General features: G+C 30.4%; 11 protein-coding genes across 28 annotated transcripts in view; 5 read left to right on the top strand and 6 right to left on the bottom strand.

Annotated features, from left to right (window-relative positions):
- LOC140673215 (uncharacterized) overlaps positions 1-24,516 on the bottom strand; it is a 50,511-nt gene extending 25,995 nt beyond the window's left edge. For all 4 annotated transcript variants that reach the window (XM_072905969.1, XM_072905972.1, XM_072905970.1 and 1 more), the window contains exons 1-5: positions 24,089-24,516; positions 18,149-18,236; positions 5,667-6,999; positions 3,815-4,482; positions 3,259-3,315 (exon numbers count right to left, since the gene is read on the bottom strand). In XM_072905969.1, the coding sequence (XP_072762070.1) occupies positions 3,259-3,315; positions 3,815-4,482; positions 5,667-6,999; positions 18,149-18,235 (2,145 nt within the window). In that variant the 5' untranslated portion in view covers position 18,236; positions 24,089-24,516. The remainder of the gene's footprint in view (positions 1-3,258; positions 3,316-3,814; positions 4,483-5,666; positions 7,000-18,148; positions 18,237-24,088) is intronic.
- Positions 24,517-32,288: 7,772 nt separating this feature from the next.
- Pld (Phospholipase D) lies at positions 32,289-59,252 on the top strand. Of its 6 annotated transcripts, none has more exons than XM_072905438.1 (16): positions 32,400-32,637; positions 33,496-33,684; positions 33,945-34,296; positions 34,369-34,489; positions 34,569-34,989; positions 35,065-35,300; positions 35,666-35,933; positions 36,003-36,168; positions 36,241-36,495; positions 36,576-36,828; positions 36,907-37,127; positions 37,185-37,237; positions 37,343-37,421; positions 38,317-38,557; positions 58,611-58,940; positions 59,006-59,252. In XM_072905438.1, the coding sequence occupies exons 2-16, from the start codon at positions 33,510-33,512 to the stop codon at positions 59,105-59,107; spliced, it is 3,273 nt and encodes a 1,090-aa protein (XP_072761539.1). In that variant the 5' UTR covers positions 32,400-32,637; positions 33,496-33,509; the 3' UTR covers positions 59,108-59,252. The 6 variants fall into 6 exon arrangements, with proteins under 6 accessions (XP_072761537.1, XP_072761539.1, XP_072761540.1 ...); XM_072905435.1 differs by adding an exon at positions 33,192-33,270 and having other exon boundaries at positions 32,401-32,637; positions 37,185-37,421; positions 59,006-59,251; XM_072905436.1 differs by lacking the exon at positions 32,400-32,637 and adding an exon at positions 32,289-32,393 and having other exon boundaries at positions 37,185-37,421; positions 59,006-59,251.
- Positions 59,253-65,012: 5,760 nt separating this feature from the next.
- Positions 65,013-65,507, bottom strand: LOC140672907 (uncharacterized). Its single transcript, XM_072905397.1, has 2 exons — positions 65,320-65,507; positions 65,013-65,208 (listed from the first exon to the last, which is right to left on the bottom strand). The coding sequence occupies exons 1-2, from the start codon at positions 65,505-65,507 to the stop codon at positions 65,013-65,015; spliced, it is 384 nt and encodes a 127-aa protein (XP_072761498.1).
- Positions 65,508-67,706: 2,199 nt separating this feature from the next.
- Positions 67,707-71,481, top strand: LOC140673475 (uncharacterized). The gene is given in 3 exon segments (XM_072906457.1): positions 67,707-68,712; positions 68,714-69,574; positions 69,646-71,481. Coding segments are annotated over 3 exon segments (3,015 nt in total). The 5' UTR covers positions 67,707-68,386; the 3' UTR covers positions 71,474-71,481.
- A 139-nt stretch (positions 71,482-71,620) lies between these two features.
- Positions 71,621-72,204, top strand: LOC140673476 (uncharacterized). Its single transcript, XM_072906458.1, has one exon. The coding sequence runs from the start codon at positions 71,629-71,631 to the stop codon at positions 72,202-72,204; it is 576 nt and encodes a 191-aa protein (XP_072762559.1). The 5' UTR covers positions 71,621-71,628.
- A 9,586-nt stretch (positions 72,205-81,790) lies between these two features.
- LOC140672906 (uncharacterized) lies at positions 81,791-85,110 on the bottom strand. The gene is made up of 5 exons (XM_072905396.1): positions 85,075-85,110; positions 83,097-83,214; positions 82,578-82,826; positions 82,370-82,455; positions 81,791-82,281 (listed from the first exon to the last, which is right to left on the bottom strand). The coding sequence occupies exons 1-5, from the start codon at positions 85,108-85,110 to the stop codon at positions 82,084-82,086; spliced, it is 687 nt and encodes a 228-aa protein (XP_072761497.1). The 3' UTR covers positions 81,791-82,083.
- Positions 85,111-88,503: 3,393 nt separating this feature from the next.
- Positions 88,504-89,186, top strand: LOC140673175 (uncharacterized). Its single transcript, XM_072905895.1, has 3 exons — positions 88,504-88,773; positions 88,888-88,989; positions 89,125-89,186. Exons 1-3 carry the CDS (start codon positions 88,599-88,601, stop codon positions 89,184-89,186), a joined length of 339 nt encoding a protein of 112 aa, XP_072761996.1. The 5' UTR covers positions 88,504-88,598.
- A 1,704-nt stretch (positions 89,187-90,890) lies between these two features.
- LOC140673174 (cilia- and flagella-associated protein 91) lies at positions 90,891-103,097 on the bottom strand. Of its 4 annotated transcripts, none has more exons than XM_072905890.1 (9): positions 102,702-103,097; positions 101,985-102,260; positions 99,322-99,530; positions 95,410-95,755; positions 93,575-93,918; positions 92,589-92,804; positions 92,219-92,523; positions 91,954-92,143; positions 90,891-91,842 (listed from the first exon to the last, which is right to left on the bottom strand). In XM_072905890.1, exons 2-9 carry the CDS (start codon positions 102,244-102,246, stop codon positions 91,774-91,776), a joined length of 1,941 nt encoding a protein of 646 aa, XP_072761991.1. In that variant the 5' UTR covers positions 102,247-102,260; positions 102,702-103,097; the 3' UTR covers positions 90,891-91,773. The 4 variants fall into 4 exon arrangements, with proteins under 4 accessions (XP_072761991.1, XP_072761993.1, XP_072761992.1 ...); XM_072905892.1 differs by having other exon boundaries at positions 91,966-92,143; XM_072905891.1 differs by lacking the exon at positions 102,702-103,097 and adding an exon at positions 102,405-102,482.
- Positions 103,098-103,329: 232 nt separating this feature from the next.
- Positions 103,330-108,283, bottom strand: LOC140673172 (uncharacterized). Of its 4 annotated transcripts, none has more exons than XM_072905889.1 (5): positions 108,242-108,283; positions 108,082-108,160; positions 107,355-107,877; positions 106,409-107,004; positions 103,330-106,318 (listed from the first exon to the last, which is right to left on the bottom strand). In XM_072905889.1, the coding sequence occupies exons 3-5, from the start codon at positions 107,857-107,859 to the stop codon at positions 104,135-104,137; spliced, it is 3,285 nt and encodes a 1,094-aa protein (XP_072761990.1). In that variant the 5' UTR covers positions 107,860-107,877; positions 108,082-108,160; positions 108,242-108,283; the 3' UTR covers positions 103,330-104,134. The 4 variants fall into 4 exon arrangements, with proteins under 4 accessions (XP_072761990.1, XP_072761989.1, XP_072761987.1 ...); XM_072905888.1 differs by having other exon boundaries at positions 107,355-107,880; positions 108,242-108,267; XM_072905886.1 differs by having other exon boundaries at positions 107,355-107,880; positions 108,082-108,267.
- A 6,965-nt stretch (positions 108,284-115,248) lies between these two features.
- Positions 115,249-117,193, top strand: LOC140673011 (zinc finger protein 830). Its single transcript, XM_072905571.1, has 4 exons — positions 115,249-115,427; positions 115,754-116,210; positions 116,488-116,657; positions 116,736-117,193. The coding sequence occupies exons 1-4, from the start codon at positions 115,324-115,326 to the stop codon at positions 116,878-116,880; spliced, it is 876 nt and encodes a 291-aa protein (XP_072761672.1). The 5' UTR covers positions 115,249-115,323; the 3' UTR covers positions 116,881-117,193.
- A 6,848-nt stretch (positions 117,194-124,041) lies between these two features.
- Jus (EB domain-containing julius seizure protein) overlaps positions 124,042-144,179 on the bottom strand; it is a 47,260-nt gene continuing 27,122 nt past the window's right edge. The window contains exons 2-7 of one of the 4 annotated variants that reach the window (XM_072905567.1): positions 143,485-143,637; positions 142,464-142,601; positions 137,016-137,130; positions 132,198-132,385; positions 129,690-129,839; positions 124,042-126,657 (exon numbers count right to left, since the gene is read on the bottom strand). In XM_072905567.1, coding sequence (XP_072761668.1) covers positions 126,503-126,657; positions 129,690-129,839; positions 132,198-132,385; positions 137,016-137,130; positions 142,464-142,601; positions 143,485-143,637 — 899 coding nt within the window. In that variant the 3' untranslated portion in view covers positions 124,042-126,502. Of the gene's footprint in view, positions 126,755-129,689; positions 129,840-132,162; positions 132,386-137,015; positions 137,131-142,463; positions 142,602-143,484; positions 143,638-144,179 lie in introns of all 4 variants that reach the window. The other 3 variants (XM_072905569.1, XM_072905568.1, XM_072905570.1) reach the window with 3 other exon arrangements.

The raw sequence follows: 144,179 nt of genomic DNA, 5'->3' as shown, positions 1-144,179 counted from the left end.
TTTTGCAGAAAAATTATTTTTTGGAAAATCGACGCATTACATCCGCGTTTGGCTCTTATTCGTCAAATTTATAGTTGCTTGTTTGTAAACATTAAGAGCCTTATATTCGCAATATTAAATTCACACAGGCTGAAAAGATCGCATTTTCTTATATCCATAGATTTATAAACAAATAGAAGGGAGATATCGGTGTGGGGCTAAATAGCTCAATGGTAAGAGTAGTCATCCGACAAGCGAAAGATTCAGATTCAATTCAGCGACTTCGCCCCGATATTTTTCTTGCCTACGTCTCTTCAGTGGTGTAAGGAGGGGTTTATTAAATTCTCAATGAGAATTAAAAATCTTAGTAAATACATCAAGAAAAATATGTGCCCTGTGCACTAATCAATTTCGCAGAAAAATTATTTTCTGCGAAATTCTGGGAAATCGACGCATTAACATTCGCGTTTGGTTCTTATTCGCCAAGTTTATAGTTACTTGTTTGATTTAAGAAAAATATGACATTTTTGAAATATACTTGCATTGTTTTAAAATATAAAACATATTAAAATCCGCATGAAAGCAAACAAAGATTATTTTTTAAAGACCCAAAAATTTAATATTTCTGTTATTATTTGTTATGTTTTAATGTTTATACTACTAAATCATAAAATAACAATAATATAATTAAGAGCTCTAAACAATAAATAATAATAATTGACTCGGAATTGGCATATAGAGCATAAAATACTAATGTTCTTAAAAAGAGAATGATCATATATTTCAAAAAATTCATTACTGATATATATATATTAAAGGAAAGCGAATGTTTTGGTCGAATTTTTTCAACCATCTTTAGCGCAAATAACAAAAGTAATCAAATAAACAAAGAACAGTTACAAGTATCGGTCGGAATATAAAAATAAATGAGACAAAAATATCGCAAATTATACACAACATAAAAATTTTATATTATGTAGAAAGTGAGAAGTATCTACGATACTTAAAGAAGCCCATCGCTTTTGTTCAGCTATTTTTTTAATTGAATTTGTTAATAAATATAATTATAGTATATAATTATATATTTCCCATTTTTTAAAAAGGTTTCTCTCGTGTGTTTTAATATTATAAATATAATATACACATTATTCACGAAATGCAATCTGGCATATTAAGTCCCTTTTCTTTTCTCTTTTTCTCTTTTACATATATCAGTTTCTTTCATTACATGACAAAAGAATTAGTCTTATAAAAAATAACATAAACATAAAACGATAAAAAAAGATTTAAAATTTGGGATATTGTAATATATGTTTTTAAATATTATAAATATTAATTAAATAATATTTTATTTATATACATATATGCCAATGAAGTATTACATACATAATATTATTTTAAGTCTGATATTTTGCGAGAAACTGAATATAAAAAGTCTATTTAGTATTCCAGTTAGCAAAATATTCATAATAAAATATCAAGATGTGCATCACAAATTTAATTCATATTTATTTGTTTTTGAATAACAATGTAACTGTATTTGATTTATTTCATTAAAAATGCTTGAACGCAAAATTAAGATTGTAATCAATAATTGATAAAAAGTTTCCATAAAAGATTTAAAAATTGAGACTACCTTAAGACATAATCATGGTTTTTTGCCGTTATTTATTAATTAAGAAAAGAAGAGAACATCTCATCGAGGATTCGCCACTTCCTATACCACGATATCATTTAATCCAATCTCGTTTGATAATTTCTGTTGCACTCAGCTCCTAAAGCTTCTTGCAATTTGTAAATTTTCCGGCGAAAGTTTTGAAAAGTAGAGTCTTCAATATTGTTTTACCATCACCACTCATCAAATAAGCTTCGCTGATTATAGTTAATGTTATAATCGTAAAGTGTTAAGTTAATAATAAGGCATCATCGTCCAATTTTGATTGGTTTTTAATGATGCGTTTATGTGAGTTTGCGTTTATATTCTTTATTTTGTATTGTGATCTCTTGTGTTGACTTAATATTCCAATTGTAATCTCGAGAAGCATTTGATTTTCGACAGTCGATGATTGTGAAAAATAATCTATTTCCATAAAATATTTGCTGATGAAAAATGTAATCAGACCTAAATCTTTCTTTTAAAATTTTTCGATTCACAGCTGGAAGAAAATGTGATTTAAAAGGTCAAATATCAAGTATGGTATTTTTCTCATATATGGATATCTGTTTAAATAATGTAGAGGAAATCCTAAAAGGCCTCTCTGAAACTTGATTAGAATCGAATGGCAACGATAAAATATTTGGCCCAGAAAGATTAGTGAATAAAAATTTCACACAAAAATTATCTTTAAAAATTTAATTGTATCACTATATCTTTACTTATTGTATGTTTTAAGGCTCCTGAGTACTCGCCGCGGAACTTCGAGGTCGACGGTTGCGACATATAGTTCTGTCTCTTTCTCTCTTTTGGGAAATATGTCAAAAGCGAGAAATGACAGCCCAATTTATGTTGCGACCTACGTCGTAATTATTTGCTTTTTGCTAGTGTTGTGATGTGCAACGTATTTATGAAACTTGTGAAAATGGACGGCTGCCAAGCTGTATAAGGAATAAACTATGTAAAGTAACATTTTTCTCTCCTTTTGACAGCTGTCAAATCGTGTGTTTTTCCGCATTTCAAGGGTTCATTTCGGACTCAATTTACAGTTATTTATCAATTGTCAGAAGAAAGGATTACCAGCCGTCCATTTTTACAAGTGTGCTGAAGAGATTGGTAGTATTATTTCGTTGAAATATGTTTTTATTTACATGTCAGTCGCAACATAATAAATTAGGGTGTCATTTCTCGCTATTTCTCGCTTGTGACATCACGATTTCAATATGGCCGCGGTGACTACTCAGGAGCCTTAAGTATCAGAATTAAGGAATTCGTAAAAACGACATGTGAGATTATATCTATTACAAATATTTCGACAGTTTTAATTTTTTTGAATACATGCATTGATTTCATGCTAATTTGTGTATGAGAAAAAGTCATTAACACAATAATTAATTTTATTTTTATCTTTATGCATTGATAAAGGCAAGTATACGTTAATCGCACCAAGATAAAAGTTCAAGAATTAACCATCACTTTTATAATGCTAAATGCGCAATATTTAATAAAATTAACTACTCTGAAAATGATTTGAGTTGTGAGATATAGAATGCATGTTAAAAATATTAATGAATCGTTAATATATTAAATGCAATAATTATTAGTTGAGTCGATATCGACCTTACCTGCAAACTGGTTCCAGTTGTACTCTTTTCTCCAATAAATTTCAAGTTAGAATTTTGCTGAAAATATTCTTTAATTGAATAAGCACTCACTACTGACTTTTTTCACAGTATTATAACAAAAATATTATGAAAAAAATTCGTAAAGATTCAGAATTACGAGAAGCTTGTTAAAACAGTTTTGAAATGTGTTTAATATATTTTTTATTACACTTTAATTTTTTGCAATAAATAATGTAGTAATCTTACATAATACATAAATAATAATAGTTTAATGAATGAATAATTATATTATAATGAATAATTATATTATAAAATAACTGTTTTATTTTTTTTTAAGTTTGATTTACGTCATGCATTTTTGATATGCGTGCTAAAAATTCTCAATAATATTATTCTTTATTCTTTTTTTGATTTTATCAAGAATCAAAACTAAAAAGTTACATTTTATATTTTTAATATTACGTATGATATAGAGAAAAATTAATATAATCCTTATAATAAAACAAATTTTTAAGATAAAAAAAGCAATGTTTAGTGTAAATCAATTCAGACTCACCGATTGAAATAATCTAGCTCGGAATGCCAAAGGATAATTGTCACTCTCCTCCGATTCTGTCTCCTTAGATAAACCGAGACCTTCGGCTTTATGAAAAGTTTTGCTACCTCTTGTTACATTTTTTGGCGCAACGCTCGACACGATATTGCTCTCATCTTTCGTCGCTTTTGGCCTTTTAGTGCCTCTTCTTGGAACTTTGGCGTTACTTAATGGCGCTTCGGTACTTTTCGATAAATCATTGGGCAAGATAATTTCGTTACTTTGATTTCGATTAACTGATGCAGAGGTAGAAGAAATATCGTGATTGACGTAATTAGGTCGGCGTTTGAGAGTCCACCCGAGATTGCCGCGTAATTGCGTCTCGCTTTTAGATGTAGTAGTCTTTAAATCTGCAATAGTTGAAGAAGATCCCTCGATAATTGAGATCTTTCGGCCCCGAAAGCCCAAACCGTGATTAAAGAAATCTTCCTTCGGGAATTTCTTCACTTGAGAATCTTCTTTTCTGTTTCTTTCCTTGCTTCGAGAAATTTGCTCGGTACTTGAAGAGAATATTCGGGCGACTGTTGATGATCTAATCGTCGTAGAACTGAGTGTCGCAATTTCTGTATCCAAAGAAGAAACAGTCGTAACTTCAGCGATTGTTGCCTTTGGAATAGTAGTGATAATATCTGGAAAAAATGTATTTATTATTATTAAAACTTTTGTGAAATAATGTGAAAATATGTATATTGCTTTCCTCCTTGTCGCTATTTATTAATTACTATACTGAACTTAAATTAAAAACTATACAGGGTGGGCGGGATAATTTGTTACAAACTATTTTCTCCGAAACTATTGGAGATATAAAGTTGAATTTTTTTTTTACATTAAATGGCACACAGAGACTGACCACTGGTGTGTAAAAAAATTTGGGGGATAGTTCTTAGGGGAGCAAAAAAGGGGCCCATTCATTTTTTAAATGGAACGGGGTACAATTTTTTTTATATTCGGATACTACCTAGCTCTAAAAAAAATTAATAACATTTATTTGAAATATTTTTTTATTCTGCATTGTTAAAGAGATATGGAAAAATTTAATTTGATTTTCTAGATACATGTAGAGACGAAATTCTAAGTTAGTTCAACCTTGTTTATTACATATTCGACATTGAGAATGTACCTAATTTCTTACAAGAGATTAACAAATGTACACTTGTTAAAGTAATTGGAGAGATAGATAGATTGTCAGTATTACGGAATCATTTTATTAAATATTCAAATTGATGTCCACAAATTTCTAAACACTTATTAATGCGTTTGCAAGTATTGTTTTGGACATAATGTTTGTAAACTTTTAAAATATCTCAGAAAATTTTTAATTAAAAGAAGTCTTATTATAGTGTTTTGCAAAGCTCTCGAAGTAAGCTATAAGAATATGTAATTAAAAATAAGGTGTTGCATTTAAGCAATTAAAAGTAACATTCACGTCACCTTCAAGCGATTATTCAAGGTCAAGTCAATGACACCATTTTATATCTTTCTAGAAACCATACAACTTTTGTTTGAAACATTTTTCTGTAAAATTTATATTTTTCGAGATTTTTCAGAATTTCTATATTTTTCTTCGCCCTGTATATATTTATGTATTATATCTGATTCATGAAAATATATTTTTAAAATATATGTTTTAGGAAATCTTATTGTCAAATAGTCACAAACAACTAAGCAATATTAAAGCGGTTTTTATAAATAAATAAGAATATCTTTTTTATGATAATAATTATTAATTAATTAAATAATATAATAATTAATAATGTCCCGTTATTTATATAATAGCACTTTAATCAACAACGATAAAAAAAATCTTACTTACCGAGATTGTTACCTGGGCGCGACGAATTTCTTTGCGCCTGAGCATTTTGTTTATCTATTTTAGCTTCTGTAACTTTTAATTTGCGATCATTCTTAGATCTCCGTTTTCCCTCAGACATGCGTTCATTATTGGACAAATTGCGTCGTGTTTTTATTTGTCTATTTGCATTTGTCTCGGAATTAACATCCACATTTTTGTTTCTACCATTACCTCTTGTTTCTGTCGTGTCTTTCGACTTATATGCGGATCGACTCCTGGAATTAACATTTTTTATGTTAGCTCTACGTCTAGAAGATCGTTCGTTTGTCTCCTTATTCCCAGTATCCTCGGCCATTCTGGATGAATTCCGCCGAGCAATACTTTCGGAATTCATTATTTCAGAATTATTTGCATTGGATATATCGCGAGATTTCGATCGATCGGACTGTTTGCTCTTTTTCGTATTCGATCCTACAATATCATTGCTCTCCACCTTCTTAATCAACCTCGAAGCTTGTCTCGAAGACACGTTAACGGACGAGATTGTCGTGGATGTTAGAAGATTGACATCTTTGCCATTTTCAACTGTTAGAGGAATATCTATTTTCAAGACATTCTCGGAATTTAATGGCAAAACGTCTCGTTCTTTTATACTTTCTTCTTTATGACCGCTAGAGGTTGCGTTTTTCATATCGATCACTCTTGATATGTTAGTTGAGGTAATATTCTCGATTCTTGGACGTGTTAATTGCGTTTTCTCCTTTTCCAGTTTACCAATCGGATTTTTATCCTTCTCCATGTTTTCATTTGCCAATTCTCTAGACAAGATTATTTGACTTCTCAATCCTTTTCCGTTACTGGTATAAATCTTCCTTCCTGTTCTTGATCTCGAGTAGTCGGGTGATTTTGTAAACACCTCGTGATCCAACTTTGCACTATCTATCCAGATCGAAGACGCGTCCGAAGACGTTCGTCGAGAAGCCTGCTGTTTCGGCGTTTGTGATTCAGGTATATTCTCTTTATTATTGTCATGTCTACTCTTCGTCAATTCTTCTTTAACCACTTGTAAAGTATGCAGTTTTGAACGATTTCGAGAATTATCAACACTAGAATTTAAATATCTTGCGTTTGTCCGTGATGTAACAACGGAATCATCACTCGTTCTTGATCGTGATCTGGATGAATTTTCTCTTCTAAAATGCGTTTCATATTTTTCAAAATTAGAAGCTGTTTCAGCAGAAGAACTTTTATTGCGAGGCAACTTGGTTGTCAACGCAGTAAAGTCACTCGACTGTGACGTTAACCTGGAATGATGATATCGTGCAGTACCACGATTTTGTACTTTCTGTCCGTCCTAAAAAATATATTGTAATTATTATTAGTATTTTTGACAATGTAATTGAAATTTTTTTATTTTATGAAATATGTTAAAGTAATTAATTAACATTACTGTACATCCATTTATGATTCTGACAATGAAATAAAAGAAAAAAAATGTTGTAAAATTTCGAAAAATTAAAAACAGATTTCTTTTAATTATTATTAATTAAATTTAATTATTATTATTTAATTTCTGTCAAGAAATTGTATCTTAATCAATATTCTTTATACAATAGACAATCAAAACATTTATCTATGTTAATTATCTGCATTTAGTTAATTGATAACATTGATAGATGTAAAATAAAAATGTAGAATAAAAAGCATAAAAATTTTCAGAACGGATTATTAAAATATTAGAAAGTAAAATTATTTAAATTAAATTATTAACAATTATATTAACAAAAATATAAACATCAAATTATTGTTTAGAAACATCCTAGTTAAAAGATCCATTTATATACTGATTGATAAACAATTGGTTATAATTGTTTGATTAAAGTATAGGAAATTGCAATTTAATAAGAAGAAAAATGAAATGTATTGCACAATCAAGATTTTGTCATCGAGAGAAAGAAAAATCGTAGCAATATTCGTAGATCGATATCTAGAATCACGGGAAGATGCCAATTATGCAATTAAAAGAATCCTCTAGACTTGCGATTAACGTAAATGATAACTGGTTGAGACCAGTCTCAACAGATCGATCAGTCATTATCAATCGGTTGTCGTTGACAATAATACCTGATGGATTAATCGCGATTCTAGTCATTACGGCAAATAGACTTTACTCTCGTCACAGATTATACCTTCACCATCAGCTTGAACAAGCAACATTAAAACATTCGTGACTGCATTGACCTATTAATGTTTAGAGAAAAATAGTATTAGCCTGTACTCTTTATTTTTTTTTCTTTATTTATCGTAGCTGCAGACTTATTTACAATATTAAAAATTTATAGATACGAATTAGATAACATTATTCGTTTGATTATCGAGTTTTCCGCTCCTTAAAATAGTTTTTATAATTTTGCGTATTAAATTAATTCGCAATTCTATTTACATATAGGTCTGACAAATCATTGATCCAGAGATATAAAGAGATATAATAATATGAAGAAAGAAAAAGAGAGAAAGAAGGGGAGAGAAGGAAGTGAGAAAGAGGAAAGGGGAATGGAAAGTAACAAAGAGGAACGAAAAAAAACTTTTAACATTATAAAATATGTTAAAAATAGCAGATTTATTATATTTATTATATAATAGCAGAATTATTTTATTTGTTATATTATATAAATATCAGATAATTTTCCAATAGAAACTATCACAGAAGAAAAACAACCGTGGCTTTACATATTTGTGGCATTATGTTTTACATTACATACATATACCTATCTATACGTTTTAGTTTGCGATTTAATGTAAGTATATATCAGAGAACTCTATCCTATACTGGAATGACTAGTCCTTTGTTTGAAAATGTGAAGAGCGAGAAAAAAAATCTGCCATCTCTCTCCTTGTTTAACAAATTTTGATTGATCAATGATTTTCTATGATCTTTCTACTTTCTAAACCATATTGTTTATAGTTCCTACAATTCTTTATTGCACAATATTGTTACATTGTTAATCTTATCTTTCTTTTTATTTTATAATTTCTTTGATGTTATACTTATTACTAGCTGGTTGTAATAGAGGTTATTATTGCCCATTTGAATAAGTTAATGTTTTTTAGTACAAGATTAGAGAAAGAGAGAGATGATAGTTTTTTCCCTCTCGCTCTTCACATTTTCAAACAAAGGATTCCAGTATAGGATTGAGTTCATTTGTATATATTTAATACAATTGATATACTGAAAATTACAAAACATTCCGCCATGTTACTATGTTATGCATGCCACTAAAAGCGAATTGTCACGAACATGATTGAATTTATGTATAACTATGATATTATGTATAATTATAAAGTAACTTAGAAAAATTGAAACTTTGAAGCTCAGAGAATAAAATGCAAATTGCATGATTTCAATGATCTTAATTTAAGATATTTAAATATTATCAAATTATTTGTTAAGCAACTCATAGTAATATTTAGAGAACAATAACAAAGGTATAACATTTTAAATAATAAAATTATTGATTTTTTTTTTCAAATTCTGCCGTAAGAATTATGATATCTCTAAGAAAAGCAATAACCGATTACTTATTAATTTTAAAAATAAAATTATTACCTAACCTAACCTTTAAAAATATTTGATGTACATACATACAATCCAGTTACACACTATACTTAATAATTATATATATATATATAAATTAAATATAAAATTATATTATTAAATTAAAAAATTATTTAAATAAAATCATATATTTAAGATTAATATATTACCAAATGTACATATGTAAAAATATTAAAAAACATTAATGTAATCGAATATTTGCTAAAAAATATGTTATTTCATAAAGAATAATGCTAGGCATATTTCTAAAAGAATTTATAGCTGAAAGAAAAGGAGGGAGAAATGGTGTAAAAAAAATTAATGCAAAAATTAAAAAAAGTATAATGTAATTAATTTAATACATTTATGACGTTTTTAAATCAACAGAACTTTTTTGAAATTACCTAAATGTTCAACGCTCTATTGCGAAATCGATATCTCTATAATACTGTACAGATAAAAGAAAAGTTCTATGGAAGTAAAAGGAATTCACTTTCTGAAGGTGGACTACTTTTATACTGTCAAATCAAAAGAGTTGTCTACATCTGGAGGCATTGTCCTTGTCTTGAAGTTCGATAAAATTTGCATCCGTAATATTATATTATATCCATTTAATTCATGTTAGTTCGTAAAATTTTTATAATCCTTATTGTTTGTTGTCACAGTTTGCACAATCGCGTTGCAAATTTGTTTTTATTTATTATTTTATTCGTTGTTTCATCTTCACTTACGATTAATAATTTACAATTTCCTTATTTTTTTATTTCACGTAATTGACATCAACAAAATCCATCGATGTCAATGGTTGTAATAAGCGAAGAATTAATAATGATGAGGAATAATGATAAAAATTAAATAAAATACGTATATATAAATGAATAAAATAAATAAAATATATATATAAATAAAATTCTTTTAGTTTAATTTTTAATTTAATAGTATAATTTTATATTTAATTTATATATATATAATTATTAGGTATAGTGTGTAACTGGATTGTATGTACATCAAATATTTTTAAAGGCTCTTTTATTTTCAAAATTAATAAGTAAAGATCAGTATTTTTTCTATTATAAAATTTATTATTTTGATATTACTAAAAAAAGAAAAAATATATAACAAAACCTGATATTTTTAATCATAATTAATATAAAAAAAGAAAATACTTGAGCCGTTTGTTATAGCATTCTTAAGTGAAACAAATATAGATTGTTTTAAATGCTTTCAATTATTTGCAAAATCTGTTTGCAGAATTTTTGAACAATTAATTAGTAAAAAATTCTAATATATTTGTTATTTTTGATTTGCGATTCGCTGTGTTTTTTGAAAATAGGGCTACTAGCATAGTAGCCCTATTTTCAATAGCAAGTCATCATCCCTAGCTTTAATATTATTTTTCTGCTAATAGACAGGAACAATAAATTAACACTTAATTTTGCAATGTAGCCAAACCTGATCTTTCGTGGCAGGATTAGATAAGTTAATAATCATTTTTAAGACACATGATAACAAACTCTTTCTTTGCAAATCATTATCTTAATATTTCTTATGTATATTTAATGAGAGCGTATATACATATTGTAAATGCGACCTACAAAAAACTGGTTTGAATGAACCACTTTTGAAGGTGTGGTCTCTTTCCTGGGTCAAATTGAAGTACTTTATGCCAATATGCGTATTATGTGTATATGATTACTCAAGAATCGTTACTTTCTCTTGTAAATAATTTTACTTTATACAAAAATGTAAGTATACATAAGTTTTAAGTTATACAAAACTAGCATTAGAGATGATATTAAATTAATATTAACATAAAAAACATATGTCAGAGGAATATTCCTTGAAGCTTTCTGTACCTGGCGTACACAAATTTCTCACAATGTAATAAGGAAAATCATATAACAATTAAAAGACACTTATTCATATATAAATATTATAAAGTTGAGTGCATACATAAACGACGTGATAAGTTAATAGCATCTTTTGACTTCTGGTCTTTCAAGTTAATTATAATATGCCTTAAATTTGTGACAATGTGATGAAATTACTTTACATGTCTCAACACCAAAAATTTATTTCAATTTTATGTCGGCTCCATATGCAACATGGTCAATACGCCAAAGTGTTGGCCAATATGATAATGGATATATCATGTTAACGTTAGACAACAATTATTATGATGGCGAAATAATAATTATAAGTTGACTACACGAAATTCATATACATAATATGACAAATATAATATTACCAACACATTGGTGTATGTTGCCCATATTGTGTGAAGCTAGCTTAAATAAGACGGAAGACACTATTTGAAAGGTCACAAAAGAGAAAGCACATCTTCTATCATGTAAATTTTTTTTTTTAAAGAAATGTATAAAACATATCAAAATATTTTGCAAGAAATTTGTATAATTGGTATGGTCTCAATTTTGACAAAAATTTATATATAAAAAGTATTCATAGCTTGATCAAGCGATAATGTTGCGACACCAAATTCATAAAAAGCAACTGGCTACGTGATAATGTTCATAATAATGTCAAAGCTAGCAAGCAACTTATTCGGAATTCTTGTCATTTTAACTTTCTATTAATTGCATTTTATAAGCAAACTCGGATTTTTATGTACTTGTGCTTCTTTACTTTTTTTAGAAAGGTTTTTTTTTTACAAAGAACTAATTAATTTTCAATTTTTTTGACAGTTTTATATTTATATATAGTTTAATTAGCAAAGAAAAAGAAAAAATAATAAATTAATTTTTAAAAATCTATTTCAGAGATCTTATAATAAATTGAGATGTAAAAAAATGTAATACACACATATATGTACATATAATATGTATTATAACTTTCATTAAAAGGGTCATATATTGAATAATAATTTATTTCAATAAAATGTATCTAAATACTTTTGTACAGGCTTTTAAAGATTAAAAAGTTCTTTTATGATTTTAAATTTAATTTTTTCTGGTATAAATATGTACAAAGAACTATTCTCTTACGAAGAAATATTTCTTGCCAAATGTTTGTGCATTGTCGTCTAAACTTGTCAAAATTATATCTTTCTTTATTATTTACCCTTTCTAACTTGACATTTTCTATTTATATTTAATTTAAATGAATTTAAATTTAAACGTCGAAGGATCTTATAGTAAGTCATAGCGATACGAGAGAAAAAATTTAATCCCTTTTTACTATAAAATTTAGTCCATAATTACGCATGTATTATTCGATAGATTTACATCACGCAATCACTAACACAAGATTTTGCTTAAACTTATGTAAAAGTAAATTGTAACAATTATTACACTTTACCATTATTAATAATTTAATTATAATAACGGATTTTATACTGAATAAAAATTTTATTGGCTTGTATTCAGTACATTTAAATACGTAAAAATTTTTTTATTTTATTCTAACTGTATGTTTGTATGTATTCTACATCAAGACGAGGTATTCTTCAGTTTTTTGTGGCGAACAAAGTTTATTTTCTTTTTATTGTTTCTCAGATAATTGATTGAACTGAGAACGATACATATTTGTTCTCATAATTAATAAAGATCGCGATTGTGTATTTTTCGGACAAGTGTTAAAACTGAAAAAATTATTTTATTATAATCAACTATAAGTTCTCAGACTCGCTTTGTGTAAGCAGGTCACGTTACTAATTAAAATTTAATTTATTAAAGGATACATCGTTCTGACAAATTAAACTCATTCATATACTTTTTATATGAGTGTGATAATAACAAAATGCTAAAAATATATAATAATTATTTATATTTTTAATTTAAAAAAATAAATATATTATACATATACATATCCGATATATTACAATAAATTAGTCACTATTTTTAAAATATTCTTTATGTTGAAAGTATGTATGTTTAAAATTTTAACTTTTTCTATAAAACTTATGTATATTTGATTTTATATTTTTAGATTGTATTTCATCAATTTAAAAAAAAAATTGATTATTTAAAATTTTTTTGTCATCCTTCTACATCCTCAACTAATATAATAACACACATATTACTACCTTTATGGCCTTTTATGATATATATATAATATTTTTAATTTGATAAAAATTATGAAAGAGAATAAATAGAAAAAGATCAAAGAATTTGTGAGAGATGTAATGAATAAATCAGGAAATCCGCTGAAGTGACCGATGCAGTAGAGGAGAAGCGCTTTCTCTCTCTTCGATAGAAAATCCGATTAAAATCGTACTCATGCATGCTTGTGCAATGCTCGCTACATCCGCGAGCACATATCCGTATACGCAATAAAACATTGTGCCGCGAGCGTATTTAATACGCAATCTGTGTGAGTACATGTATGAATGTTCAGTATTAGACGAGGCAATTTGTTCATAAATTATGAAATTTTTCTTTTAACAAATTTAATGTCTTTGACTCTGATGTAACGGTATCTTTTTAAATATTAATTGCATTGCGTTTTACTAAACTAAATAACTTTATGTTTCTAATTAAAAACATCGTGAAATTTCTCATTCTTATTTATATGCAAATTTGATAATGAAATTAATCCAAAGCTTTGGTAATCTATTTAGACTATAAAGTATTTAGATGATTCAGACTATAGACTATTTAGACTATATTTAGACCATACATAGTCTAAATAAGCTGCGTTCCACTAAGCAATCACTACACTCACGAGCATTTATGTGTGCTGTCTTTGTTTAACTTTTGGTTAGGTCGGAAGACGGACATAATGCTCGTGAATGTCGTGATTGTTTAATAGAACGTAGCCATAGTCTATAGTCCAAATTGGCTAAATACTTTATAGTCTAAATATTTGGACTATATAAATAGTCTAAATCGTCTAAATACTTTATAGTTTAAATAGAACACCAAAGTTTTGATTAATTTTATATTATCTTTTATTTAGATTATAGTAGATCAAGAAGTAAATTCGAAATATTTACAAGATTGAGTAATGATTTCCTTATTTTTGTTCCTTGCCAATTATTCACATATAAAATTTAATTTTATATTATTCAGCGTATTGTATCCTTCATCTTTTCAATTATAACGAATCACAAAATTTCGAAAAAAATAAAGAAAAGTTTAATTATAATATTTAATAATAATATATATGCGAAGATAATATTTGTCGATATTATTACTTTTATATGTAATTCAGAGTATGATCTTAAACTATGTTATCTAATAATTAATTCAAATGATATTGCAAAAATTATGTTGTAAGAGACCTTGAACTGTGCAACAATTTCTGTTGAAACAATTTACAAAAAAAAGAGATCTACATACATACAAATTATACATATAAATTATACATACAAATTATTATTTATTATTATGACGAAATGAGAGATCGATAAATATTAGCATACTTGATGAAGAGCCATTCACTTATACAATAAGAGTAACTCATAAAAACTGTCCTAGAATAAGAAACGTAGTTTGCTTTACGTAAGAGCATCATTAAATCAATAAAAAAAATTATTTCACTCTTGCTTTCAGTACAGATTACGATCATCGATGTACATAATAGAATAATTAACAACGTCGCACTTATATTCATTAAAAAATGTACATATTACTTCATTAATAATTAATAATTGTGAGTACTAAAATACAAATAACATCCAATATCTAATGACATTAAATACTAACAATATTATTTTCGAAATTTATGTTGATATTTTTCGAAAAAAGAAATCGAAAGAAATGTTGTGTGTGTAACATTAAAATAACATTTACAACCAAGTAAATAGAATAAGTATCGAGAAAATAGATTTTTTATCACGCATTATATATCATTCACTAAAAGCGAATGGTGCACGACTAGGCGTGGTCCATGCAAACTCTTACGATCCATTTTTTTTCTTCTCATGTCCTCTCACTCTCATGTATACATGCATACATGTCTTGCGTTGTATCTGTTACACCGATTTAATAGATATAAGCATAATAGATATATAGCTCGGTATGCAATAACATATAGCTTGGTAGGCAAACTCTTGATATAAAGCTTGAAAATGGAAACATAAAAATTACAATCATAATTAATATGATGATAATAAGAATATGAGATTACAAAGTAAGCAATAAATACTAAAACAATATTTATATCGAGTACTAATACTTAATATACTTGATATTTTTGTGTCATAAAATTAAATTATTATGTGTTTTAAACTGTAATCGATATTTTTTTAAATTTTTTTAAATATTTTTTTAATTTTTAAATTTTTATCAAATTTTTTATAGTATAAAATAGAATGTGAAAAACACAAACTACATGTACCGGATCATTATCATTTGAACTTTAACTGCATTAAAATCAGTGTTTTTTGTTATGTATATAAAATTATCTAGATAATGGTTTAGATCAAGCAATTCTCTTATCTCATCTTTATCTACATAATAATAGGATGTATTATTTACAAATAAAAAATGCAAAAAAAATTATTTACCTGCTTTAACTTATTTAAGATAATGGCTGCACTCACAATCAGTTAGTAAACGCTTTATTCTTTAATATGTTTTACATTTCATTCCAACGGAAAACTAATTATAAGATCCAATCATTAAAAAATTATTAAGCATTTATTAAATACTAAATTCTGCTGAATTATAATAGTTATATATAACGTTTATATATGTATAACAATTATAATGTTTTCATTTTTTCCTTAATTTTTTTAAAGCAATGCTATCATATAATATAATTTCATCTATTATCTAGATAAACTTGAAATAAATCATCTTTACCTTATCTGACAATGAGATAAAATTTTACATGTCTTATCTTTATTTAGATGATTTAAACATTGACTTATATATGCATTAGAATTGACAGGTAATAATAATAATTGATAAGGAATAATAATAATTAATACACAGAATTTAATTAAACAAAGAAATCAATATTGATATTATATGTAATAAATATGAAAAGTATACGTGATAAAAAGTATGCATATTAAAAATTAAAAAAAAAACTTCTTTTTAGATTTTAGTATGTTATCGAATTCTTTCTTTAATACAATGAATATTCATCTTATTCAATTAAAATGTGTTAGATAGTGGCAAGTTTGTAAAATTTGATGTATAATAGTTTCCTTAAATCTGATCTTAGTAAGTTTTTTATTTCGAAAGCATATTAATTATAAGTGCTCAATATAAAATCATATTGTATATAATAATTCATACGAATTAAAAAGTTAGTTCGCAAATTACAATTTTCCATTGTTAAATATTATTGTATTTAATATCTATACTCATCCAAGTGACAGTTTTTAATTGTATCCTCACATTATGTATTAATTTTAATTATATGCATAAGAATAATGGAAAATTATCTCAAAAATTATCTCATCATGTTTTTACAATTTTTTAAACATATTTAATAAAAACTATATATGTGAGTGTATATGTATAAGCGAGCTTCGAAATGTTAGAAGAAAAAAAAATTTCACGATTTTACATTTTATTAATAATTTCAACAATATAATCAATATACATGTGAGTCTATATTTATTTTAAACTTCTATTATTATCGAAGTTATTTCTAATATTATAAAAAAATATATAAATTTGCGTTTATGACATTTGACAGAGCCTACTGATAAGAGATACATAGGGATGAATGCTTTTGCATATCAAAACGCTTACCAACCTTCACAGTGAAAGAGTTGGCGAAAGCGTCCAAGATCTGACAAATTATTATAGATAAATGCAAAACAAGTAACTTGAAACGGAATATTCAAACACGATTGAAAAAGAAAGATGAATGACTCAACATAGAATAACAAATTATAATAATATATATTTCTAGTTTCTCTTTTATACGATTATTCGTACTTTCATTTTTGCTATATACCGAACATATAAATTATAATTAATCACTAAAATAAATGTCACAATTTTACAAGATAAATTGGAACTTATTTTATATACAAAATGTGTCAGAAAAATTTGATTTTTGTTTAAAAAAAATTACAGTATTGATCGTTATTTGCTTTAACTCGTTAATATTTATTCAACTACTCGGATAATTTTATCACAAGTTAAAATTCTAAAGAAATAAATTTCAATTGAAAATTTAGATTAATGATAATATTTTATTATTCAAATATTATTCGTTTTTTATTAAAATATAACAAAATATTCTATATATAACTGACCAACGATACGCAACATATGCATTTTAATTTAATGAAAAAGAAGTATTGTTATCTTGAATTATTCATACGATGCGAACATTTTCTTTTTCATCGTTATACAAGTAATTATCGTAAAGAACTGTTTCCTTTGTCGATCTCTAATTGTCGAGCACTATACACTGCATGCAACTTTAACTATATATAGATTTAGTTGAATAATGCGCATCGACCCGTTCTGCTAGGTCGACAGCCTTCGTGGAAAAAAAAAGAAAAAAAAGAAAATCAGCGCGTTGCAATGTCGTAAATGCTGATATTAAGTACATATACGCATCCTTGACATAAAATAAAATACGTATAAAACGGATCTTACTGCTTTTCATGTATATCTTAAATATTTAATTGCCCCCCCTCCCCCCCTCTCTCTCTCTCTCTCTCGTAATTATATTATTAATTTCTCTTTATCTTTGTATTATACAGCATTATTTCTTCTAATACAAAGTGGTGAAAAGCTTACGTACATTTCAAAATATCTCATCAGCCATATCTTTTTTAATTTTAGATTGCATATGCACGAATAATTTTCTCTCTGCATCTTCTGAATAATTTTGATTTAAAAAAATATTTTGATTAGCATAATAATCTGTTATTACATGATTCTGATGCACTTATTTCAAATATTCAAATATATAAAAGAAAAATAACTGTAATTATTTTTTATATCTATGTTATTATATTTTTTATAAAGTGTACCTGATTAGTCTGTTCACGAGATGCTTCAATAACAGTGAAAACCATCAGCAATGTCACTACCAAGCATAACGTAAACGATCTTGCCATTCTGAAAAATATTAAAATATCTTTTTTAGTAAAATGACTAAAGAATCAATTGAAATAAACACATATACTTTAAAGTTACGATGCCTATTTAATGTATTTTTAATAAAAAAGAATTGAAAAAAGACTTATAACTTTGACAATAGGAATTACATTTATCTCGTAAATATTATCACTATATTATTATATTTGCAACTTATATATATGTATATATATATATATATATATATACATATATATATATATATACATACATATTATATATTTGTGAACTTTTAAATTTCAATAAAACTTAGAATTTACATTAAACCCTAAAATTTAGCAGACCGCTTTAAAAATCTAAAAAACAGTTTTTACTTTCGACTTTTACTAGTCAATATTGATAAATATTAGAATCGGAAGACTTAATTAGTAAAAGTAAAAATCGTTTTAATACGTAAAAAACAAAGAAGTAGAAAAAATGGTAAATTAAATATGTTTATTTCTGTTTCTGACTTACACAAAATTAAATAAAGTGAGTGATATTGAAAAAAATAAAAAGTAATAGGAAAGCTTTTTATCTCAAAAATTATAAAAATTATCTTTTATAATAAATCTTATTAATATAATAATATTCTCATTAAAATAATAAAAAGAAAATATTCTAATACTTTAGCTCACACATTCATTAATCCTTTATGTTTCTTTATTTTTATTAGAGTGATTTAATAAATCTTTATGTCCAAAATATTTGGCATTTTATAATAAGATATATACGTTTTTAACATACATATACATTCGTTACATATGTATATGCGCGCGCGCGCGAGTGTGAAAACATTACTAACTAAGAAAGTTTAACATTTCAAAGTTTCTTTATTCTCACTGCAGTCATGTTGAATTATGTCAGAAGTGAAAAATCATATAAACGTTCCTTTTTTTAAATACATATATTAAAATAAATAAATTTTTTAGATCAATCATGCTTGCTAATATGAATTAGTAAACTACAAAAACTTTTCTTTGTTATCCTGTATTAATAAATGATTGAGTAAGTATTAACAAAAGGGAACCTAACCAACACCAGTGATTTTGACTTTAATATACAGGGTGTGCCATTTTAAATAACCTAGGCAAATATCTCGAACCATATGAGAAATAGGTACGGACGTTTCAAACAAAAGTTGTTTCACTCAAAGGGGGAAAAAGATAGTTTGACCTTGAAATGTGCCAAGGTCATATAAAGAATAACTTTGTTTTCAACTTTTTTTTAATGGAACCACCCTAATTTTTTATATAAATTAATTCCCCTCGAAATATTTACGTAAAAACACAAATAGTGTTTTTTTTATCTAGAAGAAGTTATCTAGATAATCATTTACATGAAACAATTATCTTATTACAATATATATATATATATATACAATGTGTTCCATTTTAAATAACGATCTCAAATATTTCCCGAATAATATGTTTTACAGAAAAATGTTTCAGACAAAATTTTATGGTTTCGAGGCGGCCATAAGATGGTACCATTGGTTTGAAGAGTTATTTGAAGGTTACACGAACGTTTAATTTTTTAAATGGGACACCGTATATATTATTGCATATTCTTGTATAGCTTACTTCAAAAGCTTTCCAAAACACACTATAATAAAATATTTTTTCATTAAATACTTTTCAAATTATAAAGCTTAAAAATTGCAATATTTTGACATAAAATACAAAATATTTCGTAAAATATTCATTTTTCGCTTATTTTACCCTAATACTTTTATGCACAGAATAACGAGACGAATTAATTAGTGTAAAGAAAACACATAGTTATCTTTAAGGAAAAATCTGAATTTACAACTAGCAGTTACACATTTTTACTTTAACATAATTATGTGTTTTAATTACGCCAATTGATTTGTCTCAATATTTTGTGCATAAAAGTATTAGGGTAAGATAATCAAAAAATGAATATTTTACGAGATATCTTGTATTTTATGTCAAAATATTGCAACTTTGAAGCCTTATAACTCGAAAAGTACTTCATGATAAAACATTTGATTATAGTGTTTTGGAAAGCTCTCGAGATAAGCTACAAGAATATGCAATAATATGTAGGTTGTTCCATTTAAAAAAATCGACGTGACTTTCACATGACCTTCAAATGAAAATGTCAAACCAATGGTACCATCTTATGGCCTTCTCAAAACCCTATAACTTTTGTTCAAAACATTTTCTCAGAAAATGCTTTCCTGCCGAAATATTACAGTGGCTACGTTAAAATGGGTCACCCTGTATATACATATATATATAATTTTTTAAGACAACTATGTATTTTCTTTATACCAATTTATTCCTCTCATTATTCTGTGCACAAAAGTATTCAAATAAGATAATTGAAAACTGACCATTTTATGAGATATTTCATAGTTTACGTAAAATTATGTCAAATTGAAATATAAAGTATCTCTAAACTATTCAATTTTTGGCCATCATACTTTTATCATTTTTTATGCACAATATTGTGAGAAATAGGTTTAAAATAAAAAACCAGGATGTTCTTATTAAAAAAAAAAAAAAAACAAAGCTGGCCTCCAGCTATGACCTTAGCACATACACTCAAAATCAAATTAATAGTTCCATCTTTTTTCCTGTTTAAGCTAAACAACTGTTATCTGAACCATCTTTCATATTTTTCGAGATATTTAGCTAGGTCATTTAAAATGTAAAATACACACCTTGTATATTTTCAAGTTTATAACTCTGAGTAAAAACTCTAAAAGATTTTAACTGTTGCTCGTTATTTATTAGAAAATTATTAACAAATATAGTTTTATGCAAAGTAAGATTTAAACATAAACTAACAATGAAAAATTCGATATTGAAACAAAATCGAGATATTGAAACACTATTTATATGAGTATCATTATCTAATACATGATTTTAAACCTCCTTATATAAAGATTTGTTTATTTTGTTTAATTAATATTCAATATAAATTGTGTCTAATATTCAAATTTTTTTTAATAATTTATTTTCAAATATTACATTGACTTTCATTTCTTAATAATTTTTTAATATATAACAAATTAAATATTTTAGAAGTTATTCAAGTTGATTTTGACAACATATCAGGATGAATGTCATCGAAATTTGGATTCTCTTTTGTCAATATTTGTTAATAATTTATCAATAATTGTATAACTTATTTGCAGTTGTTCTATACTTTTGGCAAAAGTGGATTTTACGACAATTAAACAAAATTTACAACTGTTTATTAATTCATGAATGAAAAAGAGAGTTTCCGATATAATATTTTTATTAATCCATATTATTGAACACAAATGATTGCGTTATAAAAAAAATTATTTATTTCGATATATTTTGTAAGAGACAGATTCATGATTTCTCTGATATAATTCAATATCAATAAGGACCAGAAGCCTTAAGAGATCTCAATTTTTTTGGATAAAGTTGAATAAAAACAATTTTATTTTCCAAGCATACACACACACACGTGCGCACGCACGTAGTATCTTGCCACTAAGATCTATACAGCAAAATAACAAGACACACTCCATGTTCTGTGGATAATAAAATAACTTTAATATAAAATAAAACTGATTAAAATTGATACAATTTTGATGTACGTTTTTCCAATATCATAAAAATATTAAGGATCGACAAAAGTGACGAGCAAATTCCAGCATTACTGTCACTAACATTGAGAACTCTCATTCATTGTATTAGTGTATGTCTATACACGCACAAACATCATTGCATTTCCAGAGAGACAAAGTTGACGTTATTATCTTTTCAGCCCTATCTGACTTCGCTATAAAATTATAGTGCTTTGAAAAGCTCTTAAGATCAGCTACAAGAATATGCAATAAAAAATAGGGGACTCCGTTTAAAAAAATTTAAGGTGACCTTGCTCTGACCTTGGCGACGCCATTCAAGGTCAAACTGATAACATCAATAAATATTAGATCGTTTTAAAGCCGACAACTTTTATCTGAAACACTTTTCTGTAAACACTTCTATTTTTCGAGGTTTTTAAGGCTCCTGACTTTGTTGGGATATCCTGTATATTATGCACAGATTAGACAAACCTACGTCATTTGTACTACTCAAATTTATTTTTATTCTTTGTTAGTTTGTGTCGACAACATTATTCAATTTCGGAGTAAATGAACGACACTACTGTTCTCGGCACAAATATTCTAGTTTAATATAAAACTGCATGTAGTAATTTTAATAAAAAAATTATATTTACTTTATTACATCACGAGCAAAACTTATTTATTAATTTACATAATTGGTCTATGAACATAAATTTCTACGTTAAGTTAAAAGAATACAAAGCATAAAATATAAATTCAATTTAACTAACATTTTACTTTTTTAACTTTAAAATATTATTATAAATATATATTGTAATATCTTGACTGGAAAAAATAGAAAAAATTTATTAAAATTTTACGCGTAAAAAAAAAGATAAAGAAAGAAATCAATATTAAAAAATAGATAAACGTTATACTATTACATTTGTATAGATTGTATTATTTTAAATTGTAACATTTAGCGATTTATTTATTTCATTCAATTCGACAATAACGCATGCGAGATATTAATAGTTTATTATCTTATCTATATCTGTTAGAGTTATAGATAACAACATTTCACATTATGAGTTATGCAATAATTTTACAAAGAAAAATATTTGTAGATAATAATGTTGTTAAAGAAAGAGATCAAGTGTGATTGCACTTCTACACGCGTCGATAGAAAGTAAATTTTTTTCACGCAATATGCGAACTGCAATACTGGATTAACTGTAATACTGAATTGGTTTTGCTTATTCTGTAATGCAAAGAACACAACTAAACTATATTTTTTAATGTTTATATATTTGTATGCATAAGTGGCTAATAAGATACCACAAATGTGCGAAAAATGTCTAAGGAATATTATAAAATGTTTTGAGTTATAGGAATTTGGAATTATATTTTGAGAATTATAGAATTATACTTTAATTTAAAATTATAATAATAGAATTTTAGATTTAAACATTTAATTAATAAGATGTAGAACTACAACAGTTTAATTTAAAAATTATTTTCATAACGTTGTGTGACTTGTAACATACAGTTGTATCATAATTTGTATCATAAATTGTATCTAATATCATAATTGATATTATATCTATATTATATAATTATTTATACATATAATATACATATAAGAATTAAGTCTATATAACATGACATATAAAAAACAATTCAATTATACTTATTTTTTATGACATATGTATTAAAATTGTGAAGTAATAATTAAGCAATTTTAAAACCTAGATTTATACCAATCATATTATTGATAAAAATAAAATATTAATAAATAAAATACTATTAATTGAATACGATAAAATAGTATAAATTCGACGGAAATGAAAAATTTTTAACAATTATTATGATTACACGGGTGCCCGAGTTTTACGTAAGAAACGGAGGTCGTACAGCTGGCGATTCGTGCACGTGAAAGTGGTTTACCGAGTTGTATCGGCCACTTGAGGAATGGTCAGTCAATTCTGAGCCTAGTCTGTTAATCCTGCAAACCACGTTTGCAATCCACAAATATCAACCACGATGTACAGCGACAAATTATACAAGTGACACATTAACAATGACAAATTGTTCTAACAAATCATAATGACATATTATTATAAATTCAAAACAAAATTTCATATATAAATCTTTCAGTTATCATCTCAGTTTTGTGTAATCAATTATATAGATATTATCAATTACAAATATAGTTTACTTGCGAAAGTTTGGTCATACGGTATATTTTAAAGACAAACAATATTGATTCAGCAACGCTTACCTTGCAGTTGTGTCTAATCCTAATGTTTCATTTCAAGTCACCACGGCACAATTCACCACGGCAATCCGCAATACTTTCTCCACTAACGGGTTAAAGCAAAAAAACTTTAGTCGGCAAAATAAATAAATCACAATATATGTTTTTACATAAGAACGACGCGGGAGAAAGGTAAACACTTTTTTAATAGAGATTTCAAAGATAAAAAAATTTGCGAACAAAATTCGTGATAAGAAATTTAAAAAATCAGATCGCAGGATGCGTGCAGAAACGATGACGAAAAAATGATTAGGTAAGATTGCAATGCATTTTCGAATGCGCCGATTTTTCGCGCGTACGGAAGTCGCGTTCGGACGATAATCGCTAGAACGCTCCGAGACAAATGCAAGTCCGCTCGAACGTCCACCGTCTCAAAAATCTCGATTGCCAACGTTCGGGAGAAAAAAAAGACTCATTCGATCAGATTTTCCCTTTCGCCCGAATGTGCTGGTGGAACCACCACCACGCGATCACCACCATCACCACCGCCACTACTATTACCATCACCATCAACCTTGCTATGGCCATTGATGTCGTTACTATCGCCAATATGAAAAACAAACGAAGATTGGACGACGAAGATCAGAACGACGCGACGATCGAAGCTATTCTACGGTAGCAAACAGACGATGATTCTTTGTGATAATAATTTCTATTCAAGATCATTTGTTTTATTTTACTCCGCAGACTTGACGTTAAATTTGTTCGCTTCAGATTCAATTTATTTTACGATATTGTTGCTTAATGTTCGTTATTCTTATTAGATTAATTAACATGAGCATATCGGGTCTTTTTATTCGCTTTCTGAATATCAATATCTAATTATGGATCTTTTACAACTAGTCTCTGATTAATATTAGTATAAATAAAATCAATATAAGTAATTAAGAATAGAAAATTAAGATTCTGAATCAATACTTAATAAAAAAATCGAAATTGGTTTTCTGTGCATAAAGTAAATTTGTTTCTGCTTCATTCAGAAAGTATCTTAGATCATTTTTTAAAATAAAATATAAATTTCTAAGTGCAAAGATTTATCATGGAATAGTTTCAATCTAGTATGAAATAAAAGAAAAAAGTCTGCAACTACAAATTAAAGAGAAAGGATTCTAGTATAAGACCAGATATACTAAGAAGAAAACAGGAGATATTTTCTCTATGAATCAATTCAAATCATTCGTCAGTTTCTAAACATAAAACTTAATTAATACATTAATTTAAAATTTGACTATTTTTTACACAAATATTCAAACTCCTTTTATAAGAGAAAGATTAATTAAAGTGATTATTTAATATATAATATGCAAATTATTATTTTTGACGTGATAATAAATTACAATTATTTTTTTTACAATAAATGATTATACAAGCTTGCAAAATTAAGAGTGTTAAAGTTTGAGAATTATAGGTAAAATTTTTTAATTTTATGCGCTGAATACGAATCTAGCAAAAATTGTCTATCATGTCAAGTTCTGGAGATAAATAGAGTAAAACTATCCAAAAATGTTGGCGGTTTTGGCTATATTCATAAAAATATTGTAGAAGAAGCAAATTCTTTCCTATATGTTGATCGAATGGCTTTATAATACTATTCTTCCTCTTCAAAATCAATTTTTATTTGCCAACGTGCGTTTTTCTCTTAAATATATCAGTTAGAAGTTGCGAACTTTTGAAAGCATAAGAGACAGAATAATACAGAACATATTCAGTACAAAAAAAGTATAGAATATATCAAATCAAATATTGTGATATGTATATGTATAAATATATTAGGTCACCAATATTCTGTTATGTAAAATCGCACGTTGGCAAATAAAAATTAATCTTGAAGAAGAAGGATACTATATAAAGCCGTTTTCAAAATATAAAAAATAACTTGCTTTCTCTGTAATACTTTCAATTATAAATATAGCCAAAATCATTTTTGACTATTTTATCTCATTTATTTCATCTGACAATAAATAATAAACAATTTTTAAGATCAGATTCATATTAAGCACACAAAATTACGTAGGAAACTAACTCTAAATCTCCAACAACGAAACCTCACAAATCTGTGTTATTTATACAATAAATGACTGATTTAATAGAATTTTTGTATATACGGACGCATAAAATCAATATCTTATAAATTTAATAAATCTCAAAATTTAAAGCAGACAATAAACAATAATATTGAAATCTGACAATAAGATATCAGATAGTAAAATACAAAATTTTCGAGACGACATGCCTTTAAGAACGAAGAATTATATAATTAAAAAAAAGGTTTCTGATATCACAATTCAATTTCTAATATTAATCCAATTGAATTTTAATTCCCTGATTTGTCTTTTTTTCAATCTACAATTTCTTTAATAAATTTTATGCAACAAAATTTTCAATTATTTTGTACAATATTTGTTTTTTGGCACTATTATTAATTATATATAGCTGTCGAAAACTTTTTTTTTATTTTTATTCGTATAATTAAAGTAAATAATAGGTAAATAATTGTATAAATTTGTAATATAATTGTGACTACATGTTTACGGATTAGTTTTTTAACATGAAGCTCTTATTTATGTTAATGTTAATGTGTAGCCTGAATACTTAATCTATATAAATATACATACATACATATTCGTGCACAACAAACAATTTTAGTACATACAAGTAAGTCACACAATATTGATCTCTATCTCTCAACTCTATATATTATATATGTAAAATATACATATAATAAAATATTAGGTATACTTATACATATATTGAAATATTTATTTTATGATCATACAAAAATATTATTTATCAACTTATTATGAAGAAAGAGAGAGAGAGAGAGAGAGAGAGAGAGACAGAGAGAGAGAGAGAGAGAGAGAGAGAGAGAGAGGGAGAGAGAGAGAGCGAAAGAATTCTTGGAAATATATAAACTGCATATTTAAGGTAAAACATCGCATAACATAAAAAATTAAAAATTAATAATTGAAATGCACAATATATTTAAATATATTTTAAATGTTTATTAGGTCATTGTAAAAAGAATTAAGTAATTAGGCAAACACAATTGAGCAAAGAATAAGCTTTAGAATAATATTTAATACAAATCAATATTATTATTTTGTTTTGTGTAATTAATAATAAGAAATATCGAATAGAATAAAATCGTCTGTATTTTAATATCAATCTTATACCTTTAAACATATATTAGACATAAGATTAAGTCAATATATATATTATATACATATATATATATATATATATATATGTATATATGTACATATGTATATTATAAAATATATATGAATTATTTTTAATAAACTCATAGCATTTGTAAAAAGTTGCATATAATAAATAACTAATTATATGATTAAGATATTCAGATAGCGAGATAATTCGAAACAAGCAATGTCAAAACAATAGCTCCTGAAATACACTAATAGTGAATATGATTTTAATAAAAATATTCAGAGATATGTTATCAAGTATTTTGAAATGTCTAGATTTACAAATAATTAGCAAAGCAACATAAAATACTCATAATTTGCTCATTAGATATTTATAGAAGAATACAATAGAATATTACTTTTTAACTTTAAAATATTATTCTAAAATATTTTTTAATATCTAAATATAATATAAAATATTCAAAATTATTTATTATTTTTCACTGAAATAACTCTTTTTTAATGTTATTTTACATAACATTATTACAAATAAGATATTTTTTCTTGTTTTTTTATTTTTTGTCTAATTATATGTATAATTATAAAATAATACACTAATTGTAATTTCTCTTTTATAAAATATAACCATATTTTTCCGAAAGGAAATATATTGTATCTGTACAAAAATTCTTATATAAAAAATATGACACGTGTTGTTCAGAGTTAGTTATATGATGGTATTTCAGTTATGATATTGCAGTTTTTATTGAATTAAAATATTTAATATATATTTTATAAATATATTTTTTAACATTGGGAATATTATTGGGATCATCTATTCGATCCTATAACATTAAGGAAAAGAAATTTTAACCTGTGCTTGTGTTGCACTTTTTGCAAGTAAAATAAAAAATTGATTAACATAAAACATTTTTTAAAGAAAAAGAGGACGAAATATAGAAAGTACAACTTTGTTCAAGAAAGAAAGATGAACAAACCTGATTATATTGCATGTGCATATTCAATTAAGTAAATAAGTATGTACAATTAATCTACAAGCAATTGTACAGTCAAGACAATTATACGATGAAAAACGTACGTGTACGTGTATGATAAAAAATCGTAAGCACATCATGGCATCTTGCTTTCTCCTTGACATCGATATCGAGAAACAGATTATAGAGTCGATAATGCACTATCATCGATATTGTACTGAAAGTCGGTTAAAATATGGAGAAAATGATACGCGCAATCCAATTACTTTCACGATACGACCTGTTTGTGCTAAAATTGAATGTTAATAACATACGTTGAAATAAAATATACCCCATTCTTCGAAATCGCGATATCAAAAAAAGTGAAAAGTCAAACGATTTCTCAATGCTTTAGTTTTTTTATTAGCAATTCTTATCATATTTTTTAGAACATATTTATAAAATAATTTATTTAGAATTAAAATATTTTTAATAGAAAGAATAAATACACAAGGAGTATCCAATAATAATCATATTATCTCTCTTATGCAGGTAGTATCGGATTAAATTGAGTAGAAAAGTTCTCTACCGTTTTGCAATAATTAATCACAAATTAATTAAAAAATACAAGTACAAAAACAATTAGGCAATAAAGAGCGGACACGGATGTAAGATGTGAAATAATTTCAACAATTCTTCAATCTATAATTTATTAGTAATAATTCAAACGGACTCCTTTCGAGCCTTCATCAGTGATTTAAAAACTATAAAGTGATAGAAAACATATAAGGTAACATAAATAAGATAAAATACTATAAACTGATAACTTATTAATATACCTACATATATATTAAGATGCAAATTACGTACTCATCACGGATCTCCACAACCCGTCTAATATGAAGAAGCCTCCTAAATGGTACATACATAACGTAAAGAGAGATGCACTACCAAACAAAACGCATTTAAAACTATCAATTAGTTAAAATGTAAATTAATAAAACAGAGGCAACTCACTCAGAAAGAGAAGAATAGAAGAGATAGGACGAACACCTAAAATATGATAGATGGATTTTAACCGCTAATTGGAATAAACTATGTCATGAGAACAAATAGTAACATATTTAATTCCAATAGTCGAAAACATGAATGAAAACAATATCATATCTTTGTTAGATAAACTATTAATAATTGGTAAATATACTTTATTCTCAATTTAACGATATCGCTCTAGAGATTTAAAGCGTGTTTTTGGCGTTTTATGTGAATCATTTCCGATATCAATCTTTTCCCCAAGAACGGTTCCTTATCCAAGATTTCAACATCATACCAATTAAAATCATGATTTAGAAATCTATAATTGGCGATGACAGATGTATAATTCTTTTTATGTTCTTTGATTCTAGTTTTTATAATAAACGTCCTGTTTGTCCTACATAGGAAGCGTCACAATTTTTACAAATTAATTTTGTATACTATATTATTTTGCACATTCTTTTGTAAGTTGTCCTTCCTTACTTTTATATATCTGCGTAAATTATGCGTTAATTAAAAAAAAATCGACCAATTCGCGCGGCGAAAAAAATGCCATTACTACGCGGTCGCTAGAAAGCACAGAAACTGTGACGAAAGTCCATCATTACGTATGTATGTACATTGTCGTTGTCATTTGTAGAGCGCTTTTTCCCAAATTTTGACGTGTGTTTAACAATCACATAAAGGTCCCAGCAATAAAAAAACTTAAACAATAAAACTTAAAACGTAAGGAAAGTAACATTAAAACGTTATCAGCGCTGAAAATTTCGTATGAATAAAACGATCTTACGTCTTAAGTTTAACTGCTTTAAGTTTTTTGTGTTGGGATCTTTAACAGTGGAAACAGTAACAAGCGCGGAACAGTGAACTATCCTCGTGCTAATACTCACGTGAATTGGTTTTTTTAACTAATTTCTCATTAATTACAATTGCAAAATGGTACAGGACTCTTTTCTACTCAATTTACCTCAATTTATCTACACATGAGAAATAGTACACGGTTATTATTAGACACCCTGTACATACAATATATTGCATATACGTGCGTGCGTGTATCCTAATAAAGTATATACGTACTATATGTTACATTGTAGATGAGTTACTGTATAATATTTTCTGGAAATAAATCTAACTTAAATAAATATATCAAATATATATAAATGCAATTTTTTCATTATATTTATTATATATATATATATATATATATATATATATATATATATATATATATACAGGGTGTGGCAGTAACTCCGTCCACCTGAAATATCTCCGCTATTTTTAGAAATATGAAAATATTGTAATTACGAAAGTTGTACGGCATCAAGAGAGCTATAATATGCTAGCACTAAATTTTTTTTAGATTGAGGCGCTTCGGAGATATCAAGGTCATTAATGTTTTTTTTTTTAATAAAAACCTCTATTTTTTATTACATATTCTTGTAGCTGACCACAAGAGCCTTCCAAAACACTATAATAAAATATTTTTTCATTAAATACTTTTCAAATTATAAGGCTTAAAAATTGCAATATTTTGACATAAAATACAAAATATTTCGTAAAATATTCATTTTTCGCTTATTTTACCCTAATACTTTTATGTTAAAGTAAAAATGTGTAACTGCTAGTTGCAAATTTAGATTTTTTCTTAAAGATAATTATGTGTTTTAATTACGCCAATTGATTTGTCTCATTATTCTGTGCATAAAAGTATTAGGGTAAGATAATCGAAAAATAAATATTTTACGAGATATCTTGTGTTTTATGTCAAAATATTGCAATTTTAAAGTCTTATAACTCGAAAAGTATTTAATTAAAAAATACTTTATTATAATGTTTCGGAAAACTCTCGAGATGAGCTACAAGAATATGTAATAAAAAATAGAGGTTTTCATTTAAAAAAACATTAATGAGCTTGATATCTCCGAAGCGCCTCCAGCTAAAAAAAAATTAATGCTAGCATATTATAGCTCTCTTGATGCCGTGTACAACTTTCGTAATTACAATATTTTCATATTTCTAAAAATAGCGGAGATATTTCAGGTGGAGTTATTGCCCCACCCTGTATATATATATATACAGGGTGTCCCAGACTTACCAAATCACCTGTTAATGGTGGATTCCTGAGGTCATTTAGAGACGAAAATCCTAATACCAAAATGTCGAGGCTACAATAGTTTTCAAATGGTAAGAGTTTAAAGTTGACCAATTAGCATGACAAAACTTCGCGTGTTTAGGCACGTCGCATATTAAAAGTGCCACCGCACTAAATTTAATTATCGACATTGAAATATTGATAAATTATGTATTTAATTTATTGTTAAGTTATTGTTATGTAGTAATTTATTGTTATTAAAATAATTTTATAAATTTATCTCCTTCATGTGCGGTTAATAAATTTTGGTATTAGAATATCTCTGCAATGACAGAAAATCCTCGTAATTCCGCGCGCAACATCGACATTGAATTTAATTGAGTGGCTACGAGGATAAATATAATTAATTAGTTTTTTTCTCGTCACCTCGTCAACATATATGTATATTACAGTTTACGTTTTACATTAATGTAATAACTAAAAATAATATTTAATAATAAATAATATTTAATAATTTTTCTTATTGTAAAAAAACTCAAAAGTCAAATTTTTTAAATAAATACATATTATTTATATACTAAAATGATAATTTATATTTTCTCAAACTTTTTTTGGACAAATTTGTGATAATAATAATTATATATTTATAATTTTAAATATGTCTTTTTAAACTCTGAAATTATTGCTTAATGATTATTTAGTAAATTAAGTAGATGAAAGAGTTGATGATGATGTGAATCAATATAAAGTTGCATTTGCAATTAGTCATATCATCATCGATTACAGGTGATGAATCATTACGTAATCTACCATAATAATCAGTGTATATAACGACTTATAGAAATTTAAAAATCGTAGACGGAGTTTACCGAAAGATCGGTAAGACTTGCGAAGTATATAAGGACATTCTTACTAACTTCGGAATTCTTCGGGTGATGCCGTCGGCCGTCGGTTCAGCTCGGAACACGTAGGCTGCGTTTGAGAAGGACGCTACTAGCGTGTTCTACTTTTACGCAGTGTCAGTAAGTAACAAAGATAGAATGACGTTTTTAGCGCGAACAGCGTTTCCTTGAACGCACCTGTAATATAAGTGGGTCTGTTCGTTTTAGCTGAACTGGCTGTACAGAATTTATCTTTCTTTTTCCAATGCAAAAAGAAAAAGTCTGAACTAGTGCATAAAGTTCAGCTAAAACGAACAGACCTAGTATCTAGTATAGTACTTAAGTGAAGTGTGGAATATATACACTATCCACAAGTGGACTTGAAGTTAGTAACTCTTTTTGATTCTTGTTTCTCTTATAGCGGAACTTTTTAGATTTCTCTTACAATATATTAATAAATAGTATTTAATTTGTGTACTTTATATATATATATATATATATATATAAGACTATATGATGATATATGACTAATCGTGATCGTGAGATAATTGTTACCATCGTTCACTTGAATCGTGCGATGAGAAAATGAATACTCAAGAAGATACAGTGATAGTTCTTTATTATTCTAACAGTGCATTACTTATAATATTGTGCAAGTATCTGAGAAAAAAAAAATATATATATATATATATATTAATATCACGCACAAAATATTCTATTGACAGTTTTTAGATTAGAATTATGTTGTATAAATTGTAAAATGCATCATTCTTTATCTCATCCAAACACACATACACACACACACACACAGAACAAAGCACATCATACACAGATGCATATGTATATATATTAAGAAATTTACGTTTTTCTGTGTATACATATGCATCTATGTATGATGTGCTTTGTAAAAAAACTTTTATATATATATGTTTTTTTTAGATATATATTGTTTAAAAAATGTTTTTATGAAAGAAAAACTTTTTCAATTATTTTTGTGTTTTGTGATAATATTAAATAGGTATGTGACAATATTTAAAATTTATTTCTCTGCTCTTAGATCAAATCTTTTCAGTTAACATATTAAATTTCTCTTTTCTAAAGCTTTATCCTAGTAATTAAAATCAAATTTATTTTTATAAAGTAAAATTTATAATTAACTTAATGTTATATTTTATTATATTTAAAAAAGAATATGTTTTTTTATACATTTAAGTACATTAAAAATATAAAAAATTGTATATAGAAACTCTTAGCGAGATGTCTACTGAATTGATTGAAGTCACATCTAAAGAGATAACTCGTGTAATATCACAAGATTCTGAATATGATGACACTTTGGAAGTACCTGACTCATTAGAAATAACGGTTGATGAAAATGGAAAGACAATACAAATTTGTAAAAAAGAAATAGAATGCCAGGATAACGAGGAAAGTATGAATTTATGTTCTATTAATATATTGACTTTCATAATATTCTCCATTCTTGGTCATTTTTGTCTCTTTAACATTATTCAGTTTTATCTATAATTTTCTTAATTATACTTTATATATATTTATTTGCTATGAAAACTCTGATATAATGTAATATAAGAACGTACTTAATTTACATTCATACTCTTATTTTCATCTAACTTTCATTAATTTAAAAGCAATATATTTTGTTAATTATTCATTCTTTTTATTTTACTTTAGAAACCCTTGGCACAATACCCTTCACTGCTATACATAATTTACCAACAAAATTTAAAAATCAAAATTGTAATGTGTTTATTTTTGATGAAGAAATACAAGTAAGAATTATAGATAATGAACGCAGTGTGACTACGCACCCTTTGAATCCAAATCTATATACTATAGAATTTAAACATGGACCTTTTATTTGGATTATTAAAAAGCGATACAAACATATTCAATACCTGCATAATCAACTGAAAATATATCGTGCTAGTTTGAACATACCATTTCCTACAAAAAGTCATAGAGAAAAGAGAAATAATCTTGGAACTGGGAATGAAAAAAGAAGGAAACGAAATGCTTTGCCAAGGTAAAAATTATATTATATTCTATATCTTTAATAAAAAAAATCAGGAAAAATATAATTAAGATGTTCTTATAGATTTCCTAATAAACCTGACATTCTAGTACCTTATGAACAGTTAAATCATAGAAGAAAGGAATTAGAAGATTATTTATATAATTTACTTAACATAGAAATCTACAGACGTCACCCTGAAACTGTTGGTATATGTTAATTAATCAGCCAAATCATTTTAAATAATTACCCTAAAGAGACGTACTATTATTATATTTTTACAGATCAATTTTTTGGATATTTCACGCTTGTCTTTCGTAGTTGATTTAGGAATGAAAGGCAAAGAAGGTACAATTTTGAAACGGACTGGATCAGGTTCTAGAAACAGATGTAGTTTCTGTGGTTTGTTTGAATGTAGCTTCTGCATCAAGTGCAATTATCTGTGCACCTCTCTTTGTGGCAAATGGCATAAGAGACATCTCATTGTTAAGGAAACCTTTGTTACGTATCTGACTAAAGATGGAAGAATAAAATCTGTTATTTTAATGGATAATGGTTTTGGGATCAGTTTTGGAATATATAGTACAGGTTCACGAAGTGGTATACAGATTGCAAATTTAAGTAGGCACATAGTTATTAAATGTTGGACAAAACGAAAAGCTAAAGAATGGATGGAATTTATACAAGAAATTTGTAACAAAGAAGGTAAGATTGTAACGTAATAAATAATTATTCTATATTTTATCATTATTCTATATTTAATTACTTTGATTTTGAAAGGTAAAGATTTTATACAAACAAATCCACATAATTCATTTGCTCCATATCGTTCATCTATATCTGCAATCTGGTTCGTGGACGGAGCTAATTATATGGCTGCTGTAGCTGATGCATTGGAAAATGCCAAAGAGGAAATTTTTATTGCAGATTGGTGGCTTTCACCAGAAATCTATATGAAAAGACCAATGTTTAATGGAGATTATTGGCGACTAGATAAAATTTTACAAAGAAAAGCAGTGAGTAATAATTGATAATGTGTGTATATAATTGGTAATATTTTCATCAAAGTTTCATTAAAATATTGCAGATATGAGATTATAGTAAATGTACTAATTAATTATAAAGAATTTTTTTTTAACTGTTTAATATAAAAGAATATATAAAAGAATTTATATTTGATTTCTAGAATTATATTGTGTATTGTTAAACTGTATATAAAAAATATATTTAGCATATAAAAAATTATATATTATATAAATTATAATATATATGTATATATATATATATATATATATATATATATATTATTAAATTATATAAAATGATATATTTAACATATAAAATATTTTTCATACAACTGCATAAATATTTTTTTTTATAGTTTGAAGGTGTCAAGATATTTATACTGATATATAAGGAAATTGAAGTTGCTTTAGGTATAAACAGTTATTACAGCAAACAAAGACTTGTGCAGCAATGTCCTGATAATATAAAAGTGTTGAGGCATCCAGATCATGCAAGGGCAGGTATTTTTCTTTGGGCTCATCATGAAAAGATTGTAGTCATAGATCAATCTCTAGCGTTTCTCGGTGGTATCGATTTATGTTATGGTAGATGGGATAATAGCGAACACAGATTGATAGATTTAGGTAAATATTCTTTAAATTTTTGTTTAACATCTTTGTTCTTTGTATCATTTAATTACATCTTAATTGTAGAATCCATTCATCAATCGAGTATCTATATTCCTTCAAAAGACAAGTTAACTAATACTAGTAGTAAAAAAGTATTAACAACCTGCAACACAGATAGACACGTATTATTACCGCTAGCGATCGCAACGAATACTATCGCTATGGTAACCGCGAGATCCATGCCTCTATTGTAAGTGTTTATTGTAATTAGTATAAATGTAAATTATAATTAAAACATAATTAATCTTATTTATTTGTATAGACCAATGATACATATGGACAATAAAACACAAAAGGTTCAAATATCAACGTTGCCAATGGATAATTCACTTTTTATGCTGCAAGAAAAAGATGATAGCATAAAATGTAATACTCCTGAATTACAGAGGAAAAACCTATTTGATGTGGCAAAAACAACTGTTGATAAAATGAAAAACACTGTGAAAGTAAAGAGACAGGAATTAATTCATATGATGTACAGTTCTCACGAAGCAGACGCCAGTGAAGATGTTGATAAGTACTATTCATTCCTTTTATCCTTATTTTTTTACTTTAATAACGTAATTTTTATATAATATAATTTTTTTTTTAATTTAGCAACCAGATACTATCGGAATCTGAAGATACAGTAGATTATGCTTGCAATTTAAAACCCACAAAATTGTGGCTCGGTAAAGACTATACAAATTTCATTGTTAAAGACTTTAATGATCTTGAAAAACCATATCAAGATCTGATAGATAGAACTACTACTCCTAGGATGCCATGGCACGATATTGGAATTTTAGTACAAAACTCTGCTGCTAGAGATGTAGCTAGACATTTTATACAACGTTGGAATGCTGTCAAAGTACATAACACTTGATAATATGCATACTTAAATTCAGATATATTAAAGAAATGATATATATTGATAAAATACTTGTAGCTAGAGAAAGCAAATTTGAATCCATGTTATCCTTACCTATTACCAAAATCATACAAACACTGCAGGAGTTTTGCTCCATTTATCAAAGAAGCGAATAAGCACAATGTCAAGTGTCAAGTATTGCGATCAGTGAGTTCTTGGTCAGCTGGTTTCCTTGATCCGGAAACTGTAGAGCAGAGTATACAAGAAGCTTATATTCATGCCATCAGTAAAGCAGAAAGGTAAAATTATCATATTTTGTAATTCTGTGTTAAACATTAACCTGCATGATTTTGTAGATATATATACATAGAAAATCAGTTTTTTATAACACTTGCCTCCATGGATAAAGGTAGCGTGAAAAATCGAATTGGTGAAACATTATTAAAAAGAATCTTGAGAGCGCACAGAGAAGGCTCGGTATTCAGAGTATTTGTCGTAATGCCTTTATTACCAGGTTTTGAAGGAGAAGTTGGGGGACCAAGCGGAACGGCATTACGAGCGATAACACATTGGAATTACGCTTCTATATCGAGGTATGATGAAAAAACATGACAGTGTCTAATGCCAAATTACGCGTAGTAACAAGGAAGGTATTTATTAATTCACAAATCAAAAAGAGTTTCCAACATATTTTACTAATTCATATTATCGAACATGACTGAGTGTATTAAAAAAACTTATTTATTTATTTTGATGGAAAAAATTCATATAATTTTTCACTTTGATATATCATAATTCAATATGACTGCAGTGAGTCTACAAGAACCTTAATTATTAAGACTTAATAATATACAATATTAGAATTATTGAGGCTTAAATAAATATATATATATATATATATATATATATATATATATATATATATATCTTTCTTTTTAATCACTGAATTCAAATTTGAGATGAAAGTTCGAAATAACGGATCTAATATGAACCAAAAATTTTTAAAAATTGATTTGCATAAAAATTGAAATGTAAAGATTTTTTCAGTCATATTGGATCCATCATTTTTATTATAAAATTTTTCTTTCAAATTCGAAATCACTGGCTCAAAGTACTCTTGAAAACCAATTTTTATGCAAATCGATAATTATTTTAAATTTTTCGCTATATTAGATTCGTTATTTTTTCAATCAAAAATGTTAATTTTGTATTTGAAAACAGCGACTTCGAAAAATCCTTGATACAAATTTTTATGTGAATTGAATGATTTTTGGATCTGTCATATTGGATCCGCCATTTGACTTCAGATTCAGCGACTCAAAAAGTCCTCAGAAAATAATCTTTCTATAATTTCATTAACTCTTTCATCATAAGCATTTTTGGTTCAAAAGTATTTTTTTGCCCAACAGTTAAGAAGTAAATATCAGTGTTTAAATTGAAAAAATAATACACATATTAAAATTTTTTTGCTATTTTATTTTTTTATAGGGGAAAGGATGCTATTCTAAATCAACTTATAGAAGCAGGTGTAGAAGATCCTAGTGAATACATTACATTCCATGGCTTGAGAACACATTCCATGTTAAATGGTACAATGGTAACAGAACTTATCTATGTTCACAGCAAACTAATAATAATAGATGATAATACAGTAATCTGTGGATCAGCTAATATAAATGACAGAAGTATGGTTGCTACAAGAGACAGTGAGATAGCCGTAATAATTCATGTAAGTATATATTTATAATTATTATATTCTTATATTATCCTGTATCTTTCTTACGAGAACAAATCTTAATATATAATCTTTCTCAAATATATGCAATACATTAATTAACAATGTATTTTCTGAATGTATATGTAATGTATAATATAAATAGTGAATATGCAATAATAATATTAGTAACATTTAATATTTAATATTAAAATATTAAAAATTTAATATTAAAAATAATCTTATCGATTTTAATAAGCTCGAATATGTAAAAGAAAGATTATTTAGTCCCTCGACAAACTTTAAATATTGCTTACATTGTAAACAAAGTAAGGTTTACACTATTCATTGCTTTGATTGATTTTTAAACCTTATTTTGCATTCAAAGCACTAGAAGGTATAGAGTAAATTACATTTTACATGAAAAATTAAAAATGTATACAAAATTATACATTTTCAAACCTTATTTTATGTCCAAAGTACCAGATTATGTTTTACCTTAATAAATAAGTATTAATAAATGAGTAGTGACAACTAAAATACACTGGGCAACGAAATTATCGCAACAAAAATTTATACCAAAATTTCACATAACTTTAAATAATTATAACTGCACAAAAAATGTATTAAAATTTTATTTTTTTATTTTGTAGCTTAAAGCCTCTACTTTAAAAAACATTTGTCAGATTTTGAATTATTCCTTCCTTCTTACCACCATGTTTTCAAAAGTAAGGACATGTTTTATCTTCAAGAAATTGAGTGGAATAAATTTTTTTGACAAATATGATAATTATCGCAAAATTTAGCCTTGCAAATTAAAACAAAAATTTATCTGTACATTTTTGTTACTGCCAGCATTAATGGTGCGCAACATGGGGAAGTTGCTGGATGTATGTGTATGCGTGCGCGCGTCGTGTGTGTGTGTGTGTGGACGCACGCGCGCGCGCGAATATGTGCTTGGGTGCGTGCACACACACGCACACACACACACACATACACACACACATATCCAACAATCTCCCCTATTGCGCTAATGCTGCAGGTAACAAAAATATATACGTAACTTTGATACGTCATAACTCCGCGAAAACAAATCGTACAGACTCCAATTTTTTTAGTTTGCAAGGAAAAGTCCAAATTTTAATCCATGCTTTTTAAAGTAAAGGCTTTAAGTTACAAAACAAAAAAATTTTTTCAAATACAACAATTTTTCGTGGAGTCATGATTATTTAAAGTTATGTAAAATTTTGGTATAATTTTTTATTGCCCAGTGTAATAATGTAATAAATGAGTAGTAACAATTAAAATTTTCTGAAGATTACTTAGGATTATGACTTTGATTTATACCTCAAGGTCATTGAATTTGGTGAGGTTGCCTCCAATATTGTTTTATTATAATAGTTAAACATTACCAAAAAAAATAACAAAAAAAAGGAATACTTTTCATACTATATACAATAGGCTATTTTCGTTAAAACTCGGCTGAATCGTCGCAGAGAAAAAAAATTAAAACATTTTGAAACTTGAAGTCTTACAAAGGAAGTGCACAAAGTGTTAATCGTAAATGACTATGTATTATACTTCACTAAGTGGCGTCTATTTGGCCACGTTAATATTGACTACGGTCCCACTTGCCCACGTTGCGATTGATCACCGTTCCGATTGATCACGGTTTTAATTGACCACCGCCCCGATTGACCACGATTCCGATTCATCACGGTCCCGATTGATACAAAATAAAAATTTTTCTGGTATGAACTTGCGAATAATCGAAAGCGTAAGCAGAATATAATTATAAACCTCGTTATGTGTCCGAAGCACGGGGCGATATGGGTTGGACCTCGCTTCGCAAACAAAGTCACAAACCCATGTGAAACCCTATAATTGCACATTCCAACCTGCAATGGTTAATTGCAACGTGATTAATATCAACGTGGTCAATATCAACGTAGTCAATCGGGACGGTGGTCAATCGGGACCGTGATCAATCGGGACGGTGGTCAATCGCAACGTGGTCAATCGAGATTCGTGGTCAATATTAACGTCGGGACACTCCTTATACTTCACTTCTTGTTTTGGATGGTACCGAACAAATTCAGTTCATTCTGCCAAATTATTGCAATGTATATGGAGTTTCAGCTGCGATAAGAGGCCTTAGATTATTTGCTTATGAGTATATTATATCAATGTGTCATGTATTTTAAGAAAGAAATGTATTATAAGGGTAGTGTGAGGAGATGAGTTTTGAAGTAGTTTGAAGATGTCGTATGGAGGTGGTAATTTTATATTTTTTTGGAGAGATTTTAATAATTGAACTCTTAGAGAAAGAGAGGGTATTGTCATAGTATATGATTGATATTTTGGGGTCCCCACAGTCACATTTGGGTGAATGTACTAGTTTATTAGTTACATCGATATAGACTTGCATTAAGATTGTAATGATTGGATTTTATTCTACTTATCGTAACTACAAGGTGTCCGGCAATTGATGAAAAACCTGCTAATGGTAAATTCTTGAGATCATTTGGAGACGATTTTTCTTCAGTGAAAATATCGAGGTGTAAGCTATCAAAACTTTATCCGCGGAAAAAGTTAAACTACTTTTAATGTCGCGGGTTATTTAACGAACCGATGGTTCGGGAACTCGAAATCGGATAAGGAGAACGAAATGATTCACTCGAATATTACCACTGTTCAATTTATTTAATTCAACGTTTACACTGTTCGCTACTTATCGCATGGAGTTCAAGCCTGCTCGCTGTCGGCCTTCCCAGCCCTTATATCTAATGTCTCCCCCTGTCAAGGGGAGGCCGCCCGCTGTTAGCCGAAGTGACAGGTTGCTTCTTTAGCCGTTGCGCAGGGCCCAACGGTATCGCTGATTTAAATTATACTACCGTATTGGCTGACGATTATCGATAGCTCGACGCATGATCAGATCGATCTCGATCCTGCGCGCGGTACGAGCGTGGTTGGTACGGCGGGGCTCTACAGGGCAGGGATTTTCCTCTTGGTGAGCCTTTCCCCGTGGTGCTCAACGCTGATTTCCTTACAGAGGCATCAGTAATTTCCAAGTTATAAGCGATTAAAAAAAAGGTGCTTTTTGCAAACTAAACTTTTTGAAGTTGAAAAATTACCAAAACTACATTCTTCAATTAATTTCAGATAAAGTTTACTCTAATAGAATTTTAATTTAAGGCTTAATTACAAAGATATATAACGATAAAAATTGGAAACTTGCAAAAAATGATGACGTTTCTCGATATTTTCGCTGAGGAAAAATCGATTCCAAATGATCTCAAGAATCTGTCATTAACAGGTTTTTCACCAATTACCGGACACTCTGTATATGGGGTCTGTTGAGCTTAAAATTTTGAAACCAAGGTTTAACAGAGAATCCTGGAAAACTTATAAAATAAAAAGAACCTTTGGAATTTACTTGAGATATTAAGAAATTATTGGTATCAGAAATGCATTTTTTGAGGACAAGTTCATAGAGGTCAGTGTGTGGAAGCAAATAGGAAGAGAGCTCACCATTTTTGGCTTTTTTAGCTAGATCATCGGTTTTTTCATTTCCTAATATACCCTCGTAAGAAGGAATCCAAATGATAGTAATATTGAAATTTAAATTTTAGCCTGTCTTAATTTTTCTTTTATAGTTAATAAGCGATAGTTAAGGTCTTTTAAGATAGATTTGGAGCAAATTGCTTTAACTAAGCTTTTGGAATCTGTAAATATTGAACCGTGTTTAATATTATTAGTGGTTATGTAGTCTATACATGTGATGGTTGTAAGACATTCTCCAGTAAAAATAGCATTTTCTAATATTTTGTACATTCTTTGAATAGATAAGGAGAGGGAGTAAAAGGCGAAACAGACATAATCAGAAGTCGAAGTTTTGGATGCGTTAGTATAAAAGAAAATTGTATTGCAAATAAATTGTGAAAAACTTTCTAAAAAGAAGGATTGAGGATTTTGTATCTTTCTGACCTTTTCAACAATAGGTGTAGGAATGATAAAAGATAGAAGGACGAAATTGTGAGGATTCACAGGGAAATGTATGGGGAGCTTGTGAAATATTGTAATTTGTGAGCGATATTTTTTGTTTAGGAGAAAGGCTTTATATGTATAGTAAAAATCTATCAGAGATACTGAAACGATTATATTTGACAAGTATAGATTGTAGTTCATAGAACTTGTCGATAAGAGGATTCTGAGAATAAGCTAATGATGTGATAATATAATTTGATGTAAGGTATATGTACCTTTGTTTAAGCGGGCTAATGCAAGATTTGGCGTATATAATATTGGGAGGAGTAGTAATTCTAACAATAAGACCTAGACAGTATCATAAGGCTTTACTTTCAACTTTTTCCAAGTTTTCAATGAGGGAATTATTAAAAGGGAAGGATAAGCAGCTATATTCGATTGTTCTTCTAATGAGGGCTTTGTAAATACAAAGTAACAACTGATGATCAGAACTCCACCACACCCCTCTTAGCGGCTTCAGGATGTTAGTTAATTTGTTACATCTGTAAATAAGATTATTATCATGTTCTTTAGAATTGAGTTTTGAGTCCAACATTATTCTTAAAAATTTGTGTGAGAATAGTTTCGAGGATTGATTCTTTTCGTTGTGTAAATGTTAAGGGATGATTTTGAAGGGGCTACTGTTAGGTCTTTAGTGTTGGGCTAATGGTTAGCGCATGCAGAATAATATAGTCGATAGTATTTGGTTAAGTATGAATATATTTGTAGAAAGGCAAAAGTTCCGTCTTACACCACAATACAACGAAGAAGTATTATAAAAAAAACAAAGGAATAATGTTTCTTTATCTCACTTAAATGGAACATACACCGCATATGTATCTAATCTATTATATGCATGCATACTAGTGCTTGACTGATCGATACTTTTGTATTATCGACAACAGAAATTATACTCAACACCCTCTCTTAATTTCTACCAGTCAAATATAAGTATGGCTTAGCAAAAAAAACTCTTATCCTATTACAGCTTTTGACTTATATATTTTTTTATCTGATTATATTACGTTTAATAATTATATCTGAACAGTACACAGACTTTATTTAACTAAAGCGATCTTATGAACATTAAATTTAGATTTCCCGAGCTGTTTCGTAAAAAGATCCGCGAGTTGCTTGTCGGTTTGGCAATATTCAATGTTAATAGTACCTTTCTTTAATTTCTCATGAAGAAAGTAATACTTCATGTCAATATGTTTCGAATGTCTATTAGTAACACCGTTTTTTATGAGTTTAATGGCACTTTGATTATCCACTTTCAATTTCACACTAACAGTTCCATTTAGCAGTTCTTCAATTAGAGTCTTTATATGTAGTATTTCTTTATAGCATTCCGCTGCAGCTATGTATTTCGCCTCGGTGCTGGATGTTGTTACTATGGATTGTCTTCTTGAACACCATGCAATTGGTCCGCTACGGTAAAATATTATGTATCCCGTAGTACTCTTCCTTGTATTCATAGTATAACTAGTATAGTATAACTAGCACTCCGAGCTTTTTCGGGGTTTGCGTCGATCCGTTCTGCGCATTCGCCATGTTTTTGGGAGGAACCAATCAGACAATTGTATATGTGGTAGTGTGAAATCTGTGAGAGTGCATCACAAAGGTTATACTATAATATATTTGTGAATATAAAACATCGAAAAATATTTAAAATATTATATATATTAAAATTTTTTACATAATTTTTTAACTTTTTCTTAATTTTTTAAAAATTTATAAAATTTTTATACATTCCTTTCACGGCACGAATATAACGCAGATTCTTTGAACGATTGATACGCCATTGAATATTAGTCCAAAAACATGGCGGAATACCACGTGATTAAAGACAAAAAGATCAAAATGCCGACAAAGAGTGCTGATACTAGTTATACTATGGGTGCGTTCCTTTTGGACGCTTACACGCTTAAAGCGCTTATAAGCATTGCTTACACTGTTCCATTTGGAGTTATAAGCGCTTATAAACGCATTAATGACATCACTGTGACGTCATAACTCGTGCTCACAAATACTTATTTCATCGAGGTAGGGCAGCAAAAGCGTGAGCACTTACAGCGCGTGAGCGTTTATATGGAACGCACCTGTAGTATCGCATGATGAATAGAAAAATGGATTTAAATTATAATGTGATTAATATATGATTAATATATGATTAATATATGATTAATAATTGAAATGTGATTTAAATTGTATATCGGTATAATGTATATGGTAAAATCTTTTCTACGTAATTCTTTAGGGGTAATATTGCAGTTTTCTCGCGATACTTATTAAAAATTAAAAGAATGTTTTCTACTTCTGTATTAAGTTTTAAAGAATCTCCATCGTCATCAAATAATATTTCGAACATTATTACAATTAGCGAACACAAAAGAACAGTCTGTTTTTCCGCCATTTTGACATGCTCATGATGCTCATGCACCCAAAAGGAACAACTTTCCGTTTGCAGTTTTAAGCGTTTAAACAGCAAATGGAACGATTGAAAATAGCGCTTATAAGCGTGAGCGCTTACAGCGCGTGAGCGTTCATATGGAACGCACCCTATGTTGTATCTATGTCTTCGGCATAATCCGAATCACAATAAGCTACTAATTCTGTTTCATTATGTTTATTATTATAACTTATTCCTTGATCCTTAGTATCGTTCAGATATCTGAACACATGCACCTGTGTAACTTTTGTCACGTTTTGTTTCGTGTAGTTATTCTGCTATCTGCTTCCGTATCCTACAGCTTGTGCTAAGTCTGGACGTGTTTTAGTTGTTAAGTATAATAGGTCTCCAATCGCTTCTCTGTATTCGTAGTTTGTCTTTTCAGGATCTTCCATTCCCTTGTTGTGTTTTATTAAGGGAATATCAACCGACTTTGATTCATCCATCTGAAATCTACTCAATAATCTTTTTGAGAAATTTTCCTGTGTTTGTTTCAAGTTTCCTGGAGATCGATTAATTTCCATATCTAGAGAATTCTTCGGATTTTTAATAATCGTTGTTTCAAATTCCTTCTTTAGCTTTTCTATAAACTGGTTGCATTTTTATGAATTTTTATACAACAAAACTCCATCATCCACGTAGCATCCTAAAATAAGTGTTCTGTCTTTGTTTACATAGATGTATTGTTCTGATTTGAATGATTTAAGACCTTCTTGTTCAAAGAAAAGTTGAAAATCTGATTCCATTTTAACGGTGCTTACTTTAGTCTGTATAAGGCTTTCTGTAATTTACATATTTCGTTTCCATAGTCATAACCTTCTGGAAGGTACATGTAGACGTCGTCATCTAATTTTCCATACAAAAAAAGCTGTTTTTATGTTGAATGTAATCAAGAGAAATTCTTTATTGTCAAAACGAATAATATTCTTAGAGATGTGTTATTAACCACAGGACTAAAAGTCTCTTCGTAATCACCATATACTTGCTCAAATCCTCTAACTACTAATCTTGCTTTCTTTTTTCCGTTTTCTTTCGATTTAAAGATCCACTTGCTACTCTTCTTTCTTTCTGGTTCCGAATTATCAACTATTTTCCATGTATTATTTCTTTTTAAAGAATCTTTTTCTATTTTAATTACTTCTTTCCACTCTTCCTTTTCTGTATCTGTGACAGCTTCTTGGTAGGTTAACAATACATAATCATTATATTTTTATGGATATTTTGTTATTCGAGTCGATCTTTGTAGTTGCTATACTTGTTTGGTGTTATCTTCCTTTTCTTGCATTTCCTAATGTATCTTCATAATTTCCTGATTGATCATGTTCTCTTTCGTTCTGATTATTTTCCATATTCTCCTCCTCTTCTTCTTTTTGATGCTTCTCTTGTATGTTTTCCTCTTCTTTTTCATTATCGAGTCCAATAAGTATATTTTTCTTGTCCTTTTCTTTTCTGTCTTCAGGCTTTTCTCCAAATTTAATGTCTTGAGAAAATTATTTTTTTTTTTTGCGTCCCAAAATCTGAATCCTTTAGGACTATATCCCACGAAGATAAGTTTTCTACTTCGATTGTCTAATTTTTTATTGGTCCTAGAACTTTAATGTACGCTGCATAATCAAATATCTTTAGTAAGCTCAGGTCAGGTTCCTGTTCGCTCCACATTTTATAAGGAGTTACTTTTAGTGATCTAGTGGGACTTCTGTTTATTAGATACGTGGCCGTATATGCCGCTTTTCTCCACATTTCTTTCTCCAGACCTGATTCAGCTAGTAATGCTCTGGTTTTCTCTAACAAGGTACGATTAAGTCTTTCGGTTTTTCCGTTTAATTGCGGAGTGTAAGGTTTGGTAAAATCCATTTCTATGCCGTTTTTCTTACACCAATTTTTTAGATTTTCATTCGCATACTCGCAACCGTTATTGCAACTTAATCTTGCCAGTTTGTATTCCAACGAGCTTCAGCAAATTTTACGTATTGCTTAATTGTATCCGTGACTTCATACTTATTCCGCAATAAATAGATTACAGTGAAGTATGTATAATCATCCAACATTGTCAGTATGTACCTTTTTTTATCCCATGTTGGAGTTTCCACAGGACTGCAGACATCAAAATGTATTAATTCCAGAGGTCGTTTTGTTTTTATTTAAGATTTTTCGAATGGCACTCTTGTTTACCTAATCTTCAAACGAGTTTCACACGTTTCCATTTCTTTTAAATCTTCTGTGGTGAAATTCATACCTTTCGAGATTCCTTTCAAAGTTTTCATTCTATCTATGCTCAAATGACCTAATTTTTTGTGCCAGATATTTGCTGAATCTAGTTTCTGTACTGCATACGATTTCTTCTTTGTTTCTTCTTTGTTTGAATAAAGCTCTATCTCGTACAATCCCCCAAATAGCCAAGCGTGATTGATCAATAAAAACAAACTAATGCAATGCATGAATTGTTAAATGTTTGCTGATATCGAATTAAAACGCGCTACTGAATTCAGCAACATGAGAGCATATTACAAACAATTAATTTACGAAATTTTTAAAGCAAACGATCTGAGATACTGAAACGTTATATTATCAGCAATATGGTAACATCTGATAATTTACCATTTCGTCTACAGCTGACTACAGCATTATGATAGCAACAATACATGTATAATATTCCCAGACAACATGCATGTCTTAAAGATGTATTAAAGACGTCTTTCTTATGACGCCTTTAAGACTTGACTAAAAGACGTCTTTCTGACGTTTTAAAGACATTGTAATTTAAGGCATTATTTTTAAGTTGTCTTAAAGACGTCTAAAAAACATTTAATTTAAGACGCCATCTGAAAGATGTCTGTAATACATCTGAAAGATTGTTATAATACATTTTTTTGCTTTATCAAAAAGACAACTTAAAAAGATATCTTTTCATCATCATTTTATAGTTGTTTTCTTGACAAAGCAAAAAGATGACTTTTCGGACAAAAAAAGTTCATTTTCTTACCGCTATGCAGCGCTGCATGAGGTATCTATCTCGTATTTAAAATTGAGTTACCCAAAATATATAAAAGCACGACTAATAAGATTATTGTAACAACCATTTCGATCAATTTCATTTCGGATAGTTTCTATCCAAATAAATAAAATGTAACATTTCGGGTAGATTGTCCGAATAAGTAAAGATTATTCGTCTTAAAGATGTCATAAATACGTCTTTCTGATAATCTTAGCAATTTTAGCATATCTTTTAGACGTCTTTAAGACAACATAATGTTGTCTGAGTAGAAACGAAAAGTTAAAATTTCTTATCCTTGAATGCTTAATTAATAAGAATTTTTAAGTTTTTTGTTTCTGTCTTACTAAAACAAAAATTACATGATCTGAAAAATTATCGCCACATTATCAATGCGGTTAAACACGGATGACAAATCGATAAATATAGGTTGTCATCAAGTTGCTGTCAAGTTTCTTGTTTGCTGACAGCAATCGATGTTACCATATTGCTATCAGTTTGCTGTTTTGAGAATTAGAAATCACGTAAGCTCAACCCGACAAGCATAATGCTGTCGCACCTTGTCCCTAGTTTTTCAAAATTAGTTGCTGTAACGGTTATCGGCAACATGATTGCAAAATCGGAACATTTCTGTTCCGGCTATCTGGGCCATTTTCTTTTTTATTTCCGCAGAGAACTACTATCTTTTTTAATTATTACTTTATTTCCAGCAAAGATCACTTCTCCTCCATGATTTGTAATGGCAAAAACTGATATCAGGTTTGCACTTAAGTCTGGAATATACATTACATTCTTGAATATGCAGTTCTTAGATTCCAGTGTACCTGTTCCTTTGGACAACATTGACTCATTCAAATTTTCCAGATGTTCTATGTTATTAGTCATGTGAGACGTTGTGCTTAAGTCAACTATTCATGATGATGTATTTTCCTGTCCATGCACAAGAAACGATACCTTATCAGTTTGTTGATCTTTCTTTTTAGTATCTGTATTAGCCCAGTAAAATGGCTCAATATTTCACGATTTGGAAGAAATAATTGAACAACTGCTGCAATTTCGTGGAGAGGTGTGTTTTGGAGTGCTTTTTGACATCAAAAATCCTCATGCGTAGGAGTTAACAGTGGTGACAAGAAAGTCCAAAAAACCGGTTTTTCGTAAATAACTCGAAAAGTATCAAGTTTACGAGCAAAAACATATATCAAAATTGTAGCTAACAAAATTCCGCACAATTTGGTTTTTTATAGAACTCCGTACCTAAATGAAGGTAACAAAATTTCCTACAATTTAGATCCTGTGCATTTTCTTCGTAAAGTTGACAGAAATGAAGATATAGACAAGAAAATGAATGAAAATGCAATTTTGGCATAATTTATCCGAAATACAGCATTTTTCCAATGCCTGTTTTTTTAGTAAAACACATCTCGTGATGGACTTACGCAGCTATTTTTATATATATATGAACTAATAAAAATAGGTTGAAACTAATTTTTAAAAAATTGTTACGCATACATTTTTGGACTATAACTATAATTTTTAATAAAAATGTATATTGCCCTTTATCTTTAAACACCTATAACTCGTAAACGATTTATCGTAAAAGGGTCTGCCACAGCTCATTTTAAAGACATTTTAATAAATATTATATATGATATTATAATTAATATTGTATAAGGTTTATAGTCTTTATCGTTGTTTTTCTCGAAAACTATCACTCGTATAATAAAAATGGATAGGATATAAAACGTATGTTTTGAAGAGACTTACAACTTTTATTTGAAACATTTTTTTAAATTTCCAGTATTTGATAAAATAATTGGAAAAAACGTCAATTTTTAACAATTTTTGTATGTAACTTTTTAGTAAACAACGAGCGACGGCTAAAACCTTTTAAGCGTTACTGAGGATGATAACCTTAACAACATATGTCAAGGTCATTGACTTCTGAAAGGAATGACCTTATGTGAATATTTACCGAATATTCCTATATTAAATTAAGTTTTTAATGAAAAAGTAGATTTTAGGAAGGAGACCTAATTTCACCAACCAAGATGTCCGGATTTACGTTGTTAAAAGCGCCTTGTATATCTAATTGTAAGAATAAACAAGCCGTTTGTCTAGCTGCAAACCCACTATAGATTTTTGATAGTAATATACCTAAGTTATCTTAACAAGATTTTCTCCTTCTAAATCCGAATTGGGAGTGAATAGGATATGAAAGATTTCAACCCATCATTCTAGTCTTGTGAATATTAGTTTTTCTAGAATTTGTAATAAACAGGATGTTAGAGAAATGGGGAGATATTTTCACGGAGTATTTTTAGGAATTAAAAAAATTAGGAAGTGACACTTCGAGAAAGAGTCCTGAGTTTAAAAGTTCATTGAATATTTCGAGGAGAGAAGTGTGATAATTTTCTGGAAGTTTTGATAGAACAAAATTGTTAATTTTGTTTATACCTGGAGAAGAGCGGATTTTAAGGTTATATATAACAGACTGTATATCAGTTAGCGTAAATGGATGATCGAAAATTTTACAAGAATATTGATGAGGAAATTAATTTAAGGAAGGAAAGCAGTTGTTAGTTGACGAGGGAGGACAAATTGAGACTGTTGCGTTATTAATGTCGTCAGAAAAAAAGGTATTTTTTTGGAAGGAGGAGGGTTAATTCTAAATGCCTGTTTTTAAATCTTTTAATTATCTTCCAGACAAAATTTGGAGAAGTATTATTTACAGTGAGAGACTGACAAAATTCTTTCCAGCATGTTCTTTCTATTGCTCTGACAAGGGGAGTATACGACATGCCTCTCACCGATTCAAACGAGGATTTTTTTATGTGTAGTACTTAATTAGAAACAAGTTCTGTCAAACCGAAAGAACGCGCTTCTCAAACATTCTGAAAAGCAGTCTGAAAAAAAATGTTGAAGATTTGTCAGCATTTCTTAAGACGTTGCGATGAAACATTATCGAAGCGCCCCGGTGGCTCGGTTAGTAACATTCTTTTTTTGTAACCGCGAGATCCCTGGATCGAATCTCGCCGTGTGTAACTATTTTTTTTTCTTTTATTTTTGTGTAATTTATTTTTTTTGTGCTTAGGAATATTTTATAATATTAATAAATAAATATTACAGTTTTTTTTTAATGATTGATATTTAATTTTTAACATTTTGTTCCATATATTAAAAGAAAATTTGAATGCTTTCTGTAAAAAATATAATATAAGGAAATGTTTAATATTATATGAGAAATATATTACTACTAATAAAATAAATAAGTAAGTTTACAATAATTATTTGTTTTCGTTAGCATATTAACATTAATTGTAAATAATATATAAAGGTCGAAATATATAAAGAACGAAAATAAATCAAACAAATTTGTATAGCATACATTTTTTATTCTTACAACAAACGTTACATATTACAAAATTGTTATATTAATTAGCGGAATCAGTAGTGCCTTTGCAAGATGCCGGATGGTATTGATCATAAAAGCAATAAAAACATTCAACAGACAAGTCAACAGACGAATGTTTAAGAAGCGCGTTCTCTCGCTTTAACAGAACTTGTTTCTAATTAAGTACTACACATAAAAAAATCCTCGTTTGAATCGGTGAGGGGCACATGGTATACTCCCCTTGTGAGTATTTTTTAAATATAACGAGTTGTTTTCTGTACTCTAAGTAGTTGGAAAGGGAAGGATTTTTTTAATTCAGCTAAAGATTCTCTTCTCTTTTGTGATGGCATCGTCGCACTCATCACTCCAGCATGGAACTGGAAAGGATTTTCTTTTAATGAAATTAGAAGGAGCAGGGTTCTGGGGGAGGCCTTTTTTCTTATGTTAGGGATTTGATCCATAACATGTGTGAAAATTTCATGTTAGAGGTGAGAGTTGAGTATTATTAAATGATTCATTAAGTGAAGAGAAATGATTGTGGAGATTATGTATAAAAGCTTTTCTTGGGTAAATGGAAGTTTAATTTTATGAGAAAAAATGAACAAGTTTTCAGTGATTTGTTAACAGTAGTAAAGGTAGGGAAATGGTGTATGATGAAGTATGCCCCAGTTTCTATGCCGGGTGAAACAAATGTTACATCAATTGCTGACTTGTTTTAATTAGGGCGAGAAATAAATTGCAGATTTGTCATTGATGCAGATTAGTGACGCGTTTAGGAAATAAAATAAAAGGACTCAATCTTGGCTGTCTGTTTTTGTGCTTCCCTAACTTTGGTGAGCATTAAAATCTTCTGAGATAATTACATGGGAGAAGGATTTGGAAAATGTAAAGAATTGTTCTCATTCATGGTTTGAAAGAGAGTTGTTAGGAAAACGATATATGGCTATAAGTGAGGAAAAATTTTTTATAAGGAATGGTAATGGCCATTATTTCTAGTTTGTGAGGAATGTAAAAGCAGTTGTCTAGAATTGTATATGGGATAGAAATACGAGATATTAACATGCCACCTGAGTTTTTAGAGATAGAGTCTAAATGTATTAAAATTTTTAAGATAAAAAAGTAAATTTATGAAAAGCCAAGTTTCTGATAATAGTAGAATATCCAATTTCAGTGAGAGATTTCTAATTTCATCTATTTTATTACTGATTGAGTGGACATTCTATTGGAGGATTTTAAGTGAATTATTAGGGGAGGAGTTCTTAGGATGATGTATACTGTTCATTGAAATTAGAATTTAGTGATATTTGCAGATTATTATTATAAAATTTAATAAGTGAGTTGATTAATTATATGGAAATGTCATAAATTCCTATGGCTAATAATGGTGAGAATTTAGCAATTGCAGAGTTGATTAACTCGAGGAGTTGGGAAAATTGATTAAATTAGTTAAAATTGGAAAGAGAAGAGTTAAATTCATAAACAGAAGAAAAAGAGGATGGGGAAGGAGGATGAGGAGGAGAAAAGTGAGAGACAAAGACAGAGATAAAATTATGATGAGTTGGTGGTGTTAATGACGGCGAGGAAGCTATCTGCTATTAGGAGCTATAAAGGCTAATGTAGATAAAGACAGCTTGTATATATGTTTGTTGTATGTGTTTTTTTTGTACAAAGATTTATTTTTTGAATTATGCTGAGAAAAAGGTTTTTATTGTATTTTATTGCATACGAATGATGTGGTTGATGAGGGGAAGATGGAGAAGACTGATTGAAAAGAAATGGCGATTATTATTATTTTTATTAGAGGTAGAATAATATCTTGGAGTTTGGAATAAGACTCCTGCATAAGAAGGGATGGGAGACTTGTGAAGAAAAAGGAGGAGTAGGCGTAATAAGGAGCGGGAGGTAGAAGTGGAAGTGGAAGAGTTATTAGTTGAGGTATTTTGTCGGAGAAAAAGAAAATCATTATAATTAGCAACAAAGTTAGATATTTTTTGTGAGAGATTACCTCTTATGATTTTCTTAGCTTGTGCGAGGGGAATATTTTGAAATACTGCCAATTCTTTAATTCTTTTATGTGTGATACTCCGGACAGTTAAGGCTGGGATCCACGACAATTTTTACAAATTAGTGGCTGTTCTAGTTTTGGACAAGATTCATTATTAACATGAGCTTTCTCACCACAGATTTCACATCTTGGTTGGCTTTTGAAATATAGAGTTGTCTGAAGGAGGATTAGGAATATTTTCTTTGATATATTCATGGTCATGGTCCATAAGTTCATCAACATTTTTTTAATAGATAGGAGGGGGAAAGGGGGAGAACGTAGTTGAGATTGATTCTAATTTTTCCACAACATTTAGTGTCTCTGAATCACTGATAAAGAAAAAAATTAAGCATTTTACAAGAAGTATTCTTCCTGGTTCAGAGCTTGAGGTCTTCGAAGGTCTTGTACAGACATTGTGAAATTAAGTCGGACAGAGAACAATGTCCAGCCAATATGGCTGGTCTTTTGTATTGGGCGTCGCACAAAAAATGCCTTGCGCTATAAATCTTGCAAACAGGAATATTTATGTTGTGCCAATATAAAGGATTCCAGCATAGATGAATAAGAATATGTTGAAAAAGTTTCGATAGGTTTTTAAAATATTATGGCCTCTTTTCGCTAGTCAAAATCAACACTTGGTATAACTCGTGACAATCCAATCGCCGTTTTGAAATCTTTTGGCTATGTATTATATATTGTTATAAAGATCTTGCCAAATAATGTTTAACTGTGCAATATTTCGCTTCAATAACGCCTCTAGAGGGCGCTATACGTAATAAAAGTTATATAGCTTTTTAAAAAACTGGTTAAAGTTTTTGCTTCAATTTTCTTACAATTTTTTTTAACCCAGTTACATAATTTGAAATTAAACTTGGTATTTTTTAAATATGATGTTGATATTCAGCAAAAATTATCGCAGATAAAAAATTAAAAAAGAATTTAAGTTTAAAATTTCAACTCTAATGTATTATTACAATAGTTTAAATTTTTTTTATTTTTAAGAAATAGTATAACTGGACCAAAAAAATTATAAGAAAATTTAAAAAAAGCGTTATAAGCAAAATGTAATCTATGGAACTTTTTTAAAGTTGTCTACCAAGCTACAAAGTTTCAAAATACATAATTTTAAAAAACAAAATTTTTTTTATGGAATTGCTAAGTTTCAGAAATATATAACTTTAAAAAAACAAAAATTTTGGTAAATATTTAGAATAACGGAGCCAGCTGCAATCTATTACGCGCTGAACGCGACGTAATGAATAAAAATGTACAGTTATCTGGTTACAAGACTTTATTTGGCGCAATGTTACAAATCGAAGGTGTTTTCTCTCGGACTGACGAGTTAGAACTGACTACTTTTATATCGCTGGACCTTCATTGTCGGAGGTCCCCACATGCAGATAAAGTCGTGTGGCATCTCGAAGTGATGCGTTTATCGCTTAACCGAAAGAGATATCTCGCGAAGAGATATTAAAAGTGTCCTGTGGCTTATGCACATCTAGCGTGAGAAACTGCTGTCTCTTAATAAGATATCTATTCGTGAAATATTTGCGTGGGAAAAGTTGCGGTAACAGATCGCGTTGACCTTGATATATGTTGTCAAGGTTATGACCCTGTGTAACATCCAAAAGGTTTTAGCTGTCGCTTGTTTATTAAAAAGTTATTAACAAAAAAAGTGGGAAATATTCATATAAGGTCAGTCCTTTCAGAAGTTAATGACCTTGACATATATTGTGCGTGCGTGCGTGCGTGCGTGATGGCAGAAAAAATCAAAATAGAAAGCAAAGGACAATACATATTGCCCCGTGCTTCGGATGCGTATACAGGCGGAGACATATATCCATACATATCGTAAATATATGAAATATTGAAACCTCTTCGATATCATGCAATGATAGTTAACAAATGCGTTTACTGTAAAGTTATTATACATTGTAAAATATTATTTTACTTTCAAGAAGAACGGAAAATTACATCACATTTTTCAAATTTTTTTGTCAATAACTTTTTATTAAACAACGAGCGACGGCTAAAACCTTTTGGATATTACACAGGGTCATGACCTTGACAACATATGTCGAGGTCAACGCGATCGGAGCTGGCTCCGTTATTCTAAATATTTACAAAAATTTTTTTATAGAAAAAAACAAATTAGTTTAAAATGATTTTTTAAGCATAGAAAAAAGCAAAAAAAAATTTTTAAAAACCACTTATAATTTTTGAAATTAAACTTCAAGCTTTACAAAACTTTTTTTAATTTTTTGCTACTGATTTTTTAAAACCAAGTTCTAGAGAAATTTGATATATTTTTGACCTATATTGTCATTTCAATATCAGTATTTTATGCTGTTAGTGAAACAAATTGTCTAATTTTATCATGATTTGATTTTTTAATAATTCACTATTTTTTTTATACAGGGTGATTCAAAACAACCGTTTGTCCTTGAAATGTCGAATTCCTGAATGAATTCTGAGACGATTTTTCCTTTGGCAAAATTTTATCCGAAGCTTAGTTTCCAAATTATAAAAGAAAATAGGTAGTGAATTACGGCACGCGTACAGGCGGTAGGCAAGAGCGGCGCAACTCATTATCCGACGCGGGCGATTACGCGAGGCGCTCGCTGCGATCAGCTATTATCTACACGCGATGTGTGCGTGTGTGTACACACACACACTCTCTCTCTCTCTCTCTCACTCACTCACTCACTCACTTATTCTTACCTTGTAGAAATGTTTGATATCTTCTGATGGATAATTGTATACGACTGGAGTAGACTCACAACGAGACGTTGACACACACAGACGTTGAATGAACGAATTTATTTTCTATTAGAAATTGTACCGACTTTGACTATATACTCACGCACACAAATGAGAGAATTTTCTCTTAGAATTTACCCTGAGAATCATGGTAAACGTGGGACAATATGGTATGAAAAAAATTTTATGAGAATGTTTTTGATTAATATTTATCACGATAAAAATAATAATATCTATTACAATAATAAAATATAAAATAAGATTTAAAAAAGAGCTTCAAATTATTAAATATAAATAAATGAATAAGAAAGAGGTAATAGAAGCGAGGAGATATGATTGAAAATATAAGTTTTTCCTTATAGATAATGTGTCACAAGTATATTGACATTAATTACATTGGTAAAATTCTATAAGAAGGCGGAAATTGTAATATCAAAAAATGAACATTTCGATCCATGTTTTTTGAATCCTCTTCAGCATAACATAGAAAAAGAATGTATAATTATATATAGTTAGAAATAGGATTATTAGAACGCATCGTATGGATAAAGCGCAAGCAATATGTAACTAAAAATCGTATTTGCATTCGCCTGATTAAATAGATCGCTGCCTTGAAACAGCTGTACATATTTTTCGCATGTCTAGTTGTACAATTACGTCGTTCGTATATCTAAATGACGTCTACACTATATATGTGATCGTAGTTTTAGTGCTGTTTTGTAGATGATGGTTTTTTTAAATTGTATATTCAAAACTGTTGGGGCAGAAAATTAAATACTAGAATAAAAGAACATAAGACTAACATAATGAAGTCCGGTAACAATAAGTCAGTGATCACTGACCACCACTTAACATACGACCATGACTTTGATTGGGACAATGCACAAATACTAGACAATGAGCCCTATTATACAAAAAAACTGATATCTGAAATGTTACATATAAAACGACAAATAAACAGCATAAATCTACAAACAGATACAGAATGTTTGCCAGCTATTTACGAGGATATAATAAACAAACTGCCGAAGATCTAATGTCATCTAACTAACTCTTTCCATTTTAAATATGTTTTTTCGCCCTTGAGCTCATTACCTCCTGTACTTCCGTCATAACTACACGTTAAATATCAGTGCGAGATAAAGATACCATATATTCAACAAAACACGTAAACGGAATATGCATTCAGTAAGCTTTTTTCTAAGTTATAATCAGTGTACATAAAGTAACGGTAAATAACATCATTATAAACAGGTATTTATTACATTCAATTTATTAATATAGATTTATCCCTTCAATCTAACTGCACACCTCTCGCGGTCTGGAAACCTCGGAGAATTGCTTCACGGGACTAATATCGAATCCGTACGATTAAAGAGCCGACGTAATTGTACAACTAGACATGCGAAAAATATGTACAGCTGTTTCAAGGCAGCGATCTATTTAATCAGGCGAATGCAAATACGATTTTTAGTTACATATTGCTTACGCTTTATCCATACGATGCGTTCTAATAATCCTATTTCTAACTATATATAATTATACATTCTTTTTCTATGTTATGCTGAAGAGGATTCAAAAAACATGGATCGAAACGTTCATTTTTTGATATTACAATTTCCGCCTTCTTATAGAATTTTACCAATGTAATTAATGTCAATATACTTGTGACACATTATCTATAAGGAAAAACTTATATTTTCAATCATATCTCCTCGCTTCTATTACCTCTTTCTTATTCATTTATTTATATTTAATAATTTGAAGCTCTTTTTTAAATCTTATTTTATATTTTATTATTGTAATAGATATTATTATTTTTATCGTGATAAATATTAATCAAAAACATTCTCATAAAATTTTTTTCATACCATATTGTCCCACGTTTACCATGATTCTCAGGGTAAATTCTAAGAGAAAATTCTCTCATTTGTGTGCGTGAGTATATAGTCAAAGTCGGTACAATTTCTAATAGAAAATAAATTCGTTTATTCGGTATGTCAACGTCTCGTTGTGAGTCTACTCCAGTCGTATACAATTATCCATCAGAAGATATCAAACATTTCTACAAGGTAAGAATAAGTGAGTGAGTGAGTGAGAGAGAGAGAGAGAGTGTGTGTGTGTGTACACACACGCACACATCGCGTGTAGATAATAGCTGATCGCAGCGAGCGCCTCGCATAATCGCCCGCGTCGGATAATGAGTTGCGCCGCTCTTGCCTACCGCCTGTACGCGTGCCGTAATTCACTACCTATTTTCTTTTATAATTTGGAAACTAAGCTTCGGATAAAATTTTGCCAAAGGAAAAATCGTCTCAGAATTCATTCAGGAATTCGATATTTCAAGGACAAACGGTTGTTTTGAATCACCCTGTATATTAATTGTAATATAATTGTAAACAGGATCAGGAATTTGAAGATGGGCGCATGAATGATATACCTTTTCTTTGTGGCAAATTTGCTTCTTCTTTGAGAAAACAACTATTCCGCGAACATTTGGGACTATTAAATACTACAGAAGATATCAACATTGATGATGCCATTATCAAATCCTTCTACAAAGACATATGGTGTGCTAGAAGCAAACAAAACACAAAAATATATGAAGAAGTGTTTCAATGTATTCCTACTGATAAAGTAGTCAATTTCTCTATGTTGAAACAATATCAAGATGAAATACCTATCTCATTATCTGATCCATTATTAGCACAAGAAATAGCGGAAAATATTAAGGTAGGTATCTATTAAATACTTACATGTAAATCGATTGTTATTTACACCAAAAGGATGTCGTTTAGGGTCACTTGGTTGATTTGCCATTACACTTTTTACGCAATGAAGATTTAAAACCTGCTGCTAGCACGGTAGAAGGAATGATGCCGACTGCATTATGGACATAAGTGTATGTTATTAAGAGAAAATTAAAAATTTATTATATTTAAGTACAAATTAACAAAAACTTTTATTAATATATAAATAGGAGATATCTATTAATATATTTTTTATAATACAAATATAAAATTAATCAAAGAGATTATTTTTTCTACGACATATTAATGAAAGAAAAAACAAATAAATAAACTTTAAAAACAACTTATTTCTATTTGTCTGTATATTTTTTATTATTTTACATTACAATTACATTATTCAGTGGGAAATTATAATATTAGCGTTATATATTATTGTTGTTTTGTGTTTACTGAGAGATACATATAAAATATTCATTTTTTGATTATTTTATCTGAGTACATCTCTTTTATGTCCAAATAATGAGAGGAATCAATGAATAAAAAAAACACATAGTTGTTTTTAAGAAAAAATATGTAGATATTTGTTGCAAATTCAGACTTTTTTTGTTTTTCTTCAATTTTTTCATCGAAAAACTTTCAAGTTTAAATAAACTTAAAAATTACTCAAAAATTATTTGATCTTCAATGATCTAATTCGCAAATTTTTCCATAATAAATCCTATATTTGGTAATGCTGAATAGGGGACCCGATGACCTTGACCTTGACATATATTGTCAAGGTCACTGTCCTGAGTAACATTCAAAAGGTTTTAGCCGTCGTTCGTTGTTTATTAAAAAGTGATTGACACAAAAGAAAAATGTGATGTAATTTTTCGTTTTTCTTGAAAGTGAAGTAACATTTTACAATGTATAATAACTTTACAGTAAACGCATTTGTTAACTATCATTACATGATATCACAGAGGTTTCAATATTTCATATATTTCAGATATGCATGGGTATATGTGTCAGCATGTATACGCATCCGGAGCATAGCAATATGTGTTGTCCTTTACTTTCTGTTTTGATTTCTTCTGCCATATTTATACATATTTATACATATTTATACATATTTCATATTAAAACGTAACCACACTTTAAGTGTTCAGCACTCAGTGTTTCAAATGTTTACAGAAATATTTCTGCCAGTGAACATTCTAACAGAAATTTTGCAATGCCATTTACACGAATTCTTAAATATTACACATATTTTTAATATTTTCATAACATACACACACACCCACACACATGGGGGGGTGCAAGGGGGAGTCTTTGGACCCTTTCCCACACCCACCCCGTCCATCTCGTTTTGCATGGAAAATTGCAAACCTATGTAAACTTTGCTTTGCTTGCAACGTACATGTGAAGCGAGGTGGACGGGGTGGGTGCGGCAGAGGGGGCCGAAGGCCTCCATTTGCATTTCCCTCCATGCGTGCGTGTGATTATGAAAATATTGAAAATATATATCAAGATAAAGCAACAAAAATACAATAATTATGACATTTCGAAATAACACATTTTTTGTTTATAGCTTTGTAATAAATAATGAGCGACGGCTGAAACCTTTTGAATGTCACTCAGGGTCATGACCTTGACAACATATGTCAAGGTTAAGGTCATCGGGGCTGGGTCCCCTATTCAGCATATTTACCGAAATTTCTTTTTCTTAGGACTTATAAAGTCTTAACAACACTTAACAATGCTTTAATGTTGATTATAATAAAACGTCTTCAAATTTTTTATTTTCATATTTCTAAAAAATATATACAGGTTTAATTTCAAAATTCTGTAATTTGGTCAAAAGAAATCATAGGAAAATTTTTGAAAAAGCATTTTATATTCTGGATAAAATGTATTCTATGGTCTATATGAAATGTTTTCAACACGTTACATATCATAGTTATAATCCCAGTAAACACACTTATATTAATATTACATAAATACAACGCGAAACTGAACATTAGAGATAATATTGCATAAATGTTACCAATTAAACTACCTATTAATTATGATTTTCCATTTATAAAGATAATAATGTAACACATATATAGTTATTATTATTATGGTTATTATGTTATGCTTTATATTTTATATAATACTATAATAATTGCGAAAACTTGTAATTAAATAATAATAAAATTAAATAAAATAAATGAATTTGCTAATCATACTTAGTTTTATAACAGATTTATTTACTTACTGACTCGTAATACAATTCTACACTTACGTACACTTCAAAAGTCTAAAGCAAACTGAGGAACGAATGTATAGAATGTAGAGAATATTAAGACGTACAACACAAACAGGGAACTCATAACATTTCTGTTTACATACCAAAGTGATCACTTCAAGAGAAAATTTATATTATTATAACTGATATTGACTGGTATTATCATAAGTAAACGTGATTGTAAATGAATTGAATGCGTTCACGTATTACGTATTAAATAAATAGATACGTTAAGAATACTTTCTGAAATGTATATGGTATACCAAAAATTATATATAATTCGTAAAAATTTTTTTATTTATAACTTTTTAATAAACGACGACCGACGGTTAAAACCTTTTGGATGTTACTTAGGATAATGACCTTGACAACATATGTCAAAGTCAAGGTCATAGGAGATTCTCTTTTTTGAGGTTTACCTCATTTTTAATCGAAATACTTACACAGAAATATACATATATTTAGGAATTAAATTAAATATTGAATGTATGTACATCATATTGTCTCGCGTCAGGTATTAATTAGCATTCTATGCGTGGTAATCAGTACGGTACGTCCAATAAAAGGTAGTATAATGGATAGTCGCTTTAATGGAAAGCGATTCACGATTAAGTGTTCTCGTGGCATGAGTCGTGATAGTATATTCTTAAAAAGAATTGTAAAACTCGACGAGATTCTCAAGGTAAGTTTCGATAATCTTTTTTCAATGGCAAAATTCGATTATTACAAGTTATCAAAATTTCTTTCTCTCTATAAGTCTCTTTGTTTTTCTTTTCTTATTTGTGCGTGTCTCACAATAAAAAAATCTTATTTCTTACGTTATTACAAAAGTTAATATAGTAAAATTGTCCGATCTCCCCTTTTGCGTTTCTTTCTTAATAATGTAAGGAGTAGATTAAAAGGATAAATTAAATAGAATAAAAATGTCCGTTTATTACAATTAATATCACGATATCAATAAAACGTTTGTAAGGATCAACAAAGAAATAAAGGATGAGCGAAAAGAAGTCTATGTTACGTCCAGGCCCGTAGAAAGGATGGATCAGAGGAAGGGCGTAACAGGAACTGTTCCGATGTCAAAAGTCTTATCGACGAATGACTCGGTCGAGCGAGCTGCAGGTTAGCAAACAGGTAAACGACGGGTGTCGTTATTACTCTGTTATGCGAACGCTCTCTCTCGGTGGTCCCTTTTCGGTAAGAGAATCGAATCTCTTTTACGCGGGACGGGACCTTGTGTGATTTTTCGCGTGGAGGGAGTGAGGGAGTTAAATAAGTTTACCGATCATTTAATTTTTAAATTAACATTTATTCAATTGATCCCTACCATTATACATATAACTTTATTGATATTATCAAATCCGCCTTAAAATTATTTGTATGAGTGTGTGTTTGTGTGTGTGGATCGCGGGTGTTACAAAAGTACGGAGGTCATCAACCAGAAAAGAAGGGGAACGAGTGCGAGTCTAAAGATTTTATTCTGGTTGGTATTTGTACAATAGTTTATAATAAGAAAAAAAAAAAAAAATAATAAAGATTTACGAAAATGTAATATGTGTTACGGCGCGATTTCGCACACGGTCGTGTCGTCCGATCTATGGTCTCGGTTGGCTCGCGAGAATCGGCGGGTCGGCGCGATTTTAGGCATACTTAGTAAAAGAACAGGGTTGAATAAAGGAGAAAGGAGACGTTGAGAGAAAAAAAACAAAAGAGAAGGAAATTAAACTTACTACTTAGGCAGATTGGTTGCGTTTTAGCTGCTGGTGTAGTTGTGACTCCAGTTGTGGTCTTACTCGGCGGGTGGTCTTTATTGAGCACTGACTCTAATAGGTTTTAAGACGTAATCGGAACTCCCGTAGTGTAGACGAATTGCTTGAGTCAGCGAACGACCGAAAAATCTGTGCCGAATGAATCTGATGTTGTACTGACAACTGATTTTAAATTTTGGATGTTCGTAATGCGCGAGTCTTCTCTTTTTATATTAAATCTTGAGGGCGTTTTAACAATTTGGGCGGGAGTATTTTTGAGATTTTGACGTGTAAAAAGCTGTCGTTCGGTGAGATCCTTCTCCTCCTTATTTTTGATTGTTGCTGATTGGTGGGCTCTGTACGGCCTCTTAGGAAATTTGGAGATTCTTCATTTGGTTATCTCCTGAGATTATGCGACTGTTTTTATCCATTATTTATTTAGGGGATCTCGCTTTCGGTCCTTTTCGGTCATTTCTTTGAACATCGATTTCAATGTTTAAAACATTTTTTTCGTTCCGCGGCCCTCTTATGACTGGTCGGGCGATTATTGCTTCATTTTCGTGGGAGGAAAAACGTGGAGCCGACAGTGCGTAGCGGCATTATTTGTTTCTTTCTTAAGATTATGCAGTTGTGTTTGTCTGTTTCGTTGTTTAGAGGATTTCGTTATTGATCCCTTCCGGTATTTGTTTAGATATCGTTTTTAGTAGGTCTAAACATTATTTGATAATAACGGTTCTTTTTTATTGCGCGACCTGTTTTTTGTGACCGATCGAACGATTATTGTTCATTTCGTGGGAGGAAAAACGTGGAGCCGACAGGACGTAACACTATGTTGAACGGTTAAATTTTTAATTCAGAGTAGTGATACAGAGTTTACTTATTGCCAGTCCAAGAGCTTCTTCTTTAATGGCACTGATTCTAATCAGGATTATTCTGCCAGACAACTTCTTCGTGTGTATATTCGAGGATTTTGTTTAAAAGCAAATTCGTTTCTTGAAGATTTAATGCTGCTCTTGTTGAGGAAAGCAAGGAAAACAAAAATCTTCATTGAAGGTTTTTTAAATAAGATAAAGATGTTGTACGGAGGAGGAAACGACAGGCGGCGACGAATAGCAGAGATCAAAGAGGGACGGTGAACACGGTATTTCGGGCAGTACTACAAAATGTAATCAATATCTTGACGGTCAAATCCGCAATCGAAAGTCGGAGAAGCAGCGATCGCACATCGATAAAGACTGGAATTAAGATTGTAGTAATTAAAGCAAATACGACAAGCCAATACCACCGCTCATCTTCCCGCCCAGAAAGGCTCTAAAAGGGGCAAAAGAATAGTTTTCAAAGTAGAGAGATCCCCTGGAACGAGACTACTCCAGAAGAAAGTTCCCAAGTAGAAGATATTAAATTTTCACGGAAATTACAATATAGATCAGAATGAAAGACTATCTAATAATTAAGGGTGTCACCTTCATTAATACGCTGTTTAGCCAACTCGTCAGCAGTCTCGTTCCCGGAATTCCAATGTAAGCTGGGATCCAGATCAATTGGATTATAATGCCTGTTAAAAAGCAGATCTCAGTTTATTTTTCAGGGTTAGAATTAAATGGTTAACATCATGAAAGATTTTTTTCGAAGAAAGCTTATTAATTACGTTCAAAGAATCGGAGAATATTACAGCATCTCTAATGTTGTTTTGGATTATATATTCAACTGCGAGGGTAATACTCAAACATCCAGCTGAATAAATCGAAAATTTGCCATTCATTGTAAATATCCTCCTGATTTGGAGAGTGGGAGAGTAGAAGGACATTCCAACACAAGAAGATCGTTCATTCTTATTGTAAGATCTACAATTTCTTGGTAAATTTCGTTTCACTAAGGGGCAGATCGTGAAGATAGGATAATGATAAGATGTTAAAGAGAAAGGAGAGAAAGAGAAGAAACAGGTATCTCTCCTTCTCCCCAGCACCAATCAAGAATTTGGACTTTGAGAGAATACAGGATTTGATATGATGCACAAATATATTATACTTTTCGACCAAATCTAGTTAACCTCCTCTACACCCGTGGCATCCCACAGGGCACGATGATTGACTTCCCACTCCGGGCATTCCGCATCCAGCGTGTGCTCTGCCGTGTCCGACGAGGCGCCACAATGGTGGCACGACGTGGTCGGCTCTCTCTGTATTCGGTGCAAGTACTCACCCAAGCAACCGTTGCTCGTGAGCACTTGCACCAACCTAAATCCGAAAGCAGCATGCCACCTATCCAACCACTCCAAGAATATGGGGTGAATAGTTCCGACAGCGCGTAGACCCTTATATCAGTCTCCATCCATTCGTTAACTTTACACTGCCGGAGGAGGACTCTGCCGCGCCTCGACCTTCCGTGTGTGAGCCGAGAGCTCCACTCTGCCCTCCTCGAGAGCTTGCTGGTGACGGGCTGTTCTCAACTCGTACATTTCTGTGTACAAGCCCGCCGCCATCTCCCAAGGAAGACTCCCGGATACCATGCACGCCGCCTCATAACAAAGGGCCATCCTCTACTGAATATCCTTAAAGACTTTTTGGATGCGGCGGCTGATCTCCATCTGCTCATGCCACACGGGAGCACTATACAAAGCGATGATTGCACCACCCCCATATACAGTCTGTTCCATAAGAAAGTGTACGGCAGCATATCGAGAATATATACAACTTAAAAAAAAAAGGACCTTAGTATATCAAAGTAGACTCAAAACAGTATTGCACAATTACTTAGTAATGAATCCAATCGCCTTCATTGTCGATTATTGCTTAGCATCTTCTTGGCATGCTTTCAACTAAGTTTTGAGCATATTCACGCAGTAGAGAACGCCATATCTTTCTGATTCTTGTCGACAGCTGCTTAAGAGTAAAAACAGATTTTCCTCTTAGTTTATATTTTATGTAACCTAACCACACATTTTCTATCGGATTCGCATCTGGAGACGACGCAGGCCAATTCATTGTGGTGATATCATTTTGAGCTTTCCATTCTGTGCAAAGGCCACTCCGGTGTTTAAGGTCGTTATCTTTCTGGAGCTCCCAATTATCTCTGTTTTTTCCATAAAACTTCTCAGCAGATGTTAATAAATATTTCTGATAAATTTTGAGCATTTTTTTCGCGTTTAGATTATCAGTAAACAAATAGAAGTAGCCAAAACCACGCTTACAGAAACATCCCCAAACATGGATCTTAACCGGATGCTTAACTGTTCGCTGGATGATCCTAGTATTCGGGAATTGCCGTGCCCTTTGTATAGGAAACCATGCCCAAAAAGAAGCTTCATCCGTAAAGATTACGTTGTTCCAATCTTTACTCAAATTTTCATGAGCCCATGCCAGTCGTTTTGCGACATGTTTTTCTGTTAAGAGAGGTTTTTTGATTGTGGAACGATATTTTATCTTCAATTCATGTAAACGACGTCTGATAGTGTTTACACTAACATTTATACCCTTCTCACGAAGTTGATTCTGATCTTGGCGTAATGTTAGCGCAAGGTTTCGTTCAAACAGACGAACGATCATTTTGTCTTCTCTAAACGTTGTCATACAGGTTAAACCCCTATTTGGCAGGTCGTCAACATTTCCTACTTTTTTATACTGTTTCACCCACTTCTGAACAAATGATTTTGACTTTCTAAGCACTCTTGAAGCCTGAGCATACGTTAATTTTGGTCCCTTTGCATGCCAAACTAAAAACACTGCTTCGTAACGCTTGAGATACTTCGCACTCATTTTGAAAATATCCTTTGTAATACAAAACAACGTTCGTAACGATAACAAACTATATACTGTGCAAACGGGCACGCTTCAAATTTTCTAACGGCATAAAGCAGATAGCGCTACGGTTAACTGTTTTAAATCAAGGTCGTACACTTTCTTGTGGAACAGACTGTAGAGATGACTCGCGGAACTCTGCGACCCACGCGCTCCGTCTTCGAGCTTTTATAAAGAATAGGCGAAAAAAGAAATAATAAAAATCAGTAATAAAAACGGTAATTTATTTATTGCAAACATCATAGAGTAAATCATTTACAGCACATGTTAACAATTCACAATCTACAAGTGATTTGCCGTCAAACGCGTCACTCTCACGTATCACTTTTACCGCATCGTAAACATCAGTAATATTGTTGCGTTGCAAAACGCTAACAAATTGTTTAAACTTTTCATTAACAATATATGTATTCTGACACAGCCAGAAATGCATATGATCGATACAGTCTTCAAAATCGAATAAATGCACCAATGTTTGCGGATGCATATACAAAGAAATATTAGATAATGTTAATTTAACAATCTTGGAGCCAGTTAATGTAATCATTTGGATAGATAGATCGCAGATCCATAATAGCTCACTTTCAGTCGATTGTACATGTCGTTCAATATCGGCACGTTTCTGCATCAATGAGTGCCAGGTAACGATAGGCAATACTATTTGATTGCCTCCGTTATCACCAACAAGTAATTCCACATATGACATAGCTCTGACGCTTATTCCAATCTCCAAGTATTTGTATGATGTCGGGGTCAGAGCATATCTTCTTCCCAAGATACGACCCGCGCGACGAAACTCGAATGAAATGCTACAAAATTTTAGAAAAATGTTATTAAAAATATAATATTAATATATAAATATTAAAAATATTATTTAAAACTAATATAAATAATAAAAATATTATTTAAAAAATAAACTTACTCTTTCTTTTGCAGAGTGTCCATAATCGGGACGTAATAATTCATATTGCTTCCTTTAGCGGAGACCACAAACGATTGACACGATACTAAATTATTTTAAGTATTAAAACACAATTTAGCACTACACACTGCAATGTGGAGGGGGTTATTGTTCACAATTTAGCACTACAAATTGTAATGTGGAGGGAGTGATTGTTGATACAGCAAGTTTTTTTCTCCAAGCGCCTATATACAGCTGCTAATTAATAATTACATCTCCAAAGATTTTAGCTGAATGCGCTTAAAATTTTCCATGCGCCGAGGTGCGACAACATTTTCTGATGAAATCACACCTGAATATTCTAAATGTACGTGACAAATTATCAAAAAGTAACTCGCAGCTGCATGTAATTTTAAACTACAAATTATCCACGCAATAACGAATCTTACTAAAATGTTTAAAGTGTGCGTGATAAATCGCGAAATGACAACCGTATGTAATTTGAAGCCGCGGATCTTCCGAGCGCCGATATACGGCTGCTAATATTCGAAATATGACAAATCTTTGAGATGACGTCACCCATAGGTGACAATCCAACGAGATATGACAAATCCGCAGCTGCATGTAATTTGAAACTGCAAAACTTTCAAGTGTCGATGTGCAGCTGCTAATTTTCGAAATACAGCAAAAAAATTTTTCGACAAACGTCATCGTTAGATGACAAATCACGAAATGCGTGATAGAAACGTCTATGAATCGCGATATAAATTCGCTGCAAAGAGGTGCACCTTCATTATTTTCGAGTTGTGCATCTTGTTCGGTCTGAAAAACATGGCGGAGCAAATTGTGTGGGAGCAATCCACCCGGGTAAATTCAGTGAAGGAGTACATTGCGTGGGAGGCACAATGTAATGAATGTATCGAGTCGTTGGAAGAACAAAGTCGAATTAAACGACCACGATTATCGATCGGAAATCGACAATCGCTGATTGCTCGAATCGCGCAACTCGAAGGACTGAAACATGTGTTGCGCAGGCGTTTCGTACGCGGGTGCAGGATGCAGTTCGCGAGAAAATGGATTGATTTGGCGAGAGATCGATACGGCGTTCGAAGGTCGTATCATGACTGGTGCGGTTATAAATTATAATCACATCAAACTTCATCAATTTTTGGAAGACGCAAGTAACATTGTGCTCGAGCACGTGCGAGCCGTTATGCAAAAACACAGCAGTGTGAAAGTGAATACAGTATTTAACGGCGAGTTTGTGGCGGGCGATAAGCGCGCCAATAAATCAATCAATACGCGAAACTTTGAACTCTTTCGTACATCCGATTTACGCAAGTGGTATAAGCGGCGAGTCGTCGAGCGCACCCTTTCATCGCTCGAAGAATTTCAGGAACGCGATAGCGGATGGGCATTATCGCGTATACTAAATTTGACTGTAAATATAAATAAATATAATCGTATGCACGCCGGATGTTGCGTGCAATTACCGCGAAAGATAATAATGAAACGAGCAGTGGTTAACGTGCAATCTCAAGACAATGCATGTTTTGCGTGGGCGGTGGTGGCTGCTCTGTATCCAGTTGAAAGACACACAGACCGACAATCATCGTACCCGCATTATACAACAGTACTAAATCTCCAAGATATTGAGTTTCCAGTCACTCTTAATCAAATTAAAAAATTTGAAATTTATAATGACATTTCAATCAATGTGTATACCATCGAGAATGAAAACATTATCTCGTTACGCCTTACGGAGCAAAAGAGGGACAAGCACGTCAACTTGCTCTACGTGCAAGATGCGCTAGATATCGGACATTTCGCGTGGATCAAGAATTTATCCAGGCTCATGAGTTCGCAACTCAGCAAACACAAGAATAAAAAATATATCTGCAATCGGTATGTATATTTAATAAAACTGTCTAAAAATATTTAAAACAAAGATAAAAATTTTAACTTTTATTTTACAGATGCATGCACTATTTTTACTCGGACGAGAAACTACAGTCGCATACAGTAGACTGTGGAAAGATGAACGACTGCGCTACCCGGTTACCGAGCGATAAGGACAGGTGGCTCGCATTCGTCAACTACAACAGGAAGGAGCAACTACCTTTTGTCGTGTATGCCGACCTGGAGTGCGTTTTGGTAAAAAAAGAAGAAAATTTTTATCAACATCACCAAGTATTTAGTATGGCTTATTATGTACATTGCTCGTACGATAATTCGTTATCCGCGTATCATTCTCGTCGCGAAACCAATTGCGTTGCGTGGTTCGCCGACGAACTTAAAAATTTGGCGCAACGTGTAGAAAATATTTTAACAACCAATGTCCCTATGGTAAATTTAACGCTAGATGAATGGAAAGAATTTCGAAGCACGACTCAGTATCATATATGTGAGAAACCATTCGTGGAAGATGATGATACGCGCGTACGCGATCATTGTCATTTGACCGGACGGTACAGAGGTCCCGCGCATTCAAATTGCAATCTAAATTACAAGGATTCTTTTTGTATTCCAATAGTATTTCATAATTTATCCGGTTATGATTCCCAATTTATAATCGAGGAAAAAGCCACAGCGTTCGAAGGGGGAATCGATTTACTTCCGATAACAAAAGAAAAATATATTTCATTTACAAAACATGTTAAGAGTACGAAAGACAAACCGGGAAATCACATTAAATTACGTTTCATAGATTCATATAAATTTCTCACAACAAGTCTCGACAAATTGGCATCTTTTCTGAGCAAGGATAAACTTAAAACTTTACAAATGGAATTTAAAAATTTATCCGCCGAGGATTTCAATTTACTGACAAGAAAAGGTGTTTTCCCGTACGAGTACATTGACTGCGTAGATAAATTGCAAGATGCGTGTTTACCATCGCGAGAATCATTTTACAGCTCCTTGACAGGTAACACAGTATCCGAGAGCGATTACGCGCACGCTGAGATTGTGTGGAAGCGATTCTCAATTCGAACGCTAGGCGAATATAGCGATTTATACCTCAAAATTGACGTTTTGTTACTAATCGACATTTTTGAAAATTTCCGCGAGAGTTGTATCAAGAGTTATGGGCTCGACCCCGCGTATTACTATACTCTTCCCGGCTACACGTGGGACGCCATGTTAAAGCATACGAAAATTATATTTGAATTACTCACAGACATTGACATGGTTATGTTTATCGAACGAGGTATACGCGGTGGTCTGAGTCAATGTTCCAACAGGTACGCGCGTGCTAATAACAAGTATATGCAGTCGTATGACTCATCGAAACCATCAACGTACTTGATGTATTTTGATGTTAATAATTTATACGGATGGGCAATGTGTCAACCATTACCCTATGCCGATTTTCAGTGGGTCGATAATGTTTCTAATTTTGATGTATCATCGATCGCGCTCGATTCGTCTACAGGCTACATCCTCGAAGTCGACCTCGAGTATCCGCAACATCTTCACGATTCGCACACTGACCTACCGTTTTGTCCAACACGCGACAAACCACCTGGCAAGCGCGAGGACAAGCTTCTCGCAACCTTATACGATAAGAAGCGTTATGTGATACACTACCGCAACCTGCAGCAATGTTCCTGTCACGGTCTTCGTGTTGCAAAAATTCATCGTATATTACAATTCACTCAATCTCCGTGGCTCCGTACTTATATAGAACTCAACACAAAATTTAGAACACTGGCGAAAAATGAATTTGAAAAAAATTTGTACAAACTAATGAACAAAATAATGCCGTGTTTGGCAAAACGATGGAAAATGTGCGCAATCGCGTAGATGTTAAACTTTTAACAAAATAGGATGGAAGGTACGGCGCAGAGGCATTAATTGCAAAACCAAGTTTTCATAGTAGGAGCGTTTTTTCGGAAAATCTAATCGCTGTGGAATTACGTAAACTCGAGGTGAAATTCTACAAACCAATTTACGTGGGTATGTGTATTCTCGATATATCCAAGACATGTTTGTACGAATTTCACCACGATTATATGGTACCAATATATCGGGAGAGATGCAAAGTCATGTACACTGACACAGATAGTCTTATATATCACATTGAGTGCGACGATGTGTACGAGAATATGAAACGCGATATCAGCAAATTTGATACGAGCGACTATGCGATAGACAATGCGTACGGTATACCGCTCGTGAATAAAAAGGTACCGGGTCTAATGAAGGATGAAAACAACGGTACCATAATGACTGAATTTGTCGGGCTTAGAGCAAAAATGTATGCGTTGCGCGTGGATGGTAAGAAGGATACGAAAAAGGTAAAAGGTGTCAAGAGTAACGTTGTCGCGAGAACGATAACGTTTGACGATTACACGCGGTGTTTGAACGAAGAGATTGAAATGACGCGTAGTCAATCGTGTATAAGATCAAAATTGCACGAGGTATACACCATTCGCGAAACAAAAGTTGCTCTAAGTCCGTACGACGACAAGCGGTATATCGTATCTACAACTACAGATACGTTACCGTGGGGACATTATAAAATACCATTGTAAATAATTGTATTTATTTATTGTAAATATAAATTATATATATATATATATATATATATATATATATATATATATATATATATATATATTCATTCATGTAAATTTATGTATATTTTTATTATGTTATATGTTTATAATAAATTATTTTTATGTATCCAAGAGTTGTGCGATTTATCAAGTCCCAGCCATTTCACAAAAACTTCATCTCCTTTTTTACGTATCACCTTTTCCACGAGATACACGTCGGGGTTAGCAACGCGTTGTAGTTCGTATTCATAGAATTTTCCGGCTACTGGATTTCCGCGCGAATCTTCGAGTAGATATGTCGCGGGATTAGTATTCTGTATTTTGACAATTTTAAACACTTCGGCCGACCAATTTGGTGTGTAACCTTTATCAAAAATGGTCTTGAATTTACTCACAAGTATCGAATCACCCACTTTGAATCTCGCTGGAGCAGGAATTTTTACATTGTTGTATACTGTATTTAAAAGTCTATCAGCGATTGTAGGAGTGACATCGATAGGTCTCATATTGATAGTGCGATGTTTTCGCGCGTAATATTCTGCAACGAGTTGGGATAAAGCGTCGATCCACTTGTAATTACCATTTAGCGTAAACAATTTCCACATATTGTTCTTTAAAGTGCGGTTGAATCGTTCCACGATCGAGGCTTTCATGATGGAATACGTTGAATAATGATTAATGTTATGTTTCTTCATGAGTTTTTGCACATTTGCATTATAAAATTCCTTTCCTCTGTCTGTTTGAAAATTTTTCGGACATCTTCCACCATCTCGAATTAGTTTCGCAATCGTTTCAGACATTTCGTTTCCGCTCTTACTTTTGAGCGGTATGGCCCACGCATACTTGCTCAGCATATCGATAACAGTGAGTATGTAATTGAAACCTTTGTTGACTCGTGCATAAGGACGTATTTCAACTACGTCTGCCTGCCACAGATCATCACATCCGCGTACTATGACGCGTCTAGGCGGAAAATTTCTTCTCGCCGGAGCGTGCAATTCTTCCACGAGCAGTCGCTTTTCAAAGTTGTTTTTCTTTTCTTGCATGTTTGATCGTGGCATATTTCATAATAATGTAAAAGTTCATGTATAATTCTTTATGTATCTTTTCCTGAGTCGGATGTAGTTTGCACACGTGTCTGAAGCATTTTCTGCATTTCATGCATCATTATCTGAAGTGTTTGCACGCGCGTTTCGAGCGCAATAATTGTTTCCTCAATTTCTTTCTGCCTATTCCTCAAAAGTTCAACACTCGTTTCAACGTACCGTTTGTTAGCAGCATCGTTATCGTCTTCCGGTTGCGCTGCACGTCGTATCTTGCGCAACCTTGCGTCAAAGCCGGCGCTAGTCAGACACAGAGCGTTATCTCGCATATACGTTCTTAGTAATCCGTTCCATTCATAGTATGCATTATTCGACATACCGAGCGATACTCCAAATTTATTAATTGACATTTCAATACGAAATGTTTTGACAGAATGACTATTATCGTCAACATGTTGTTTAATTTATAATAAGACCCGCCTCGCGAAGCTCTTCGATAATTGACATGATTTCATTGCCGTGAGCATTGTTACCTGCTCGACGCAAAGCTTCCAGCAACCGCAAACGATCTACCAATTCGTTGGGATCGTTCCAATGCACGTATTCAATTTTATTCTCACTCAGTGTCATAGTGCGTGGTAGGTTTATACCTTTTCCAATTTTTCTTTTGATAGGAAATAATGAAGCGATTATATATTTATATTTGTATCCTTTGTTGCCTAATACTGGATTACGCACATTACTATCACGTCTATGCGCGTTTGTTGCCAGTAATATACTTTTATATTTATGCATATCGGTCTCTGTATATACAGCATCGTCGGAAAATTTAACACCGTATACGTAATCCATCTCGTTATTTACATCTTGGCCCAAAATTGCTCCGATATATTTTTGTCCGAGCGGACCAAGATGTTCTCGCAACATATTCTGACCCTCGGATGTTTGTAATTGACGTTGAACCGACGTCACAACCGCTTCGGGTGTGGTCTCAAAAATTTCTTCGATGGAAGGAGACGAGATTATTTGAGGTTGTTGTACAGCTTTTATCGGAGTCGATTATTTCATTCGCTTTGATTGATTTGGTGTAGAAGTTATCAATGAATCGTTTGATCGTTTCCGTCCTCCATTTGATATTTTTTCATAAGTCAGTGAAATGTTTAATCGTTTCTGCTTTATGCTCTCTTGTTCTTCTCTGGGTATATCAAACGACTCCACTTTCAATGCATCAGATTCTACATCGATGGTATTCTCAACAATTTGTTTTAGAGGTTCAGTGATTGGCTTAAAATGTCTCTCCAAAGCGACGTCTTCCTCAATTTTACCAGTTTTTAAAGCGTGATATTTTTTACGAATTGATTCGCTCGTTTTTGCAATCTCTCTCACAATCTTTTCACGTTCATCATCAGCATCATTGTTGTTTATCATGATGGATATTTTGTAGACGTTGTTAGACTGATGTGTCGACAGCGACTAACCTCTCTACGGTATCGCAAATTCATTAAATCCTTTTCTATATCGTCCATTGGTCAGCGAGCTGTCTTTTTCAATAACTACGAATCCATACTTGTGCTGCCAGCATTTCTGGCATAATGCGTGAAAATCGTCGTATGACATGTCAGTATTTACATGATCGTTGTACACATGTTTCAGGTTTGTACTATCCTGTTGAAATAAAATCAACAGATTCGCATTGTCGCGTATAAGATGCTTGGGTATCTTGGCATACGTTTGACAAAGATAGAAACAGTCGACGCTCGAGTGTCGACCCATTGCAAAGTACTCTCTTATCGTATCTTGTTTATCGCACGTCACGTCATCAAAGATATAAATGGAATTCGGAAGCGCCTCGCTTGGAGCAACGACTTCACTATTATTAGAGAATGTGAAATAACCAATTTCGTCTATCGGTGTCAATCAATTTTTCAAATATTGATATTTCGGTTGTTGAAGCGATTTTGAGTATACGTATAGGTTCTCAAAGCGAACACCGTACGGACTTTCAATTAAACTTATCAATACATTAGTCTTACCACAATTTGAAGGACCGCAAATAATACCGCGTATAGTAATTGGTAACATGTTTCTATGCTTGCGTATTTCTTTTTCAAGCATTAGTCTATTATCAAAGTTTATAACTTTGATTATCGTCACTTGCCGCACAAACCGCATTTTTTTGAGAATAAGTCATGGCAGGACCTATTTATAGATGTGCATCGAATCGAAACCGCTCAGTATTGAAAATGTTTTTTCATCTGTCGGACGACTGTCATATTCTCGAGCTTACCTCTGAACAGTTGCAATATATACCAAAGATTATTTTAATGAGACAATTTAGCCGCTACGTGGAACGACTGTGGGACAAATTTCCCGAACATATAAAGGCTGATTCTAAAGTACAACGGTATCGTAGATGTTTGCGACATTATAATTTACCGTGGCAGCAAACACATATCGATGGTCCAGTACCATTTATTAAAGATTGCTACGAATGTCAGCGAGAATTATAAGAGGTAGCGGTCTATTGAATCGTGCGATAAACGCGCTTCCTATCGAATTACATATTCCTGGATATCAGTTTTGCGGACCGGGAACTCGTTTAAAAGAACGATTGGCTAGAGGCGATCGAGGTATCAATCTATTGTACGCTGCGTGTCGCGACCACGATATAATGCTTACTCGCGAAGCAACGACCTCGGTGAATGACACGGTGCAAATCGTATACTAGCTGTGAAGGCGCGGGAACGTATTACCGCGAGGGATTCGATTCTTGGTGAAAGAGCGGCTGCTACGGCTGTTTGGACGGCCATGAAGACAAAAACGAAATTTGGTATGCGAATGAAGATGAAAAAATCGCCGAAAAAGAAAAAGATGTTGAAAAAACGAATATTTCCAGTAGCGAAGCGTGGTAGTAATTTACTGATTTTACCATTGTTGGGAGTAGTCGGTTCTTTGGCTGGTGGAGCAGCGGGAATCGCGAAGGCTGTAAACGATAGCAAGGCCGCGCAACGCCAATTCGAAGAAGTGCAACGTCATAATCGTACTATGGAAAGTCGTGGACTTTATCTCGCTCCATACAAGCGTGGACGGGGGTTCTCAACGACTGCTAAGAAAAAAAAACGTTAAAAAAAACGTTAAAAATGCCTGTGGGTGTAACAACTAACGTACAATTGGAACAACTTGCAAGACGTATGCGCATACCTTTCTTTAGAGGGGTTTGATGCGCAATAATTTACCGATAAGCGGCGTGCGACGAAACGAGAGCTGCATTTGGCAATTTGGACGACGTTGAGGGTCCTGGTACTCATTGGGTAGCATACGCAAAGAGGGGTGATAATGTTGTGTATTTTGACAGTTTTGGAAATCTTCGACCGCCCGAGGAATTGGTGCAATATTTTGGACAGAATGTAACACAAATTGAATACAATCATGCGTCTTATCAAAATTATAATCAGAGTATTTGCGGTCAATTGTGTCTACAATTTCTTCAAACGATTAAATTTAAAGCCTAACACTCTACTGTCGTGACTCAGTATTCAACATGTCACTGACACTTACGTTGACTGGTAAGAGTAGCGTTCTTGCCGTAAGCTACTTTCCAGCTATAGATTTGAACGATGATGATTACGAACTTGGTTTAACGGATTTTGAAACTTATCATACGATACCGAACGTGAATTCCTCGAATAATAAATTTTACTTTGACAACGACGACAAGGAAATTACGATTCCCGAAGGATCGTACGAATTGCATAGTATAACTGAATATCTAACGCATGCAATTTTACAATACGATTCCCACCACATTGTTAATAACAATGATGAGAAATATTCAATAGTGATTCGCGCTAATCATAATACGTTGAAAAGTGAAATTAAATGCATATACAGAATAAATTTTAATAAGCCCAATAACATAGGATCGTTGTTGGGATTCTCGAATCGTGTATTGCAGCCGCGGAAATGGTACGAATCGGATGTGCCGATAAATATTATTAACGTAAACATTATTCGTATAGAATGCAGTGTGACCGCAGGTGCATATAGCAATAGTAAGCGCGTACACACGATACATGAATTTTCTCCGAGCGTACCACCGGGATATAAGATATCGGAAACGCCCGCGCAAATCATTTATCTACCAATCGTTGTGCGAAGCATTACTGATTTAACGATACGTGTTGTGGATCAGGAGGGTCGATTGCTCGATTTTCGAGGAGAGGAAATTACCGTACGATTGCACGTACGACATCAAAAATAGTATGCTCGTGTTGAATGAAACGGAGCACGCGAGAGACAATATCTTTACGAGAGACAATACTTTTGCGAGGAGGCGAGCGGTGTCTGGTGACAATAATCAGGTGTCTGGTTACGCTAAAAAGAAGCTCAGGGCGTTGAATCGTGAATTTTTAAAGTCTTCGGGATTTGTCGTACGAAATAATTGAAAGAATGATTGACATTTTGAACATTGGAAGCGAACCGACCTTTGACGACCGTATAGTAAAGATTGAAACTCATACGTACAATCCATACACAAATACAACACTTGGATATAGCGATGAGATACGGATACCTATACAGCATCAGGATTTGTACACGTTACCGTGCGAAAGCTTCCCTTACGTCGAAGGAAAATTGACGATAAGAAAAAAGGATGAACTAATGATATTGGGAAATAATTGCATTCATGTTTGATGAATTTCGATATGAACTCAACGGTGTGGAAATTGATCGCAACAGAAATGTTGGAATAACTTGCACGATTAAAAACTACATTTCGCTTACACACGGGAGAAGTAAAATCTTGCACAATGCTGCGTGGAATATAGTTGAAAATAATGGTGGCGAAGGTTACTTCAATTTTTGCGTGCTGCTCAACATGTTGCTTGGATTTTGCGAGGATTATAAGCGCGTTGTGATTAATGCTCGTCATGAATTGATTCTAATACGTTCACGCAACGACAACAATTGTCTATTTTGAGCTCAGGCTGCTGAAGCTGAGATTGAATTACACAAAATACAATGGCGCATGCCTCACGTAATATTGAACGAAATTAGTAAACTGTCCTTGTTACGAGCGTTGGAGAGCGGTAGATACTTGAACATGAGTTTCCGCTCGTGGGATCTACACGAATTTCCTTTGCTACACAGTACGACCAAGCATTCGTGGACTGTGAAAACTGCCTCTCAGCTGGAGAAACCGCGATACGTAATCTTTGCACTACAGACTGATAGAAAAAATGTTGCGTCGAAAGATATTACCAAATTCGACGACTGCAAATTGACAAACGTTAAACTCTGATTTTTATCCGTATGATGATTTAAATTTGGATTTTGATAAAAAGAGATACGCTATCCTATTCGACATGTATGCGCGTTTTTGTAAATCTTATTACGGATGCAATAATGATAATGTATTATTTACCATGGCAAAATTTCTAGAGTGCAGTCCTCTCACGGTCATTGACTGCTCGCGACAAAACGAGTCTGTCAAAAATGCTACCGTGGACGTAAGAATAGAATTTGAATGTAAGCTAGATGTACCCGCAAATACTACTGCATATTGTCTCATCTTGCACGATCGCATTGTCGAATATAACCCGTTGACAAATGTCCGCAAAATTACATGAATCAGGAATAATCCCCTCCAATGTTATAATATTATAACATTATAAAACTAGCGATACTCGATGATCGACCTTAGTCGTCCGTCGTAGTTCTCGCCAATATCATTTCATTACGGTTGTGCCAACGTTTGTGGATCTGCAAGGATTTATTATCGATAAAAAATTTATCGTGAAAGAAATTGCGATTCTGACAAAGGGCTCTGTAATCTCTCATTATATTTTTACGAGTCTTACATCATTCCGTTTGCTCACGAGATTTGAGAGATCTCAAGTTGCATGGTTGATTGGAAAACATCACAATCTACAATGGGAAGATGGAAACATTCCGTACTACAGGGCCAAACGTTTAATCTCTGACGTCGAAAGATGCTTCTTCTCGAGTGTATGTCAAAGGACATGAAAAACGAGAATGGTTTGTAAATTTACTGGAAGACGATGAGAGAATCGGTCTTATTATCGAGACATTGGATAACGACTATGATGACGTTCCTGTAGCGGGATTCTCTAACGTCTTATCGACGAATATCGCTATCATTAACTATCAATATCGATGATTATCGCAAGAGGTTATTCTGTAACTAGCAGTTATCGATAATTCTTGATAATATGAATCGTTATATTCCGAAAAATGTCGAAGCCATGTCGATGCGGTTGCGATCGAAACTGGAGGTCTCGCTAAGCCATTAACGATAGTCGGTGTGAGTCGGTGATATATAGTTGATGTATGGAATATGTGCATGTGTGTAACATGTGACATATGAGAATTAGGTTAGAAAAATTACTAAATAAAATATAGCTGCAATAATACGGATTGAAAGTAAGTATTAATATTTCTGTTTCTTAAACCTTTAATTTTTGTTTTTAATGTTTTTCATTGATAAAATGATTTTTTAACTTTTGGTTTTAGATGGCTCTCGACTATCTTGTCTTAGATGATATAATGATGATGGAAGATCGTATTCAACGCCTTGAACGAAGGACACAACGACAATTATTGCGAGCAACAGAAGATCCATTCGATTTGACGGAAAACGAATTTAAGGAACTGTATCGCCTAACGCCAGATTTAATTTTTTATCTCATTGATGCATTAGAACCTCGATTGCAACGGACAAGGATCACTGGACTGTCTACAGAAAAAAAAGTAACACAAATTAATCATATATTTTACAATACAGGGTGCTTCCCAACAAGGACACAATGTATATTTTTATTTTATAATAATTATTTTTTTATTTATTTTTAAATAATTTTTATTTGAATTTGTTTACGGCATTTATATATGTATGTACATATCTTACATATTATAGGTATTACCAGCAGTGAGATTTTATGCAACTGGCTGTTTTCAACGTCCAGTGGGTGAACAATGGGGCATTTCCATGAGCCAAACATCCATCAGCAGATGTATACACAAAGTAACAGATGCAATCAATGATTTAATATTCAAGCAGTGGGTACAATTTCCTATAACTCCAGGAGCTAGGCAGCTAGCGAGAATACCATTTCAAAATGCATGTCAGCCATTTGAAGCAATTGACTGTACCCACGTAGCGATTCTTGCACCCAAAAAGCATGAAGAAGCCTACATCAATCATCATGGATATCATTCATTAAATGTGCAAATGGTAAATATTTAACTCATGGATTTATATAACGTATTTAATATTAACGTATTAATATTAACCAATTACATTCAATGTTTAATCTCTTAGATATGTGACCCAAATTTAAAAATACTCAATGTGAATGCAAAATATCCTGGAGCACGACACGATGCATATATATGGAATGCTTCTGCTGCGCGACGAGTTATGGAACGCGCATACAATCGTGGTGAACGACGAACATATCTCATTGGTAATTATCTTAATTTTTTATATTAGAAATTATTATTGCGGAAAGTTTTTATTATCGATTTATGGAATAATACATGATGTATTTTACATCGTAAAATTCCGTGTTAAATTGTATTAAAAAGTTTTAAAACTCTTTAACACAATTTATATTCAATACAAGGAATTTAAGAATTCATGCACTGAGACAAATGATATAACTGAAATAAATCTTGCATATTTTGTTTATGTAGGTGATTCAGGTTATCCATTGGAACCGTGGCTATTAAGTCCTTTGCCTCGAGAGCCGGAAGGAACTCCACGTTTTGCGTATAATGAAGCGTTATGTAGCGCAAGAAATTGTGTTGAACGTCTCTTCGGTGTACTGAAGTCTACTTGGAGATGTCTTTCTCGACACAGGGTTTTGCAGTATGAGCCTGGCTTCGCTGGAAAAATAGTCAACGCTTGTACAGTTCTCCACAATATGCGGAAAGCTCACGGCATACTTAATGATAATTTTGATGCATGTTTTGATCATAATGAATATGTGCACGAAAATTATGGTGATGCTGATGATATTAATCATGTTCGTGGACCTCTTGCTATCGCGCATCGCATCCAAGATCGTTTAATAGCAGAAAGATTTGGCAGATGACAATATTACATGTTAATAAAAATTTGTACCTTATAAGTTGACCCTTTAAATGTAAATAAATTTTAAGGAAATATATTTTTTATTATAATTATATAGAAGTTATTAATTTATTTCAATCCATTTTATTGTGATAAAAAGCAGCTGAAATTAACAAATAAGTATAAAACCATTTTATTTATTTCAAAAATATATTTAGATAATTTTTTAACTATAATTTAGTAACTTGTAACATTTTTATTAACTTTTTAACATCCTATTTTGTAACTTTTTAACTCTAATAATACTAAATACTATAATATAATATAATACTTAGATCTATACTATATCATAAAAAATACTTACTAACTTATAATACTTAATACTGACTTATAAAAATGCTACAATACATTTGGCAAGTTTTTGTACTAAAATATATTTGGCAATTATTCCCAGTCTTCGTTAAAGTCTCTAAGAAATTAGATAAAAAAAAATAAAACAAAAAAAAATCTATTATAGTGTAAGTGGAAGAGATACAAAGAAACGAAAACTGTGTACCGCTGGCGCTCATATGTACATGGTTTTCGCTTGTGTTTGTATCCCTTCCACTATGACTTGGCATGATGCACTTCTCGAATGTAGCATCAGTGGCAACAATAATTAAAAACAATATTAATAAAATTGATTAGATTAAATAGTTAACTTTGACATATCGCAGATTATTCGTTAAGATAAGTAGGCAACATGTGTTCCATAATTGCTGTAAGTTTCTCAAATACTCGTATTAGTTCCTTTTCATTGATTGCCATTACAGCAGCAGTATCTGCTAATTTTGTTATGCCATGTGCAATTTCTGTTACTGCAAGCGCATTCATTCTCGAAGCTTCTGCTTGAATTTTAGAAGATTCAGCATGTATCTGCAAACATTCTAATATATTTAATAAATTATCAACATTTGTTTTTTAAAAATTATGCATTCGACGCCAATTGAAGATTTTGTCTTACAAATGCAGCATCGGCCTGCTTTTCAATCATGCTTTGAAAGTGCTCCCTTGACGAAAACAATTTTTCAGACGGTGTAAGTCGATTAACTACAATAAAAAATGTATGTACGACTATTATTACAGAAAATTATCATAAATATAAATATGCAAAAACATTTTGAAAAACAATTAAAAATTATAATATCTATAAAGTAAAATTTTAACCTTACATCGTCTTGATGAAGTGGGCATATCAATATTTGAACTAGACTGTTCTGTAGACTTTGATGTAGAATATGAATATGGAATATTTTTATGTGTCCTAAAAGTACGAACAGCAGTCTTTGTCGATTCGCAGTTGGTTTCTGAAATATTCCGAGTAACATCTCCAGTTTCATTTATTGCATCATGTTGTAATAAATTGTTATCCAGTGAACAATTGTCAAGAATTAAGTCCTCGTTGTTATCTATGGGATTAGCTACAAACAAAAGACATTATATAGCACTTTGAATATATTGAACTTTGATTATTCATTTATTAATTACTAATTATTGTTAATCAATTTACCTATATTTACTTATATTTTATTTATTTTTTATTTTCTTTATTTATTTATTTTTATTTGTTTATATTTATTAATATTACTTATTATTATTTATTAATTTACGTATTATTATCAAAAAGACTTTAGAGGTGAATTTGTACACATATGATAGCTATTAATACGATAAAAATAATAGATTCTCACCATTTGAATATTGCGAGTTCTGATAAATTTCACGTGAGACATTTGAGTAAACGCTTATCACTTGTGGAGTCGCTGATAAAACTGAATTGTTTCCATGTTCTAATTCTTCCAGCAAATTCTATATGCACAAACAATATAAACACATTTGTAAAAAGCAATTACTGTTTCTATTAAATAGAATATACAAGGTGGACCATTTTAATCCATCCAGTCGAATATCTCGAAAACCAAGCCCGGGAGAGAAAAATGTTTCAGACAAAAGTTGTATGGTTTCGAGGGGGCCATAAGATGATATCATTGGTTTGACCTTGGAAAGTCATTTGAAGGTCACGTGAAGGTCACTTCAAGTTTTTTAAATGGAACACCCTATATATTTTTACATATTTTTATAGCTCATCTCGAGAGCTTTCCAAAACACTTATGACAAAGTATTTTTCATTAAGTATTTTTTTAGTTATAAGGCTTCAAAGTTGCAGTATTTTGACATAAAATACAAGATATCTCGTAAAATATTCAATTTTTGATTATCTTACTCTAATACTTTTATGCACAGAATAATGAGACGAATCAATTGGTGTAAAGAAAACACATAATTATGTTAAAGTAAAAATATGTAACTGTTGCAAATTCAGATTTTTACTTTTTAATAAAATTTAAAGTTGATCTTAAAGTCATGTAACTCGGCCAAAAAAATCGTCGAAATATTTTTAAAAAAGCATTTTGTAGGTAAAGTGTTATATTTTACGGAAATTGACTTGAATTTTTCGAGAAAAATTTTTTTATAAAACTACAGAATATCAAAAATAAGTAATTTTATGAAAAAAAACAGCGTTTTTTTTCTTAGGGTACACTGAAAAGATAAAAAAATTTTCTAAAACTATCGATAGCATGTTAAAGCTGAAACTTCAAGCTTCAAAATGTTTTTTTTTTAATTTTTATACGATGATTTTTCGGTGAGTATCGTCAATTTTTCTGAAAAACGCAAGTTTAGCTTCAAAGTCATGTAACTCGGCCAAAAAAAATCGTAAGAAAATGTTTAAAAAAGCATTTTGTAGGTAAAACATTGTATTTTATAGAAATTGACTTGAGATTGTCGAGAGAATTTTCCTTATCTAGGTACAGAGCGTCAAAAATACGTAATTTTAAGAAAAAAAACTGTGCGCGCTTTTTTAAGGGATAGCACTGAGAAGATAAATTTAAAAAAAAAATTATCAATTGCATGTTAAAGTTGAAACTTCAAGCTTCAAAATGTTTTTTTTAAATTTGCGTACGATGATTTTTCACTGAGTTACAATAGTTTGAATATAGCCTATTTTTTAACGTATGAAAAGTGTTCCCTATTTTCTTTTGAGTAGTGTATATATATATATATATATATATATATATATAGAGTGTAACTAAAAAAACATATGACATATAATGGCAGATTCTCTGACCAATTTGGAGACGATTTTTCCTCAGCAAAAATGTGGAAAAAGGTCATTATTTTTTGCACACTTCCAATTTTTGTCATTACATATCTTTTTAACTAAGCCTCAAAGTAAAATTTTATTTAGGTAAACTATACCTGAAATTAACTGAAGAACGTAAATATGTTAGTCTTTTAACTCTAAAATGTTTAATTTGTGAGAAACCCATTTTTTTAAATAACTTATAACTCTAAAATTATTGACTTCTCAACATTTTTGCTAAGAAAAAATCGTCTCTAAATTGTCCAAAGAATATATATATATATATATATATATATATATATATAATTATTAGATATTAAGTTTAATAGATATAATAATAGATATTAATATATTATAATAATTAAATATTAAGTAACTTCGTCCTCGACAAGAACTGAGTGGGAAACTTGGCGAACGAACGTTGAGGCCGATCCCAAGCCCGGATAAAGAAGGAGGGTTGGTGGGCAAGGTTAGCAGCCTATCCACCGTAAAAAAAAAGATAAAGCTTACAGAACCACCGCATTAACCTCGGATACTGGACGGACACTACAGGATGACGACATGGCAAGAAAACGGAAAAAGCGAAAATGGAAAAGGAACATAACCAGACTCGAATGTTGGAATGTTACATCCTGGAATAGTAAAGATCAGGAAGTCACCATGGAAATGGAAAAACACAGAGTAGACATCTGCTCGCTCTCAGAAACAAAGAAGAAGGGTAAAGGCAACATAAGATACCAAAATCACATTCTGTTCTACAACGGAGTTGAAAAAGATTCCAGAGCACAGGCAGGGATAGGAGTACTGATCCATAAAAACTTCGAAAACAATATCGAAGACGTGAAATACATAAACCACAACATAATGTACATAACAGTCCAGTTTGGAAAAGAAAGAACCCATTTCATAAGTATTTATGCGCCAGACATAAGCAAACCCAAAGAAGAAAGAGAGAGTTTTTTCGATATCCTACAAGAGACACTAGATCAGATACATACGGAAGACAGGGTATTCGTGATGGATGATTTTAACTCAAGGATTGGTAACAAGAGTATCCCGGGAGTTATGCATAAGTTCAACGAAGAAATTTTGAACAAAAATGGGAACATGCTCATATCATTGTGCCATAACGAATTAAGGATCAATAACACATACTTTGACCACAAAGATCAGCACAAGTATACATTTGCAAACACTAGAGGACAAAAGTCAACAATCGACTATGTGATCACCAACAGGAAGATACACCCTAAACAGATACTGGATGTGAGGACGTTAACATCCGCAAATGCCGGTACACAGCATGGGCTAGTACTATGCAAGTACCGTAGGGGACGAATACAATTAAGAAGGAAGAAGCCAAATTATGTCTCTAAGTTGAATGTGGAATCATTGAAGCAAGAAAGCACCAGGGAACTCTATGTAAGAAGATTAAGGGAAAAAATTGCCCTCAACAAAATCACGGAGGAAGATAACATCGAGACGGCATGGAAAAAAGTAAAAGAGAACATCACAAAAAGTGCAACAGAGGCTGTAGGGTTAAGAACAACGGATAAACAAACCCAATAATAAGCCATGGTTTACGCAGGAGATCAAGGACCTGACAAAGGAAAAAAGAGAGACATACATAAAATATATTAACAACAGAACACCAGAGGAATATGAAAGATATAAAGGAATCAGGAGTAGAACAACAAACAAAATTAAACAACTTAAAAAAAATTACTGGGAGAGATTCTCAACAGAGATGAAACATGACCTATACGGGGGACAAAGGAGAATATGGAACATGCTGCAGAACAGGAAAAAACCAATAAAGGAAGAAATACAAATAAATGTTATAAAACCAGAAACGTGGACGGAATATTTTGAGAATCTTTACCAGCACCCGAACAACGAGGAAGAAGAAGAAGACTCGCCAATAGACCCATCACCAGCAGCAGCCACAGAAAACGACGGAATAACAACAGAGGATATACAGACAGCTGTAAGAAAACTAAACGAAAATCGCCAGGCATAGACAACATCACCAATGAACTGATAAAATGTGGAGGAACCGAAATTACGGAACTCACAAACCTATTCCAAAAGATCGAAAAGAACGGCATAATACCAAAAGAATGGAAGGAAAGCATAACCATCCCTATATACAAAAAGAGACCAAAGAACAACCCCGCCAACTACAGAGGCATAACATTGCTAAGCTCCATACAGAAAATACTGACCAAGATTCTCACACAAAAAATCAATAACAAAGTCGACTTCCTAGAAGAACAACAAGGATTCCGGGCAAATAGATCTACAATAGATGCAATCTTTATTCTACGACAGCTAATAGAAAAAGCAATAGAGTTTAATAAGCCTATGTTTACATGCTTCGTAGACCTCGAGAAAGCATTTGACAGGGTGCGGCTGAACGATGTGATCACTCTTTTAAAACAAAAGAACGTTGATAAGCGGCATGTAAGTATAATCAAGGAACTTAATAATAACAATAAGACCAGGATAAAGACGGACCAAGGACTAACGCAAGGAGTGGGGATAGCGACAGGCATCAGGCAGGGAGACAGTCTAAGCCCGTGTCTCTTCAACATCATTATCATCAAGGGTGTGAATGAGGTTGAGGACGGTTACACGATGGGTGATCACACCCTGAGAATTCTGTGCTATGCAGATGATGCGGTCCTTGTAGCCGAGAATGAAGATGACCTACAACGACTACTCAACAAGTTCAAAACAACAGCAGAAAGGTTTAATATGCTTATATCCCGCAAAAAAACCCAGGCAATGGTAATCACAAAGGAGCCGATTAGGTGCAAGCTAGTGGTTAACGATCATATCATTGAACAAGTAATGAGCTTCAGCTACCTGGGGGTGGAAACACATAGCGACAGATACCTTGCGAACGAGGTAGGAATACAGACAAATAAAACAGCCAGAATCGCCGGATACCTTGGGACATAATATGGCGGAACAAGTATATGAGCACGAAGAGTAAAATCCGGATATACAAGGCCTGCACTAGACCGGTACTCACCTATGCAGCGGAGACAAGAGCCGAAACTTCGCGGACAAAAAGGATGATGAGGACAACAGAAATGAGGATACTAAGAGCTATCAAGGGGGTCAGTCTCAAGGAGAGAATAAGAAGTAATGATATACGGAGAGAGCTCCAGGTGCAGGACGTGGTAAGATGGACAAGAGCGCGACGCCGATTCTGGAGAGATCACGTTGATAGGATGAGCCCAGAACAAAATGGGCAAAGACACAAAAACCAAACACCAGACGATCTGTTGGAAGACCATCTAAACGGTGGTACGAAAGTTGGACCTCAGGTTCACAAGAGGGGAATGTCAGAGGAGACAACAGGACTTAGTCCTACTACAAGAGGAAGAAGAAATATTAAGTATAATAAAGTATAATAATTTTTTGTAGAAACATATAAGATGGCACGACACAAATGGAGAAGAAGGCAGAATATATTTCTACCTCAGAAGGACTATTGGATACATTAAGCCAACCATCTCGTCAAAATAAAAGATCAATTAAAAGACCTCTATTTTTTGATGAAACACAAGATAATTACGATGATAGTAAAATTATTTATATTTATTTTTTTATTCTTCAATTTTAAATAAATCTATATACATATTGTTATTACTAATATCTATATACATATTGTTATTACAAATCATATTTTATATAGCACGTACCAGAAAAAAAGTAAACAGTTTACCAGCTCCTCCTTCTAATTATGTACAAGCAATTAAGCACAAAAATTTGTCATCGTTGCCTTCAATACTAATTAAGGATATCACTGTTGTAAAGAATGCGACTGGTACGTATAAATTTAATTATTTTCACACACATACACATACACATACACACACGCACACACTTAATTTTTAAAAACTTTATTTCAAATTATTTTATTACATTTTTTTAATAAATTGCTGACATCTTTGAGTTATTATTGTTAACATTTTTAAGTTAGATTTTTCTGAAAAATAGTGTACAAATTTTATCTAAATTAAATATTGCAGAAAATAGAATGAAAAAAACAAACATTATACCGAGTTCTGTGTATCCTGCTGTTTGTGCTTGTACACCCAAAGCTTCAACAAGCGCTTCAACATCTAATGATATGTTTCATGAAGATCAGGATGAAAACCAGAATGAAGACCAGGATGAAGAACAGGATGAAGAACAATATGAAGGACAGGATGGTATGTACAATTCTATTTGTTTTTTTATATAATGATTTTATTATAACAATAAATAAAGACATATTAGAGGCATTCTAGAAAAAAAAATTAAATATTTAAATTTTTGTTGTATAGAAAGCTCGATAAGAAGAAGTAGCAGTTCATCAATACCGATTTCTTCTTGCAAACAAACTTGTAATACAAATAATTTTAACTCTGAAGAAGATGAAGTAGATGGTATGTATAATTTAATCATTCATTGCCATTTAATTTATTTTTTATTTTATTTACAAAATATCTTATAAGTTATTCGATTCAAGAAAGTATATAATTCAAATAAATAAAATAAATAAAATAAATGTTATATTTCAGATGTTCTTAGTATAAATGATTTACCCGAACATGAAAAATCTGATATAGAAAAAAATATATAATTTTAGATTTAGAAAGTAAAAACTTTTTATATTATATTTTATTGTTAAATTAAACAGTTTTTATTTAGAAATAAATATAAATTTAAGAACTAAAATACATAAACTGTTTTATTTAACAATAATATATATAAGTTTTTACTTTCTATATGTAAAGTCTAAAAGACATCATCAAAGTTAGCCGGCAAAAATTGGTTGTGCATGCGCTAACTGTTGTTAGCGCATGTTTACATGTTTGTAAAAACTTTATATTTTTTTCTTATTATTGCAATAAATTTTTCGCTCTATAATATGATTTTTCTTTGTATTTGTATACTTACACTACGTAAAATGAGCCTTTTTATTGTTTTTCATCAAGAAAAACGATCATCCGTTAATTATAAACAATTTATTTATTTATAAAAATGTTATATTTTATAAATATTACATTTAATTATATAAAAAATAAAAAATCAGATCTAAACAATATTTTTTTCTAAGCGAGAATGACCTAAATACGATAAAAAAGAATTATCAAAAAAGGCTCAATTTACTGATTTTTATTTTGCAAAAAAAGATGTTTTTTTAAATAAACCACAAAACGACTTTTACAGCCTTAAAGTACAACTCAAGACCTTTCGTTTGCCCACTAATAAAATTTTTTTATCTTGATTTGAAGTGGAGATATTTAATTTTGAAAAAAAGTGTTTTTTTCAAAAAGTACTTTCATATTTTTCAAAATATCTAAAAAACTATTAAATTTAGAAAATTCTAAATTACATATTCTTTTTCTTGAAACTCTGGCGTTGAATTTGGAAAAAAAATTTTTTATTCTACGTTAATTTGATTCCGAGATACAAGCGGTTGAATATCGCTCGGGTCCCACAGACCCAGTCTAGGAACAACGTAAAATTTTGATAGTCTAGGAATTGAGGGTTAAAAATATTTTACATTAAGCAGCTTAAAATGTTAACATATTTATATTTGTGACAGCAAATATAAAATTTTCTTATAAGTTTGTATACATACATAAACAAACAGATTTGATTACATTTACTGATAAAGTTTAATAATTCTGCATATAATTTTTTTAATAAAATTATAGAAAGAGCTCCGATTAATAAATAAGTAAGTAAAAAGAGGCAATAGGAGCGAGGAGATGTGAATATAAAATTATAAGTTTTTTATATATAGATGATGTGTCGCAATTGTATTGACATTAAGTACATTAGTAACATTCTATAGAATGACGGAAACTATAATAAAGATTTGAACGTTTCGATTCATGTTTTGAATCCTCTTCAGCATAATATGTAAATTAAATAAATGAATTATAAATAAAAACGAAATTAATGATAAAACATCGCATAATAAAGGCGTAAGACATGTGTGGACATAAAATCCGTGATCGTATTCGCATGATTAAAAGGATCACTGCCTCAGAACCGCTGTACATATTTATCGCATGTTAGTTGTATAAATTACATAAAACGATCCAACTTGTTCGGCTCTTTTATTGTACGGCTTGCATAATAATCCCGCGAGGCAATTCTCCGAGGTTTCCAGACCGAGGGAAGTATGCAGTTAGATTGAGGGGTTAAGTAGGATATGCATTCCGTTTGTGTGTTGTTGAATCTATGGTATATATATCGCGACAACTGATGTTTAACGTGTGGTTATGCCGATGGACCATCTGTACTATCGGCATAACCACACGTTAAACATCAGTTGTCGCGATATATATACCATATATACAGATGGACCATCTGTACCATCGGCATAACCACACGTTAAACATCAGTTGTCGCGATATATATACCATATATACAGATGGACCATCTGTACCATTGGCATAACCACACGTTAAACATCAGTTGTCGCGATATATATATACCATATATACAGATGGACCATCTGTACCATCGGCATAACCACACGTTAAACATCAGTTGTCGCGATATATATACCATAGATTCAACAACACACAAACGGAATGCATATCCTACTTAACCCCTCAATCTAACTGCATACTTCCCTCGGTCTGGAAACCTCGGAGAATTGCCTCGCGGGATTATTATGCAAGCCGTACAATAAAAGAGCCGAACAAGTTGGATCGTTTTATATATATGTAATTTATACAACTAACATGCGATAAATATGTACAGCGGTTCTGAGGCAGTGATCCTTTTAATCATGCGAATACGATCACGGATTTTATGTTCACACATGTCTTACGCCTTTATTATGCGATGTTTTATCATTAATTTCGTTTTTATTTATAATTCATTTATTTAATTTACATATTATGCTGAAGAGGATTCAAAACATGAATCGAAACGTTCAAATCTTTATTATAATTTCCGTCATTCTATAGAATGTTACTAATGTACTTAATGTCAATACAATTGCGACACATCATCTATATATAAAAAACTTATAATTTTATATTCACATCTCCTCGCTCCTATTGCCTCTTTTTACTTACTTATAATTTTCTTACTTTCTACATCATATTATTACATTAATGATTAATTTTAATTTTTTAAAATATGATTTAAAATAGCTATTTTAGATTAAGCTTCAACCAAAAAATCAACTTGTCAAATTATTTCTAAATTTGTTTTTTTTCTTCGGTTTTGTGGAATGGAAATTCTACTTCATCTGTTTCAATATCTTGTTCCTGGAAAGACAAATAACTGCTCTTAAGAAAAATGATGCAATATAAATAAATCATCAATCTCAATTATATCAGTCACACAGATTGCTTATTAGTTTTACTTATTATACAAACTTTTTGATTTACTTGCAATGGTTTAATAGATGGCAAATTTAAAATTGTCTCGTAAATCGATATATATGCATTTCGCATATAATCTTGTCGCTCGTGAGTTTTTCTTCTCATGTTGTGTTTTTCTACTTCAGGTAAAACAAAATTATATATCATATCCGTTACCAATTCCTCTTCTGTCGATTTATCCGCGCTGTGAAAATATGGCCGTCTTTTATATATGTTGTTTGTTGTAATAATATATTTATTATACATATCTATCAATTACCAATCTTGTTTTTCTGGAGCATATTTTGATTTGTCATCCACTTTATCGTAAAGTTGTAATACTTGTTCTTTAGCTGTTTTATCGGACATCCAATCAACGCCTTCTCTTGTAATATTTTCCAAATAAGCTTCTATCGAGTCCTGATTTACTTTTACGATTTGCTTGAACATTTCATCGAATTCTCGTCGACGATTACGTTCTAATTGCCGCTTACCAGCTTCAGCAGCTTCCCTCATACATCTTTCTCTTTCGGCAAGTAAAGCAAAAGCATGAGCTCTACGTTCGTCCTCTAATCTTACTTGTTCCTGAAGATGAAAAAGAAAATAATTTTAGAGCAAATTATTTCAATACGAACTTCCAAAAAACTTACTTTGCTAAGAAAATCTAATATCCCACAGATTGTTTTTCCTTCCAAAGAATTGAGAATCTCACATAAACGATCTTCTTGTAGTAATTGATCATTTTGTAATTGCTGTAACTCGATTGTATGTATTTTTTCGTGCTGCTTCTGTTCATCCTGTTCGAGCGTCTGAGTCAAATGTAATTCTTCGATCAATTCTCTATTTCTATCGCGTCCTTCATACATCTATAAAATGCAAAATTTTATGTTTCCTTTTTTATTATTAACACAGTTTTACAGAATGGTAAATATGCAGAAGTGATGTTCCAGTAAAAACTCAAACTTTTTTTTATAGTAATCAACAAAATTATTATAAATTATTATAAATAGTTACACATATATAGACTATTATAATATATAGGCTACATATATTTTGCATATACAGGGTGTCTGATAAAGATTGAATCAACGTTCGTGAGCAGGTAGAGTGCATTAAACTGAACAGAAAAGTTCTTTATCATTTTGTAATTTTCGCAATAATTATTAAAATATTAATTACAAATGCTCAGCAAATGAGCGTGCGCTTTTCGCGGCTAGACCATGGGCCGTACGCTCTAGGCGTTCCAGCGGCGAAATGTCACGCGGGTTGCACAGCAACGAAAAGTATGGTTGTTTTTCATTGCCATGCAATCCGCATGAGACTCGCCGCTGGAAGTCCTTTAGTTTCACTTACTGCTTGATCGGAGAGAACTGTTTATCATATTACTTTCTCCGGTATTATATATTATATATATTGACTATATATAGACTATTATAAATAGGCTTTTTTGTTCAAATAATCTTTTTATTAATGACTTGCTCTTTTTTAAAACTTTTATACGTTTTATTTTTATAATTTGTTTATTGCTATAAAAAAAAGTTATGCTTTCGTTGGAGCATCACTTTTGCATTTGTATTACCAAAATTTCTAATGTATGTGTTTTACGAATAGAATGATTTTATGTAATGTACTTTACCAGACATTGTGTTGCTCTGCCTTTAACCAACTTCTGAATAAACGTAGCAGATTCTTCCTGTTGTTTCTGTTTGTTATTCCATATACTCAATCTACGTGGTGTAACGGGCAAAGCTGACTGTTTGTAATTGCGCTTTATTAATCTTGGAATTACATCTACAGATTTAACGTTCTTTCGGATAGCCTTCAGGTCGAAATGAAGCTGCTTCAGTTTTTCTTCCGTCCATCTAGTTTCTCGTATACAGATATCTATCGATTTAGACTTGCGTTTATCAATCACTTTCGGTTCTTCAATAGTTGGTAACCAATTGAGCGATGTGTGTATATCTTCTTTTTCATTTTGTTCTTTTAAATAATAATGTTGCATTAGATAGTAGTGAATATATACAGGGTGTCCCAGAACAACCTTCCGTCCGTAAAATAACATATTCCTGACACAATTTTAAGACAGTTTTTCCTTTACCAAAATTTGATTTAAAGCTTAGTTTTTGAGTTATAAGCAAAAATAGTTAGCAAATCACACGTCGAGTACAGAAGGCAGATAGGAACGGCGCGGCACACCGCGAGCGCGGGCGCAGCTGACCGTTCGACGAGTGATTACCGCCGCATGAGTCGCTAACTATTTTATCTTATAACATAAAATTATGCTTTAAATAAAATTTTGGTAAAGAAGAAAATGCCTTATAATTACGTTAGGAATAAGTGTTCCTTAAATTAACGTTAGACGCTGCGATCAGCTGATTGCTACACGCGATGTGTCTCTCAGCTGAGCTGGAAAATCAATATATCGATCAGTCTGAAGTCGTTGACGACAATGTCGATGACAATCGAAAGAGCGTCGCGGAGGCGGTTATTTCTCTCTCTCTCTTTCTTTCACTCACTCTGTCCCTTCCTTTTACGCACACACTTAGACATACACACATCGCGGGTAGCAATCAGCTGATCGCAGCGTCCGACGGCCGGCGATCCGGAACAACTTTTGGTCATTAAAGTAATGTTATTTTAAGGAATACGTATTCCTGACGTAATTATAAGACATTTTCTTCTTTACCAAAATTTTATTTAAAGCATAATTTTATGCTATAAGGTAAAATAGTTAGCGACTCATGCGGCGGTAATCACCCGTCGGACGGTCAGCTGCGCCCGCGTTCACGGTGCGCCGCGCCGCTCCTGCCTGCCTTCTATACTCGACGCGTGATTTGCTAACTATTTTTGCTTATAACACAAAAACTACGTTTCAAATCAAATTTTGGTAAAGGAAAAATTATCTTAGAATTGTGTCAGAAATACGTCATTTTACGGAAGGAAGGTTGTTCTGGGACAGGATTTTAAATAATGCATTGATATTTCTCGAAAACCAGCAAGGCTTTAATTGAAAAATGTTTCATAAAGTTTTGCTTTCAAAATAAGATGGTGCCATTGTAATTTGATTTTCGATGAACGTCACGAGATTATTTCAAAATTATTTCAACGAGATATTTCATAACATATGTAAAATTATATTAAATTATAGAATGAAATATCTCATAAAATTATTCAATTTTTGACTATCTTATCCTTAAAACTTTTTACGCCAAATATTGCGAGGAATCGATTTATAAAAACAAATTAGATTGCTCCCATTTTAAAAAATTACCTTCTATTTAAAAAGATGACCTTTAAAATAACTTTATGACTTTTATCCAAAATCAATGGCACTATCTTATGTCCTCTTCGAGCTTACTTTTATAAAGATTTTTCGAAAGCCTTGGTTTTAAAGAAATATCAATGTGTCATTTAAAACGAGCTAGTTTGTATGTAAAAAATTAATGTCACTATATAATCAATTATACTCACGCACAGCACAGCTTTCATTCAAAAATTGCTTTCCTAACTTCTCGTGTCGTCTTTCAGAGTATTTATCATTTAAACGCATTTGCGGTTCATATAAATCGAATTTGAGACCAATATGTCCCTCGATTAAATCGGGTTTGCGAGATTGATTGTCGTACTTCCTACATAATTTTCGCAAATTTCGTTTAAGATTATGTCTGATAGTCTTAACTTGATCGTCCCGATTTTTCATCAGTTTGTTCTGGAGTCGATTGAAACGACTTTTTACTTTTTTCTTATTTTGCGACTCATGACTTTGCATAAGATCCTTCATCAGATTTAATCGCAAATCCGTTATGAATTGGATTTCCTAAAAAAAGAAAAGTTATAATTATAATAATTTAAATAACTAATAAATTCGATTTCCTAAAAGTTATATGCATAAAATTACGAGAAAAATATAGGTATTTAAGCAATCTAATTGAAACCTGGTTTCATTTCAAAAACATAATTGTATATGAAAATTATTTTATAAAAATAACTCGTTATCATTATCGGTATACTCAAAAAGTAATGAGTCATTACTATTTTTCTGTATATTAAACATACACACACTCACATAACAGTTTTAAATATATTTTTGACAGAAAAAACTTATTTCAACAAATTATTACAAAAAATCCAGGTTGGACGGTGGTCGTGCACGCTGCGGCGCTGAAACTCGCCTGAGGCGAAGAGTATGCGTAAACGCAGATTCGAGTCCACCCAAACCCAATAGGAGTAAGAAAAATTTAGTCGTAAGGTGGCTGTGCACGCTGCGTCGCCGAAGCTTATCTGATAACCAGTATGGCGGAACGCAGACTCGAACTCACCCAGACGAATTAGGATTAAGTTTATAGGTTTAAGATAAAAATGTAATAGATATAGTGTATTAGGAAAAAGAAATAAAGGTTTAATAGTCTCTTAGGCGAAAGCTAGGGACGTAAAACCCAAGGTTTTTTTTTATTAAAAAAAATCTTTTTTGTTAAAATCTCCAAATCTTATAAGTCTAAATAAAAAAAGATATATATATTTTTTTTTAATATCTCCCCGGGAAAAAAAGTTGGCCATATATGGATTTTGTCAATATCTGATCATGTCTTACTAAGTATAGTCATATATGATATTTATATGATAATTAAATAAAGTTATATGATATTATATATGATTTTATTTAATTATTATATTATTATATACAGGGTTTCCCAGACCTACCGAATCACCTGTTAATCGTGGATTCCTGAGCTCATTTGGAGACGAAAATCCTAATACGAAAATGTCGAGGCTACAAATGTTTTCAAATGGTAAGAGTTTAAAGTTGACCAATTAGCATGATAAAACTTCGCGCGCTCAGGCACGTCGCATATTAAAAGTGCCACCGCACTAAATTTAATTATCGACATTGAAATATTGATAAATTATGTATTTAATTTATTGTTAAGTTATTGTTATGTAGTAATTTATTGTTATTAAAATAATTTTATAAATTTATCTTCTTCATGTGCGGTTAATAAATTTCGGTATTAGAATATCTCTGCAATGACAGAAAATCCTCGTAACCACCCAATTAAATTCAATTTCGATGTTGCGCGCGGAATTACAAAGATTTTCTGTCATTGCAAAGATATTCTAATACCGAAATTTATTAACCGCACATGAAGGAGATAAATTTATAAAATTATTTTAATAACAATAAATTACTACACAACAATAACTTAACAATAAATTAAATACATAATTTATCAATATTTCAATGTCGATAATTAAATTTAGTGCAGTGGCACTTTTAATATGCGACGTGCCTGAACGCGCGAAGTTTTGTCACGCTAATTGGTCAACTTTAAACTCTTACCATTTGAAAACTATTGTACACACCTCGACATTTTGATATTAGGATTTTCGTCTCCAAATGACCTCAGGAATCCACCAAGTGATTCGGTAGGTCTGGGACACCCTGTACATATATATATATATATATATATATATATATACAGAGTAATCACCTGTCGGACGGTCAGCTGCGCCCACGCTTGCGGTGCGCCGCGCCGCTCCTGCCTGCCTTCTGTACTCTACGTGTGATTTACTAACTATTTTTGCTTATAACTCAAAAACTATGCTTCAAATCAAATTTTGGTAAAGGAAAAATTGTCTTAAAATTGTGTCAGCAATACGTCATTTTACGGACGGAAGGTTGTTCTGGAACACCTTGTATACATACATATATGTATATATACCTGTATAGATATAGATATATGTATATGTATATACAGGGTGGGCCATTTTAATCGATCCAATCGAATATCTCGAAAACCAAGACCGGGAGAGAAAAACGTTTCAGGCAAAAGTTGTTTGGTTTCAAGGGGACCATAAGAGGGTATCATTGGTTTGACCTTGAAAAGTTATTTCAAGGTCATATTTAATTTTTCAAATGGGACACCCTATATATTATTGCATATTCTTGTAGCTTATCTCGAGAGCTTTTCAAAACATTATAATCAAATGTTTTTTCATTGAGTATTTTTTGAATTATAAGGCTTCAAAGTTGCAGTATTTTGACATAAAATACAAGATATCTCGTAAAATATTTATTTCTCGATTATCTTACCTTAATACTTTTATGCACAGAATAATGAGACAAATCAATTGGTGTAAAGAAAATACATAGTTATCTTTAAGAAAAAATCTGAATTTGCAACTAGCAGTTACACATTTTTACTTTAACATAATTATGTGTTTTAATGGGACAAAATGTAAGGAGTAGTGATTCTACATGATAAAATAATATTCTACATGACAAAAATCAAGAATAACAAAATTGCGATAGAGGCTTCGTTTCTTACAATTAGTTATAATATTTGAAAATTTGCGTAAAAGGTGCCCAAAGCATGGTAAACCGCAAAATTTTTGACGTGTGTAGACTACATCGACTGAATCGCTCTCAAAATACTTTGTGACGCAAAAATATGCTGCGAATTGCCGAGCTTTAGATACGTTTTACACAAACTTTTAAATATTTATAACCAAAAAACGAAGCCTCTATTGCAGTTTTGTTATTCTTGATTTTTATCTTATTTTATCGTGTAGAATCCTTCCTTAAATTTTGTCCCACCTGTTGCCGAACACCCTGTATAAATTATCCAGAGTGTCCTGTAATTGGTGAAAAACTTGTTAATGGCAGATTCTTGAGATCATTAGGAGACTATTTTTCCTCAGCGAAAATGTCGTGGCATCAATAATTTCCGAATTATAAGCGATTGAAAAAAGACGCTTTTCGCAAACTAAACTTTTTGAAGTTAAAAAATTACTAAAACTACATTCTTCAGTTAATTTTAGATAGAGTTTATTCTAATAGAATATTAATTTAAGGCTTATAATTACAAAGATATATAATGGAAACTTGCAAAAAATGATGACGTCTCTCGATATTTTCGAAAAAAATTGATTCCAAATGATCTTAAGAATCTGCTATTAACATTATTCATTTTTTCTGCATCTTTAACTTTATGCAATTTCTAACTCCTGACATTTGTTACGTTAATGTACGAGTCGAATTTGTTTTTAACATACTAAAATTTATTAAAAGTTAAAAATTAATCTAGTTCCAAGTAAATATCGTTAAATTTAATCGAAATTATCTATTAATTTTTTAAAAGAAATTAAAGCTCTTTATGTGTGTTTGTTTGTGTGAAAATCATGCCGAAAATTATAGATTCGAAAAATAAAACACGAAAGTAACGATTGAATTCTCCTTATATGAATATTCGTTACCGAAAAATATAACGAAGTTACTTTTTCCGTTACAGATAAAATATGTAACGTCGGTGCTTTTACAGTTATTGAAAAGAAATAATTATAATTCTGATAGTATTACTTTCAAATCCAGTTTAAAATACCCACCGACTCACGAAATGCCCATTCGTCTATTTCTAACATTGTTATTATCGAATTTCGTATCTTTATGTTGGCCGGTGTATCCATTAGTGGAAGAATGGTTTCCCAAGCTCTTTTCATCTGCATCCTGTTGATAATATGTATCTCATGAACACCCGCAGGTAATCCATGCTCCCAAGTTAAATGAGCCAATGTCAGTATTTCAGGATTGTGACCTAAACAGAAATTATAATAATTTTTCTTTGAACGTTCCTGTTTCGGAACATTGATTTTGTTTCTTCCTTGCATTTTTTAAGTTACAAATTTTTTATTGAATTATTCTACAATTATATACAGACAGGGGCTTCCACAAGGGAAGGCAAGGGAGGGCACATGTCCTTTCCTGGAAAATGAAAAAATTCATAATCATAATTTATTTCATGTTTTCAATGCCTACGTTCCTCATTTAACAAAAAAAATAGAAAAAAATATTAAAAAATTTATATTTAAATTTAAAAAACACAAAAAATTAAAAAGGTAAAAAAAACTTCTTTTAGTATTAGAACTTGGTGAAACTTCTAGTTTCACTTTAAAAAAACTAACGACAATTATTCTCCTAATTATTTTTCAATTATTTTAATTTTTTTCCTGTATATATGAACAGAAATTATAGGTACAACAGAAAATTTTTTTTAAATAATAAAATATTAAAAAAAACAAATTAATATCTTTCTCGAGATTTATATTTTGTCGTATATAGTGTCTTATCTTGTTGCGGTAAGAAATCTTATTTAGTTCTAAAAGATGTAAAGATGTAAATATCAAAATATTTCAATCAATCTGAATGACATTTATGTCATGCCTCCCCCTGAAAAAAAAATCCTACGCCCTTGTATACGGAATAGTGTTTTACATATATAGTGTTAACAATCTTGAATTTTAACTTTAAGGTCCTTTTCTTCAAGTTTATGTAAAAATAAATTCAATTTTTTAAATGAGTATGATGGCAATAATAATAAATTGAATAGTTTAAAAAATATTTTATATTTTAGTTTGACATAATTTTATACAATTATAAACTATGCTCTAATAAACTATTTAATGTTTGGCCATCTTGTTCTTATAACTATTAACGTCGAATATTACAAAGAATCGATTTGTTTAAAAAAAAAAATAGGATTTTATTTAAAAATCCGGGAAAAAAAAGTCCATATAAAATTAGCCATATATGAATTTTGTTAATATCTAAGCATATCTTGCCAAATATAGTTATATATAATAATATGATAAATAAAATCATATATGATATCATATGATTTTATTTAATTATCATATAATATCATATATGACTATACTGTAAAGGAGGTAATCGGATCTTGGATGACCGGTAATTTACTCAAGAAATGTAAAGTAAATTGAAAATAAAAGTATATTCAAAAGATTCTCTCTAATGATTTAAAATTACAAGTATTTCGACTCGACGCGATGGGAGCGTCCCGTTTGACTACGTCACGATTGACCACAGCCACTTATATCGACCGATGCCTAGGGTCATCAGCAACAATTAACCAATCAGAGAGCTTTATTTTAAACTGGCCAATTGGCGACGTGGTTAATAGACTCCCACCCGACGCGATTCTCTAACTCTAAACTTGACTATTTCTCTTCCGATTCGACTCGAGAGAATCCTCGCTCGCTCGCACGACTCGCAAGTCTTACCCGCTCGCAACTCCCACTCTCATTCTTTCCACTCCATACCTTTGGACCACCCTCTATATTAGTGGAGTTAGTCGCTACCTACGTTACCGACCGTGCCTTACAATACTTGGTAAGACATAATTAGGGCCGGTATTCATAGCCCGATCTTATATTTAAGATCGTCTTAAGCTACTGTTCAACCAATGAAGTAGCCGCATAGCATCATTTTATTGGTTGAATGAGATCTTAACACGACTTTAAATATAAGATCGGACTATAAATACCGGCCCAGATATTGACAAAATCCATATATGGCCAACTTTTCTCCCTGAGAAGAAAATTAAGTCTCCCTTCACATGACTTTGAAAAAAGGCCTTATATAGTTAGTATTATTATTAAATTCAAAATTATCAACCTTTTTTTCTCTCAAAACTCTATAAATTTTTTCTAATTGTGAAACGTTTTTATGCAACATCAAGTTTGGATAAAACACCCTGTAACACTTTATGTAAAACCTTGTACATACAGTATATTGCAGGGTGAGGAAAAAGTATGGAACCCTGAAAAATCTCGAAAAATACAAGTTTTACAGAAAAATGTTTTAGACAAAAAGATGGTTTCCAGAGGAGCATAAGATGGTGTCATTGCTTTGACTTTGGATAGTCTCTTGAAGGTCTTACGTAAAGGTCTTACGTAAAGGTCACCTTCAATTTCTTAAATAGAACACCCTATTTTAATTGCATATTCTTGTAGATAGCTTTCCTAATAAACACCATAATAAAACTTAGTTAAAAATTTCCTGAGATATTTTAAAATTTATCGTGATACTTTTTAATATAAAATATAAAATAAATGAAAAAAATGAATAGATAATATCTTGCCTTAGACCGCCGGATCCTTTCTTGATTTTGCCTTACACTCTTTTTCTGTAAAACTTATATTTTTCGAAATTTTTCGGGATTCCCATACTTTTTCCTCCTGTATATTGTTACCTGGAACAATTTTATATGGTGACTCCCAAGGTTCAGTTTGCGCTTCACTTTCTCTGTAATCCGTTTGCGTTTCTTGCGTGTTTTTGCGTGATTCCGATTTAAGTGACGCAGTGCATTGTTTTTGTGCATTTTGTAAAATTCCGCTTAAAATTCTGTCCTCTAAATAATGCGGAATATCTGTGATCTTCGGTAATATCGATCTTCGAAAATGCTTACACGTATTTTCGTTCATGATTACAGCCGTCTCACTTTGTTCAGCCATATTTCTATATAAATCTGAAAGAGTTGAAGAGAAATATATCGAAGTCTTTATAGAAAATAATATTTTAAATTTATACAGAACTTCTCTTAAGTACATAAATAGAACTGCAAAGTATAAATAAAAAATTATTTATAAAATAAAAAAATGAGTAGACTTACTCAAGATTTGAAGAATAGCTATATAAGTATGTTTTTAAAAATTATATTCTTATAATCTTGAGATTACCTAAAGTTTCAAGATGGTCATATATCTTCTAAAAATATGAATATAATATATTTAATAATTAATAATAATAAATTTATAATATTTAATAATAAATAATAAATAATTAATAATAAATATATTTAATAATGCGGAAAAAAATGATGCTATATACATTATAGGTTTGTTGAAATTTTAAATAAAAATATATACATTTTATTAATTTTTAAAGAAATATTTAAAGAAATACTCACAAATAGAGTACTCTTCTAAGGATTTGAAACAATTGCTGCGACATATAATAATCCGCTAATACATTATAAAAAAATTAATTTTTTATTAACCATTGTGACATATGAATTTTAGGACGTTTCACGTGTTTATTCGCCATAATTTGCAGTGTACTTAATTGTACCTTATATGCCGTAAGTATGTAATCGTAAATGTAATGTTTTACTTATTTTTGTTGTATATACTTCTTTTTATCATTATATATAAAACTCTGTCAAAGGAAGAATGAAGTAAGTAACTATCAACGCAAGTAACTGTTTAACGTTTAATATTCCAATTCCAAATATTGATCAAACAATAATACCATAGCAGCGAATCAAAGCAACTTTACGGAAGAAAAATGTACATGTACAGGAAGAATAAATTACATTAACTGATCAATAATATATATATTTTATATTCTTTATATATTTGCATTACATTCAACAGTGATTAAATGTTTACATATGTTACCTTACAAATGCAAATAATAAAATTTTTAGAGAATATCTTTCATATACTTTATGTAATAAAGAAAATTGTAGGAAATATACATATATAAATTCATATAAATTGTATGTGATTAAACCAGAAAATATTTTTTATTACTTAATCAATAACTTATATTTCTCCACAGACTTCTATATATTATACCTAGATCGCTAACAGCGATGTTACAGGTGAGATCAATTTCCAATTAAGCTGAATATTACTGCATTAATGGACAGAATATCAAACAATGGCGTTCAACAGAACAAACTTGATAGCAATCGAGCGTGATTAGCTCTTACTTTCAGAACCAACAACTCGACATCGAGTGTTGACACTATTGACAAGACGACAACTCAGCAGTCAGCAGTTGTTCTGCTGAACACGGCCATTATTTTTATATAACTATTTATTCATTTAAGAAAGAAGGATAAAGATAGACACAAGTTTAAGTTTCGCTTAAATCCAAAATAATGTTGGTGCAATTATGCACCATTATCGGGCCTTAATCAATACTTGTTTATAACCCTTATATTTGAATGACTGCCAGCAAAATTGAAATATGACAGAGAATAAATATTAACCCAACTTATATGTATACTCTTTGTCCAATTGTAAATAGTTGTCCTTTGATGTTAGCAGTTGTAATATCTAGAAGTTTGTAGTATCTATGAATAAACAATTAATTTATCTTGGATTATATAAACAATTATAGAAACTGTGATTAATAGATTTTTCAGTTTATATATCAATTATTACATTTAATGTATTATTATTAATATAGTGGAACACTCCTAATAGTACACCTTGAAATAGCACACAATATCTCTTTATCATCAACGATTTCATTAGAGTGTTACAATGAAAGAATTGTCTCGATAATTCATACATGTCTAGCTTAATAAAAGAAAGAAATCTCGAAATTTCTTCAATTATTTAATCTATGTAATGGCTTAAAGTAACCATTTCCAGAAGAGCCTAGATGTTCGGGCCAACTTTGATGTAATGAAATATTTCTACAAGTTTGATTAGGTAACATATCCTCTGGACATACACACTCCAGCTTTATTCTATATATTGTCATTTGACCAAGTGCAATTTTGGTATTTTCTCTATCCATTGATTCTTGATGTAGTTTGTAATTAATACCTCGCTCGGATAAACATTCGCTGATAATATCTTCATCTTTTTTGTACTGGAGCTTATTCTTCGGTAATGCTTTTTTTCTATGAATGCATTCTAGATCTATTTGTAATAAAATTAGGGACACTTCGGACGATGGCAGCCAAAATGTAGAGAAGACTAGATCTACCGAAGTTTTTCTTTTGGATTCGGCGATGGATGGTAACAAAATACCAGTTGGTGGTTGTCTTTGAACACCGTTAATATCGTTCGATCGATTATCATTGGTTGTTTCAGATTTTCGTTTTGTTCTTCGCTTCTGTTGTATTTTATAATTTTTTTTCTTTATAGATGACAATTTTAGAGATTGCATTTTATTGACTTTGCCTTTATTTTTCAATGACTCCCGTTTAAATATTTTTTCTATACTAATATCATCATCCGCGTCTTGGGCAATATTTGAAAAACTATGCTTGTAAATGTGTTTTTGCTGTATCACACCTACAACTTTGGAAGTTGTAGTTCGATGATCAGTGATTACTTGTTTTTCTACAACATTTGACGCTTCGGTATGTGTGATTTTCGGCATCTCAAAACTAATATTTGTGTTGTTTACTCTGATTGATTCGCTTGTAACTACTGATGTATTTAATGTATTCTGCATCGCAATAGTTTTTGCAACATTTGACCTATCACTCAACCTAGTTGATATCTTTTCTTTTGGAGTTGATATATTTGTCAGTGATATATTCATTACAGGTTCACTCATTGAATTATTCTCTTTATGATTAATTATTTCCATTCCTCTTTCCTCTTTTACATTAACAGTTTCGTTATTCAATTGCGAATTACGTATCAACTCAGAAGGAATTATATTATCGTTAATATTTTTAGAGATATGTTCCCCATAAGAAATATTTAAAAAATATGGACTTTTAGTTTCAGCACTTCTCTGCTCTCGCATTTTATCTTGCAGATATACATCTATATCTTGTTCTCCATCTTCATTGTTAGTGTTATCATTTGTGAACAGACCACTATATTCTTTATTCGATTGCTCATTATCTTCTGTCCATTTATTATTATTTTGCTTCCATGCTCGATCAATGTCCAAATTTTCTACGACATCGTCCTCAACAAGACTATGTTTCTTGTGATTTTTGAATTCGTCGAAATTTTCGTCGTACATCGCATCCGAATCATATTTACCGATTTCCGTAAGTAAATCATCTTTATGTTTGAAAATACTTTCTTTCTGATGATTTTTATGATTTTTTGGCGATCTCTCGGAAACCAGCGGTGTATCCATGATTTCAAATTGATGATGAGCATCCAGATATTTCTCAGCCTCTTGTCGCGGATCAATCGAATTATTGAACTCCAATGACTTCCAATCCTCTGAGAAATACAACAATACTCCGGGTGGGCCAACATGTTGACTCAGAGCCAGTAATTTCATGGTGAGTGTCGAATTAAATCTTAACCGGCAGAGGTCGGCGCGCGTTTGCGACACAAGACTTTGATCCTTCAAAAACTGATATTTTTCCTTGACTCCCTCGTAGTTTAAACAATCGGCGGACCAATGCAAAAACCAATCATTACCGAATCCGTCAACAGTGACCGATAATCCGGACATTTGCTTGCTCAAACTATCTTCTATCGGTTTCTCGAGCAAAGGTTGCCCATTACGACCATCTATGATTGTAGCAACGGTATAATAATATGTGGGGAAACCAGCACCTATCTGATGCTTTACCATAAAATCCGGAATGTCATCGTCATTGTAATAACCAGGAATAGGAATGCTAATTACTTCAGAATTAGGGACTGTGTAATTCCAGATAGGTTCAAACGTTGATCCATTGTATGCCATAATCGTAGAATTGAACATAGCCGCGACAATATCTTCGATTCCGTCTGATGTAATATCTATCAAAATCGGTGGTAAGAGCGCACCTTTTCCTGCATTATGATTAAGTTTTCGTAATTGCTGTAATAAAAACGATTAAAAATTAGTTGAACAATCTTTTCACATTACGATTCGATATTAGTTTTAATTTTATTCTATTTGATTACATACCAGATCGCCGTAAAATATGTTAGCTTGGGATACTATGTACAATCCTCCACCTTCTTGTTGACTGTTTGTAGCTAGAATAAATATATTTTCTCCATCAGACTGTACAATAACTTGCGGTGCTATAAATAACTGTTCTGTGTCTGGTAAGTTAACGTTGCGTATAATATCTCCGCTTTTTCCCGATATTATAAGTATATTACTTGCTCGGACATCATCTGATTGCATGGCGTGTGATGCTATTACATCGCCAACACCATCGCCGTTCATATCCGTTATAAATCTAGCATCATAGACATCTAAAATTCTTTGTTGAGAAGGTGCTATTTTATCTTCAATCGGTATCTCCCATATATTAGAACCATCACGACCATTAATAGCTTGCAGAATCCCACCGCGTCCAGATATGACACAATCTTTGATTTTATCGTTTGTCAAGTCCTCACCGCAATCAATGGAAAATATAGCATGAGCAGTCCAATGTGTCCAAATGGTTTCACCAGTTTTACCATCCAATGCTAAAACACCACCTAGACATGGTGTTTGATTCCCAAAGTATATGGTACAGATATATTCTGGAGCATCGATTGTATCCAGGCCTAAATTCATAAATTAAAATAGCTGCCATATTATCAGTTCAATTAAACTACTTAATGTCAACATAAAATAATGACAAATTATTCACCTTAGGCGTTGCAACAAACATCATGTAACTGTGAAATCAAAATCTGTAAAAAAAGATAAACAAAATAAAAGTAGCCAATTGCAAATCACAATGCAATCTAATACACACACACATATATATATATATATATATATATATATATATATATAAGGTGGAAAATTAATTTCAAATTTAAAAAAGTATTAAAATAATATAATCAATATAGCACACACATAAGATAACATTTATATAAAATAAAAACAAATACTTTGATTAAGGATATACCTGTGCTGAATCCCACAATAATATCTTCAATTCCATCAATGTTAACATCATTACTTCTAAGAGGTGCTTCAGAAGTTAACTTTGGCAATGATCTAGTCCATAAAATTGTTGATGAGAATGATGTACATGGAATTATTTCTGATTTGTTTACAGAGACGTCTTTTAATTCATGTGTCAACCAATTTTTCAATATAGTTAATGGCATCGGCAATATATTCACAGTGAATATACAAAGTATGATTAATCCTAATACTATAATTAATGCTGTAATTCCATAACACAGTGGCACAAATAGTGCTTTGTATGGTACTCTATGAGTCTGAAAGCTGCATGATTTCTTGCATTTTCTACGAGGTGGCATAAGAGGCCACTTGACACTACCGTCATCGTCTAATTTCAGTCCACTGTTTTTTCCATCTCTAATAAATACTTCATCATCAATATCAGTGAGATCATCGTCATCAATGTTGTCTCTCACTGCCAATTTTGGGTATACCACTGACATATTGTTTTATTTATATATCTACTAAAAAAAATTGTGTAATTTACGATTTGAAAAAATATAGCAAATTGAGCGTCTATATAATGATTTACAATAGTAGAACCAAAAAAAATCACTGAAAATTTTACGAATTTACAAACATATGTATATAATTGGACGTGTAATTTTAATGTAATATACATATGAATATATATCTTTTTAGATGTAATTTGAATTTACACATACCTTTATTCTGACTGCTTTTAAAGAAATGTACGGCTCTTTACGGCCATTTTTGCCATTTTATGACACTTGTTATATATATCTATATAATTAAGAAGTTAGAAATTTAAATGAAATATCAAAATTATTAGCAGCAAATATTTACGCACATATCAATTATTACCATTGAACATTGAACTATATAATATTACCACAGTCCACAGTCACAGTATATACAGTAGCGGAACTCTGTCGGCACTTTTTATCTTATTGTTAGCGTGAATAAAAATGAACTGCACATGCGCGAGCCAGGTATGTATCCAATGGGTGCGTTCGAGGAGATAGAGACCCTCTAATAAGAGTCTCGCCATATGATATACAGTTTTGATTGGTCCTCTATATCTGGGCAATTCTCGCTCATATTTGAATCATATTAACCTTCCTATTAGCAAAAACATTATATTTTAGTAACATAAATAAAAAATAAACGTTTTAGAACTAAATATTATAATCTTTTTATGTTAAACATCAAAATAATATATATAATAAAACTGTTTATATTTAATTTTTTTATTTAATTATATTTAATTTTAGTAATTAAATAAAATCCTTAATTAAATTTAATCCTTATTAATTGCATAAAAATTAACAAAATAAAATAAAAATAAAAAAAATAAACACATAAAACATGAAATAATAAATTGCTTTATTTTCATGAGAAAACAAACTGTTATCACAAGCATTATAAAAACCTAAAATATATAATATTTGTGTATCTAATGAGAAAACATAAACTACTATCACAAACATTATAACATCAGCGGTCAGGGTGTTAAAAGAGGTTAGGGTTAGGTTAGGTAAGGGAGAGAAGGATAGTGAATATATATCTTTCTCTCTCGCAGAATTTTACCCAGATTGCCTTATGGCGAGACTCTTATTAAAGCTCCATAAAGTTAGCCGAACCACTTTGATTTTTTTATAATTAAAATTAACTAATCGTTTGGAGGTTCATTGTTTTTTTTAATTAAATAATTAAAATTTTGATGTAAAGTTAGCCGAACATTTTTATTTTTCGTCCAATCGAGTTAAACAAGAGTTTGTTCGATGCAGAATCGTTAAGTGGTCACGAATAAATTCTTTACAACGTTTGGAGGTACATACCCAGGTAGTACTGTTCGTTTTATAAACGTTTTCTAAACGTATCTAATACGAAAAGATGCGTTTAGAAAACGTTATAAAACGTTTATAAAACGAACATGTGCTACTTGGGTAGTTTATCCGAAAAATGAAAAAAATCATATGCGGTAAAATTCCAAATTCTTTTAAGGCTGATTCACACTTTGACAGAAAAGCAGGTAAATGTGAAGATGAGCGATCCTTCTCACACTTCCATACTGTACTGTCAGCCTTGGTAGTTTCTATGCTCTCAAGTTTTGTTATATTTTTTTATGGGGACGGGGCTTTGCCCCGTCTCCTTATGCACTCCCATCTAAGCATGTACTTTGCAATGCATATACGATTCCACATAGGTTTGCAACTTGCATAGCAACATAAAAAGTATTTATTAAAATTAAAAAGGATTTATTTAAAATTTTGTGTAAGTTACTAAAACGCATGCGCGCGTGACGTCCCTGTCACTGACTGCGTTCCGATATTCACTGCCAGTACTGAAAATTTATAATTTACGTCACGTATGTATGTACACTATAGATTTTCAATACTGGCAGTGAATATCAAAACGCGCCTTATATGTCACCCGTCGTCATTGTACCGCACATGATTTTTTTCATTTTTCAGATAAACTATGGATCACCAAACGTTGTAAAGAATTTATTTGTAATGGCTTAACGATTCTGCATCGAATAAGCTCTTGTTTAACTCGATTGGACGAAAAATAAAAATGTTCGGCTAACTTTACATCAAAATTTTAATTATTTAATTAAAAAAAACGATGAACCTCTAAACGTTTTAATTAGACTTTTAATCATCTCCAAACGATTAGTTAATTTTAATTATAAAAAAAAGTCAAAGTGGTTCGGCTAACTTTACGGAGCTGTATATTGGCGGTAAAACAAGATGAAAGTGAAGTATGCTGCCCATACATTGGGCTCATCGGTAGTTAATGCTATTAAATTTTTAGAAGAAGAAGGATTAGAATAATTCAAAAATAGTGCTGCTACAGTAAAATTTATTCAAATAATTGATAGATTATTCGATTTATTAAATTCAAGAAGTCCTTTATTTACAAAGGATATAATTACATACAAAGGATATAAAAAACCAATAACTTCATATTGTATACCATGTTTGAGAAATATGGTTGAAGAATATGCGGAATATTTATTTTCATTGCGTAATGTAGAAGGGAAGTTATTATGTCGTACTTCGAGAAAAACATTTTATGGTCTAGTTATAGCTGCAAAATCGGTTTTGAACGTAGCTGAAGACTTGTTTCTTGAAAACAAGTCATATAAATACATTTTAACATATAAATTTTCACAGGATCATATTGAAATATTATTTTCAAAAATTAGAAGCCGTCACGGTTATAATAACAATCCAAATGCCGTGCAATTTCAAAGTGCTATGCGACAATTATTATTACGCAATGACATAAAACATTGTACAAACGCAAGTTGCATAGCACAGATACAGATTTATCTGGTTTAGTATTTAAATTCATGTGGAAAAAACAGAAATAATCTTTATATCATGACATATAGAATTTTAATGAAAACGAAGATGAATCTAACAGTCGTGTTGAATCGAAATTTATATTACCATCAATGATAAAATTAAATAAATACATTATGTATTATTTATGTGGATATATAGTGAAAAAATTATCAAATATTAATTGTTATTCGTGCGCATTGAGTTTAACGAAAAGCCAAAATGAACATAATTATGCTCATCCAGAAACATATTCAAAATTTTTGGATTTCTGTAATAATGGTAGTTTAACTAGGCCGTTCAGTTGTGTATATAAAATTTGTATGGAGACTGAAAAACAGTTAAACATTATAACGGATGGTTATACAGAACTATCCATAAAACAACTAAATATAAAAGTTATACTAAAGTTAAAAATAAGTTTGCTCCAGATTCATCGATATTCCCAAATTTAATATGCAATAATGTAAGTGTTACAGATATATCACATAAAATTCGACTTCTCACTTCAATTAGTGTTTATTATACTAAAATAAGACTACATTCTTATGCTAAATTTTATTTACAAAAGGTATTAAAACCTATCCGAAAAAGACATTGCTTAACAAAACAAATATTATTCTATAGAGAATAATGTATATTAAAAATAGTTTCCAAATATGTAAAATCTGATGTTTCTAAAAGAAGTATCAGATTAAGAATTTACATGACTTCAGAAGCCAAAGCTACTAATATTTATATGTACACTGCAAAAGTCAAATATTCTAATGTGTATATTCCAAGGGCCTCAAAATATTTTTTGTAATATTTTACATGTAATTACATAATATTGTAATAAAAATACTATATTATAATAAATGTCTTATAATTATTTAATAAAATTTATTTATATTAAAGAATATTCCTATTAAAGAATGTATATAAGATTACAAATATATTACAATAATTAAAATTTAAAATTCTTTCCAAAGTGTCATTATTTTATAACTACATAAATATTGCTAAATAAATAATAATTTTATATATTTCAGTTTTTATTTTTAAATTTATATCTCTTCTGCTACATGTACATATATGTACATATATATATATATATATATATATATATATATATATATACTTATATATATTACACTTATTGCTATATGTATATGTATTAGTAGATATGAGTATCTGCATTTATATTGTGTTAACGCGCCTCCGATTTTTCGCGTTAACGCTGACACTCGTATTCAACTACCGGTTCGTTCGCTACAATCCGCGCAGGCTCCACTCGGGAGATTTCTGGATCAGAAGGAAGGTAGAGAATGAGCTGTCTCAAATGTATTCAAGGACTTTATTTTGCGAACAGAACAACGCGGATTACTGTTCTCGTCCGAGTCGGTTGCCGTCACCGATTCGACTGCCTGCCGCAGTCGATCGGGCGATCATCGAGGCGGAAGGTTTGACCTTATTTTGTCGAGCTTTATGCAAACAGCGGTCTTCTCGCAGATTCGGTCTCGATGAAAAAACGCAGAGTGCTCAGCTCGAGAGCGCTAGGAGCACGAAAATATACAAAGTGGCAAACGTGCGAGAAAACAGCTGTGCTCCTCCTATCATTCAATGAGCGCCTAGTAACCGCGTAACAGTAGGATGGGCCTTCTCGCCGCGCGTTTGTACTCGTCCAGATTTGTCAATCTTTGTTAATTAATTTCTCGATAATTATTTCGAAAATCGAAAAATGGTAGAGGACTTTTCTACTCAGTTTGACCTGCTCTACCTGTGTATGAGCGGTGAGGCGATTATTACCGGACATTCTGTACATAGAAGTCTGTGTCTTTAAGCCAGAAACACGTAAATTCACCATAGAGATATTATATATAGAGCACGGGAGGAGGCCGAGAACGCGATAGCGAAATAGAAAGAGAACGCTGCATATAGGCCCCTACTGTCCTTGTCTATCGCGCATGCGCGTTATAAAAATGTTACTCTTGTTATTCTGTGAGCAAAGGAGAGGGGCCACAAACTTCTATATAATACTAGACTGCTAATTCCCTAGATTTTGCTTATATAGTGTCCTTGAATTTTATGTACTAAGAGCGCGTTCGGGGAGATACTATTAGCGCTAACAGTGTCGTTCTGTCTTTGTTACTCATTAAAAGTTGAATAAAGATAAAATAATGCTGTTAGCGCTAATAGCGTCTCCCCGAACGCTCCCTAAGGTGACCCTTTCTGCGCATGCGCTGACATGTGCCGACGCCATTATGATCAGTACATATACTTCTAATCACAGACTTCTATACTATAACTAGACCACTAACTTCCTTATATATTAGACCTAAAAAGTGACCCCGAAAAATATGTACAACATTAATAGGATAGAGAAAAGGAGGGGATAGATATATAATATGGCTACTATAGAAAACTCGTGTGTGAGTGACATTGCTTTAAATTCAACCAATCAGCGTGATTGTCATCCTACTAATGATGACGCATGCGCATAAGTTTGTACATACTTTTCGATGTTATATACTTTGCCGAAGTTAGCAGTCTAGTTGTATATAGAAGTCTGTGCTTCTAACACAGACTTCTATATAATACTAGACTGCTAACTCCCTACATTTTGCTTATATAAAGCGGCCTCCAATTTTAACTGGCGCGCGGCGAGACAGTAGGCGGAGCGCTCTACAAAGGACGTACAAAGAACGTACAAAGGGCGTGCTTAAAGAGACACGTACAGTGCGTTCTGCGTTTATGCTTGCCGCGCGCCTAGTATCAAGTAACAACTGGGAGGTTTCTTCGCGCTGTGCGCTTATACTAGCATGGATTGGCCGATCTTTATTAATTTATATCTTATTAATTATTGCGAATTTAGCAAAATAATATAAGATTTTTTTGTTCAGTTTAACACGCTCTATCTACCGACGAGAGTTGATCCGCCAATTCGGGGACACCCTGTATAAAATTCAAGAACACTTTATATAAGCAAAATCTAGGGAGTTAGCAGTCTAGTATTATATAAGTCTGTGAGCATAGTATTCCCGTACGGGAGGGTCCCGTTAGCACACATCCCGATAGCACACAACCATACATATTGACCGATGCCTAAGGTAACCAGCACGGTTAGCCAATCAGAAGGTTCTAATGTTCATTAGCCAATTAGCATTGTGCGCTATCGGATCCCGTCTTCCCGTACTCTATATATAATATCTCTATGAAATTCACAGACTTTTATATATAACTAGACCGCTAAGGCCGGGAACATACAAAAAAACTTAAGCCATAAAACTTAAAGCATAAGCGAATGGACCAATCACGGTCAAGACCTTAAGCAGCCATTTTAAAACGTCAGCAGCGCTAAAAATTCCGTATGATTGAAATTGTTACGTCTTAAGTCAAAAGGCTATCGCACACAAAATGCATAAGCTACATGTGCATAGCAAAAGATCGTATGGACCAATAATATTATGTAAATCAATATGGCAACTTAATATTCGATGCTCATTGGTCCATACGATCTTATGCTATGCACATGTAGCTTATGCATTTTGTGTGCGATAGTCCTTACGGCTTAAGTTTTTTTGTGTTCCCGACCTAAAGGCCGCCGCACTTTTACATAACGCGTAATGCACATATATAAGGAATTTGATTGGTTGAATTCCTTATGCATATGCATAATGCATTATACAAAAGTGTGTGGTGCAGCCTTAACTCCGGCAAAATAGAAGTCTGTTGTGATTCCATATATGTAATACTACTATCTCTGCGTTTGAATTTCACTGCCAGTAAACTGCCAGTACTAAAAATCTATAGTTTACGTTACATACACTATACATTTCTTAGTACTGGCAGTTACTGGCAGTGAAATTCGAACGCAGAGTATATTGCTAACGGAAGTCGAAAAACTGTAGCCAACATTACGGTGCGGACGATATTTCGTGTCTCGCTCTAGCAAGAAATATTGTGCGATGTGCGCATGTGCTGATATATATATATATATATATGTATATGCTGATATGTATATGCTGATATATATATATATATATATATATATATATATATATATATATATATATATGCCTATTCATATCTCTCGAACAAGTCGCGTATAATAAGCCACGTCTCTATAGACGTCACGCATGCGCAGCACGGTAGAAATTCCTGCTATACTTGTCTCTTTTCAGCGTATCTTTTTTCTCTTTTCCTCTTATGGGTGTTAGCAATATAGTAATATTACATATATGTGTTCAAACCCTCGGTGGAATTGATAGAAACATAGACTGGTATTCATAGTCCGTTCTTATATTTAAGGTTGTCTTAAGATCCCGTTCAACCAATGAAGTAACAACATAGCATCATTTTATTGGTTGAACGAGATCTTAAGATGATCTTAAATATAAGAACGGACTATGAATACTGGCCATAGTTCGTGATTGGTCGCGCTGGTTCTGCGCGTTCCGTTCCTCTATAAATTTCCGCTCAATGGGACGTCAGCCTAAAATACGAGAGTTATCAGTTAGCTATCTGTATATTTAAATTATCTATGATTGTTAAAAACATAACCTACGAATTATTTGACATTTGGTTGTACGCAGTAATATAAAAAGTAAGAAAATGTCATTGAAAAGAAAATTAACGCAGAATGATTTGCGTAAGGCAATGAGTGAGCAGAAAAAAAAACTTGGCATAATTAAAAAAATCGATTCACCATTGGCAAAATATCCTTTTTTATTCTGTGTAAACAATTTAAGAAATTTTTAATATTCCAAACAATGACGTTATATACTCTTATATGTTATTTTATTATGATATTTTACTTTTTGATTTTAATTATTTACTAGTAATTATTAAAAATAAATTAATGTGAGTATAAAAATGAAAAAAGTTATTAAAATTAAGTTGATGTAATTATAAAAATAAACCTGTATTTACGAATTAACATGTATGAATTTCACAGGCATATTTTATAAATAATTAATTATTTTATTATATTATTTAATTCTGGTGACAATTAATTTTGGAAATATCCTTGACTAATAAATACATATACAGATTCAGGTCAACTTATGTGTGTTTTATGTAAATTGATTGTACGCAGTGAAACAGTTTGGCCTGTTCACTTAAATTCCAAAATACATAAGGAAAATGTAACACTAGCAAAAGCAACCAAACTGGAAACAGAAAGTACAACATCTAACATTTCATCATTCAAAAGACCGCCCTCTCCATCTCAAGACACTCTTGTTAATAAAAAAATAAAAGGAATTTTAAAAAATTCTAACTTGTCAGAAGTACAAACAAAGTCAAACTTATCAATAGATTTTTTTCATAATAATTCAATAAAAGCGAATGGTGTATCTATGCAAAAACTGGAAAGCAAAGATTCTACAGTTAGTACTACAAATATACAACATATGGAAGTAGAAGAAGAGAAAGTAAAGGATACAAATCTAACTATTCTTCCAGAAGGATTTTTTGATGATCCAGTAATGGATGCTAAAGTAAGATTAATATAAAGTAAATATAGCAATACGCATATATACATATACACACTAAAATTTATATTAACAAAATAAAATCTGCATTAATATAAATAATATTAATATATTATAGGAAATTTTTTAATATATAACAAATACAACAATAAAAGTAAAGTAAAAGAAATATGATTTAGAAAAGTTATTAGATATCGAATATAATTCATTAAAGTGTGATAATATGTTCAATTTAGTATTCTATTTAATCATTCTATTTTTCCATTTAATTATTTTTTTCTAGGTACGTAATGTTGAATATAAAGATCCCATTGAAGAAGAATGGGAAAAGTTCCAAAAAGAAATTAAAGAAGAGACTGCACAATCTGCGCAAATTATTGCTGATGATCAGGAAGAAGCAACAACAGAGAGGCAATTGGATGAAATTGAGGAGCAAATTAGGCATTGGTCTAGGTATTTTTAATATTATATCTGAGAAAGTAAATAATTTTTTAAAATATGCATATTGTAAGTTAATTTGCTTTATTAAAGGGTAATAGATCTTGCAAAACACATGGAACAAGTGCAAGGTACTGATAGAAAGCAGGAAACTGTCGATGATGATGATGTATTAAGCAGTGATGAAGCAGAGTTTGATGAATTTCTTGACTGGCGAGCAAAAAATTCATATAAATAAAATACATATTCAGATTCAGGTTAACTTATGTGTGTACATTAATTAATCATATAAATAAAACATTTTATGTATACAGCGATTTTGTAAATAGTCTGTACTTTTTTGATAAGAAAATTATTCACTTGAAGTAACAAATTTAATTGTCAAGTTTATATATCACTGTAACTATTTCCTTGACTATAAAAATACTTTTCTGTAAGAATGATACTGCATTATGGTATCTTTATGTCTTAAAGTTTGTTACATCGCCGATGCAAGAAATATGTGTAAAATTAATTTTTATTTGAAAAAAATAAACAGCTTATTAATTATTATATTTTGTTTGCTCTTGTTTATTCTCAATTATTTAGCTTTATAACTAGAGTTTTTAAGTTTATTTTTCTGATTATATTCAAACTTTCTTTTTTACTAATTTGACTACTCTAGATGACTAAGATTTCTAAGGGAAAAGATCTCGAGGAAGAATTAATGTAATTCTTATGTAGTGTGTATTATATAAGATTTTATTAAAATGAATTTGAAAAATCAGAATATAATAAAATTTTAGATACATTTGATATAGATTACTTATTAATCGTTGTAAGAGCACTATATAATATGAAAAGTACAATATAAAGATGTATACTAAGCTGCTAATAAAATTAATATAGATTAGTAATTATAACATAGGTCATATAATTTAAAATCTGCTTTCATTTTGCACATACATGTTCTTTATAAAATATATTGAAAATAAGAGGAAGAGAAAGTTGCGCATATTTAATATATGTATAACCAGCATCTAATCATATCACATTTTTTAAATACTTCCACCAACATTCTCATTTGATTGTTTCCAAATTATGCAATATTAATTGTTCAATGAAATCATAAATACAATACAATGTAATTTGAATTGCTTGTAATTTGTTGCTGCCCAAAAATAATTAATAGATATTTTTAGAGGCTGTATTGGTATTATTTAACGCATTATAATATTTTTATTTGTAAATTTATTTGTCGCGTAAATCCACATTTTATGTTTAGATCAAAGTTTGATGCAATTTTATACATGGGGTGTCGACTTAATTTAAACATCTAGATCTAGAATATATATTATCGTTATTTTTTAAAATACAAAGGAACATCAAAGGGAAAGATTGTGCCAAAGACATCAGAACAAATGTTATGATAAATAAAACTTTCTCAACATTATATTTTTTTTTAAGATTCTATAAAATTATCGCTATTTTTTTTATAGAATTATATATATTTTTATTATTTCATTGTAATGTTGAGGTCAAGATCAATTCAATCTATGATAATATAGTTTTTATGTAAAATCCAAAAATATGCAAGAATAAATATTTTTACGACATTTTGTTTATGAGCAAAGTTATTTTTACTTTTTACTAACCATGGACTAACATACATTAATTAGAAAACTAAGAATGAGCAAAAATTCGTTATTTATCATCTACAAAAGTATATCGAATAAATGGACATTAATTTGAGTATTTGTTTGAAATTTTCTTTACTAGAATAGTAATAATAATTTATTGTATTATTAATTATTTCATAATTATTTATATCTGTTCTTACATTTTTGCATTATTTATACTCATTTGGTAGTCATATCATATAGGTCATTAAATTGCTCTTGATTATAATGCGATGATAAAAATATATGTAATTCCATTTAAACAAAATAATATAATAATTTTTAAATCTCGAAAAATATTGAAAAAATTTGTTTATTATATAATATATTATATTTATTTATATAATTATAAATATCTTATAATTATATAATATTTATCTCTTTGAAACAAATTATTATTTTTCCTTTGACGTTATTTTTTTTTATTTTATCAAAAGTAAAATGGAGAGATTTTAGTAGCTGCTCAAATTATGTATACATACAAGATATATATCTCACTCAAAATAACAGAAATATTTCAGGTGGACAAAGTTAATAGATTACACTTATATGATATATATCATCTTTTTTGTCATTTGAAACATGTATTGTTAAAAAGTTATATTCTATAATCACACAATGCGTCGTGAGTACCGTTTACGATCTGCTACTCAAACAACGATAAAACAGACAGAAAGATTTGTGAACAATAAATATATATATATATATATATATATATATATATATATATATATACACAATGCAAGCGTAAAATTTAAGGATATACATATATAATATCATGAATTTTAGCACGATTCTCAAAAGCTTAATAAATAGAATATATTTTAATACATATATATATCGCATAGTCTTATAAGAGCAAGCAATTTTAGCGCTCAGATTATAAATCTTATCATTATAAGTAAGAAAAAAGCACTTATTTCGTCGACTTATATAATTACGTAATTAATGTTTGCTATAAATAGAAGTACAATATTATGACAATATCGGTGCTGAGTTTGACAGGATTCGCAAATGTTCGCATAAATTCGTAGGAGTATATTAATTATTTTCCAAGATTATCAAAAAATACCATCGATCTTGTTTGGATACTTATATCGTCGAAGTGATCATCGTTTAAGTATACATTTATATGCTTTGATCATCTATCGCCTTTCCTTGTTGACGATAATCATAGTCATTGTATACTGTCTAATTTCGAGACAACAGTAATTTTATGCGCATCTACGACAGAATACGAATTGATCGATTGAAATTAATCGATCAAAGTGAATAATTGGATAGAAAAATCTTATTCAGAAATTCTTCAAATGTCACATGTGCCCTAGTTAGAATATCGCTAATTCTTTTTTCTATGATTATTATTAATAACTTTTTCTCTTATCATATGTATTATGTATATATGTATATGTATATATATATATATATATATATATATATATATATACATATATATATATATATATATATATATATATATACATACATATATATATATATATATATATATATATATATATATATATATATATATATATTGGTCAATGAACAATTGTAGATTATTTGCACATAGTTTGACATATTTTATGTTACGCCGGAACCCTTCTTCATTATTTGAATGAGCGATGCGATCCAAACACTTCCCCATATTTGGATCATAACGTCATTCTTCGATACCACATTCATATATTATTCTATTTCTCATTAAAAAAATCTCTCGAGCATCCTAATCTACAGTCCTCATTGCAATTAATTTGGTCGTTGAAATAACGATCGCAACTATTTCGACAGTCACGGGAATTTATTATTGATTAACGATAATACAATATATAATATGTAGTGGATCGGTTTGGCACGCGATAATGCGCAATGCAAAACACTTTTCAAATGCATACAACAACTGCTAAACTGTCATCTCTAATCTCCCATTTATGAATTGGATATAATTGTATATATTTGGGAGAGTTAATAATTAAAATTCAAACTACCTAATTACAATGTTACACGCTTTGAGAATCAGAGTGTATAAAATTAAAATTAAAATTCTAACAAGAGAAAGTTTTAATTACACGTTATTATATTCATTTTTACGTTTATTATCAAATAAACAAATCCATCAAACAACTAAGAAAATTACTTTTATTACGTGCGCGAAGTACCGGCGCTTTTTAGAAAATGTTATTATTCATATTATCGTCGCACTTTTGCCGATAAATGATTGTAGTGCGTGCAAAATACATGTGACTTAACTTCCTTACTTGTAGAATTAGTGATTTGTTAGAGTTAGAGAGATACTTATACATTAAAGTGAGTGAGCGTCTTCAAGTAATAAAGAGAGAATAGGCACTCTGTTCCAGCTCTTATTTTTCTTTTTCTACTTTTTTCTTTTTTGTTTGTTTCTTTCTTTCTTTTCTTCTTTTTTTTGTTTAAGGGCGGAGAGAAAAATTTGTGCAAAAATTTGCTCTTAAATATATAACTTGTTATAAGTGATATCGAATAAGTACTTAGAATATAGTTCCGTATCGTCAAAGCTTTCAATTATATCCTAGATAGAGTAATTATATATATATATATATATATATATATATATATATATATATATGTATATATATATATATATATATGTATATATATATATATATATATATGTATATATATTTTTCTAAAGCTTAAGAAGAAAGAAGGATACGCTTGTGCTCGCCATCATTCTGTTGTTTATGGGCCGCGAGATCCATCTAGATTTTATGTAGATCTTTATACATAATTGATAGATCATCGAAGGAGGGAGAGGGGGAGGGGATGTACTGTAACATTTATACAACTTAGACTTATATAATATAATACTATATAATACTATAATATCGCCCAAAATCGCGAACAATTCGTGGAACAGAAACCTTCCCCAAATTTTGTTTTCGAATCGTTCCGATGACGTCGATTAATATATAATATATCTATTTTATATTAATTACATGATCTTGTGCATTAAACTTAGTTTTATCAAATACATATACAAATATACACACATATCATGCGCATTTATCATCTTGTATAATGAGGAATTAATCGCGCGTTTTTGTTTCATATCGCACATGCACCTACGTTAAAAATATTATTAATAATTTATTATCAATAATAATATTTATAATATTATTATTAATAAATGATTATTAATAATTATATTAATAATAATTTTATTATTAATAATAATAATAGTGATAGAATAGAATAGATTTTTTTTTTCTACTCGAATATGTATGAATCCACTAGCTGGTCATACAATATATGCTTAAGTGACAAAGAACTTGGCCCATTTTGAACTATTTATATGTCATTTTAAACGTCAATTTTTAGATACTAAAAGAATTAAAAATAAAATAATTTAGATACTCAAATCTCCGCAAAAAGTTGTTTTATTAATATTATTACCAGTTTTCTTCGATTTTTCATTAGAGTTATTTAAGTCGACAATTCAATCATGAATGATTAATACTCAAATCATTTAATTGATGCTAACCATCAGAGATTATTGATGACATTTTTTACAATTTCCTTATCTTAAAAATAATATACAACATCCTTGAAGACTCTGTCTATGACAAGTACTTTCATCGAATAAACTTTTTAAGTTCAGATTATATTGTTTATTGACCATTGAAAGGAAAAATATTGATTTTAATAGTAATGTTCAATATATTGTAAAAGATTAATTTGCGACTTCTTTTTGAAAATAAGATAGAAAAAATAGAGTTTTGAAAGATTTTTCTAATGTAATTTTTAATTACCAAATACAAGTGAACTTAATAATTAGAGACATTTTGCAAAAAAATTATTTACTCGTCACTTTTTCGAGTTATGAAAATCATCTTCATTTTTTTAAATGGAACTACCCTAATTTTTTTCATATAAATCGATTCCTTGCAATATTCTTCGTAAAAAATTGTAGCAATATGATGGCCAAAAATTTTTATTCTTTACTTTAACTCTTTACAATTTGAAATATGATTTATATACATATATGTATATATAAAAATAGGCCAACTTCTTTAAACACGGGCATTAAAAAGCCTAAATATATGGTGTAAACATGGTCAATATCAAGTGCGAGGTAATGATATTAATTGTAAGCGAATCATTTGCTTCTGTGTTCCTCGTGCGAGTAATTCTAATAGTGATAGCAAATCTAATAATAATAATAATAATAATAAAAATAATAATAATAATAATAATAATAATGATAATAATAATGATAATAATAGCGACAGTATAATAGTGATAATATTAATAATAAGAATAATCACTAAAATACTTGCGAGAATAATCGCAACAATGTATTGCACACGGATCACAGAATAGAGACAATCGCTAGACATTAGAAATAATCTATAAATAATATAAATATTGCTAAGCGATTGTATTAATAATTGTATACATATATATACGTGTATATATATTTTCTTTCATGTATGTATATATGTGTGTGTATACATACATGTATTTATTAATAAATTTTATGGATTACTTCGTGATGTATATATATATATATATATATATATATATATATATATAAACATGTATATATATATATATATATATATATATATATATACATTGAATAATCGGTGAAATTAAATTTATTATTATAAATACGACAGCGCAGGCACTAAAATACTGATTGTAAGATATAATTATACTGAACTACAGTCGTTCATATATATTCTTATAATTGTGTTTTGTATGGACATTGCAAGCTTTTGATACTAATCTTGTGCGATTAATAAGATATTCGTATAAAATTGCGTGTCTAAACTTGTATATAATCGTGTGTATAATCGTAATGCTTTTGGTCGCTCTATAAAGAGAATTTTTTTACATACAATGTCAGATATTTGATAGAAATCAAGCGTGTAGTTCTCTTGGACATGATAAGTGCACATACAATCGTATGTTGGTTGTTGTGTATGGTATTGTATACTACTATTTCTAACAAAGTAATATAAAAAGCATGTTTAGAGTAATATGTTTTAAACGTAAAATCAGAAATAAAATGTGTCATAAAGAAAAAAAGAAAGAAGAATAGTAATAAAAACAGAACTCTTATAATTGTTAGCAGTGTTCCTACAATCTTGAAATATGTCTTAGAACTTTGCTTGAATTATATGCATATATATACCCTTTGGAGATTATTAGAAACTAAATCCATGTCTATTGCTACTTTTTAAAGAACCATATCCGTTCTTTTTCCTTTTCTCTTATTTAATTAAAAATTGCATTACTTAATTTCATCACTAATGACGAAAAGACTATGAATTCCGATCGGATACATATATATAGTTCTGTGTTATAATCATTGCCAATATTGTATCAGCATTAAATTCAACATACACGTTATCTACGCGTGTTTAATAATAAGTTGAATTTATTTTTAATGTTTAGACCATATGAGATATTGACTACAATTCTGATCATGTATTTAATTATTTTCAAATTCGATATTAACTCGGCAAGAATAAAAGAGATAAATTTTAGGTTAAGTTTCCGAAAAAAAGGTTTAATTCAAATAAAATCCTAAAAAACAAAATTTCTCAAACTTTCTTAAAATTTCTTAAATTTTGTAATTTCTTTCATTTTTTTATTAATAATAATATGTATACTATAGTATACATATAGTATATACATATGTAATAAGATATATACTCAAAATAAAAAAAAATAATTTTTTAAATTTTAGTGTTCTAATGTTTCTTCTGTTAATATTTAATATAAATGTTATAATAAACTTTCTGTTATTGTTTATCATTTAATGTTTTCTGCTCTCTCTATCTGTCTATCCTATTTCAGTGTGCCAGAGCCCCTCTATTAGTATAAGTTCTGTATAACATTATGGATAATTGAGAGAGGATGTTTAAACCTTCTTTTATATATAATCTTACGTTTAATTACCACCACTTGGTACATCATCTTAATAAATCTGGCAACGCGCTTTGCTTTTAATTTCGCACTTTTGAGAGAGAGAAAGAGTTGTCACTTGAAACACTCTCCTCTGGTCCCTTTCACGTTGGCTTATCGCGAACCAATCGAGTCGTAGTGTCGCTTTCAATATAAAAGATTAAATAAATTTATCTCACGATCATTGTCTTTCTGCGTTTCGATGATTGGACCGAGAAAACTTTCAGAGAAAAGGCTTTGCGCGTTTGATCGTCCCTCCCCACCCCCACCCGATCATCGCTTTGATATTAACAATTTTTTGACTGCTCTTATTTTTATCTATCATTGTGTCAATTTTCTTTTTATATTTCTCTCAATAGTAACTGCTGCATGAATCAACAATTTACATTTGCAGTTGCTATTTTCCATTATATGATGGTTTATGTTAGTATAGATGTTTCCTTTCTATACTTCTCATGGAATATTCCGCAAGAGCGTATCTTCTTAATATATTAATGATGACCAATTATATAAGGTGAGAAAAAAAATATGTAAACCCTGAAAAAATTTCAAAAAATATAAGTTTTACAGAAAAATGTTTCAAACAAAAGTTGTATGGTTTCGAGAGGGACATAAGATGGTGTCATTGATTTGACCTTGAATAGTCGCTTGAAGGTCATCTTCAATTTTTTTAAATGAAATACCCTATTTTTTTAATTGCATATTCTTGTAGTTTACCTCGAGAACTTTCCAAAACACTATAATAATTTCTTTTGGTTAAAAACTTCCTAAGATATTTTAAAGTTTGTTTTGATACTTTTTAATATAAACTATGAAATAAATGAAAAAAAATGAATAGATGTTGCCTTAGATAGTCGAATCCTTTCTCGATCTTGTCTTAGATTCTTTTTCTGTAAAACTTATATTGTTCGAGATTTTTCGAGAGTTTCCATACTTTTTCCTGACCCTGTATATATTACATATAATTACATATATTTTCGTTAAACGGGATAATCAAATGCGGTGCTAAAGCCGCTTGGTCCGAGAAATGTGTTCACGTTATACAATCATATCAATTGGCGCGCGCTTTGATTGAAAATTAAGACAGCATGAAGCAAATGGACAACTATATATATATTAATAGTTGAACAAGCAATAAAATTACATCGTCATCATACGATTGATATAACAGTTACCATCTCTTTCAATTTTAAATAATACTAATACATCGTGATTAGCTATTTATTAATAACATTCTTCTAAATATAATGTCTCTCTCTTTCTTCTGAAAAATCTTCTGGATACTTCGCAACTCAAATATACATACACATATTGAATATGTGTAACAAATGCGCGTATTAAATAGCATATTACCGCTTTCGCTACCACAAATAACTTTATACATACATGCATTTACTTAAAATGGCTTATTTTAATATCTCACCAAGTTAATATCAATAATTAATTCAAACTTGGATGCCCTTATGATAATTTAATCTGCTAATAATTTCATTTTAATTTATCAAGATGGTTTTTATTCGCATTTGCCATCATTAAAATAATACAATTAAAATAGCACAATAGGCGTACAAATAATCTTACTATTACTGACTACTCAGCCTTAATCGAGTTTAATAACATCCGTAATTCTAAAACTGACCAATCATTCTCTGAAGAATGGCTGTGATTTTTGGCTAGCCTTAGAACGGATGTTATTAAATTTTATTAAGAGTTATGTGTAAACGTAGTCATTGATAATTTATATCATTTTGTAATGTGGTTTTTTTTCTAAAAATGATTTGTTATATCTATCAAAATAATACAGAAAATTAATTCAAAATTAATATTCTGCTAATCATCATTTAATTCTGTTTTATTAGATATAAAAGTATCAAATTGTCAAAAAAAGAGACACTTTAAAAGGATTTTTTGTAATTAATATAACTAAATGATTATTTCTATTATTAAAGCAGCACAATAAAATTTTCAAATTATTACTAACTCATCGAGACTTCGGCACTTGAGTCATCAATTGCGATTTATCTAAGCAAAGTATTTCTCGATGATATTTAGTGAACGTATTTAGTGAAAGTAAAATTTTATTTTGAATTATTTAATAAAAACGAAATTGATAGAACCAATTATTTGAATAAATTGAATATATATAGAGATAGTGACCTTCATGTAGCGCTGTGTTGGCTATGCAAGACTAGTGATAAACAGGATTGTCGATCGGACCATTTGTTGCAGCGGAAAAACGATTTATCTATGCTTTTACGTCGAAGACGTAATCTCGACGGTGACGTTTTCCAGAACGGGGTCAGTGACGTTGTTCGACGTATGATTCGGCGATTTGTTAGATTTGTTTGAAGCGGCCGAAGCGTTCCCACTGCTGGTACGACTCCCACGTCGAGATCCTGTGTGTGACCCTGGCGACAGAGATTTTCTTGCTAAAGTATCGCGTGCTTTCACATGACAGCGCGGCAGCACGACACGAAAAGCCAGAATAACTTTAAGCATGAAGACCTGCGCGAAAGAAACGCATTAGTCAGAGCAAAATAGTCAATCAGTAACAAGAAAAAAATTTAACTCTCAACTCAAAACACGTAAAAAATGTATTTGATTGGAAAAATAAGGAGTAAATATGGATTAGAGAGATGCCATTCCCAAACAATCCTTAAAGAAATTTCCAATAATATTTTGACCTTGACAAATTTGTCAAGGTCGTGATTTTGAGTAACATTTTAAAGATTTTAGTTATTGCTCGTGGTTTATTAAAAAATTATTAACAAATAAAAATGCGTTAAGTAAAATTCTAGACAACATATGTCTCTAAAAGACGTCAAAAAACGTCTTTAGGGATTTGGGATTTTATCCTGTATTACCGATCAAAATCTAACTTAACATTTAGGACGTGTTCGAAAATAAGTTCAGTTACTGCCAGTAAAACGAGTGCAGTTGGTAGCAGTGAAAATTACTGGTAGCACAGCTCCATAAAGTTAGCCAAACCACTTTGATTTTTTAAAATTAAAATTAATTAATCGTTTGGAAATCGTTCGGAGATGATTGGAAGTCTAATTAAAACGTTTGGAGGTTCACCGTTTTTTTTAATTAAATAATTAAAATTTCGATATAAAGTTAGTTAAACATTTTTATTTTTCGTCCAATCGAGTTAAACAAGAGTTTATTCGATGCAGAATCGTTAGGTGATCACGAATAAATTCTTTACAACGTTTGGAGGTCCATAGTTTATCCGAAAAATGAAAAAAATCATGTGCGGTAAAATTCCAAATTCTTTTAAGGCTGATTCACACTTTGGCAGAAAAGCAGGTAAATGTGAAGATGAGCGGTCCTTCCTCACCGATTTTCTTGAAAATTTTTTTAGTAATAGATTTTGGCTCAAAATGTAACGAATCTGGCAGAAAAAATCGTCGCTCTGCCACGCAAAGCGAGATATAAATTTTTTAAGATGATCACTTTTGAGGCTATGATAAAACCTGTCATTCGGGCGACGTATAGTGACATGGACGTGCGCTGCGGTCACGCGCGCATGCGTTTTAATAACTTACACAAAATTTTAAATAAATTCTTTTTAATTTTAATAAATCTTTTTTATGTTGCTATGCAAGTTGCAAACCCATGTGGAATCGTATATGCATTGCAAAGTACATGCTTAGATGGGAGTGCATAGGGGGATGGGGCGAAGCCCCATAAAAAAATATAACAAAACTTGAGAGCGTAGAAACTACCAAGGCTGACAGTACTGTGTGGAAGTCTCAATGTAATATTTTAATTCAACCTATGTCCGAACTCTTACACTATATTTATAATTTTTTATTCATAATCTTACAAAATAAATACTGAATGCATCGATGCACGCTTCGTTGAGCCATTTGCCTAACAGCGCTTCAGTCAAATAGCATTTGCTTAGGAAAATAGCATTGAAACTTTCACACAGTACTGTCAGCCTTGGTAGTTTCTACGCTCTCAAGTTTTGTTATATTTTTTTATGGGGGTTTCGCCTCGTCCCCCTATGCACTCCCATCTAAGCATGTACTTTGCAATGCATATACGATTCCACATGGGTTTGCAACATGCATAGCAACATAAAAAGGATTTATTAAAATTAAAAAGGATTTATTTAAAATTTTGTGTAAGTTACTAAAACGCATGCGCGCGTGACCGCAGCGCACGTTCATGTCACTATACGTCGCCCGAATGACAGGTTTCAAAGTCTCAAAGTGATCATCTTAAAAAATTTATATCCTGCTTCGCGTGGCAGAGCGATGGTTTTTTCTGCCAGATTCGTTCGTTTCGAGCCAAAATCTATTACTAAAAAAATTTTCAAGAAAATCGGTGAGGAGGTCATCTTCACATTTACCTGCTTTTCTGCCAAAGTGTGAATCAGCCTTAAAAGAATTTGGAATTTTACCGCACATGATTTTTTTCATTTTTCGGATAAACTATAGACCTCCAAACGTTGTAAAGAATTTATTCGTGATCACCTAACGATTCTGCATCGAATAAACTCTTGTTTAACTCGATTGGACGAAAAATAAAAATGTTCGGCTAACTTTACATCGAAATTTTAATTATTTAATTTAAAAAAAACGATGAACCTCCAAACATTTTAATTAGACTTCCAATCATCTCCAAACGATTTCCAAACGATTTCCAAACGATTAATTAATTTTAATTATAAAAAAATTAAAGTAGTTTGGGTAACTTTACGGAGGTGTTTCGATTCTACTACCAGTAAATGCCAGTAAAGTTAAGAGTAAAGGTAAGAGAAAACAGGTGAACGATCCCAATAAATATAATTTTTTATTAAAGGAAAAGAAGGACTTAAATATAAAAAACAATAATTTATAAATTAACTCATATTGGGAAAAATTATTAAAATATAATTATGGAAGAATATATTTTACTCGACAATGTTATTTTCGAATCTTCTACTAGTGCCTTTTCAAGTGACAGTGATGACATTGAAGAGGTATTAGATATCATAATGAATATAATGACAAAAATGAGAGGAGAGTGTAAAAAATTAGAAATTATTTGGAGCATGTTGTTGCATTGTACACAGATATCAAATTTAAATCACATTTTAGGTATATAACTATATTTGTACATCCCTTACAGAAAATATAGTTATTTGGTTAATTTATCATTTTATGTATTTTATGTATTTAAAGTATTAAAATTGAATATTTAAATACTCAATTTTATAACTTTAAATACACAAAATAAAGAAGAGAAAGAAAACAAGGAATAAATCAGAGGTTAGAATAGATTTGTTCTTATAATAAGTATATCACTTATGTATGAGTTAATATAAATTTAACGTAATGTATTTAGTATTATAAGAATATTTAATAAATACTTATATACCCTCTGCAACACTTCTTTTCCTTTAATGGAAAATTATATTTATTAAGATCGTTCATCTGTTTTCTCTTACCTTTACTCTTAACTTTACTGGCTTTTATTGGCAGTAGAATCGAAACGCAGCACCAGTAATTTTCACTGCTGTCAACTGCACTCGTTTTACTGGCAGTAACTGAACTTGTTTTCAAATACGTCCTTAGTCGACAATACAGACAACTCCAGCCTTTAAACATTATATCATCTTTTAGAAATTTTTAAGATAGTCTTCTGGTGCTGCCTAGGATTTGAATTAGCGAAATATGCTAGCGATCTGTTGAGAGATGTCAGCAAATTAGTCAAAGTTTTATTAAAACAGATTGACATTAATTGCGTCCTCGTATTTTGCTGACAGCGCTAACGAGATGTCGATACTGAAAGATATTCTTCAAACAGAATTTGACAGTAAACTGGCAGAAATTCAGCAGAATCTAAGATTCTTAGTTATTTAAATAGAATAGCGATGTAAGACGTAAATAATATTTATGAAAACTCTTAATATTTGAATCGATTTCAAAACACAATTATACAACAAATAAAATCTTTTACTATGATTACATACTGTAGTTTATAATTTTGACAATATATGTTAAATTGTTATGAATAATTGTTGATATTTAATTTTATCGATAAATAATAATATCGGTGAATATAAACAATTCGTTGTGCGAATACAAACAACGATATTTTACTATAGCAAGCAACTACAATATTTACGAGCTTTACAATAAACTATATATTCAAAAAAAACTTTGGCTAGAATAAAACTGTAAATTTTATTAAATTTAAAGTATACAACGTGTCTCCTTCAAAAGGACAAGTGTAACTAGATTGCTATAAGTTATAAACGCGTTTGTTTGGTTTTACAAAAAAAAAAGTTCACAAGTAGAAATAAATCATCATTATAAATAAGTAAAATCGATTTATCTCTAAATTTTAAAATAAAGTCAAATTTATATTCTGAAGAAATTACGTGCATCAGAAAAATTTTTACAATAAAAAGAGTTTCGATTCATAGTATAGTCAAAATTATTATAACAATTATAGATAAAATCTTTAAGAAAGATTATTTCAAATGTTAATTGCAAAAACAAAACTAAATCCAGTAGAAAAATAAATAAATTAAAATACATTGCTAACTTAAAGTTTGAATAGGTAAATAAAAACTCACTTAAGAATAAAAAGTTTATATATATATATATATATATATATATATATATATATATATATATGTGTGTGTATATATAAAATTTAAAACATAAGAAAAAGTAATTGATAATTCAAGTATACAGAAATATATCAATTTGTAGGATGTGTCACTTATATTTTGATATAAAACTATATAATAATAAAAAAAATAATGTCCAAACAATAAATTATATATTTTCAAGTTTTAATTAAAATAATAAGATTAAAAATGTTATTCGTGGAAATGATTTCAGCGATGAATCCTACTGTAAGCAAAAAACTAAAGCTTCAACAATTCGTTTAACAGTATAACTACGATTTTACTAAACTACTGAACGTGCATAGAAAAAATTCTGCATTAAAGGTTCAATACCAAGAAGAGTTTTTCTACGTAAAAGTAAATACATAGATGTAGATACATAGGTAAAGTACATTCTTATATATACATATATATGTATATATCAGATGATTTAGAATAAGTGTAACAAAAACTTTAACAAATTGTCAAAGTTGATAGGTCATTCTGAGCAAAAAATATCATATAAACTATGAGTCCTATTCTCAATTTTTATATAATTTTTATGTAATTAAAGTAGAATCAGTAGTAACCAGAAGAGTAAATTTTGTTGGTATCATAGTAAAATCGGATACTTAGTAATGATCTTTGAAAAATCAAAATAAAACAAAAGAATACGAGATATACTAGGTTTGTTCTTTTTAGCTGAACTGGCGGCACTAGTTCAGAAAGTGTACACTAAAATGTTTGTTTTAGCGGAAGTGACGTCAGATGTTGCTGTTCTTTTTATCAGTGCAGTAATATTCCGTGCAACAGTTTATTGCACTGCTTACTCCAGGTCCTGAGGTGGTGTAACGGTACAGTTCAATATGGCGACATACATAAACCAAAAATAAACATTAAAATAGGTTATAATCTTTTAATATTTTTATATAATTAGTTATAAGTTTTATTTTAAGTGATCATTTTCATCTAATATTGGTTCCGCTGGTGGTATCATGATTATATCTTCTTCATCAGATTATTCTGCTATCTCTGCTATTTGTATATTTTCATCATATCATTTTCATTGTAGAACGCCATATTGATTACTACACTATTGCGTTTCTTTTATCCTTTTCTGTACTTTTGAACTTATAAAATTATTGCAGTGCAGTGTAAGCACTATATTGAACTAGTGCTGTACTAATCCAGCTAAAAAGAACAAACCTAAATGTCTCGAAAGAAACAAAAAAGTCACTTGCTCTATTGGAACGGGACTTCGTGTAATTGCTTGCTTAGTATAGGTGAATAAAAAAAGTCATACACTCTGTGCTATTAGTGGGTGAACGTTTTTCGCACCTTGTGCATCGTTCGGCGAATGGGCTCTTAAGGAAGCCATCGAGGGTTGTCGTGATGGCATTCGTACGCTCGCCCTTGAACCACGTCTCTCCTGAGCGTGCAAGAGTTTATTCTCCCTCAATAACGAAACGTTCATCAATCGCGCGTTAGGTGTATTAAAGATGGTGCGATTTTCTCGCCAGCGAGCTCTGCAATTTTACATCGCACTAAATGAGAATAGACTCCAATTTAATTTCTTGTAACTGCTTTTTTGTTTATTTTTAATAGCTAAACTTTTTGCATTAAAATATTCAATACAATAAAATATATTGTAAAATATAATGTTACAATAAAAAATAATATAAAACTTATTTTTTGAGTTTTTTCAGGATTTCCATACTTTTCCTTACCCTGTATATATATACAGGGTAAGGAAAAGTATGGAAATCAACGTTCGTGAGCAGCTAGAGCTCATTAAACTGAACAGAAAAGTCTTTTACCATTTTGCAATTTTTACAATATTTATTAAAATATTAATTAAAAAAGATTAGCAAATAAGTGCACGCTTTTCGCGGGTAGACAATGGGCCGTACTCTCTAGGCGTTTCAGCGGCAAGTGTCACGCGGATTGCACGGGAACGAAAAACAACCATACTTTTCGTTGCTGTGCAACCCGCGTGACACTTCATCGCTGGAACGCCTAGAGTGTACGGCCCATGGTCTAGCCGCGAAAAGCGCGCGCTCATTCGCTGAGTATTTTTAGTTAATATTTTAATAATTATTGTGAAAATCGCAAAATGATAAAGGACTTTTCTGTTCAGTTTAATGTGCTCTACCTGCTCACTAACGTTGATTCAATCTTTATGGGACACTCTGTATATATACATATATATATACAGATTGTCCGGTAATAATCGCCCAACCTTTCATGGGCAGATAGAGCAAGTCAAACCGAATAGTAAAGTTCTATACCATTTTGCGATTTTCAGAATAATTATTGAGAAATTAATTTATAAAGATTGGCAAATCCGACGCGAGTATCAGCCGGCTGCAAAAAAGATGGCGAGAAGGACAGCCCTAAGGACGGTCGCTAAGCGCGCGCGGCATAAATAGGCGCCATTGCCTCGCGGTTACTAGGGGCATAGACGAGAAGCGTTGATAAGAACAATAGATTAGTGATTATTATTTAGCGACCGGCCTAGCGGTGGGCTGTCCTTCTTGCCATCTTTTTTGCGGCGCGCTTGTACTCGCTCGGATTTGTCAATCTTTGTTAATTAATTTCTCGGTAATTATTACGAAGATCGCAAAATGGTAAACTATTCGGTTTGACTTGCTCTATCTGCGCATGAATGGTTGGGCGATTATTACCGGACACCCTGTATATTATTGTAGAAAGAGTACGAAAGAAGGCAATTCTTTGTCTGTGTTGAGACGATGAAAACACAGGAGAAAGAGTTTGAAGTGGATAAATACTGTGGAAGTGACAAATCACGGGGTTCTAATCTCTTCTGTGTCTTAATCATCTCAACGCAAGCAAATAATTGCTTTTTTTCATACTCTTTTACTACACACACGCACGTACGCGTACGCACATTTTTAGCTGTAGGCGTGATGAAGAATACGTTCACTATATGTATATTTATGTTTAAAAAACTCTATCACAAAACTTTAAAGTTGAATATCTCCGCCAAAAATAATGAAATCTTAAAAAACCAAAGTGCATTTGAAAGAGTACATTTTCAACTTTTATTCTTAAGCTGGAGCAACCGAAAAAATGATTTTTAGATTATGCGCAGCCATCTTAGTTTGTATTGTCGACGTACTGAAATTTTGGACCCAAATTCAAAATGCAAAACGACATGAATAAAGAAATCATGTTTGAAATTTAGTCTTACTACTTGAAAGCTGATACTTTAAGTTTCAAAATGTTTTTTTTCATTCCTGTATGATGATCTGTCTACTTAACCCTTTGAGTCACAGCGGGTCACCCAGAGACCCACCTTTTTTTCGTAGTTTTTTTATTGTTTTAACTACTTTTTTATCAACAAATACCGGATTTTTTTGTTTCTACAGAGTCTCTAGAACATCAATAAGTGTAAAAAAAAATATGAACAGTCATTAATTGTTAATTGCAAAAATATCATATATAAACAAACAGTCGAAATTAGTACTTTTTTACGAAAAAATGCATTTTCTACTAATCTATTATGACAATAAATACGGCAATTTTTTTATAATCTTAGTACACTCTAAAATATTTTTCAGAATTTTTTTAGAATTTTCTACCTTGTTGTTTTTGTTAAATCCTCCTTTTTTGATAAAAAATATATAAAAAACAATATTTTCTGTTCTAAATTGAAAGTAACAGTCGTATTCTTTTTTAAATTTTTTTTCTAAAGGTTTTTTTAGATCGCAGAATCTGAATCTAAAGGAAAAAAATTTAATATAGAGATCCAATATGGCGGAAGTAAAATTTCGTCTGTTATATTAAATCCGCCATCTTGAATTTTGAAAACCTGACAACGGATTCGTAATCAGCGACCCCAAAAACCCTTATATACCAAATTTTATAAAATACTGACAATTAGAAAAATTTGTGACTCAAAGGATTAATATGGCCTATTAAAGTTTAAAAAGAGTTTTTTCATTTAAAGTGGAATAACTTGGCAAAAAAATCGTTCCACGAAAAATAAAAAACGAAATTAAAGCTAAAGAAACAGCTTTTAATTTGAAATTGGTTTGATAAGCCAGAAGAAATCACTCGGTGCGATGCGTTAAAGTTGAGATTTTCATTTCCTTATTTGCCTTATTCCACTTCAAAGTTACATAACTTCAAAATTAATGAATTTATTTTTATAGGTCCAAGAAGATCTCAAAGTAGACGTCTCAAATTTTAATTTGGTTTTTTATTTGTTTCAGTAGGATGATTCCTCGCAAAATAATACAGCACTTCGAAGTTTGACAATTTTTTCGTGAAAAAATTGTTGTTCTGTTAATTTTTTGAAGAGTGTACATACATATATGTATACAATATAATAGTAGTATATACATATAGTAGTGTATATATATATATATATATATATATACATATATATGTATATATACAGAGTGTTCCAGGCTTATCGAATCACCTGTTAATGGTGGATTCCTGAGATCATTTAGAGACGAAAATCCTAATACCAAAATGTCGAGGCTACAATAGTTTTCAAATGGTAAGAGTTTAAAGTTGATCAATTAGCATGACAAAACTTCGCGCGTTCAGGTACGTCGCATATTAAAAGTGCCACCGCACTAAATTTAATTATCGACATTGAAATATTGATAAATTATGTATTTAATTTATTGTTAAGTTATTGTTATGTAGTAATTTATTGTTATTAAAATAATTTTATAAATTTATCTCCTTTATGTACGGTTAATAAATTTCGGTATTAGAATATCTCCGCAATGACAGAAAATCCTCGTAGCCACCCAATTAAATTCAATGTCGATGTTGCGCGCGGAATTACGAGGATTTTCTGTCATTGCGGAGATATTCTAATACCAAAAAATTTATTAACCGCACATGAAGGAGATAAATTTATAAAATTATTTTAATAACAATAAATTACTACATAACAATAACTTAACAATAAATTAAATACATAATTTATCAATATTTCAATGTCGATAATTAAATTTAGTGCGGTAGCACTTTTAATATGCAACGTGCCTGAGCGCGCGAAGTTTTGTTATGCTAATTGGTCAACTTTAAACTCTTACCATTTGAAAACTATTGTACACACCTCGACATTTTGGTTTTAGGATTTTCGTCTCTAAATGACCTCAGGAATCCACCATTAACAGGTGATTCGGTAAGTCTATAATATATATATATATATATATATATATATATATATACATAAAAATATATATACACTACTATATGTATATTCTACTATTATATTGTATACATATATGTATGTATACTCTTCTAAAAATTAACGGGACAACATATATATATAAAGGAAAAAGTATGGAAACCCTGAAAAATCGGAAAATAAGTTTTACAGAAAAATGTTTTGAACAAAAGTTGTATTGTTTCGAAAGGGATATAAGATGATACCATTGGTTTGACCTTGGATAGTCGTTTGAAGGTCACTATAAATTTCTTAAATGGAACACCCTATTTTTTATTGTATATTCTTCTAGAGCTTACCTCGAGAGTTTTCCAAAACACTGTAGTTAAATATTTTTTGATTAAGTACTTTTTGAGTTATGAGGTTTGAAAGTTCCAATATTTTGACATCAAATACGAAATATCTCGTAAAATATTAATTTTTCGATTATTTTATTTCAATACCTTTTAGCACATAATAATAATCATAAAGAAAATACATGGTTGTTTCTTTAAAAAAAATCAAAAAATTAATATTGACGCATTACCGAGGCTGATGTTGTACCAAGCCTCATAATTCGAAAAGTACTTAATCAAAAATCATCAGTTTATAACCCTTTCGAAACCATACTTTTGTTCGACACATTTTTCTGTATAACTTATATTTTCCGAGATGTTTCAGGGTTTCCCTGAAAAATACTTTTTCCTCACCCTGTATATATATATATATATATATATATATATATATATAATATATATATATATATATAATATATATATATATATAATATATATATATATATAATATATATATATATATAATATATATATATATATAATATATATATATATATATATAGCATTACGTTTTATTTTTATACGTATTAATTGAAATAATAGCTGCACTTAATGCATACGATGTAAATATGTAATGTTTAATATCGATTGAATTATTTTGCTTACTTGCTGAAGAGTCTAAGAACAACGCAAATGATGATAAACATCAGTGCCATGCCAACGAGAACGCCGATCATTGCTGGATCAATGTATTGGAGGCTGGTTGGTTCTTTAATCTCGGCTGAAAATAAATTAGTCGATATGCATGAAAAATTAGAAGTTATAAATTAAAACTCACATATGTAAGTATCTTACAAAAATTAAGCTAAACAATATCATCATGTATTGTTATGATAATAATATGTTATTATTATGATAAAATAAGAAACAATCGCAAAATTAAAAACTGCATTAAACATAAGTATAAAGTAAAAATTAATAATCCAATCAAAATAATTTTAAAAAATGGTTACCAATTCTTAATTGTTTTATTTCAACATATATACACACACATGCACGCGCTTACATACAAACACACATATAAAAACATTTATTGTAATGGTATTCATGGCTTTTTAGGCATTTGTAATAAAAATCGTTTAAATGTATATTATTTTTTTATAAATATTAGTTTATAAAAAATATTATATATAAAACTGTGTGTTTTGAATAAACAACAAATTATTTAAAAAAATATTTAAAAAAAACTTTTTAAAAAAAATCAAGATTATCTTAAATTGTTCATAATTATGATCATATATTTTTTACTTAATTATTTTATTTTTTACTTAATTATACATTTATGTGAATAGATTAATCTTCATTATATATATATATATATATATATATATTATATATATATATATATATATATATAAATATAATATATAAATATCATTATAATATATAATAATCTTAACTTTAATCATTCTACACTTTCTGTAAAAATATTAAGTAAAATTATCAAAATTAAACAATTTATTAGATATTTTATAATTTATTTTGATGTATGTATAAAATATCAATTTTTACATAGGTATATATAAAATATAAATTATCTCATAAAATCATATTAATTCTTTTATTAAAATATTAGTTAATTTTTTTTTACAAAATAATTAGAATTTATTCATAATTCTATCTCTTTGTATAGTAATAAGTAACATTGCATCTGTAATATATAATGATGTAATTTTTTAATGCACTTATATAATTTATATATCAAATAATTTTATCATTTTATCATTCTGTATATAAAAGTATTAAAATAAAATCACTCACAAAATTAAATAAAAAATTAAAATTCGAAAAATAAATATTCTTCTGAAATTGTTGTATATTTTATGTTATAAATAGTATATTAAAATAGTATATAAATAGTATATAAATAGTATATATTAAATTTATATTATTTCTTTGATAATTTTAGACTTGCAGAATAGAAAAATCGATTTATGTCAAAAAATCATATTTCATTTTAAAAATGAGTGATTTAAAATATTAATATTCCAGCAAAGAAAATTAATTAAAAGTTTTATATATATATATATATATATATATATATATATATATATATAGAGAGAGAGAGAGAGAGAGAGAGAGAGAGAGAGAGAGAGAGAGAGATTATTATACAGGGTGTCCCAGAATTCGCCGACACGGAATACACAGCCTGATTGTCCGTGTCAAAAGAAGCAACTTTTTCTTCAGCAAAAATGTCGAGGCATCAATAATTTTTCAATTATAAGCAATTGAAAAAGATGGGTTTTGTCGCAAATCAAACTTTGTAGAATTAAAAGATTAATGCAATTATATTCTGCAGTTAATTTTAGGTAGAGTTTACTAAAAATTTTATTTAAGACTTAGTTACAGAGATATATAATAGCAAAATTTGGAAACTAGCAAAAAATGATAACTTTTCTCGACATTTTTGCTGAGGAAAAAATTGCCTCTTTTGGCACGAACAATCACGCTGTGCATTCCGTGTCCGCGAATTCTGAGACCTGTATATATTTCACATATATATAAATATTATAAAATATTGCATATAAAATTATATATATTTTATACAAACACCAAACTGCAATAAAAAAATAATTAAAAATTTTTTTTCTTTGATATTAATATTTTAAATCATTCATTTTTTAAATGAAATATGATTTTTTGACATAAATCGATTTTTCTATTCTGCAAGTCTAAAAATATCAAAGAAATAATATAAATTTATTTTAATATACTGTTATATATAATATTACATATATATACAGGGTGTCTCAGAATGACCGTATCACCTCTCGAGTGCAGGTAGAGCGGGTTAAATGGAATAGAAAAGTCCTGTACCATTTTGCGATTTTCGGAATAATTATTGAGAAATTAATATACAAAGATCGGTAAATCCGGCGCGAGTATCAGGCCGTTGTAAAAAAGATAGCGAGAAGGACAGTCCTAAGGACGATCGCTAAGCGCGCGCGGCGTAAATAGGCGCCATTGCCTCGCGGTTACCAGGGGAAGACGAGAAGCGTTGATAAGAACAATAGATTAGCGATTATTATTTAGCGACCGGCCTAGCCGTGGGCCGTCCTTCTCGCCATCTTTTTTGCGGCGGGCTGATACTCGCGCCGGATTTACCGATCTTTGTAAATTAATTTCTCAATAATTATTCTGAAAATCGCAAAATGGTGCAGGACTTTTCTATTCCATTTAACGCGCTCTACCCGTTCACGAGTGTTGGCTCGTTAATTATGAGACACCCTGTATATGTATATATATAAATTATATATATAAATTATATATATATTATTACATATAAATGTCTCTATTTAATTTGTAATTTATCTTTCTATGTGTTCTGTAATTTATTAATTTTTTGTTTTTTGCGTCTCGTCATTAATCATTATCAATTTATTAATTTTTGTATCCATATACCTTGCTGTGTTGCTCGCTCCTTAAGTCTCGCAATATTTACTGCTTATTATTATTAGAGCTTTTTTGTCACATTTAATCTTTTTTATTAGTAATTTTATAACTAATAAATTTACAATTTTTAAATTCTCTCTTTCTTATTTAATCTTTAGAAAATAAATATATAAAAATAATATTTTTAAGAAACAAATTGAATTAAGTATATGCATATTATTCTTTAAACGAATCATTTATTTACGACTATTAACGATCATTTCATCTATATTAATAAGTATCAGAAAACCGCAATATTATTTCATATTTATTTTTTTCTTATTTTTATCTTTTTGTATATTTTTTTATTTTTATTTTTTATATAAAAAAGATATCCTTGAAAGACGTCGAAATAAGACAAGCTTTATTAATACTGCGCTTTTAATTCCTGCTAAGGCATGTCGAAGCATGTGGGCATGTGACAGGAATTTCATTAAGGGGATCCTAAAGCTATTCTATATTACACGGTAAAAAATGTTGTGTTAAATTTAACACATTTCTCGTGCTCCACTTTATCCACTCTAATTTTAATGTTAATTTAACAGAAGCAAATATGTAAATAAATAACACAAATAATATGTAAAAAATTAACACAAAAATGTGAACTAGTGTAAGATTTACTTGTTATTGTGTTGTTTTAACTCTTAGAAACGGTGAATATTAACTCAATGCAGAAAAGTTAAAATAAAATAACGACAGTATGTTATATTAACATAAGAGTATGTTAAAAATTTAACACAAAAATTTCTACACAAGAAAATTTCAACAAATATACAAAATGTTTTTTACCGACAAAATCAAACTTACCATGATATATTTGCTTAATATAAAAGTTGTAATTTATACACATAAAATAAAATAGGTTCCCACTGTAAGTATTGCATGAAGAAATATTTGTGAACTTTTAAAAATGAAAAATATTATTTTTCTTCCGTTGTCACGTCCTGGCATGACGGAAAGGAGCGGAAGGGCACGATTCGCGGTAGCCGAGCGGAATATCTATGCGAATGAGCGCTTCGATATCCTCATAGAGGATCGCAATGATGAAGAGAAAGAGAGAAAAATAGGAAATAAGAAGTAATAATAACTATTAAAAATGTATGTATTATTGATTTATCGGTTATCTAATTGGCTGGTTTATTCTGTTCTATTGTTTCAAATTCGTGAATCTGTCGGAAAGCGGCAACTAATAGAGAATTTCGTGGGATAATTCGTATTATTAACTGGTATCAGATGAGTATTCATATATTTAACCGATTGAATTATTGCTACTATTATTTTGTTATGCGCAATTACAGCTTTTGCTTAAATTCTAGATCACACGACGAGTCTATGCCTGCAGTTCAACATCGCGACAGGAAGAGATAGATAAGAGTGTGTGTGTATGTATGCGTGCGTGTGTCGTGTGTATGTATGTGTGTGTGTGTGTGTGTGTGTACATGTATTTATAAAAATGATAATACTAATTATACTATGTATATATGTGTATTAATTATTTTGTTATGCGAAAATTCTTTTAGAAATGAGTTTAGAAGCCTATTAAAAAACATTTTACTGCACAACATTTTTTTTAACGAAATGTTTTTTATCTAAGTTTCTAAGTTCATATCTAAAAGTTCATTAATTTACCTTCATGCAATTTATATCTGAAACCTATCTTATTTTATTGATACAAACTGCAAAACGTTCATATCAAGCAATTATTATTTACGACCTGGCTCCAGAAGTCGATAAAAAAACTGTAATTTCTTAACTTTTTTCTTTATTAACATAATAAATAAAGATTGCATATTCCGAAAAGGTTTCGGTATATACTTTTATCGTGGAAAAGAATTTATCATTTTCTACAACCAATAAAAACAGTTTGGTGTAATAAAAATATCAATAATACAGGACGGTTTAGAACCCCCTTCCCTAACAGCACATGATATCATTCGAATATTCTATACTCATACTGTGAATATACGTACAGTATATAATATACATCTCTATAATGTCTCAGTAGTACATTATTTTTCATATATTATCAGTATATACTTATAATATTTTAAGAGGATCAAAATTACTGACAGAACATGAATTACAAATTTTAAAAATCTTTTTTTGGCTACAAAGATTGATAAATCCTTCTCCACAATTAAAGTACTTATAAAAGTAACACACAGGGGTGAATAATTTCATATAAAAATGATAAAAAAATTAAAAAATGACAGTTACGTCGTAATAATATTTATTTAATATAAAAAATTCTACGGTATGTCCGCGTAAGAGATATAGCGTCCGCATTTGGAATAACATAACAGAATATTAGTAAACTTTTAGAAATGACTTTAGAAGCTTAGTAAAAAAGATTTTTCAAATTTGTAAAAAACTACTCTTATGCATTTGTGAGTGTGCGAGATCAAAACACAAGCTCATGTCAGACGTCATTTCTAAAAGTTCACAAATATTCCTTCATGCAATTCTTATAGTGGTAACCTATTTTATTTTATGTGTATAAATTGCAACTTTTATATTAAGCAAATATATTGTCATGTCAGGTTAAATTTTGGTCGGTAATATATATAAAACAGCTTTTGAATCCCCTTAAAGGTTCTGTTTCTTTAGAATTCCTTTCCTTACCGACGCAGATTATACGGTCAGATTGTATCACCGGGATCTTCTCGAAGAGGCAGATGCATCGGCCATCGCGGCATTCCGTTTCGCTTACTCGTGCTTCGCATTGCTCGTGGAAAAAGCAGGACTCGTTCACGTTTGCCGCTAAAAAGATTTTTAATATATTTTTATCAAAATACAATTACGAAATGTGAATTAAAAATGAATTACTTAATACTCTTTATGCTAAATGTAATGTTTCATATAAAAAAAAATATATATGTGTATATACACCCATATACAAACACATACATACAAAATAGTAATAAATAGTAATAATTGAAAAGGTTTTGAATATTAATAATAAAAATGTTATATAAATATTAATAAATATTCTATAAATATTGTATATAATAAATGTATATACGTATTGTATATAATAAATGTATATACGTATAAATATTAACAATAAAAAAAATGAGCAGTAGAGCCAAACACTGAATAAAAACAACAATTTTTTATAAAACTTTCTAATGATTATTAGGTAGCGTTTATTTAAACATTTTCAAACGGTCCATTTTTTAAATTTAAACATTCCGTATTCAATTTAAAAGAAAAATTAAACCGCGAAAATGTATATAATCGTCATACAATCAACAAAACGATGCATTCCAGAGTGCACCGCGAAACTTCAATGAAAGATCTTCCATCTCGAAAAGGTTATTTTTTAACAATTGTAATTAATAAATATAATTATAGGTTTTTTGATATTGTACAACTTTCGTAATTACATATTTTCATATTTTTACAATTCTCTTAATTTTAGCCATATATTTTTATCTTTAAACATGTAATAAGGAATTATAAAAAGACATCGCCTAATTTCAAGCATATTGTTAAAGAATAAATTTTTTACAATACACATTCCGTGTTATGTAAATTTGTGTAAAAATTTACTCTTATTTTATACGTCTTTTGTATAGAATACTATGTTTTGTAAAGAAAATATTTCTAATAAATTTTTAATTTTCAGGATCCTAACTCTTACCATGTCCGCATTTGTCCAGGTGGTTAGTGGCTTCAAATTCTTCTCTGCAAGCACAAAGTTTTTTCTTCGGTTCGCAGTAGGAGCCTGCAAAACCGCATTCCTTATCCACTTCACAAACATCGCCAAATTTTTTTGAGCCTCTGCCAGATAAATCTGAAAGAAAAAATACAGAATTATTAAAAACATAAGTTTACTTATATTACTTATATTATTTTAGAATGCTAACTTTTTTATTGTTTTATGTTAAACACTTTTACATATGTGTAATTATATTAAAATATTATGTACTATCCTCATCATAGTTACGTTCAGAAATCAATGAAAAATTTATCAATAACTCGTTACATAAGTTGAAAACAGAAACTTAACATTCTGCGTATTATGTATATGTATTCTACATTATACAGGGTGAAAAAAAGGTAACAAATTTTTATTTAAAAAAATATTGTTTCTAGAAAAAAAATATTTTACACAAAACTTTTGTGACTTTGAGAGAAATATAAAATGGTAACATTGATTTGAGTGTACGTATCATATGGAAGTGAACTTTGTTTTTTTAAATGGTATTATTCTAATTCTTTATATAAATCAATTCCTCACAATGCTTTGTGTAAAAAGTTAAGGGGGCATGATAACTAAAAATTTAATAGTTTACGAGATATTTCATACTTTAATTTGACATAATTTTGCATAAA

Source organism: Anoplolepis gracilipes, chromosome 14 (assembly GCF_047496725.1).
Source record: "Anoplolepis gracilipes chromosome 14, ASM4749672v1, whole genome shotgun sequence".
Lineage (NCBI taxonomy): Eukaryota > Metazoa > Arthropoda > Insecta > Hymenoptera > Formicidae > Anoplolepis > Anoplolepis gracilipes.
Note: the sequence above shows the minus strand (reverse complement) of the source record. Positions and strands in the feature narration are given on the sequence as shown.

Excerpts from the sequence above, each read along its gene's own strand:
- Pld (XM_072905436.1), top strand. The coding sequence starts at position 33,510 with ATGTCTACTGAATTGATTGAAGTCACATCTAAAGAGATAACTCGTGTA. Across the intron at positions 36,496-36,575 it reads GCCAGTGAAGATGTTGATAA|CAACCAGATACTATCGGAAT; the intron begins GTACTATTCATT and ends TTTTTAATTTAG. Across the intron at positions 37,128-37,184 it reads GCCATCAGTAAAGCAGAAAG|ATATATATACATAGAAAATC; the intron begins GTAAAATTATCA and ends ATGATTTTGTAG.
- LOC140672907 (XM_072905397.1), bottom strand. The coding sequence starts at position 65,507 with ATGGCCCTTTGTTATGAGGCGGCGTGCATGGTATCCGGGAGTCTTCCT. Across the intron at positions 65,209-65,319 it reads CAGAGTCCTCCTCCGGCAGT|GTTGGTGCAAGTGCTCACGA; the intron begins GTAAAGTTAACG and ends TTTCGGATTTAG.
- LOC140673476 (XM_072906458.1), top strand. The coding sequence starts at position 71,629 with ATGTGTATTCTCGATATATCCAAGACATGTTTGTACGAATTTCACCAC.
- LOC140672906 (XM_072905396.1), bottom strand. The coding sequence starts at position 85,110 with ATGTCGTCATCCTGTAGTGTCCGTCCAGTATCCGAG. Across the intron at positions 83,215-85,074 it reads GTGTCCGTCCAGTATCCGAG|AATTTGCTGGAAGAATTAGA; the intron begins GTTAATGCGGTG and ends TTGTGCATATAG. Across the intron at positions 82,282-82,369 it reads AGCAGGCCGATGCTGCATTT|ATACATGCTGAATCTTCTAA; the intron begins GTAAGACAAAAT and ends GAATGTTTGCAG.
- LOC140673175 (XM_072905895.1), top strand. The coding sequence starts at position 88,599 with ATGAAAAAAACAAACATTATACCGAGTTCTGTGTATCCTGCTGTTTGT. Across the intron at positions 88,774-88,887 it reads ACAATATGAAGGACAGGATG|AAAGCTCGATAAGAAGAAGT; the intron begins GTATGTACAATT and ends TTTGTTGTATAG. Across the intron at positions 88,990-89,124 it reads TGAAGAAGATGAAGTAGATG|ATGTTCTTAGTATAAATGAT; the intron begins GTATGTATAATT and ends GTTATATTTCAG.
- LOC140673174 (XM_072905890.1), bottom strand. The coding sequence starts at position 102,246 with ATGGCTGAACAAAGTGAGACGGCTGTAATCATGAACGAAAATACGTGT. Across the intron at positions 95,756-99,321 it reads AATGGGCATTTCGTGAGTCG|GAAATCCAATTCATAACGGA; the intron begins GTGGGTATTTTA and ends TTCTTTTTTTAG. Across the intron at positions 92,524-92,588 it reads TATTAGATTTTCTTAGCAAA|GAACAAGTAAGATTAGAGGA; the intron begins GTAAGTTTTTTG and ends TTTCATCTTCAG.
- LOC140673172 (XM_072905889.1), bottom strand. The coding sequence starts at position 107,859 with ATGTCAGTGGTATACCCAAAATTGGCAGTGAGAGACAACATTGATGAC. Across the intron at positions 107,005-107,354 it reads TATTGTGGGATTCAGCACAG|GCCTGGATACAATCGATGCT; the intron begins GTATATCCTTAA and ends TTATGAATTTAG. Across the intron at positions 106,319-106,408 it reads ACATATTTTACGGCGATCTG|CAATTACGAAAACTTAATCA; the intron begins GTATGTAATCAA and ends TTTTTATTACAG.
- LOC140673011 (XM_072905571.1), top strand. The coding sequence starts at position 115,324 with ATGTCATTGAAAAGAAAATTAACGCAGAATGATTTGCGTAAGGCAATG. Across the intron at positions 115,428-115,753 it reads ATCGATTCACCATTGGCAAA|ATATACAGATTCAGGTCAAC; the intron begins ATATCCTTTTTT and ends ACTAATAAATAC. Across the intron at positions 116,211-116,487 it reads ATCCAGTAATGGATGCTAAA|GTACGTAATGTTGAATATAA; the intron begins GTAAGATTAATA and ends ATTTTTTTCTAG.